This window comes from Pongo pygmaeus, chromosome 10, assembly GCF_028885625.2.
Source record: "Pongo pygmaeus isolate AG05252 chromosome 10, NHGRI_mPonPyg2-v2.0_pri, whole genome shotgun sequence".
Taxonomy (NCBI): Eukaryota; Metazoa; Chordata; class Mammalia; order Primates; family Hominidae; genus Pongo; species Pongo pygmaeus.
The window spans coordinates 36,488,390-36,632,568 of NC_072383.2; the positions used below are offsets into that span (position 1 = coordinate 36,488,390).

Sequence of the window (144,179 nt, forward strand, 5' to 3'; positions counted from 1 at the left end):
ATCATTTATTTGTTAGTAATATATTTTAACTCAACAGATCCAAAAATATTATCATTCTTACATGTAATCCAGATAAAATAGTATTTAATTGCTATCAATGTCTTTAATATAACATTAATCATAGTATAATTAATGTAATATTAAATTAAGGTATAATATATAACTTATAAAATATGATGATAATATATTAATTATTGATATTACTTTTTGTTTTTGTGCTAAGTCTTTGAGCATGTCTCAAAGCAATCTGGGCACATTTCAAGTGTTCAATGGCCACATGGGGCTAGGGGCTGCCATATTGGATGGCACCAAACTTGGAATACTGGTTCTCTAACTGTACTGCCGTCCCATATCCCACTTCCATCCAGCCTCCATCCCCCCAATTGTTTTCAAAACCAGGAAAACACAATGTGCAGCAACACTGAAGAGTCAAATAGCCTAGACTGCCACTGCTTGGTAATTTTCCTCTTAGTTTCAGAATTCTGGTTTGAACATCCTTTCATTTTTTTTTCCACTTTGAAATGACTATTTGAAAGGGAGAAAGAAAATTGGTATATATAGTTGTCCCTCTAATCACTTTCTCACTGTTCAGCAAAACCTGGCATCAGGTTTTGCCTTGCAGTTGATTTTATCTCCACCACCTCATAGTATACTTGTATTTAAGCTAAACACTTACAGTGATAACAGTAATGTCGGTTAAAAAAAAAAAGTTAAGTCACAGGTTGACAGCTATTCTGGCACAGGCTTGGGAAATAAAAGTGTTATATGGAACTCTCTACCAGTGAATACTGAGAAACAGGTAAGTCTGGCAACACAGCATTTTCACCAGAATACTTGTCAAGTGGATTTCTACCATGCCTTGTCCCTCTACCTCACCTCTTCTGGCTTTCTAACTGATTGTCTGCTGCCTGCCTAGAATCCCTACTGGCCCTAGACACCCAGTTAAAAGCTGGTCTCTGAGCCAAAGTAGCATTCGGGCAGCAAAGCACCAAATGCAGTGCTGGCTCCTGAGAATGTGAGCGGGTCTTGAAGGTCTAAGCTTTTCTGAGTTTGGTTCATTCTAAAGGAATTTCAGCAAGCTGTAGATTTATCAGATTGATTTAGAAATGCAGCCTTCATAAACTGCATATTAAGCATGTTAAATTCTGCTACATGCTGGAAAACCAAGGCTACAAAATGCTTCTATTACGTTAGCATTTTTTAGAGGTAGCATGTTAGAGGACCCAGGAAGACAGAAAGGTTAAGTGCCATGTCACAGAGCTAAGCAGACCATCAGACAGGAGAATAGGAACCAGTTCCTCAGATGCCTGACCCAGCACCCTTGCCACCGACAAATTACACTACCTTCAGGTCTAGTTCTCATCCTTTCTACTCTAGTGGAAATTAATAGAATTAGTAGTCTTTTTTTTTTCTGAAAGACAGCATTAGGAATATCTATCAAAATTTCAAACAGGACTATTCTTAACTCATTTATTGACTCATTCATTTCACCTATAAGAATGTATCCTACAAAAAACACACACATGCCCAAAGACATTTGAATAAGGATGTTTGTTACGACATTCTTTATGACAGTGAAACATTGAAATCAACTTAAATGTCACTTGCTTTTTAAAAGAATGACATAGATCTGTACATACGGATGTTGGAAAGATCTCCCACACAGAAATAAATTAAAAATTCATCACACAAAAGTAGTTCTAGCATGATTCCATTTATACAGAAGGGAAAAATACAAATACATGTGTGTAAATTCATAGTAAATGTCTGAAGGAATATTTGCAAAGCTGTTAAAAGTGCTTGTTTCCAGCCGGGCGCAGTGGCTCACACCTGTAATCCCAGCACTTTGGGAGGCCAAGGCGGGCGGATCACGAGGTCGGGAGATCGAGACCATCCTGGCTAACTTGGTGAAACCCCGTCTCCACTAAAAATACAAAAAATTAGCCGGGCGTGGTGGCAGGTGCCTGTAGTCCCAGCTACTCGAGAGGCTGAGGCAGGAGAATGGTGTGAACCCAAGAGGCGGAGCTTGCAGTGAGCCGGGATCGCGCCACTGCACTCCAGCCTGGGCGACAGAGTGAGACTCCATCTCAAAAAAAAAAAAAAAAAAGTGGTTGTTTCTGCTAAATGCAGGGGACTTTGGGGATGTGCTTTTATATCATTTGACACTGTTACTGGAGAACAAATTCCCATAGTACATAAGAAATTAAACATAAACATATTTAGAAAACTATTTTCTAACCTCATTATAAACAAGCCAGAATGTTCACAAAGGGCATGCTTATTTAGAAATGTAGATGTTCTTTTAAATAATAATAAATGAAGATTTTTTTAAAGTCCTATTATGCTAAGAACTTGATTATAAGTCATTTGTGTATGGCTGAAAAATAAAAAAATAAAAACTAAAGAATGATCAGCAAGTTAATTATTAAAATTATTCATACTTTTCTCAAGGTTAATTCTGTTGACTGTTTAGTGTTACAAAAGAAATAAAAAACAGCTATGGATAATATAATTTCAAGAGGCTTTGAATGTTTACATTTTTTAAAGTAGGCTTGTAAATTATAGTCAAAATAATAAAAATAAATTGCTCAGCATGTGGGTTAAGGTAAGGAAATAAAAAATGATTCAAATATGTCACCTCCTTATGCCAACTGATGATACATTTCACAATATCTGATTTTGTAGAATCAGAGGCAGGACTCATATTCACCTGTGACAAGTTGGAAAGTAGAACCAGGAGTGCATGGGACAAAAAAAAACTTCCATTCACACCATATATGAACTGGGACATGTACAAGAAGAGTGGGCATCTGGGTCTTCAGTAGTAAGGACTTGGAAAAACATTGCAGAGAAAGTGGTGTAAAGAACAATCAGGTCACCAAGTAGAGAAGATGGGGCACTCTTCCAAGTAAAGGGGAGGACAATATGCGCAAAAGCATAGATGCTAAGAACTTAGTAGATCTTGAAAAATTTCAGCAGAGCTAGAAGTTGATTGGAGATGGTGCTGAAGATGGGGAATGGAAGCAGATAATCAAGCGCCCTCACAAACCAGACAAATGAATTTGGACCTTTTATGTATTAGTCCTGTGCAGACCAGTATGGGAGCCATGATCCACATGTGGCAATGAGTACTTAAAATGTGGCCAACCCAAATTAAGATGTGCTATAAATGTAAAGTAATACACACCAGATTTCAAAAGCTTACTACAAAAGAAATAATTGTAAAATACCTCATTTTTTTTACTGATTACTTGTTGAAATGAGAATGTTTTAGATATATTGAGCTAAGTAAAATATACTGTATTATTAACATGAATTTCACCTGTCTTTACTTTTTTTAACTGATTACTGAAAAATTTTAAATTACATATGTGGCTAGAATTATATTGCTACTTGACAATGCTGCTTTAGAGTTACATGTGTGGCTAGAATTATATTTCTACTTGACAATGCTGCTTTAGAGTTACATGTTTTAACAGAGTAGCGAAAAGGTGGAATTTGCATTTTACAACTATCCTTCTGGCAAAAATGTGAAGGACAGTTTGTAGGGAAACAAAATAGGGGGCAGGAAAGAGTTCCCAGCTATTATAATAGTCCAAGGAGATATGATGAAAACTTCTCAAGAGTGCTGGAAACAAAATAAAGAAATGGATTCCATCTCTGGGCTATAGTGAATGAAGGGTTGAAAAGAAGATATTTTATCCTTCTTGCTTGGATGTCTGGGTTCCTGATGATTTTATTCAATTAGAAGATAATGACAACAGGAAGATCTAGTTGGTATGGAGTTTAGGTAAAGATGATTATATTTTTACAGAATATGTTGTGGTGCTTGTGGTACCCAAAATATACACTTTTCAATAGACATAAAAAAATGCGGGCATTCCAATAAAAGTTTTGGTTGGATGGAGAGACATGTGATTAATCAATGCATGCATAGTAGCCAATGTCATAAGTATAGATAACATTGCTGGGTAGCTGCCTGTTGTGGGAAGTCAGGGACCCCAAACGGAGGGACTGGCTGAAGCCATGGCAGAAGAACGTGGATTGTGAAGATTTCATGGACATGTATTAGTTCCCCAAATTAATACTTTTATAATTTCTTATGCCTGTCTTTGCTGCAATCTCTAAACATAAATTGTGAAGATTTCATGGACACTTATCACTTCCCCAATCAATACCCTTGTGATTTCCTATGCCTGTCTTTACTTTAATCTCTTAATTCTGTCAGCTGAGGAAGATGTATGCTGCCTCAGGACCCTGTGATAATTGCATTAACGGCATGAATTGTAGAGCATATGTGTTTGAACAATATGAAATCTGGGCACCTTGAAAAAAACAGGATAACAGCAATGTTTAGGGAACAAGAGAGATAAACTTAAAATCTGACCACCGGTGAGCCGGGCGGAACAGAGCCATATTTCTCTTCTTTCAAAAGCAAATGGGAGAAATATCACTGAATTTTTTTTTCTCAGCAAGGAACATCCCTGGGAAAGAGAATAAGCCCCTGAGGGTGGGTCTATAGACGGCCCCCTTGGGTGTGGCCGTCTTCTATGGTCGAGGCTGTAGGGGTGAAATAAACCCCAGTCTCCCATAGCGCTCCCAGGCTTATTAAGAAGAGGAAATTCCTGCCTAATAAATTTTGGTCAGACTGGTTGTTCTCAAAACCCTGTCTCCTGATAAGATGTTATCAATGACAATGGTGCCCAAAACTTCATTAGCAATTTTAATTTTGCCCCGGTCCTGTGGTCCTGTGATCTCGCCCTGCCTCCATTTGCCTTGTGATATTCTATTACCTTGTGAAGTACGTGATCTTTGTGACCCACACCCTATTCGTACACTCCCTCCCCTTTTGAAAATCCCTAATAAAAACTTGCTGGTTTTGCGGCTTGCGGGGCATCACAGAACCTACCGACATGTGATGTCTCCCCTGGATGCCCAGCTTTAAAATTTCTCTCTTTTGTACTCTGTCCCCTTATTTATCAAACTGGCCAATGCTTAGGGAAAATAGAAAAGAACCTACCTGACTATTGGGGCAGGTTCCCCGTTAGCTGCTCTTTTTGAAAAGAATACAGAACTCCGAGGAATACCAACATTTATGGGGAGAGTAAAACATCTGTCAGGAGATTAGGAAAAAGAAGTCAGAGGGACTGGAAGAGAACAAGGAAATACTGTTCCAAAAGCCTAGCAAGAAGTATTCAAGGAGAGGGTAGTCACCAAGCCATAGAAAGGTCCATTGAGAGGTCAGACACGGTGGCTCATGCCTGTAATCCTAGCATTTGGGAGGCCAAGACAGGTGGATCACCTGAGGTCTGGAGTTCGAGACCAGCCTGACCAACATAGATAAACCCCATCTCTACTTAAAATACAAAATTAGCCAGGCATGGTGGCACACGCCTGTAATCCCAGCTACTTGGGAGGCTGAGGCAGGAGAATCTCTTGAACCGGGGAGGCCAAGGTTGCAGTGAGCCGAGATTGCACCATTGCACTCCAGCCTGGGCACCAAGAGTGAAACTCCATCTAAAAATAAATAAATAAATAAAAATAAAGGTCCATTGAGATAAGAAAAGTGCCCATAGCACAGAATTCATTGCAGCTTAAAGGGTGATTTAAATGCATTTTAAGTTTATTATCTCATTTAATTATCACAGCAACCTTATGAGATAGGTGCTATAATTATTCCCATTTTACAAATGAGAAAATGAGATACCAGAAAGTTAAGTAACTTGTCTGAGATTACACAACAGATGAGGGGAAGAGACAGGAGTCAAACCCAGGTCACCTAGTACCCATATTCTTACTTGAAATCCCAATTATTCAGATGTATAGAACCAGCTCATCATCTCCCCTGAAATACTAAAGGAGCTAAGAGACGTTTGTATTATCAACAGCAAGATGAAAATAAGAAACAATTTACTTCTTTTAAGCTGCCAGCTTTGGATCAGTTCTTCAGGACAGTGAAGATTACCTGAAGGACAAGGTAAATGGGAATAAATTTTGCTTGACCTCTGTCACCACTCTTGCAAGCTATTCTAAAGGATTTTAGAATCAAACAAGCCTGTCCTAGGCAGAGGTGCTGGGAGGGTGGGGACACCCAATCCCCTATTCCCCTGCAGTAGATGTCAGCAGTAGACAAGGAACAGGAAGGATTGACCCAGAAAGCAACAAGATTCAGGAGGACAGCGGTCACTCCTTTTTCTAGCCCTCTCTGCAACCTCCTCATTTTCCTGCTCTCAGTTCCATCTTTTCTAAATCCTGTATAGAAGCTTCTGTAGACTTTGGGGAGGTGAGACAATGTACCCATTATAGAGCCCCTGGAAGCCACAGGATTTGATGTAGGCCTTGTTTCTAGCTCAGCTCAGTAAACTTCATCAGTCATCATCCCCTAGTGTCTAAGAGAACTAAGAAATCTCCCATTAGGAAATGTTGTTTTCCTCTTCCCATGATTATCATAACAGAGGCTTTTGGCATTATGTTTTTGTTTTGTTTTTGGTTTTGGTTTTTTGAGACAAAGTTTCACCCTTGTCGCCCAGGCTGGAGTGCAATGGTGTGATCTCAGCTCACTGCATCCTCCACCTCCTGGGGTTCAAGTGATTCTCCTGCCTCAGCCTCTGAGTAGATGTAATTACAGGTGTGCGCCATCATGCCTGGCTAATTTTGTATTTTTAGTAGAGATAGGGTTTCACCATGTTGTCCAGCCTGGTCTTGAACTCCTGGCCTCAGGTTATCCACCAGCCTTGGCCTCCCAAAGAGCTGGGATGAGCCACCACGCCAGGCCTTGGCACTATGTTTCGATGACAAAATTCTGACAAGTCAGATTCACTGAGAATCTAACAAAAGTCATTCTAGTAATTATTATTTAATAGCTTTGCCAAGGCCTGCCACTGGCCCAAAACATTTCTTCTCCTTTCTCACCCATCTAGAATAAAGCCCGTAATAATTTTTATTAGAGAGTTTTTCATTTGAGCCTCCAAGTGTCTTATTTTGAACAGCAAAATTCCCTGTGAATTTTGGTATTTAACTCACCCCAGAAACAAGAGATCATTTATGGAATGATGATTTGATGGGGGATGAACACTACATTAGCAGCATATTTTGGGTACTATCTGTGTATAGAATGCTTGATAGATACACAGGAGGGGTACAGGGTAGGGAAGGCTCCCTAAGGAGACACCTAGGAATTGGGTAGCAAAAGAGAAGAGCACAGAGAATAAACCATGGTCACTATTGCATTTTCCATGAATTCTTTCCTATCAGAAGGTTTTCCTCCAAACATTGACTCTTCAAAACCCAGTTCTGATGGGCCTCACTGAACTGACTGGCTGGGATTTTAATCCTTTTGGGAGAATTGTCAAGTGCCACAGAACATGACAGAACAGAAGTAATAAAACTGAGATTTGTGGCTGTGACTAGAGGGGAAAAAATACTTCAGTCTAGAAGTCTAGAATACTTTTTGAAGGTATGATTTTATTTCAGGTAAATTCTGGCTAAATTATTCCAACAGGATTTAAAACCCTTACTTAATAAAGTTACAATCAAGTCAGGAGTCTTGGCCTTAATGTAGGCACAATTAGCCTTGAGATTAGAGGGCTGAAGGATGGGTAATTTATAGACTCACGAATTGCTTCTCCCTCATGAGAACAAGGGCAATGGGAACATGAGCATTCCTTACAGTACTGTACTCATCTCTGTGTATTGCTGGACATTTTCAGGAGTAGGGTCCAGAAACATGTTGAAGTCAAGAATTCCTCCAATAGTCTGGAATGTTAAAGAAGGATATGGGCTGAGAGTGGTTTCTGAGGAGAATAAAGCAAAGTACAAAATAAGCACCAATAAAATAAGCGCAAAGATTACTATTAATATTTCTAACATTGGTATGCTACCTAGGCTGGCTGCCTAATTATATTAGGCCCTATTCACAGCTGTAATAACCTGTAAGTGTGTGCCTGGATTTCCCGGTTCCACGTGTTCACAATTTTCTTTTTCAAAGAGTTCATCAATTCAGTTACTTACTGCACTTATGCACTGAAGGGGTTAAAATATGCCATTCTGGTGTATTGACAATTTAAGTTAAGGCCACTTAAAAAAGAGCAGGTGCAAAAAGATCACTCTGACCATTTTCCTGTTTCTTAAAAGATTGGAATCCCCATGTGAAAGATACCCACCCTATGCTAAAAAGATGCAATATTCTCATCATCAAGGGCAGAACGTTGAGACTAAGAAAATACTATGCAGACTTTGTTAAAATAACTCTTGTCCTTTAAGCCTCCCCAAATAATTTAATTGCTTTCTTCACAATTTACTATTCTTTGTCCAATTCAGTATATAAGTATCTGACTCTAACTGCTTCTTCAGGTCTTTATTTCTTTATGAGGGCTCCCATGCTACGTAAAACATGTCAAATAAATCTGTATACTTTTCTCCCATTACTCTATCTTAGACCAATTTAATTATCAAACCAAGCTGGGAGCGTTAAGAGAATGGAGGTGGAATTTTTCCGCCCCTACTACACACACACACACACACACACAAACGCACGTGGGCGCCAGCGAGAAAGGGAGTTAGTTTAAACCCAAGCACACAATTAAGGAAAGCCACTGCAGAAGCAAGGCATTTCAAATATTTCTAGACTAATTTAATGCAGAAATGTGGCCTTGGCAATGTTTATCTTGTTGAGATGATAAGGCAGAGCCGGAGACATTACATTACCATGAAATTTCTAACACTGATTTTTCAAGTGGCTTCTGATTTCTCCAGTTACATGTCTTTAGTGTTATGTGTCTTAATGGTATTTTGCAATATATTAGAATGAATGTATATCTTTCATTTAAAAAATTTCCATTTTGAAACCAAAATGTTAAATTGTAGACAATCGCTCACTCGATTTGCTTCCAATTAATAAGCATTTTTAAAGGAGAAAAGACAAAATTAGCATTTAAATTGTGCATTTGCTTCTTTATAATTTAACCGGACAATCACATTACCTTGGGCACTGGAATTCAGGAGAAGAACACTATGAGCATTAAAATCATTCTCTATGCAATTATAAAAAGGATGAACTCCACAGAGATTGCTAAATGGCTGCAACAGCAAGAATAAATACTATGTTTTCTGATGGTTTAGTATCATTTTATTATTTTACTAAAAGAAACACTGTAGCAATTAATGACCTGCCAAAAATGTATAATTTCTCTTCTGAAGGTAAAGGCAAACTAGTGAAAACTGAGTGGATGTAAAATTTTGAACTTGTTTTTATGACTAAGTATAAACCGATATGATTTCTGAGAGTAAGTCATATTTACAGTTATAGAGTAAATAACATGCATACTCTATTAATAGAGTAAATCTTATTTATATTTATAGGCTCTTATAGAAATTCATTATTATTCATGGTCCCTGCTTCTTTCCATAAACAAATTTCTACTATTAACAATCTATACTCGCATATTACCTTTGGTGAGTGAGCTCTGGAAAACATTCCATATTTAACAAAATTCATGTCATGCTTAAAGGATAGATGTTCACGTTCACCAGATCCATAGATTGAAGTGGATGGGACCGCAGTTGTCATTTGTATAAACTGGTTAGAAAAAATCAGGCCTCCAAGAAACGTTTCCCACCTGTGCCAGACAAGAAGGAAGAAGACAGTAACTAGGCAGCTCTTACTGAGATAGTCTTTTTTCCATTAGATTCTGGTTTTAATAAATCCTGTAAAGTTAGCTCAAAAAGAGGATGACGAAACAAAAACAGGTGTGAGGGGATCTGAGGGAATGGTAGGAAATTCGTGTCCATTGAGTATTTACTAAATGCTAGCCCATACACTGATTATAAATTATATGGTGTTCATTCAGTCCTTATAATGGCCCTGTGGAAAAGCATTATTATTCCATTTTATAAAGGAAGAAAATGAGACTCAGAAAGAGTAAAGTGTCAGGCTTCTGAGCCCAAACTAAGCCATCAGATCCCCTGTGACCTGCACCTATACATCCAGATGGCCTGAAGCAACTGAAGAACCACAAAGGAAGTGAAAATAGCTAGTTCCTGCCTTAACTGATGATATTCCACCATTGTGATTTGTTCCTGCCCTGCCCTAACTGATCAATTGACGTTGCGACGTTCGTTCTCCTGGACAATGAATCTCAGGAGCTCCCCCACCAAGCACCTTGTCACTACTGCCCCTGCCAACAAGAGGACAACCCCCTTTAACTGTAATTTTCCACTACCTACCCAAATGCTGTAAAACTGCCCCACCCCCACATCCCTTTGCTGACTCCTTTTTAGGACTCAGTCCTAAATCAGGTAATTAAAAACCTTTATTGCTCACACAAAGCCTGTTTGGTGGTCTCTTCACACGGACGTGCGTAACATAAAGTCCCATAACTTGCCTAAAATTTTACAAATAATAGTGCCAAAATTCAGTGAGTTTTGCCTGCTCAAATTTTAGCAAAGCATTTTATCTGTGGAGATGGAAGTAGGTTTTTCTTGAAATAAAAATAGCCCGTGTTCAAATAAAAGTTGGAAAATACTGGGTTACCCAAACCTGGATAGATTCCTTTTTCGGAATTCTTTTTTTTTTTTTTTTTGAGACAGAGCCTTGCTCTGTCACCCAGGCTGGAGTGCAGTGGCGCCCTCTCGTCTTGGCTCACTGCAAGCTCCGCCTCCCGAGTTCACGCCATTCTCCTGCCTCAGCCTCCCTAGTAGCTGGGACTACAGGCACCCGCCACCAAGCCCGGCTAATTTTTTTGTATTTTTAGTAGAGGCGGGGTTTCACTGTGTTAGTCAATATGGTCTCGATCTCCTGACCTCATGATCCACCCGCCTCAGCCACCCAAAGTGCTGGGATTACAGGCGTGAGCCACCTCGCCTGGCCTCCTTTTTCAGAATTGTTGATGAGGAACATTATGATTCTCCAAGAATGCTTGATTGTTGCAAGCATAATGATTCTCCAAGAGGTGACTCTCACATATGACGTTTTTCAAAGGTAATAGATTATAGAAACCTATATAGAATGCCTGTGGAGATTGTGGAAGCCTATCTTCAATCACTTCAGGGAAAGGCAGAGAGCAGCGGTGGTGTTGGTGACATTACAGCAGTCGCAGTAATGGTAGCCCCCATGCTGCTGCCCAGCTCATACCTCGCACGCCTCTATTGTGGTTCAATGCCTGGTCCTAGTCCACAAGACCAACAGGTGCACCTAAGTCCACTGTGAGAGGAGTTGCTCACACACTTGAGGAGACTGCTACTAAGTAACAGCATGGTATGGCCAGTGCTGTTACTTAATATGTTTGGTAGAAATAATTGCTTTTAGTCTCTCTCTCATTCAAGGAAAGTTTTCCGAGTGCCATGAACTCTCCTGAGCACTGAAGAAATAAACAGAGGAATATGAAGCAGGAACAGTAGATCATTACAACACAATGGGCTATGTGGAGATAAACAAGCGCTTGTTAATAAGGGCGCAGAACAAGGGCACGCACATACCATAGCCTGAGAAGGTAAAAGATCAGGGGAAGCTATTATGAGCAGGTCAGGTACTGTATACGAAGAGGAAGAGTCTGTATCAACTCTGTTTCCCATCGGAAAAAAGCTTTTATTAACTTTTTCTCGTGTTCTTAGTTGGATACAGGTTTCTCAGACCCTAATAAACAAGAAAACTCATTTAATCTTTCAAGTCTTCAGGAGCCTCTGAACAAGATTTATCTTTCATTTTTCTCTCTGACAAGTATCCAAGCCTCTATGTATAACTTTCTAATAGTTCATTAAAAAGTCACTTAGCCAAAAAGACCTGAAATAAACACCAAAATGCTACTGGAGTCCTTTCTGATTAATTAATAATATTAATAGTAATCATTTGCCTCAAAGATTGTATAAGAATATATATATATATTTGACATAGACTCTCACTCTGTGGCCCAGGTTGGAGAGCAGTGACATGATTATTGCTCACTGCAGCCTCAACCTCCCAGGTTCAGGTAATCCTCCCACCTCAGCCTCTCTAGTAGCTGGGACTACAGGTGTGTACCACCATGCCTGGCTAATTTTTTTTAAAAAATTTGTAGAGACAGGGTCTCACTATGTTGCCTAGGCTGTTGTCAAATTCCTGGCCTCAAGCAATCCTTCTGCCTCCAGCTTCCCAAAGCACTGGAATTATAGGTATGAGCTTCTACGCTGGGTCATTAATATTAATGAGAGAAAGATGTTCTCTTAGTTAAGCATCTGTCTCAAAGATTGTATAAGAATATCAACAGTACTTAAGAAATTACCTTGAGTTTGAATTCCAAAGAAATCATTCATAAAAGGTGTACAAAAGGGTTATATTCAAAATATTGGAAATGAGCTCAGCACATGCTGACCAATCAGAATCCATATGGGCCACAGCCTGAAGCAGGAACCTGAATGCCCCAGGAGATGACAGGCATTGCCCCTGTGCTAGAATGAGATTACATGTATCGGCCCTTTGCTGGAATTCGGGAAGCTGTAAAGTGGCTGAGGGGCTGCAGGACAACAGAGAGTGAAGACGTGAGACTAGCCTAGGGCAGCAGCTACTTACTATTATGGAAGTACTTTAACATGTTAACAACAGCTGTGACCATGCTGGTGTCTGTCTCTAAGAACAGTCAGCATGCCTCTAAGGAATTATTTTCTAATTCAATTTATCTCTAAAGCTTAAAGATAACTTTAGCTCACAGAAAATGTCATTTAAGAGAAAATCTTTGGCCTTGACTTTTCTATGTAAAGAATAGTATCAATTAAGCTTTAGTAGTATACTATCAATGAATGATCCTTCATAAGGCAATTTATGCTACTGTTTATAAAAGAACTGGTTTCCTTGGAATTATCTAAAGTGTTATTTACATATAGAAAGCAAGCAGAACCAACGACAACATGCTATGTGTCTCATTAGTTTCAACCACAAACTTGAAATGCATCCTCCTAGATATATTTTGTTAAGTACACACTTTTGGACTCTACTTTCCTTAGCAGAAAATGAATCTAATCATTATCCATAAAATTCACATTAGTTGTTCTGAAACAGCTGGGTTGCCATAGTTTGTGGCATATTATGAGTTGTTGTTGACAGTTCACTAGGGAATAATTGATATAAGAGGCATAAGCTGTGTCAGTCCTCTCTCTCTCTTGCTTCTTTTTATAACTTCCAATGTTCTAAAATGGTTAGCACCATTACAGAGAGTCCAGTCTCTTGAGATTTTCCTAAGCCATATTGACAAATATTGTTTTCTATTTCTCCTTTCCTTTCATGAACACTGATTGTATACAAAGAAAAGAAAATCATATAAACGGAAGGAAAAAAATGCTTGAATAAGAAACCAGATTTCATTGTTTATTTTGAAATTACCTACATTTGACATTAAAAAATGAGGGCTTTATCAGTCTACAGACTGGACACTGATGAGTCAAAAAAAAAAAGAGGAAGAAAACAATAGTATGATGTCAACAATGCTGAGTTTTAAAATGATATTGAAATAAAGCATTCTCATTGTTCAAGTGAAACTAAAATAATTTGAGTGCAATTAAAATAATGCCACATAAAAATAAAATAATTTCACATTACCTTTCTCTTAAGTATTTTATAAATGAAATAAAACTGACTAGATCAGATGAAATTTATTTATTAAAAGTGAAATAAAACTGCCTTAGTATTTTACTTATTGTTTCAAAAAAGATAGCCCTCTATATCCATTTATTATTATAAGGAATTCCCCATATTTATCCATTCTTTATATTTAACCTCTCTTTTCAACTAAGCAGAGGTACACATACTGTGGCTTATCTAAATAAATATTATCTTTTTAGAATGTGAGGGGAAAGGGTTGGTCTAGGCAAACTATATATTTTGTATGTATGAATAGATGATGGAATTCTAACACATGCATTCCAACATTTATTATATGAGCTATGTACTGACAGGAATTATAAAACCATTTTATATTTCCTCCTTTTACTTCCTGTCATACTATTCTTTTTATAACTAGAAAATATCTAGAATCTTTTTCTTCTTTTGTGCCTTTCTTACGTAGTTCTTTTAAACAAAATAAGCCCTCAGTGCAACTATCTCCTCCCTGAACTCTTATCTAATTCTTGTCAGAATTAAAATCTCCTTTTGCATTCCTCACACCTCCATTTGGCTTTTTTTTTTTTCTCTTCATTCTCTTAGCTGTCCTAGTTAGCTCTTTTGAGAACAGATAGTATGTCCTTTACTCCTTCTTATTCCCAATAATAAACATCAAGTGAATATTGAGAGAATGTAATTTTTCTATATACTTGGAGAAAACACAAGGTGCAACAGAATTTGTTAAATATCTATTATAAGAATGATTTTATACATAATAATAGAAAACTGAGTCCTTCCACTCTCTACTTTGGGTACATGATAATTCACAAATCATTGGAGAAAGCCCTACAAATCTGCTTAATGGGAGCGGGGTGAGGAGATAGAGGATGTATTTATCAAGATTCCTGATCTGCAGCACACACAGGAGCATTGGATGTCAGAGGAAACACAACTCCACAGGCTCGCACTCAGTCAGAGAGGATGTCAAGGCAACACTCATACCTCAGCCTTAACAACCAGACCTGCAGGCAGCTGGAATATTTTTCTTAAAGGGCAAAAGTCGTCTTAGACAATGCAATACAGGGGAAATGCCTTCTGAGCAAATCTGAGTTCTAGTCTCATTTCTACTATTAAATGATAAAGACAAGTTTCTTCAGGTTTCTGTGACTTGTTTCTCTAAAAAGACAGACTGAAGAGGATAGAACATGATGGCCTTTTTTAGCCCTTCATTCTTAATGTATTATCCCTCCATGTGTTGCTAAGCCATTCAAAAGAATTTGGTTATAAACCTAGCTCAGCCGCCAAGTCGACTGTTTCTGTGCCCATGTGCTCCAACTTGACCTTCTCTTCTGTTATGGTGGATGAACTGCCTGTGCTCCTGAGATGATCTCTTCCAGCAATTCACTGGACTCCAGCCTTTCTCCCCTTTTTCTTATACCATCTTTCATATCATCATACAACACACATTTTTACCTCATCTTCAAAAAATAACAACTTACATTCCCTTTTTTGACCTCATTTCACTCCATTTCTCTCTTCCTTAAAATTAACTTTTTCAAAAGAATCATTTACTCTCAATCTTTTCCCTTTCTCTCTCTGCTCTCTCTTGAAGATACTCATCTCAGGCCTTAACCTCCCCAAAACCCTACTGGAACTGCTCTTATCAAGATGAACAAAGAACTGCATGTTGCTATAACCCATCTTCAATTCTGAGTCCTCATCTTATCAGCACAGTTGATGGAATTATTTCACATCCTCTTTTCTGAGACACTTTCTGCATTCTTTTCAGTTTGAGTGAAGAAACTCCATATTTCTATAATTTCAGTCCAATTGTGTCTTGCTATTTCTTTGCATCCCAAAAAGGTATTTACAGAGCAATGGACAAGTACTCACTGGTATTTACTTATTGAATATTTATTATGCTTGGAGATGTGAAACATGCAAAATTGAGCCAGACATTAGTTTTGCCATAAGGAGGTTAAAATACGGAGGGAGAAATAAGAAAGTGAAGTGAATGGATATGATGCAAGATAGAAAATGTAATTTTCTTAAAATAACAGTAAATATTTATATTGTAAATATAAATATTATTTTATAATTTTTAAATACACGTTATAAATATGTATAAATAAGACTTTAAAGAAAAGTATATATTTGGCGCTCCTGGAGTTCAGAAGAAAGAGAGTTTATTTCTATGTGAGGCTTTCAGGCAGCCTTCATGAAGAAGGTAGATGAAGCATTGGAAGAATTTGGATGTACAGAGACAGCAGAGAAAGGCATTCAAGAAATGGAAGAAAGAGGAAACAGTTTGAATAATTGCAGAAAGGAGGAAAAGTATAGGACAGGCCCCAGAAATAGCAGACGAGTAGCCCAATTTGGCTGGAAGTAGGCTATACAAAGAACACTGGAAAATTTGGATGGGATGTGAGGTATAAACTAAGTTTTTGATAAGTAAAGTTGAAGGAGTAGCAGCAGGACAATAAAGTGGAGTTGTCCAGCAGGAAGCTGAAAGTATGAAACTGGAGCAAGTCAAAACTTAAGATGGAGATTTAAAGGTCTGCAGAATAGGGGTGGCCAGAAAAGCAATGGCATGATCAAGGGCGAAAGTGCAGAGAGAAGAGAGGAAGAGGAAAGTGAAATTATCAAGGATTGTTTTTATGTGTGGCTTTCTCAGCATACATGAATAAGAAAATTTAAGTAGATTCAAGTTCACAATTAGTCAACAAATATTTACTGAGCACCAATATGTTGGGGATGCTGAAACAAAATTTGAGTCCCCACCATGAGGGATCATTTGTTCTAATAGAAGACAATAAACACATAAAACAACCAAAAACACTGAGAAGAAACTTTCAAATATTGATAAGAAGATAAAATATGTACCTGTGACACAGAGTGAAGGAGAGAAAATACAGTAGGAATTACCATTTATGGAGAACACAGCTTTGCCTGTATTGTTTCACTCAAGCCTTAATGAAAACCAATTTTACAGAAAAAGGAGCTACATTTCAAGATTTTGAATTACTTCCCCAAGTTAACACAGCAACCCAAGTGGCAAAGCAGAAATTTAGACTCAAGTTCCTCTGACCTGAAGACTATACAGTTATTCCTGGGTATCCACAGGTTCCACATCCACAGATTGAACCATTTTTGGATGAAAATAAAATATTGTATTCGCAGGGTGTAAGGAAGTGGTCCTGAAACCAATTCCCCATGGATACCTAGGGATGACTGTACACTTGACTATGGTGAATTTCTTCTGTCTGAATATTCATTTAATCCCAAAAAAGATTATATTAGCACTTCCATGTTCTGTAAAATGTGCTTTAAGCTTCTCTTCCTTCCATGATGATGAACTTGCTACCCACTGCATTCTCTTTTACTCTGCGCACTGTGACCAAGGACACATAGCTGAAAGACCAATGTTCAATGTTTTTGTATCAATTTTCTGTTGCTATGCATCATACCACCCAAAACTAATATCAACCCTGCAATTCCTCACAATGGCCTGCACAGTTCTTCCACTGGTCTTGCTTGGGATTATACATGTGGCTACAGTCAGCTGATGACTAGATTGACAGCTCAGCTAAGATGGTTGGACTAGGTGGGCTAACTGAGCTTCTCTTTCTGGATGACCTTTCATCCCAAACTTCTGCACATGAAACAGAAGTGTTCCAAGGGCATCAGATGGAACCTATCAGGCCTCTTGAGGCTGGACTCAGAAATCATACGTCTCTTCTGTCATATTCTATTAGTTATAGAAAGTGATAGGGCCAGCTCAAAGTCCAGGGATGATAAATTTGACCTCATCTTTTAGTAGGAGGAAATGAAAAGGACTTGTTGGCCATTTTGAATTCACTATAGATTATTCTCTATATACTAATTATTTGCATTCCTTCCACATGCAAATATAGTTGCTTCCTCCTAAAATCCTTAAAAGGATCCACCCATAACAACATCTATTTAAACATCCACAATCTCATGATCATGATAAGTCTCCTCAGGCCCAGTCATCTTGGTCCAAAGGTAAAATATCTGCCCCTGCACACCCAACATACACAAAGGTTAAACAAGGATAGGGGAATTGCAATCATCATTCCCAATTAAAAAGAGAAATGATAGGAAATACTTCGCAATATTTGGTCCATAGCAATTCTGAAATCCACCCAGCACATGTTGTTAGGGTCCCCTACTCTGGAGGTAGAAAACATTTCTATATTAAGGTCCAGTTTTGCCCTTTAAAATTGATCCCTAATCCACTGTTCTTTTATTCTTCGCTCCCCCTTATGGCTCCAGGTTTCATTTTTTAGAGGTCCTTCCTTTCTCAGAAAAAAAATGGCCATTGTTTACAGCTGAGTAGCTTTCTAATCCTACTTGCTAGCCATAGAGAGTGGAGTCTCAGAGCTCTAATATAATGCCCTTAAAATCTTGTAAATTTTTTATAAATATGATTGAAGTCCATTCCATCCTCCAAAAGCCTTCATAATTATTATTGAGACAGAGGTCCCTTCCTTGTGTGCAGGGTGCTGTGAGAAAATGTCTTTAAGATTTTTTAAAGCCATTTTGTCTGGTTTAGAAGGCTTATCAGATATCAAGCTAAATTATTCTGTGGTCTCAACAAAGGCTTTTACAGCCACGCACTTGTTGATCTTTACCTACAGCCATTTCTTTATTTGGGAATATTTTACTGGCTGGAGAGACTGAGGATGAGAAACAGTTTGATATTCCGACAACAGCCAGTCCAAGAACTTCTATCTTCTTTCTAAATTCTTTTTCTTTTCAACTGTACTTTTCTTTGTTTAGTTTATTTCTCTTCTCCTATAACATTATACACAATTTAAAGAGGTCAATATATTCAGTATTCTGCCCAGAAATCTTCTTTGTCAGATACACAAGTTCATTAGGTACATTTTCTACCTTCCAAATTATTGTAGGCAATTGTACAAAACACGTGTGGCCATCTTTTTAGCTTCCATTAACAATTTGTTCACCATCCCACAAGCTTTTACTAACTTTTTACTATTTTTACAGCCTCTGCCCATTACTGGGTCTTAAAGCCAATGATAAATGATTTATATTTATGTCACCAATGGCATTGCGTTTCTAACATGTGCCATTGTAACACATTTTATGTATTAGTTATTAGTTTCTGCATACTAAAAACCACTCAAAAATTTAGTGGCTTAAAAAAGTATTATTTCTTATTTCTTGTGATTCATTATTTCTTATCATTCTATGAGCTGACTGGGCAATGATTCTGGTTGGTCTTACCACTAATACGAGCATAAATTAGGATTGAAGCATCTTATAGTCAGAAAGGAACCAGCTGTCAGCTATGCTGTGGCTGGATGGTACAACAGGCCTCGCTCTATGTCTGGAAACTTACCTAGGATGGCTGGAACCAGTGAAATGACTAGACCTCTCTTTCTGTGTAGACTTCATCTCAGGCTTCTTTACATGATGGCCAAAGTGGTCAAAGAAGGTAAAAAAGGAAGATGCAAGGCCTCTTGAGGCCAGCTTTGCAAGCCACAGCTTGTGTCCCTTGCATTTTATTAGTCAAAGCATTAAGCAGGACCACCCAAATTCAAGGGGTGAGGAAGTAGGCCCTACCTTTTGATGGGAGGACCTGTAAAGTATTTGTGGCCATTTTTAATCCATCACAGTTAGAAACTCAGTGTATCCCCATGGAATAAAGATGGCTAAGTGAGCTGTCTAAACATTGAAAGCTGTGTGGCACTATTAGAACCAGAAGCACAGCGTTACTTTCTGTGTAGCCATAGCCATATTATAATTCAAAGACATACTGAAAGGAAGTGGGTAGCCATAATTATGTAGATAAACTTAGAAATTCAAAGCAAAAATTGGCATGATATTCTTTTGTATAATAATAACAATATGTCCTACATTAATTCAAATAGTCATTATAACTTTGAACTATTAAGTATATGTTTTTGATTGCCACAATGGTCAAGAATATCATCACTGATTAATAATAATAACAGTGAAAATAATAACAGTTGATACTTACTGAACATGTACCATGTACAAGTCCAATTAGAATTTTGAAAAGGAACACAGAATTTTAAAACAGAATGACAACCATCCTTATAATTCAATTCTTCTGAGTACACAATTTAACAAGAAGCTACATGAAAAAGTTTTCCTACTCACTACACAGTTTTAAAGTTAAGCAACACGTTTCTAAGTTTGCTGATTCCATAACCTCCATAACTTCCCCTGGCATATGCTGTTTCTAAGGACAAAACTAAGATCATATTAGCACACATTGTACTTAAATACTGTCTTTGTCTTTTTTCTTCTTTTTTTTTGAGACAGAGTCTCATTCTGTCACCAGGCTGGAGTACAGTGGCGCGATCTCAGCTCACTGCAACCTCCACCCTCCGGGTTCAAGTGATTCTCCTGTCTCAGCCCCCTGAGTAGCTGGGACCATTGGCATGCACCACCACACCCAGCTAATTTTTGGATTTTTGGTAGAGACAGGGTTTCACCATGTTGGCCAGGATGTTCTCGATCTCCTGATCTCATGATCCACCCACCTCAGCCTCCCAAAGTGCTGGGATTACAGGCGTGAGCCACCGCGCCCGGCCGTCTTTTTTCTTATGACTCAGAATTGAGATAACCTTTAATTTACCAGTTCCATGTTATATTTTGTATCAGCAGCCTCATTTAAGGGAAAATCAATATTGAGTGGAACTTCAAATCATTTGCTACCAGAAACATAAAGCTAAAATATATTAGAAGAGCAAAAATTGTATTAATTTTTTTAAAATGATCTAATTCTAATGTTATGTTCAGTTTTAATGTTATCAATAAGTAAAATGGGAAATTTGTAGTTACTGCCAGATGAGATACCATGAAGTACTTAATCAAATGATGTTATGATATTCGAAACTTTCCATTAAGAAACACTATATTCATGAAAAATACAGACCATCAGCTCTACCCTTCTTAAATTGGAGCCGATATGAAGTATGAAATTCTATATCCATTGCAACTGGGGAAATAACATTTTGAAACAGAGATATAGTGTCACGTTTGCTTAATATTATCCTATAAAATAAACCAATTTTATTAGCTCAAAACATATTTATTTTTTACAAATGAATGTAGTTCCTTAGGTTAAAAGAATATTGATAAACAGAGAAATAAACAATTTATTCTAATGAGGAAAGGAAAATTAAAATAAAAATGTTTAAGTAAAAGCAAATGTAGATGTTAGATATTGAAATGGTAATAAGAAAAGTCTACTAATTCCCTTCACAGTGTATCTCCAAGAATAGGAAAAACTGCAACAATTAAAAAATTGGTCATCTAACTCTGATTTAATTGATTACAATACAATCTTTTCTGTAGTAGAATGAAATAATGAACGTCAGTCTTTTTTCTAGTCATATTCAGTCAGTCGTCAACAACTTCTAAAAACTTGCCCTGGAAGTCATCAATGGGCAGCCACGGGTAATCGCTGAAGCTCCAGGCACAGCCTCTCTCCTCCTAGTGCTATCCTCCTTCCTCACACTGCACAACTGTGTGAAATGGTCACTCACATCTCAGCTGCTGGAACCTCCAATCAACACCACATCACCACTGTCACCTCCCTCACCACCACCCACTCACCCATTCCAACTAAGCTTTCCAATTTCAGGTTCAAGGACAGAGGCCCATTTCCTCAGGTAAATTCTTAGTGAGGGCCACAAGTTGTAGTCTAGCATGACAAAGCTCCTCATATTGTTTTGCTCTGGAAGATTCTTTCCAAAGACCTGATTCACAAAGAATCCATTACGATTTGGGAGCTGTCTAAAATCAGTAAGCAAAATGATCCAATGGTAAAATTGGGGCATAATGAGCTCTCCCAGGCCCAGAATTATGTGCCAGTCTAGGTATGCATTACAAATAAGCCACAGGCAGCCCAGACTAGGAAGACGCTAACAATCCATCTTTGTGAATTGCTCGAAGTCCTTCTACCTCTTAGGCAATTCTGTTCCATTTAACCACTGTTCCTAGTCAGAATTTAATTTGTTAATGATTTAATTTATCTGATATTTAGTTATTTTATTCAGTTTTATGGTTCACTGCTCTTACTTTTCCTGAAATCTTTCTTTTAACTTCAAATTTTAATCAGTATTCAAAATGTTTCCCATAATGATCTCTGCTAAAATCTATAAAAACTCAAACCAATGGCAAATTTAGAATAACAGAAAATAGCATATAATATAACTTAGCTCAATCAAGTTCTATTTTCAAGTCTATAAAATAGGCTGGTTTCCTCAAAGCAGAGGACTTTCAAGGTCCAGAAGCAATAAAAATGAAATGTAATGATATTTTTCTTTTCTTCTTTCAATTTGGAATTCATTGTATTTCTGAGACTACCCTGTTCTTTCCTGTTATAAATCAGCTCCTCTCAGCCCAGATTTTACTCTTCTGCTTCTTGCTTGTGTCTCTATAGTCATTTTTTGCCTTTGTCCTTAAAGAGGATGGTCCTCCAAATCCCTTCTCCTAAGCATCATTATTCAATTTTACATTACTGCCCAGTAAGAAATGTAACTTATAAACAGATTTTGACACATTTCTCAAGCCCTGGTCATGCAATGTAAAGAGAAAATAGCTCATAGACTCCAAACAGAAATTGAAGTTAGCTTTCAGAATACTCTGCTCAGCTCCAATTAAGTAAATGCCATAATTTTATACATTCCATACATTTCCCAGAAAAATATCCAACACATCAAAATCAAGAATCTAGTCTCCAAATATCAGTGCTTGGACAAATGTTTTAAGTGGCATTCGACATTAAATCTGGCTTTTCTCTTGAGAATCTTAACAAAAAATGAGTATCTTTTTTCTTACAGAAGTTAAACATAGTATTTGTAATTGAGATATTTTTGTACTTATTGATTAGAATAAGTACTCTGGTTACTTTAGAGTATGATTTCAGATGTTATAAAATAGTTCCTGTTAAGGTTACTTTTTCATTCTTAAGTTTTTATGTCATTTCACTGAAAATTAAATGCTGTCTCATGCTTCACAAAAATATGCAAAAAAAAGAAAGCTTTTTTTCAAAAGATTTACATGATACCATAAACGAAAAGACTTTTACCTTAGCCTAACTTGTGTGCAATGTATCATCTCTCTACACAAAATAACGAGTCTTTCTGGCTATTTGGCAGGGCCCACACAACTGATTGAGAAAGAAGAAAAAGTGTAACCTCCTCTTCAACAATTGAGTTGACAATGATTAGGAAGCAAAAAGCCATGCATTTTTGGCTTTTTCATTCACCATGAAGGCTCTGCGTTCCCAGGCTATGGCAAATACAACTAGAATGTAATGTCTGAGGATGACAGGTCATCCTGAACCAAATAAACCCACGAGCATAGATTAGAAATTTTAGATGAGAGAAATGCTTATTAAAAGTTCTTGAAAATATATACCTCCATCCTGGATCTGTCTTTTCAGGTTGATCATTTATGGTGTAGCCATGCGAACCATCTGCTGGATAAAACCACCAAGGAATGTCGGCAGTGGTTGTGGAACACCAGAAGCAGCCTTTAGCTTCACAGCTTTCTTGAGAGGTTTCTGGTTGAGGGTGGCAATCAATGCGTTTCTGAATGGGAAACCACATGGCACAAGCAGCCTCTTGTTTCCTAATGCTAAATGACGAGTTAATGGGTGCAGCACACCAACATGGCACATGTATACATATGTAACAAACCTGCACGTTGTGCACATGTACCCTAAAACTTAAAGTATAATAATAATAAAATTTAAATAAATAAATAAATAAATATAAAAAAATAAACAACATGGAAACTTACTGTCAGCAACACACCAGTGACATCCACAGTTGGTACAGGAAACTTCATTTGCTCCTGACTCTGGATAATGGTCAGTTCGTTCAGAGGATGCTACCACAGAGCATGAGTCAATTTTCTCAAAACACCATGGGATGCCTGGCATTTTAGATGGAGACCAGCGGCAATTCCTGGCCAAACATCTGTCTTGGGAAACTCCAGGATCAGGGTGAGAGTCCTTATGTAATTGGACAGCTACAGATGCTGAGCATGAACTTGAACTAACTGGCTGGACTAAAATTGAACCAAGAAGGAAAGCAGGGAAGGGTAAATGAAAAGATACCCTGAAAACTTATTACAATCAAGACACTTATAGAACTTAAAAAAAAAAAAAGTATCTCTCAAAATGCTTAGATTGCAAGTGGAATAGCTGGTGGATACGAAACAAGTACTATAAATTTGTCAGCCCGAGTAAAACAAAAACCTGTCCCTTAAAAATGCAGCACTAACATTTATTATTTAGTCACTTGTAATATTCTCAGCTTGCACATATTTTATGGTTCCTCAATCTTAGTTGTCTACTCATTATCATCTTTTAAATGTTACCAAATGGATTTCACAAAAGTCAACATAATTATTTCTTTCTTATTTGCTATGCCTTCCTTCATTTACGGACTGGATACCAGTTGTCAGGCTTCCAATAATAATACTGCCAAAATGTCTATACATGCTTTCTCAAAGCTAACAGATACCAGACCTTCAAAAGAGCCATAATACTGATATATTTGTTCATCCACTTTCTTCTGTGGATTTCATTTTTTTTAAATCCTAGGTTTATGCTGCCAATGCTGATTATTTTCAGAAAATATCAGTGCTGATATTTGGGGGACTTTTATTCTACTAATGTAATCAATTTCGTGGATTACTAATCTTTGTCCTCCATAAATTGAATACATTGGAATACAGATGCAATTCACTTATGCTCCAAAATCACAAATTGAACATAGTCATGATTTAATTAATATTTTAATAGCAGTCACAAGCAACATTTGATCTCTTTTTGGTTCTGTTATAAATGATTTCTAAACTGTGTTTTCTGCAAGTAAGGTCCATGAAACACCTACCTCAGAATTGGCTATCAAATTGATCAACATACCTTTTTGGGAAATAGGCACTCTTATATGTACATTGCTGATGGAGATAAAATATTGCACAATCCTTGTTAAGGGGAATTTAACAGTATCTATCAAACTACATATAAGACACATGCCCATAAATGTGTACGTGCTCTACAAAGCTGTCTGTAGCCATCTACCCCTAGGAAAAACATCACACATCCCCAGGGGTATGAAAATTGTAGTAAAAAGACCACTGCTCCATATTACATGATTGAATTGGAAATGCTTATTCTTACAATACTCCAAAAACAAAATGCCAACTTCAACTAATAGAAAACTTCATTCCCTCACTTCTGTTTCTCAAAATTCAAACCAACCAAATACTATCATTAGATGAATAGCTTCATGCATAAACATCTAGCCCTCATCCTAACTTACCCTTATTGTTGCAATCAGTTCAGTCTGTACTCAGGTTATTATGTTTTCTATCCTTTGTCCACATGAGCTTCTCATTCAATTTCTCCTGTGTGTTACCAGAAGTCTCCTCACTGCCTCACCGCCCTTTTCTCCTTCCTTATTCTGCACCAACTGCAGGGATGTGTTCCTGGGGTCAACATGGCTCTGGGACTTTCAAGCTGTATGACTTTAGATAAGCCACTCAAACTTTCTAAGTTTTAGTTTGATCATATTTAAAACAGCAATGGTAAAGCTTAGCTTATAAGTTTGATTATTGTCTAAGCTAAGGTAGAGCATATAGTAGTATATTAAAGACTAAGTGTTAGATAGGTGATTTACCAGTTCTTTTTTTTTTTTTTTTTTTTGAGATGGAATCTTGCTCTGTCTCCCAGGCTGGAGTGCAGTGGCGTGGTCTTGGCTGACTCCAACCTTCACCTCCCAGGTTCAAGCAATTCTCCTGCTTCAGCCTCCTGAGTAGCTGGGATTACAGGTGCATGCCACCATGCCCAGCTAATTTTTGCATTTTTAGTAGAGACGGGATTTCACCATATTGGTCAAGCTGGTCATGAACTCCTGATCTCGTGATCCTCCCGCCTCAGACTCCCAAAGTGGTGGGATTACAGGCGTGAGCCACAGTGCCCAGCCTACTAGTTCTTTTAAATTTTGTACTAATTTTGATTTGAAAAGTGTTAAAAATTATCAAAAGGTAAATTACTCACCTGCCAGAACCATGGAACGTAAATGGAGGAGTCTTATGGCCTTCACTGTCCCAGGAAAGTGATATTTGTTCATGGAATGTGATATATTTATACAGAACTATTTGAATAAATTGTTTTGGCCTTGAATTTTTTCTACAGAGCAATGAAGTATAACCCAGGCCAAGAGGGACTCCTTGAAGTTTTTCTCACAAGATTACCAGTGGCTGGCACTACCATTTAATGGAAAGACATGAGACTAGCATACAGGTGGCCTAGGGTTTAATCTAGCTCTCCCTTGGCCGTGGCAGTCTGGGTGTGTCATTTAATCTCTATAAGTCAAGGATTGTTCATCTGTAAAATTGATATAATACCTGCCCTGTCTATTTCAGGGGAGTGAGATGAAGATCGTTGTTATAACAATAGCCTAAGAATGCAAACATCAATGAATAATCAGACAGTTTTTCATTTGACATGATCTAGGTCCCTTGAGCTACTAAGGGAATTAAGAACTAGGCAAAAGAAGCTTCAAATGGATTATAATTTTTTTCTTTCAAAACTTTGAAAATTCCAATTCTTAGGGTGTTTTAAGCTATTTCTTGTTGACAATTCAGTCACTGTACTTTGGCTTGGAATGTGGGAGCAATATAGTTAGGGTTGGGAGAGTTTACTTAGAGGACCACTCAAGCTAACAAGAGTCACAAGATGATAAGCTTTTTTTTGTTGTTTATTTTTGTTTGTTTGTTTTTGTCTTCCAGTGTCCTCCTTTCACACTAACAAGCCATAGAAAAAAACGTTTTCTCCCAACCAGGAAGACTCAGCTTTAGGATTACAAGGACTAGGAGTTGTATTTTACTGGAAGTAATTTTTAAATTAAGAAAGGGAAAAGGAAAAGTTTAAAGTTTTTCCTAAGTGGAAAGGAAGGATCCTGGGAGACGTAAAAGGACCCTCCACTAGTTTATTCACACCGGCTGATTGGCTATGTTAATAATCTGTACAGGAAACCTGGAGTCCGGTCATGAGGGAACGAAAGGGGGCAGTTAACATCAAACATCAGTGAAAAGTACAAGAGAAGTTTTTCAAAGACAAACTTGTTGTTTCTCAGAATTTTACATAAAAATCTCTTAATCACCTTAAGTGGGAAACTGAGTCCATTGGCAAATACATTGATACTTCCACTGGTAGCTTCCTGAGAACTTGGTTCCTTGTAGCAAATTCTGCCTGGACACTGCAGAATTCAGAATGGAATAGAGAAGCTCAGAATCCCAGCACAAACAGCAGGGCTGGGGTCTGAACCATAGCTGAACCACACATCTATGATTTCAATGGGGTTGTTGAAATGTGAGTAGAAAGATAAATGCATGTTTGCTCTGTCGTAGTACTGTCTCCATTTCTAGTTCAAGTTACAATGATTTTGGCAGGAAAATGCCTTGAGAACACTGAGTCCTTGGTTACAGAGACATTAGCGTATCACCTAATCCCTCTCCTACTATAACGTGAAGACATACAAGAGAGCTTCTGTAAAGGAAATATACATCCAATAGGGTAGAGATATTTTAAAATTCAGTAAGTAGAGCACCACATTTATCATCCTGTTGAATATTATTGTTGGCAAACCAATCATCCTTGATTTATCATCTGAATGATCCAACCAGGGCTCTTGAAAAGCACGGCCCACATGTCTATCATACACTGCTACTTTACAGCACTACTTTTCAAGTGGATAATGTGAAATGTTCATGTAAATAGTATAAATGAAATAAAGAAACTTGATTTTTAATCACTTTTCAGTTAGATATTTTGGAAATGCAATAAAATATTTACATTAAAAAATGTTCTACATATTTAAAAATGTGTCAAGCTCATATATCTGTGGTACCCATATTTTTAAATTAAAAATTGAGACAAACATATAACAAATTAATTTTCTTTTATGGGGAAAATGAGATAGAATATTTAAGATTCAGACAGAATGGGAAAACCTTAGATAAAAGAAAATCTTAGATGATTTATATGTAGTGTGACAAAGTAGGAAATGGTCAGGAACATTAACTACACAATTATTCGCAGCGTATACTTTATTAAAATTTTAAATATGTGTTAGAGTCAAATTCAGTATGTTTTCAAAAACGAATTTTTGAAAATCTTCATTATTTGCTGAAAGTTAGGAATATTCCTAGGAATGTGCTTTTATATATGATATTACATATGTAATAATAATTGTTTTTTAAGTTAAAATAAGAGATGACTTGCAATAAGAGTTTGTTCAAATTTCCTGTCATAAACTTAACATTTTCATAAATGTCTAGCTCCCGTGCTATTTCCCACTGGATAAGAAAAATTTACATATGTACACTTATACTAATTTATCTATATCCTAGATGTATGCTTAACATTCCCAGCTGTATTTGTATATTTCAATTATTTATTTTTTATTTACTCAATACATTCAAAGAAAGGAACAGATGGATAAAAAGAAATTTATGCTGTGATCCAAGTTAATTAGTTGCAATACCCTCTCTAATTCCTTAGGATAAAGAATTATATGGTTTTGCAATCTTTGTAGACTGTGTTATATCACTGTTGATCATATGAAACCCTAAGGACAAATCAGATTCCTCCTCAAAAGTTTATTAAAATAATTTATCTTAAAACTCCAATTACAATAAAAATGCAACTTCTTAAATATTTACTGTGGTACATATTTACTAACTTGATTATAATCACCCCTTTTTGACAATCTCATTAACAGATTATGCTGATTATAGAAGGCACCATATTTTTCAAACATGTTAACAGTGAACTGCTATTTTAAGCTTATATAAACAGAAATCCTAATATGCTCTGTCTCTCATTTTTCACATTGACATATAGATCACAAACATCCATCAATTTCTAGGGTTCAGCATATTTAAGTAGAAAAACTGCTTGTGAGAGCATTCTGGATATTAAATCTAAATAAGAAAGATATTGAAATGGAATATTCAGGAGTCAGTTTAATAAGGAAAATGGCTGGATCTCATAATACAACAGATATAGGGAAAGAAGGTCAGAGCTAAATTAGTAATTGCTTCAGTGTCATCCTTAATATACCAGGGGTTGGTTGATGGAGAAATGGGGAGGGGGAGAGGTGACAGGTATTTTTTATTTATCATGTGCATTTGAACAATATAATAAATCTGGGAGGGATATATATGCACACAGACACACACGTCTACACATAAGTTTCTCTTTTTCCAGATCCTTACATAATTCAAAAAACTTTTTCATCACATTTATATATACTTCCATTACAGATATTTCTTAGTTATAATTTCTGCTCAGGAAATATATTTTTAAAAGTTAATAAATCTATTCATTGAATAAATATGTACTGAGCGCTACTATGGACTAGATGCTGCCTAGATATTGGTGACATAACATGAACAGGACAGACACAAATCCTGTCCTCCCAGACAAAGCAGGGTGATAAGTGTCATGAACAGAAATCCCCAGGAGCAGTGGGAGGACACAGGAGATCCACGCCAACAAGGTACAGCTGTGCCAAGTCACAGGGGGTTTAATTGGGTTATAGTAACATGAAATCAATGCATTTCTAGCCAGACTCAAATTCTGTTTCATGCCTGGGATTTTCCTATTATCTCTACATCTAATAGTAAGCTAAAGCTGTTGGTATTTTAAAAATATTGGTTGAATTTTTTTCAAAAAAAGGTCAATATTTTAGCAAATAAGAAATGACAGTGACTGAAGTAAGCTGAGTCATCATTTGCCAAGTCCTAATGAAATAAGGGACTATATTTTAACATAAATTACAATTTGCATTACAAATTTCCAGTGTTGGGGGGAAAGATAGAGGAATAGATATAGCAGAACATGCTTAGAAGCATGTGTAAATGCATATCCTACTGAACAGAAGGGACAATCCACAAAATCTAACTTCCAACGAAGAATCCACTGCAATATTTGCTGTTTTTTTTCTTTTAACATTTTTTCTGAAACATAATCTAAGTCAGTCACTCTCACGCTTTCCCAGGGGGGAGCATAAACAGAAATCCATAGATCCGAGAGTCTTCAGTAAGTATAGCAAATTCAACAGCAGCATAGCCTCAGTACTTACATCCTCCCACCCCCACCCCCCAATCCCCATTGCTACTTTGTGATGATTGATGAGCAGCTCTTTATGCTGAGATTGAGAAAGCCTGTGTCTCTCACAAATTCCACCCTCTGAGGGTGGCAGAAAGATAAAGGTATCAACTTAACACTTTATTGAACTTAAATATTTTACCTAAAGAAATAATCAAACTGGAAAAATGACTTAACTATCCACTGACCCATACCCACACCTCGATATATGGGAGTATTGACAAAGGAAGGAAGGGAGAAAGGAAGGAGGGAGAAAAGGAGGGACCTCAAACTGCTTCAATCACCACCCAGGCTTAAGGCTTCTTTTGAAAATTGTCCTGCAGGATCTCAGTAAATGTGTTTTACTTCACTTCTCCAAATTTAGCAATGTTCTTCCCAGACTTATCTTTCAATATACTGTCTACTCCTCTCTGGCCACTAAATTTGTTTTAATTGATTTTTAACTGACAAATAACTGTATATATTTACGGGGAACAATGTGATCAACAATGAGACATCGCCTCATACCTGTTTGAATGGCCATTACCAAAAAGACAAAAGATAACAAACGTTGGTGAGGATGTGGAGAAAGAGGAACCCTTATGCACTGCTGGTGCATTTCCCCTGGGAAAGTATGAAACGTAATACAGCCTTTATAGAAAACAATATGGAGGTTCCTCAGAAAATTAAAAATAGAATTACTATGTGATCCAGTAATTCCCCTTCTGGGTATGTATTAAAATGCATTGAAATCAGAATACCAAAGAGATATCTGCACTCCTATGTTCACTGCAGCATTAGTCACAATAGCTAAGATAGGAAAGCAACCTATGTTTCTGTCATTTGATGAATAGATAAAGAAATTCAGGGATATAACCACAATGGAATACTGTTCCGCCTTAAAAACAGGGGAAATCTTGTCATTTGTGATGTCATAGTTGAACGTGGAGGACGTTATGCTAAGTGAAATAAGCCAGGCTGGCCCAGAAAGGCAAATTTTTCTTAATGGATCTTTTATTCGACTCCCCAGTCACAGATATAAACAATAAACTTTACTAAACTTCAAGCCAAACTTTAACCAACAACTCTAGTATTCCCCTTTTCCAAGTCACAGAACTCATTGGGAGTCATTTCCCAAATAACACTCTATATAACAAGAAGTCAAATCTTTTTTTGAGTCCAAATGTATTCAATGATGCCAGGACCAACAAGCTAAGAACACCTATTTGACAGTATTCCTCCTATCAAAGCCACCTTGCACCTTACTCATAATCTATATGGTTGCAAACTGAGTATAAATACGTAATTTCTTAAATATATATGTAATTATATATATTTATATATAATTTATATATTTGTAAATTGTATAAATGTAAAATAATATATGAGATATATTATGTTATACATATTATATTTATATATATGTTTATTTGTTTGAGTGGGAAGGGGTCTTGGTCCATTTAGGCTATTATAACAAAATAACTTAGACTAGGTAATTTATTAAAAACAGATTTACTGCTCAGTTCTGTAGGTTAGAAAACCAAGATCAAGGTTCCCCGCAGATTTGATGTCAGGTAAGGGCTTCATAGATGGTGCCCTGGTGCGTATCCTCACATGGCGGAAGGATCTGGAGAGCTCTGTGCTTTTATAAGGGCACAATCCCACTCTCTTGACTAGAGGGTGGAGCCCTTATGACTTAATGACTTCCCCAAAGCCCCACTATCACACTGGGTTTAGGCTCCAAAGTATGAATTTTGAGAAGACAACAACATTCAGACTATAGCTAACACCTGACAAACTAAACAAATATTTATTAGCACTGGCAAGGTGACTTAATCTTAAAATTAATCAGGGCCACAATATTACCAGCTTACAATATTGAAAGTTACTAATGTTTAAGTTGAAAGCCTGCTTGATTTTCCAATCATTCACATCATAGTTTTTGTTATGATGTGACTTATTCATACATGTGATTTATGACGTACATTTATTTTCCAAAAGTGCTCCTCTAATCCTCCATTTCAGTCATTTACTTCTCCTGTGTCTACCTAAAGTCCCAACTTGAGGACTTAATTGACCTATCTACCTTGGGGCAACCAATGTGCTACAGAAATTTCCTCCAGTCATAATTGCCAGTTCCATGTCCTACTGCCTCATTCTTGCTAGGAAGTAATAAGAGATAGATTGATTAATGATTTCTTGCAAAATCACAAATGAGTCTGAATGGGTATATGTATTATGTCTCTCAATAATGTTTCACCTAAACCAATGAAGTACTAGCTTCCTTGTAACTATTTCATATTGTAGTTACATATTGTAACTACAATTACAATTAGAAAGACTCTCTCCCATTCCCACAAACAGTGCACATTGCAGGTTGTTCTTTGTTTTTGTTGTTGTTGTTGTTGTTGTTTTGTTTTTTGCTTTTTTTGAGACAGAGTCTTGCTCTGTTGCCCAGGCTGGAGTGCAGTGGCGTGATCTCTGCTCACAGCAATCTCTGCCTCCCAGGTTCAAGTGATTCTCTTGCCTCAGCCTCCCGAGTAGCTGGGAGTACAGGCTCCACCCACCACGCCCGGCTAATTTTTGTAATTTTAATAGAGACAGGGTTTCACCATATTGGCCAGGCTGGCCTCAAACTCCTGACCTTATATCTGCCCGCCTCAGCCTCCCAAAGTTCTGGGATTACAGGTGTAAGCCACCATGCCCATCCTGCAGGTTGTTCTTTTGTTCACCTCAGTAAAGAGGCCATAAAGAAACATTTTCATTGTTTGTTACAACATTAATTACGAGAGTAAAAAAAAATAGCTAAATAGTTTCCAGTCTCAGGTGATCCTCCTATCTCAGCCTCCTGGGTAGCTCCCACCTCCAAGTGGCTCCCACCTTCAAACACCACCAAACCTAGCTTTTTTTTTTTTTTTTTAAATTTTTAGTAGTGACTGGGTCTCACTATGTTGCCTAGGCTGGCCTGGAACCCTTGAGCTCACCCGATTCTCTTGCCTTGGCCTCCCAAAGGGATTACAGGTGTGAACCATGGCACCTGGCCTGAACACTTTTAATAACATGGGAGAGTGTTTATAATACATTGTGAAATACTTTACAACATCTCAAATTCATAAATTTGTGTGTGATTTTCACTGAATGCACTTTTTTTTCCCTTTTTTTCCACTTTGTCACCCAGGCTGGATTGCAGTGGCACAATTATAGCTCGTTATAACCCAATTCCTGAGCTGAAGTGATTTTCCCACCTTAGCCTCCCTAGCAGCTAGGACTACAGGTGCACACTGCCATGTCCACTTTATTTTATTTTTATTTTTTAGAGATGTTGTCTCCCCATGCTGCCCCAGCTTCTCAAAGTTCTGGCCTCAAGCAATCCTCCTGCCTCGACCTTCCACAGTATTGGGATTACAGGTGTGAGTCACTGTGCCCAACCTTAATGCCCATTCTAAAAACATATTAGTGAGTATATATTTCTGATTTCTAATCAGAAAAATAGAAAGGAAGGCTTTCTATTGAGAAAGTTACTTCATTTTATATTTCTTCCACAATCTTTAGTTAGAAATCCTAGAAGCAGTATTAACTGTCACTGTATATAAAGTACAATTTGAATCACAAAATAATCGTTGGTTAAAAGAAAAAGGACTCCACAAAGGCTATTATTTCAACGACCTTCAGCCAGGAACTATGAAGGCAAAGACTTTTAAATGGTGGACTTATTCGTTAAGAAGAATGGGTTCCAGTGCCAAAAAAGTAAGGTTATTTTCTAGCCTGGTTACCGGTCTAACAGCATACAATGTTTTACAAAAAGAAATTGCCATTGGCAGCTTCATTAATTAAGCACTTCATTAGTTTAAGTGAGAACTTGATACTTCTGGGGACATCACTCAGTGAAATTTCTCACTTAGGGTAGGCCGCTGTTAGCAAATCAAAACTGTGGCAATTCACACCTAAATGTGAAAGTCAAGCTTGTCACTGTTTAATGAGGGGAAAACAGAGTTACAGTAAACTAAGTAGACCTCAGTCCAAACCAAAGATACTTTATTAGTTTAGCTAAGCAAATACAGACACCATACAAGCTGATTCTTGTGACCAAAATAGTATTTGCCTAATTAGAACAGCAGAAAGTTCCTCAGAGCTCATGCTATGACTATAAGTTGAGGTGCATGTTATCTCTTTTCCATGATGTTTAATATATCATATCCAAAAGCTTCTAGTGAATTGGTTTTCTTAAAATACTCTTAAAATCTTTAGGTGCTTCTTTCAGACAAAACCATATTATTATATTTTTATTATTTATATATGTATGTGGATATGTATATATATATATATATAGTGCAGAAAAAAAGAAAGGGCAACTTGGAAGGGCAAGCTTGTACATTCCTTTTGAATTACTGCCTTTGAGTCTGCTAAAGACAGTGCTTAGGTTTGGGCCTCAGGTGGGAAATAGGTGACTTGACTATGGTGGATTTTCCAAACTCAGTATTTGTAATTCAATACAGTTCACGGATCTGTATCCTTCCAAATAAACTTGAGAGGTCTTCATTAAGTTCTTCAAAAATCCAACAGAAAAGTTTATAATTGCACTTAACTTATAGATTAATTTGGGGAGAAGTGACATTTTTATAATATTGTCATTCCATCTAAGTGCATGGGATGTCACTCCATTTTTCCAGGTTGTTTTCCATGTCTTTGATTAGAGTTTCAAATTTGCATGCCTAAAGTATTTGTGTATTTTTAGTTAACTTAGTGCCTGTATACATTATGGTCTTATTAAGATTACACTTACATAAAATTAAATTTTATGACATTTTTAAAACACATTTTGAAAAATATTTCTAAAGAGAGGATTGTAGGCTTTTTACAAATAACATTTATGTTCAAGTAATGCAATGCAGTTACAGAAAATATTTATTCCCGTATAACACCCCCCCCAAAAAATTATCTATTAACTTTCTCTTTTTAGCACTGTTTTTTGAAGTGTAAGAGATTTCTTGAAGTTTGAATAATTTGATCTAATGGATGCAAGACACAGATCTGGGAAATTTCCTCTTTAGGTGAATTTACAGAATTATCACTTTTTCAGTCTTCGTAGATTTTTTTTTCCATTTTAGCATCTGTATTCCTTTTGCTTCTGACTTGAACTAGTAAACATTAGTGGCTATAAACAATATATGAGAATTTAAATATTAAAAACTTTAAAATACTAATGCTACTCTTTAGCTGAGTGGTAACTTGGAACATCCAAGTCCTCAGCATACCACCCCCTCTCCTCTGATCTTGACTTCCTTCCAACTCATGGTGTACATTCAGTCAATACAGAGACTTCTGTGTTGTTCCAATTTAAAATGGTACAAAATTATTAGCAACTTGTTTGTTAATTTTTATTACCAGAAATTAAGTAGATGCTATTGTCACCTTTTATTCATGAACCAATGGGAACCCCTTTTTACACCCTTGTGGATTTATGAATCACCAAATGAAAACTCTAAGGCTTCCTGATGTTCACAGACATCACTCTGCATGTTAGGGCCTTTGAGTCTGCTAAAGACAGTGCTTAGGTTTGGGCCTCAGGTGGGAAATAGGTGCCTTGACTGTGGTGGATTTTCCAAACTCAGTATTTGTAATTCAGTTAGCAAAATCCCTCCAATTAGTACAATTTGGAATTTGGGCACTATAAAAGTGATGCATTCACATTGCAAGGAGATTGCAAAATGAAACCTTTATATTATTTGGTTTGTGAGATGATAAAAGATGTGTTTATTATTATTAATTATGTTAACAATAGTAACTTTTCAAGAAGTCATGAATGCACACGGAGGTAATGGAGTCTATATATATATATATATATATATATATATATATAATATCTAGATCAATCTTGAATATTGGTAGTATTAGATATGGTGAAAGGCTCTTACCTAATTTGACTGCTACAAAAATAGAAGGTAAAAAATAGCCAATAGAAGAAGTAAATGTACCATGAAGTGTATAGTTCTAATTGAATACTGCTAAATAAATGCTGTTAAACCTTGCTTACGCAGAGCTAAAAATCTAGGGATTTACTTATTGCCCATCCTTTTCAAGCTATTCTTCATGGTTATTAATCTTCTGAGTACATTTTCTCTTCCAGGAATGGCCTGCAAGTGTATTAGTACGTTTTCACACTGCTAAAAAGCAATACCGGAGACTGGGTAATTTACAAAGGACAGAGGTTTAATGGACTCAGAGTTCTGCATGGCTGTGGAGGCCTCAGGAAACTTACATAAGATGGAAGATGAAGGGGAAGCAGGCACCTTCTTCACAAGGTGGCAGGAGAGAGAAGCGTGAGTTAAGGAGAAATTACCAAACACTAAAAAGCCATCAGATCCCATGAGATCCACTCACTGTTACGAGGACAGCACGGGGGAAACCGCCCCCATAATGCAATCACCTCCCACCAGGTCCCTCCCTCAACACACGGGAATTACAATTCAAGATGGGATTTGGGTGGGGACCCAGAGCTAAATCATATCAACAAGATGACAAGGAAACCTTAGAACTAAGAAATTCTATAAAGAAAGGAAGAACTCTCTCATCTGTCTCCTCTCCTCTCCTTCTTTCCCGTTTCTCCACTCCTTATCCCATCCCACCCCCTCCCTTCTCATCTCTCCCTTCCTGTCTCTCTCTCTCTGTCTCCCCTAAAAAGAAATTAAAAATTAACTAATTGATCTCTAGCTTTTGATGCCTCATCATTTTCTGAAAATCCTAACACCACAAAATGTCAAGGATGTGGAGCAACAGCAACAGGTTATTGATATTAAGAATTTTTTTCTATACCTCTTAACAATTTGCATGTCCCTTTATAAGAAATATCTATTCAGGCCTTTTTCTCATTTTCAAAATCAATTTTTTTTTTAAGACAGTCTTGCTCTGTCACTCAGGCTAGAGTGCAGTGGTGCAATCTTGGCTCACTGCAACCTCCACCTCCTGGGTTCAAGCGATTCTCCTGCCTCAGCCTCCCGAGTAGCTGGGATTACAAGCACCCGCCACTGCACCCAGCTAATTTTTGTATTTTTAGTAGAGATGGGGTTTCACCACATTGGCCAGGCTGGTCTCAAACTCCTGACCTCGTGATCCACCTGCCTCGGCCTCCCAAAATGCTGAGATTATAGGCGTGAGCCACCGTGCCCCGCCTAAATTCAAATTATTTGCTATTTGCTATTGCGTTGTTTGAATTCCTTTTATAGTCTGGATATTAACTCCTAGGCAAATGCATAGTTTGCAAATATTTTCTCCCATTTTTAAGTTGTCTCTTCACTCTCTTGTTTCCTTTGTTGTACAGAAACTTTTTCATTTAATGTAATTCCATTTGTCTATGTTTTCTTTTGTTGCCTGTGCTTTTGAATTCTTATCCAAAAAATCCTTACCCAGATCAATGTCATGAAGCATTACTCTATGTTTTACGTTTTCTTCTAGTAGTTTTATAGTTCTGGGTCATACATTTATGTCTTTAATCCATTTTGAGTTGATTTTTATAGATTGTGAGATACAGGGATCTAGCTTCCTTCTTTTACAGGTGGATATTTAGTTTTTTTAGCAACACTTATCGAAGAGACTGTCTTTTCCTCAATGTATGTTCCTGGTGCCTTGTCAAAAATCAGTTGGCTATAAGTGAGTGCATTTGTTTCTGACTTTTCTCTCCTGTTCCATTGGTCCATGTGTCTAGTTTTATGTTTATAGCAGGGCGTTTGGTTACTATAGCTTTGTAGTGCATGTTGATATCAGGTAGTGTGATGCCTCCAGTTTTTTTCCTTTCGCCCAACATTACTTTGGCAATTTGGAGTCTTTTGTGTTTTCATATAAATTTTAGGATTGTTTTTTCTATTTCCATGAAGAATGTCATTGGTATTTTGATAGATATTGTGTTAAATCTGTAGATTATTTGAGTGATATGGACATTTTAGCAATATTAATTCTTTCAATTCTTGTATGTAAAATATCTTTTCATTCAATTTCTTCCATCAATGTTTTATACTTTTCATTGTAGAAATCTTTCACCTCCTTGGTTGAATTTACTCCTATGTATTTTTTACAGGTGTTATAAATGGGATTGCCTTCTTGCTTTCTTTTTCCATATAGTTTACTATTGGTGTGTAAAACGCTACTGATTTTTGAAATAACCACATGGGTTTTGTGCTTGATTTTGTTAATGTGATATATCAAGTTTACTGGTTTCCTTTTTTTTTTTTTTGAGAAAGAGTTTCGCTCTTGATGTCCAGGCTGGAGTGCGCCACCACACCTGGCTAATTTTGTATTTTTAGTAGAGATGGGGTTTCTCCATGTTGGTCGGGCTGATCTCGAACTCCCGACCTCAGGTGATCTGCCTGCCTCAGCCTCCCAGAGTGCTGGGATTATAGGCATGAGCCACTGAACCCAGCCGGGTTTCCATATTCTTGAATCATTCTTGCATACCTGGGATGAATCCTACTTGATCATGGTTAATGGTATTTTTAATGTGCTGTTGAATTTGGCTTGCTAATATTTTATTGAGATTTTTGCATCTATGTGCATCAGGGCTATTGGCCTGTAGTTTTCTTCTTTGGTTGTGTCCTTGTCTGATTTTGTATTAGGGTAATACTGTCCTCATAGATTGAGTTTGGAAGTATTCCCTTCTCTTCAATTTTCGGAATAGTTTACAGAGTATTGGTATTAGTTCTTTAAATGTTTGAGAGAATGTGGCAGTGAAGGCATCAGGTCCTGGGCTTTTCTTTGATGGGAGGCATTTTATTACTTATTCAATTTTGTTGCTGGATATTGATCTGTTCAGATCATTCTTCTTTAAATGTTTGATAGAATTCAGCAGTGAAGGCATCGGGTCCTGGGGTTTTCTTTGATGGGAGACATTTCACTACTGATTCAATTTTGTTACTTGATATTGATCTGTTCAGATTTTCTGTTTCTTAATGATTCAATTTTGGTAGATTGTATGTATCCAGGAATTTATCCATTTCTTCTAGGTTTTCCAATTTATTGGCTTATAGTTGTTCATGGTAGGGCATCTCGATGGTGAGGCAGACTGTGTATTATAGGGATGGGGTAGGGGAAGGGGGAGAAGTTGCAGTATGTGGAAACTCCACACTTTTTGCTTAATTTCACTGTAAACCTAAAACCACTCTAACCTAGTAATTTAAAAAGGCAATGGGCTGAACTGCGAAACTCTAAAGCCTCTGAAGTATATACAGAAAACAGTGGCTAACACATCCTATTAACTAAACAGGCCTGACAGCAATGTAAAATAGGCTTACACCAGTAACAGACAGCAAATCAGGAGGTAAGAAACACATACCGGTTATTTCATTTTTAATATAACCAAAATATTGTATATGTACACAAATCAAAACCACAAAAAATATTTAACATGCTAATAAACTATAAACAAAATTCAGAAATAGCCTAAGAAATTGAGACAGCAAATCAGGTTAAAGTCAATTCATAATATCAAAGAGGAGCTATTACAGTGCTTTTGCATTTTAGTGTTAATTTCTCTAGGAGTGTTCTTCTGATTTTTATCAATTGGGAAAAAATCAGACAGAAATAGAATTTTTTAATAGCAAAAATAGATATCGTTTACCTCAACTCGACATTTTAAAAATAAAGGTGAGTGGGCTTTTTCTTACATCAAAGAGCAAAATTCATTTTCTCTATAAGACTGTTGACAGTGTTTATTTTTCATGTAGTCTACTTAACTCAGCCATACCCAATCGTGCTTCTGAACTTTACTTCTCCAGCTTTTTTCTTTTCTTTTTCCAGAGAAAGGTAAGTATATGCTGACTCTTAGTCATAGTTCAAATTCATATTTCTATTCTTCCTGTATATCCCTTGGAGTATACAGGAAAGTTTTCTATTTCTTCGGAGAAAAGAAAAATCTGTTTTCTATTTTCTAAGCCAGTGTCATCAAACAGCATTGTGAGGCAGCAAGCTGTATGAAAAGTATAAGGGAACATAAAAGGGACAAATAAAAAAGATAAAAGTCAATTAAAGAAATTCTAAATAAGAATGTGGAACATGAAATATTTCATTCAAGGCTTAGGAAAAAAAAAAAAAAGAAAGAAAGAAAAGCTCTTGACTGGCCACTCTAGACAGAAATGTGCTTCGGCCCACTGAGAGATAAAGGAAGCAATTGTCATGGCTTTGGGAATTTAGGAAACTTTTAAGATTTTTGAACCAATTCAAGTCAGCTCTTTGAAATTAAAAAAGGAGATATTGAGGCCACAGAGGAGACTTGCTGAAGGAGATTCATAAAAATCAAATTTATTCACTCAAGAAGTAACTTACTGAGCATATTTTATACGCTGGGCTGTTAGGATCATCGGTGAACAAAAGAGACCACCCTCTTCCTCCTAAATCTCTGCCATGGTGGAAGTTATGTTCTAGTTCATGGAACACAGAAGATGAACATTAAACATAAAAGTAATTATATGTCAGAATTTGAAAATGTTTTAGGAAAAAAATGGAGCAGGATAATAGTGATTGAGATACAGGTAATGGGATGAGAGAAGGAATGTGTGTCAGGATCTTCTTGCATTTCTATAAAGGCATACTTGAGACTGGGTAATTTAAAAGAGTTTGATTGGCTCATGGTTCTGTAGGCCATGCAAGCATGGTGCTGGCATTGCTCAGCTTCTGGGGAGGCCTCAGGGAGCTTTTACTAGTGGCAGAAGGTGATGTGGAAGCAGGCACATCACATGATGAGAGTGGGAACAAGAGAGACAGAAGGGGGAGATGCCACTCACTTTCAAACAACCAGATCTCCAGAGAACTCTCTCATCACCAAGGGGATGGCACTAAGCCTTTTATGAGGGTTTTGCCCCCATAATCCAAACACCTCCCACTAGGCCGCACCTTCAACACTGGTGATTACATTTTGACATGAGATTTGGAGGGGACATCAAAAGCATATCAGACAGGTTGCAATTTAAATAGGTGTGCCTAGGACATGCCTCTTTTATGAAGGGGACATTTGAACACAGATCTGAAGCAAAGAAGAAGGGGGTCTTTATAAGCAGCCTGTGCAAGATTAGAGCATCCCTGATGCATGCCAGGAGGGTCACAGTTCAGAATGTTTACAGCTACTGGGAAAAGGAGGCTTACACTTTGAAAATAAGAGATCAGTAAAAGACTAAATGCAAAAACAAAATGACAAATTCTCAAAAAGAAATGAAAGAAAGTGTAAATCTCAGAGGATTTCTGAAAGCACTGAGGAAGAGATGAGTTTAAATGGGCCTTGAAATGTTTTTCAGGTTTTCTTCCCACGGGAATAAATTCAATGATCATAAGTGCATATAAAATTACAAAGCAGTTACAAAGATGCGCAATAACATCACATCAAATGCTTAAGAAAAAAAGGTGATTCTCAAGTGTGAAATACATTTTCAAATAATTCAGCCTGCTTACATGTAACGTTTTCTAGCATTTGCCCCACTCATCTATTTTACAAGGAACAAGCTGCCTCTATTTCTTCTCTACATGCCTCAACTAACTAAATGTTAGCTTAATAATCCCCATAGGTCGACAAAGACTGTTCTTGTCTTTCTTGCAAGTCCTATGGATATATTTCAATTGTTTTATTTTGTTTGCTTTTTGCATTTGATGCCATCAAACACAACCACCTTGCAATTTTCCCCTCCTTTGGTTTGTCTCTTGCTTCTTTCCTATCATTTTGCTCTTTCTTCCTCCATCAGCTCCATAAATACTAGGCTGTGTTCTCAACTCTCAGTTTTCTTCAGTACTCATTGCGTTCAACATCTCTTTTCTCATTCATTCTTAAAGCCACTCAAATCAGGTTCTCACCCCACCTTTCCACCTAAGTTACTAGGTAGTCAATAGTTCCAGTTTTCCCCAACAATCTGTTACTCCAGATGTCACACCTAATAATGCTAGTGCACCCTTTCATTTTTACCTGTGTTATCCCTATTTGGACGATAAAATATACGGTCTGCCTATCTATGAATCCGGCTGCAAAACCCAGTGGTCAATTCTCGGCACCTCAGTTCTCCTTCTAGGTTCCAAGGCTCCCTAAATAGCCAGCAAACTCACTGGACCCCTTGGGATATTTTAAAATTTCAAGGAAAACATATCTCTCAAATTCTGCCCAAGCTACTAGCTCAAGTTAGCTCACAATTACAATGTTAGATTGCACTGCATTCCTTTCAATGATATTGTATTTTTGCAGATCTGAGTTTCTGGTGTTTGTAATAAAAAGTTAAGGACTGTACAAAAACCAGTGTGGAATAGGAAATAAATTTGGCAGTTCTCAAAGAGGTTCCAAGGTTTAGCATTATTCCTAACAATATCCAACGGGTACACGCATCTCATTAGAAAGTAGTTATGGTTATTTTAGAATAAAATTAAATATTAATTTTTTTCTTTAAATTTGTATGTTTTAGGTTTCCAAATGGCTACTAAGTTGATAGGATAAAAATACTTATGAAATGTTTGGGGTAAGGCCACTTAATAAACAAAACTACTGAAACAGCCAGGGTGACATAAACTAAGAAAGGCTGGGAACCTCTGTTTTACCACCTTTTTTTTTGAGATGGAGTCTCACTCTGTCACCCAGGCTGGAGTGCAGTGGTGCATCTGTGTTCACTGCAAGCTCCACTTCCTGGGTTCACGCCTTTCTCCTGCCTTAGTCTCCCAAGTAGCTGGGACTATAGGCGCCCGCCACCATGCCGGGCTAAGTTTTTGTATTTTTTTAGTAGAGACTGGGTTTCACCGTGTTAGCCAGGATGGTCTCGATCTCCTGACCTCGTGAACCGCCCGCCTCAGCCTCCCAAAGTGCTGAGATTACAAGCGTGAGCCACCACGCCCGGCCTAGTCCTTATTGTATAAGTGACTATCAGGAGCATTTGACATAGTTGATCCCTCATCCTTTTTCTGCTTCCTCCACTCAGCTTCCAGGACACACAAGTTCTTGGTTTTCTTTCTATCTCACTGGTCACACTTTTTCAAACTTTTTTTCTGTTTTCCACTTCTCTCTTCAATCTCTTAATATTAGAGTGCCCCAGGACTCATGCCTGAGCTGTCTTCTTTTCTCAGTCTGTAGTATCTTCTTAAGGGGTTTCATTCAGTCTCATGGCTTTAAATAACATCTACGTATTGATAATTTTCAAATTTGTAAATTGAGAACAGACTTCTTCCCTGAATTCAAACTCAAACAATCCAACTACCTTCACCACATTTGCACTTCAATATGCACTGGACAAGCAAATTTAACATATCAAAAAAAGCTTCCCTTACCTCCCTCTCTCTGCACCGCTCCCCCGCTCCCCGCCCCCCCGCCCCCGCCATGCCACCCTCCACTGAAACCAAAAAGAAAACAAAAAGAGAAATCTGCTGCATTTCAGTACAAGCTAACTCCATACTTCTCGATGCTAAGGCTGAAAAGCTTGGTCTCATGCTTGACTCTTTCTCTTAAACTCTACCAACCCAGAAACAAATCCTTCTAGCTCTACCTTCAAATTATATGCAGAATTCTATCACTTCTCTCCCTCACTGCAGTCAGCAAGTGGATCCAAGCTACCACCATCTATCTTTCTTCTGGAACTCTGGAATAGCCTTCTAGCCAGTCTTTCTGCTTCAGCACTTGCCCTATGGCAGTTTATATTCTCATAAAGCAGCCAGAGTGATGTGTTTAAACATAAGGCAGAGCCTATCATCACTCTCTACTTAAAATCCCCAATTACATCACATTTGACTCAAAGTCAAAGTCCTTAGCCTATATGGAGCCCTGATCTGAACACCTACTCTACTGTGAATTCTCCGACTTCATCTACCATCACTCTTCTCACTCACTCCACTCAAGCCACACTGACTACCTGGTCAACACATCCCAGCCATAAACCCTTGCAGTGCCTGTTACCTCTGTTTGGAATGCTCTTCACCGAGATAAATCCTTGCGGTCTCCCACCCTCCTTCAAATCATTTTTATCTGACTATCTTGTAAACAGTGCAATCTTCACCTTGCCCCAGTCCAGCACTCCCAATTCCTCTTACCCTAGCTAACTTTATCTTATTCTACATCATTTATTCTATTCTAACATTCTGTATAATATGCTTTCATATCACAGTTATCATATACTGTCTTTCTCCAAGTTCTACAAGCTCAGGGATTACTGTTTTATTCACTAAGTGCATAGAACTTCTGGAATATGGTAAATATTTGTTAGTTATTTGCTGAATAGATGAAGGAATCAGCCTGTTCACTGGCAGCAATCATAACCATTTTAAAGGCTTCCACTACTATGTATATTTCCCAGTAACTTCCAAAATTATATCTTCAACCCAGAACTCTGCTGACTCAAAGAGATATATTCATCTACTTACCTGACATCTTTCCTTAGTTGTTCCAAAAGAACTTCTGATTGATTCAAATGTTTCAGAAAGACATCTTCCCCTTAAACTCACCACATGCCCTGTGTATTAGTCAGGTCCAGCTATCACAACAAGATACACAAACTGGGTGGCTTTATTATAAACATCTATTTATCACAATTCAGAAAGCTTGAGGTCCAAGATCAAGGTGTCAGCATCTAGCCTTTCCTGTGAGGAGAGGGAGAGAGAAAGAGAGGGGATATTGGGGGGAGAACGAGGAAGAGAAAGAGGGAAAGAGAAAAATGTGGTGTCTCTTCCTCTTATATGTCCTATCAGATTAGGAGCCCACACTTATGATCTCATTTAACCTTACTTACCTCCTTAAAGGCCCCATCTCCAAACCCAGGGATGTTGAGGGTTAGGGCTCCAACACGTGAATGGGGATGGTCAAAATTCAGTCTACAACATCCTGCATTTCTTATTGTTGTGAGTGAAAACACTGAGAATGTAATTAACCAAGCCAGAAACCTGACATTTATCCTCGATACCTTTTCCTTCCCCGTTGATTTTGTTTGGCCAGCCAACACAAAACCAGCACACTTAACAAAAATACAACTAAGGACTCTCACAGAGTCCACTTTACTTCCCTTCTACTTCCACCAGAGTAGTTGTTGGGATCCATGGCTGACACACCTGATGACAGGTCACATCACAGGGCTCTTTGCAGACACTCCCCAATACCAGCCTGGAGGCTGATACCTCCACTGGGTAGCTAGATCTAGAGGAGAAATAACAGTAACTGCAGTTCAGCTCTCAAGAAGCCCCATCCCTAGGGGAAAGAGGAGTGCACCACATCAAGGGAACACTCCCATGGGACAAAAGAATCTGAGCAGCAGCCCTTGAGTCCCAGATCTTCCCTCTGAAATAGTCTACACAAATGAGAAAGAACTAGAAAAGTAATTCTGGTAATGTGACAAACAACGTTCTTTAACACCCCCAGAAGATCATACTAGCTCACCAGCAATGGATCCAAACCAAGAAGAAATCTCTGAATTGCCAGAAAGAAACATTCAAAAGGTTGATTATTAAGGCAATCAAGGAGGCACCAGAGAAAGGTAGAATGCAACTTAAAAAAAAAAAGATACACGATATGAATGGAAAAATCTCCAGTAAAATAGCATAAGTAAAAAAAAAAAAAAAAAAAAAAAATCACAACTTCTGGAAATCAAGGACACACTTGGAGAAATGCAAAATGCATTGGAAATTCAGCAACAGAATCAAACAAGTAGAAGAAAGAACTTCAGAGTTCAAAGATAAGGCTTTTGAATTAACCCAATCCAACAAAAACAAACAAAAAAGAATTTTAAAAAATGAACAAAGCCTCCAAGAAGTGTGGGATTATGTTAAATGAGCAAACCTAAGAATAATTGGTGTTCCTGAGGAAGACGAGAAATCTGAAAGTTTGGAAAACACATTTGAGGGAATAATTGAGGAAAACTTTCCCAGTCTTGCTAGGGATCTAGACATTCAAACACAAGAAGCTCAAAGAACAACTTGGAAATTTAGTGCAAAAAGATCATCGCTTAGGCACGTTGTCATCAGGTTATCTAAAGTCAAAAAGAAGGAAAGAATCTTAAGAACTGTGAGGCAAAGGCATCAGTAACCTATAAAGAAAAACTTGTCAGATTAACAGCAGATTTCTCAGCAGAAACCCTACAAGCTAGAAGGGACTGGGTTCCTATCTTTCAGCCTCCTTAAACAAAACAATTATAAGACAAGAATTTTGTATCCAGTGAAACTAAGCTTCATAAATGAAGGAAAGATACAGTCTTTTGTAGACAAACAAATGCTGAGAAAACTCACTACTACCAAGCCAGCACTATGAGAATTGCTAAAAGGAGCTCTAAATCTTGAAACAAATCCTAGAAATACATCAAAATAGAACTTCCTTAAAGTATATATCTCACAGGACCTATAAAACAATCACACAATTAAAAAAACCAAAAGTATTCAGGCAACAATCACAATGAATAGAATAGTACCTCACATCTCAATACAGATGTTGAATGTAAATGGCCTATATACTCCACTTAAAAGATACAGGGGCTGGGTGCGGTGGCTCACGCCTGTTATCTCAACACTTTCAGAGCCTGAGTCAAGTAGATCATGAAGTCAGGAGATTGAGACCACCCTGGCTAACATAGTGAAACCTCATCTCTTCTAAAAATACAAAATTAGCCAGGCATGGTGGCACGCACCTGTAGTCCCAGCTACCCGGGAGGGTGAGACAGGAGAATCGCTTAAACCCGGGAGGCAGAGGTTGCAGTAAGCTGAGATTGTGCCCCTGCACTCCAGCCTGGGCAATAGAGCGAGACTCCATCTCAAAAAAAAAAAAAAGATACAGAATGGCAGAATGGATTAGAAGTCACCAACCAAGTATCTGCTGTCTTTGGGAGACTTACCTGACACATAAGGACTCACATAAACTTAAGGTAAAGGGTGAAAAAAGATATTCCATGCCAATGGACACCAAAAGCAAGCAGGAGTAGCTATTCTTATATCAGACAAACCAAACTTTAAAGAAACAGCAGTTAAAAAAGACAAAGAGGGACACTATGTAATGACAAAAGGACTCATCTAGCAGGAAAATATCACAATCCTAAATATATATGCACCTAATACTGGAGCTCCCAAATTTATAAAACAATTGCTACTAGACCTAAGGAATGAGATAGATGGCAACACAATAATAGTGGGAGATTTCAATACTCCACTGACAGCACTAGGCAGATCATCAAGACAGAAATTCAGCAAAGGAGCAATGGACTTAAACTATATCCTGGAACAAATGGACTTAACAGATATTTACAGAACACTCTACCCAACAACTGCAGAATATACATTCTATTCATCAGCATGTGAACATTCTCCAAGATAGGCCATATAATAGGTCACAAAACAAGTTTCAACAAATTTAAGAAAAATTGAAATTATATCAATCTCTCAGACCACAGTGGAATAAAATTGGAAATCAACTTCAAAAAGAACCCTTGAAACCATGCAAATACATGGAAACTAAATATCTGCTCCTGAATGATTGTTAGATTAACAATGAAATCAAGATGAAAACTTAAAAATTCTTTGAACTGAGCAATAACAGTGACATAATCTATCAAAACCTCTGGAATACAGCAAAGCAATACTTTCATGCGCATCCGTGTGAAGAGACCACCAAACAGGCTTTGTGTGAGCAACATGGCTATTTATTTCACCTGGGTGCAGGCGGGCTGAGTCCAAAAAGAAAGTCAGCGAAGGGAGATAGGGGTTGGGCCGTTTTATAGGATTTGGGAAGGTAATGGAAAATTACAATCAAAGGGGTTTGTTCTCTGGTGGGCAGGGGTGGATCTCACAAAGTACATTCTCAAGAGTGGGGAGAATTACAAAGAACTTTCTTAAGGGTGGAGGAGACTACAAAGTACATTGATCAGTTAGGGTGGGGCAGGAACAAATCACAATGGTGGAATGTCATCAGTTAAGGCTGTTTTTACTTCTTTTGTGGATCTTCAGTTACTTTAGGCCATCTGGATGTACACATGCAAGTCACAGGGGATGCGATGGCCTGGACTGGGCTCAGAGGCCTGACATTCCTGCCTTCTTATATTAATAAGACAAATAAAACAAAATAGTGTTGAAGTGTTGAGGTGGCAAAAATTTTTGGGGGGTGGTATGGAGAGAGAATGGGCAATGTTTCTCAGGGCTGCTTCAAGCGGGATTAGGGGCAGTGTGGGAACCTAGAGTGGGAGAGATTAAGCTGGAGGGAGGTCTTCTGGTAAGGGGTGATGTTGTGGGGATGTAAAAAGAAACATTTGTCATATAGAATGATTGGTGATGGCCTGGATACGGTTTTGGATGAATTGAGAAACTAAATGGAATGAGAGAAGGAGAAAAACAGGTATAAAAGGTCTAAGAATTGGGAGGACCTAGGACATCTGATTAGAGAATGCCTAAGGAGATTCAGCATAGTCCTGCCAGCAAAGATTATTTATTTACTTCAAGAGTTTAGAGTGGCAGTTTGGGGATAGCAGGAGGAGATATCAGCTGTGATGGCTTGGAGAAACACAGTAAACCGGCAGCATAAACAAGAGCAGGGCACGTATGAGTAGTTGAGAACGGTGAATAGGAGTATGACTAGATAAAAGATAGTAGGGATGACAAGTTTTTTTTTGGGGCACAGCCTAAGTTGGTTCGGTGTTGAATGAGACTGGGGCCCAATAAAAAGGAGTGTCTATACAGGAGTTTAAATGGGCTGTATCTTGTAGCATTCTGAGGACAGGCCTGAATTCTGAGAAGCCAAAGTGGTAAAAGTATTGTCCAGGCCTTTTTAAGTTGGTAGCTGAGCTTGGTGAGATGTGTTTTTAAAAGACCTTTAGTCCGTTCTACTTTTCTTGAAGACGGAGGACCGTAAGGGATATAAAGGTTTCACTGAATACTAAGAGCCTGAAAAACTGCTTGGCTGATTTGACTAATAAAGGCTGGTCTGTTATCAGACTGTATAGACGTGGGAAGGCTAAACTGAGGAATTATGTCTGACAGAAGGGAAAAAATGACTGTGGTGGCCTTCTCAGACCCTGTAGGAAAGGCCTTTACTTATTCAGTGAAAGTGTCTATTTAGACTAAGAGGTATTTTAGTTTCCTGACTCGGGGCATGTTGAGTAAAGCTAATTTGCCAGTCCTGGATGGGGGCAAATCCTTGAGCTTGATGTGTAGGGAAGGGAGGGGGCCTGAATAATCCCTGAGGAGTAGTAGAATAGCAGATGGAACACTGAGAAGTTATTTCCTTGAGGATAGATTTCCACGATGGAAATGAAATGAGAGGTTCTGAGAGGTGGGCTAGTGGCTTGCACTATAGCATAACCTGCCTTTGCTGGTGAGTGGCGATTAGGCCTGGTGGAACTGCCATCAATAAATCAAGCGTGATCAGGGTGAGGAACAGGAAAGAAGGAAATATGGGGAAATGGGGTGAATGTCAGGTGGATCAGAGAGATACAGTCATGGGGGTCAGGTGTGGTATCAGGAATAATGTGGGAGGCCAGATTGAAGTCCGGGCCAGGAACAGTGGTAATTGTGGGACTTAACAAAGAGTGCGTACAGCTGAAGGAGCTGGGGAGCAGAAAGTATATGCATCAGGTATGAGGAAGAAAATAGATTTTGGAAGTTATGAGAAATGTAGAGAGTGAGTTGAGCATAGTTTGTGATTTTTAAGGCCTCTAAAAGTATTAAAGCAGCGGCAGCCACTGCACACAGACATGAGGGCTAGGCTAAAACAGTAAGGTCAAGTTGTTTGGACAGAAAGGCTACAGGGTGCAGTCCTGGCTCTTGTGTAAGAATTCTGACCGCACTAACCATGCCTAGGAAGGAAAGGAGTTGTTGTTTTGTAAGGGATTGAGGTTTGGGAGATTAATCAGACACGATCAGCAGGGAGAGCATGTGTGCTTTTATGAGAATTATGCCAAGATAGGTAATAGATGAGGATGAAATTTGGGCCTGACTGAAGTAATGGGGTCTGTCTGTGAAGCCTTGCGGCAGTACAGCCCAGGTAATTTGCTGAGCCTGATGGGTGTCAGGGTCAGTCCAAGTGAAAGCGAAGAGAGGCTGGGATGATGGGTGCAAAGGAATAGTAAAGAAAGCATGTTTGAGATCCAGAACAGAATAATGGGTAGTAGAGGGAGGTATTGAGGACAGGAGAGTATATGGGTTTGGCACCACAGGGTGGAAAGGCAAAACAATTTGGTTGATAAGGCCAGATTCTGAACTAACTTGTAATCCTTGTCTGGTTTTAGGACAGGTAAAATGGGGGAATGGTAAGGAGGGTTTATAGGCTTTAGAAGCCCATGCTATAGCAGGCGAGTGATAACAGGCTTTAATCCTTTTAAAGCGTGCTGCGGGATGGGATATTGGCATTGAGCAGGGTAAGGGTGATTAGGTTTTAATGGGATGGTAATGGGCATGTGATTGGTTGCCAGGGAAGAAGTAGAGATGTCCCATACTTGTGGGTTAAGGTGGGGGGATACAAGAGGAGGATGCAAAGGGGGCTTCAGATTGGGAAGAAGGGTGGCAATGAGATGTATCTGTAGTCCAGAAATAGTCAGGGAAGCAGATAATTTAGTTAAAGTGTCTCAGCCTAATAAGGGAACTGGGCAGGTGGGGATAACTAAAAGGAGTGCTTAGAAGAGTATTGTCTAAGTTGGCACCAGAGTTGGGGAGTTTTAAGAGGTTTAGAAGCCTGGCCATCAATACCCACAACAGTTATGGAGGCAAGGGAAACAGGCCCTTGAAAAGAAGGTAATGCAGAGTGGGTAGCCTCCGTATTGATTAAGAAGGGGACGGACCCGGACTTACCCTCCACTCTGAGAGTTATGCGAAGCTCAGCATCCGTGATGGTCCTGTAGCCTTCTGAGGTGATCAGGCAGTGTCAGTCTTCAGCTGCTAAGCCAAGAAGGAGTCAGTCAGAGAGCCTTAGGCCAGAGTTCCAGGGGCTCTGGGAGTGGCTGCCAGGTGAGTTGAACAGTCCGATTTTCAGTGGGGTCCCACACAGATGGGACGTGGCTTAGGAGGAATCCTGGGCTGTGGGCATTCCTTGGCCCAGTGGCCAGATTTCTGGCATGTGTAGCAAGCTCCTGGGGGAGGAGGTTCTGGAGGAAGGCCTGGCTGCTACCGTTCAGGTGTTTGGAAGTTCTTATGTGCTGGAGATGTGGCTGGGGTTTGTCTCACAGTGGAGGCAAGGAATTGCAACTTTTTTCTGTTATTGTACACCTTGAAGGTGAGGTTAATTAAGTCCTGTTGTGGGGTTTGAGGGCCAGATTCTAATTTTTGGAGTTTTATTTAATGTCAGGAGCAGATTCAGTAATAAAATGTATACTGACAATAACATGGCCTTTTGACCCTTTAGGGTCTAGGGCTGTAAAGCATCTCAGGGTTGCTGCCAAACGAGCCATGAACTGGGCTGGATTTTTATATTTGATGAAAAAGAGCCTAAACACTATCTGATTTGGGATAAAGAAAAAGGAGCATTAACCTTGACTGTGCCTTTAGCTCTAGCCACCTTTTTAAGAGTAAATCGCTGGGCAGGTGGGGAAGAACTAGTCGTGGACTAAACTGTAAGCCGGACCAGGTGTGAGGAGGGGAGGTGATAAAAGGATTATAGGGTAGAGGAGCGCAGGCTGAGGAAGAATTGGGACCTAGCTCGGCCTGGTGAGGAGGGGAGAGTTCAGATGGGTCTGTAGAAAAGGAATATTAGAAAGACTCAGGGATGCTTGGGGTTGGGACTGAGGGGACAGGCGGGAGGGAAAGAGGGAAGATTTGGGACGAATTGCTCTGGGCACAGAGATTAGGAAGGGACTGATGTGTAAAAGAATGCCTGGACGTCAGGCACCTCAGACCATTTGCCCATTTTACAACAAGAATTATTTAGATCTTGTAGGATGGAAAAATTCAAAGTGCCATTTTTCCGGCTATTTGGAACTACTGCCGAGTTTGTACTGGGGTCAAGCGGCATTGCAGGAGAAAATAAGGCATTTAGGTTTTAGGTCAGGTGTGAGTTGAAGAGGTTTTAAGTTTTTGAGAACACAGGCTAAGGGAGAAGAAGGAGGAATGGAAGGTGGAAGCTTGCCCATAGTGAAGGAGGCAAGCCCAGAGAAAAGAGTAGAGACATGGAGAAGGGGTGGGGGGTTCTTGCCCTCCAGAAAAGCAGAGAAGGGATTGGAGCACGGAAATAAGGGATTGGGGCACAGAGATAAGAGGTCAGAGTGTGGAAATAAGGGATTGGGGCACAGGGATAAGAGGTTGGGGTGCAGAAACAAGCGATTGGGGGGTTCTTGCCCCCTAGGAAAGCGGGACTTGCTGCTAAGGGTGAAGGAGAAGGGGTTGAGGTGTACTTGCCCCTGCCCCAGGAAAGCAGGACTTGCCATTAAGGGTGAAGGAGAAGGAGTTAAGGGGTACTTGCCCCTGTGCCAGGAAAGCGGGACTTGCCACTAAGGGTGAAGGAGAAGGGGCTGAGGGGTACTTGCCCCTGCCCCAGGAAAGCGGGACTTGCTGCTAAGGATGAAGAAGGGGTTGAGGGGTACTTGCCCCTGCCCCAGGAAAGTGCAGAAGTGTAGAGACAAGGAGAGAAGGGGTTGGGGTACTTGCCCCTTCCCCAGAAAAGCGGGACTTGCCGCTAAGGGTGAGGGACCAAGGCAGGTGTCCCTGCGTGGTCTGACACCCTTGAAACATGGGTGTACAATCAGAGAGGCATCCCTGCAATGATTAAACACCAAGGGAAGGCTGCCTTCCCGGTCCGTGACAGGCGCCGGAGTTTTGGATCCAAGGATAAAACGTGTCTCCTTTGTCTCTCCCGGAAAATGAAAGGAATTGAAATTAAGAGAAGGGAGAGATTGAAGAGTGGAAAGGATAAAGTGGTTGAGGGACGGTGAGAGAGGTTGGAGAAGAGAGTAAGAAGAGGCCGCTTACCAGATTTAAAATAGGTGAGATGTTCCTTGGGCTGGTGGGTCTGAGGACCTGAGGTCGTAGGTGGATCTTTTTCACGGAGTAAAGAGCAGGAGGACAGGGGATTGATCTCCCAAGGGAGGTCCCCCGATCTGAGTCACGGCACCAAATTTCATGCACGTCCATGTGAAGAGACCACCAAACAGGCTTTGTGTGAGCAACATGGCTGTTTATTTCACCTGGGTGCATGCGGGCTGAGTCCAAAAAGAGAGTCAGTGAAGGGAGATAAGGGTGGGGCCGTTTTATAGGATTTGGGAAGGTAATGGAAAATTACAGTCAAAGGGGGTTGTTCTCTGGTGGGCAGGGGTGGATCTCACAAAGTACATTCTCAAGGGTGGAGAGAATTACAAAGAACCTTCTTAAGGGTGGAGGAGACTACAAAGTACATTGATCAGTTAGGGTGGGGCAGGAAGAAATCACAATGGTGGAATGTCATCAGTTAAGGCTGTTTTTACTTCTTTTGTGGAACTTCAGTTACTTTAGGCCATCTGGATGTATACGTGCAAGTCACAGGGGATGCGATGGCCTGGCCTGGGCTCAGAGGCCTGACAAATACTAAAAGGAAAGTTCATAGCATTAAATGCCTACATCAAAAATTCTGAGAGATCACAAATAAACAATCTGAGGTCACACTTCAAGGAATTAAAGAAGCAAGAACAAATGAAACCCAAACCCAGCAGATGAAAAGAAATAACCAAGATTAGAAGAGAACTAAATGAAATTGAAACAAAAAATACCAAAGACAAACAAAATAAAAGTTGGTTCTTTGAAAGGATAAATAAAATTGATACCTGATTAGTGAGATTAACCAGGAAAAGAAGAAAGAAGATCCAAATAAGCTCAACTAGAAACAAAATGGGAGATATTACAACTGATACCACAGAAATACAAAAGATCATTAAAGGCTACTATGAACACCTTTACATGCACAAACTAGAAAACCTAGAGGAGATGAATAAATTCCTGGAAATATACAACCCTCCTAGATTAAACCAGGAAGAAATAGAAACTGTGAACAAACCAATAACAAGAAGCTAGATTGAAATGATAGTTAAAAAGTTACCAACAAAAAAAAGGGCAATACCAGATGGATTCACAATTGAATTCTGTCAGACATGCAAAAAAGAGTTAGTAACAATCCTATTGACACTATCCCAAAAGATAGAGAGAATCCTCCCCAAATCATTCTATGAAGCTAATATCACCCTAATACCAAAACCAGGAAAGAATATAACAAAAAAAGAAAACTACAGACCAATATCTCCAATGAACATAGATGCAAAAATATTCAAAAAAATATTAGCTAACAGAATAAAACAGCAGATCAAACAGAAAATCCACCATAATCAAGTGGGTTTCATACTAGGGATGCAGGGATGGTTTAACATCCACAAGTCAATAAATGTGATACACCACATAAACAGAATTAAAAACAAAAATTGCATGATTATCTCAATAGATGCAGAAAAAGCATTTGAAAAAATCCAGCATCCCTTAATGATTAAAACTCTCAGCAGAATCAGCATAGAGGAAACATACCTTAAGGTAATAAAAGCCATCTATGACAAACCCACAGCCAATATTATACTGAACAGAGAAAAGCTGAAAGCATTCCTTCTGAGAACTGGAACAAAACAGGAATGCCCACTTTCACCACTTCCATTCAACGTAGTACTGCAAGTCCTAGCCAGAGCAATCGGACAAGAGAAAGAAAGAAAGGGCATCCAAATCGGTAATGAGGAAGTCAAACTGTCGCTGGTTGCTAGTGATATGATTGTATACCTAGAAAACCCTATAGACTCATCCAAAAAGACCCTGGAACTGGTAAATGAATTCAGCAAAGTTTCAGGTTACAAAATTAATATACACAAATCAGTTGCTCTGCTATACACCAACATGTACCAAGCTAAGAATCAAATCAAGAACTCAATCTCTTTTACAATGGCTGCAAGAAATAAAATACTTAGGAATATGCTTAACCAAGGCGGTGACAGACTTCTACAAGGAAAACTAACACTGCTGAAAGAAATCATAGACAACACAAACAAATGGAAACACATCCTATGCTCATGGATGGGCAGAATCAATATTGTGAAAATGACCATACTGCCAAAAGCAATCTACAAATTCAAAATACCACCATCATTCTTCACAGAATTAGAAAAAACAATCCTAAAATTCATGTGGAACAAAAAAGAGCCTGCATAGTCAAAGCAAGGCTAAGCAAAAAGAACAAATCTGGAGGCATTACAACACCCAACTTCAAACTATACTATAAGGCCATAGTCACCAAAATAGCATGGTACTGGCATAAAAATAGGCATATAGACAAACGGAACAGAATAGAGAACCCAGAAATAAAGCCAAATACTTACAATCATCTGATCTTTGACAAAGCAAACAAAAACAAAGTGTGGAAAGGCCACCCTATTTAACAAATGGTACTAGGATAATTGGCAAGTCACAGGTAGAAGAATGAAGCTGGATCCTCATCTCTCACCCTATGCAAAAATCAACTCAATATGAATCAAAGACTTAAATCTAAGACCTGAAACCATAAAAATTGTGGAAGATAACATTAAAGAAACCCTTCTAGACATGGCTTAGGCAAAGACTTCATGACCAAGAACCCAAAAGCAAATGCAACAAAAACAAACATAAATAGACGGGATTTCATTAAAGTAAAAAGCTTCTGGCTGGGCGCAGTGGCTCACACCTGTAATCTCAGCACTTTGAGAGGCTGAGGCAGGTGGATCACGAGGTCTTGAGATCGAGATCATCCTGGCCAACATGGTGAAATCCATCTCTACTAAAAATACAAAAATTAGCCGGGCGTGGTGGTGCGCACCTGTAGTCCTAGCTACTCAGGAGGCTGAGGCAGGAGAATCGCTTGAACCCAGGAGGTGGGCGCACCTGTAGTCCTAGCTACTCAGGAGGCTGAGGCAGGAGAATCGCTTGAACCCAGGAGGTGGAGGTTGCAGTGAACCAAGATCGCACCACTGCACTCCAGCCTGGGAGGCAGAGCAAGACTCTGCCTCAAAAAAAAAAAAAAAAAAAAAAAAAGCTTTTGCACAGCAAAAGAAACAATCAGCAGAGTAAGCAGAGAACCCACAGAGTAGGAGAAAAATCTTTGCAATCTATAACGCCCAAAAAAGGACTAATATCCAGAATCTACCAGGAACTCAAACAAATCAGCAAGAACAAAACAAACAATCCCATCAAAAAAACTGGACAAAGGACATGAATAGACAATTCTCTAAAGAAGATATACAAATGGCCAACAAACATATTAAAAAATGCTTAATATCACTAATTATCAGGGAAATGCAAATCAAAACTGTAATGTGATACCACTTTACTCTTGCAAGAATGGCCATAATCAAAAAATAAAAAATAATAGATGTTGGTGTGGATGTGGTGAAAAGGGACCACTTTTACACATTGGTGGGAATGTAAACCAGTACAACCACTATGGAAAACAGTGTGGAGATTCCTTAAAGACCTAAAAGTAGAGCTACCATTTGATCCAGCAATCCCACTATGGGGTATCTACCCAGAGGAAATGAAGTCATTATACAAAAAAGATACTTGCACATGCATGTTTATAGCAGCACAATTCAGAGTTGCAAAAATATGGAACCAGTCCAAAAGCTCATCAATCAACAAGTGGGTAAAGAAAATGTGGTATATGCATACCATGGAATACTACTTAGCCATAAAAAGGAATAAAATGATGGCATCTGCAGCAACTCGTAAGTGGGAGCTAACCTATGCGGACACAAAGGCATAGGAATGATACGACGGACATCGGAGACTTGAGGGAACGGGAGGGAAGGGGGTGAGGGATAAAAGACAACCCATTGGGTACAATGTACACTTGCTCGGGTAATGGGTGCATCAAAATCTCAGAAATCACCACTAAAGAACTTATTTATGTGACCAAATACCACCTGTTCCCCAAAAACTATTCAAATTTAAAAAATAATGATAAAATAAAAAAGAATCTGTGCTCTCTTCATAGTAATAAATTATTGAAATAATAATTTTTTAAAATGGGCTTGAGTCATAATTCGAATTCTCTTTAGCTAAATACTTTATTTTCCTCCCCTCTATTGCTCCTAGTTTTCTCATTTTTTTCCCCCACCACTAACGGTATGCATGAAGAGTTTCATTAAATCTGCTCTCCATTGACTTCCAACCAGGAAAAAACTTGAATCAACCGATACCTCCTTCCTTACCAAGTAAAGGAAAATTCAACCAAACAGAATGGAGATAGCATTTGAACTTGGCCTTGAAAGAAAGATGTCAACAGCTAAAAATGGGGGCAGAATAGATTTCCAGATTGAGTCATCCACTGCTGAGAGGAGCTAGTATATTATTGATGTCGCTGATTACAAAAAAAAAAAAAAAAAATCTTGGCAGTGGTGTGTGGCTAGATTGGTACATGTTGGCAAATTAGAATGAGTACTGGATTGAGTAATCTAGTGAGATTTGAATTCTGACTCTGCTACTAACTTACTTGTGTAATTGCCGATAAGTTACTTAACTCTTATAGACTTCACATTCCACATTTGTAAACTGAGTAGGTTGAGCTGAGTAAGCTTTTGTCATTCTTTCAGCTATGTAATTTTATGGAAAAGGAAATCCATCACAATCATAGGACAAAACTATTTCTTAGAAAAATTGCAGTATGACTGCATTGAAGAAGGACTCTTTTGGAATGACAAGGAAGGAGCCCTTTGGCCCACTTTATCTTACATCCAAAGACTGAATTCATCTGTCACAAATAAGAAAAGTTCCTTTTCAGGCATTCACGTAGCCTTCATCTCACAGCTCCTACAGAGACTTCCTCAGTCCTTCTTGGGGCAGCTCACATCCAGGAGAGATGTGATGTCTTTATAATCCAGGGTTATAAAGACCTAGTCAGGTTCATGTAATACAGAACACTGGTGGGCAATTCTTGCTCCAGGGCTCTTAGGCATATTGGTCAAGGCTTTGCCAGGCCTGGATCACATTTCAATTTCACACCCTCGACAGTTTTGCTTTCTCCCACCTCCTTTCCCAAGTGTTGGACCATTGTGAGCATTTTGCACCTCAGATTCCATCTTAATGTCTAATTCCACTTAAACCAATCTGCAATAGTGGAATGAGAGACAGGTATAATTAGACACGAGAGACCTACCCCACGGCACAAGGCAAGGTGATTTAGATATTTGAGTGTCTTAGAAGAAATGCCCTATCTTTATTTCTTGCTTGTTCTGAAAGATGATCTTCCTGTGGTTTCATGAGATACCAGGATTTTGCCATCATGCTCACTGAACACTGTTGATGGCATCTTCCAGGATTAACCATACTCCGAATTTTGAATACCATCCCGATTCAATCAACTTTGACGACTGTATTATTGTTTGTAGTTTTGATTTAAAAGCCTTTACAGCTCATGTTTGTTGCTGTAATATCACTGCTCTGTCTTCTATTTGGGCTTTGTTACCAAATTCTCCCTGCTGTCTAAATGCAGACTGGGTAAATCACTCTCCCACTCTTCCATCCGGCTGATGAATAGTCACCGCCACTCAAGATATAGCAGAGGACATTACTGCCCTCTGGTGGAAACATTGAAGACTACTCTAAGAGTGTCTCCCAAGGAATGGAATTTTCACAGATGGGTTCATGTTGCAGCTTGAGTTGTAAATAAATACAGCCAGAAAAATTATCCTCATTTCTGGTTCTTGACATTTGATTGGCTGTGTATTTGCCTAATTTTCATCTTCTTCCCTGCTCTGATACCCCTATCACAAACAGGTTTAGCCACCCACAAATCTTTAAAACATTGATCCACTAAGACATGGATCTCATCACCCAATGTATTTACAATAAAGCTTCCAACCTCTTTTTCAGACGGAGGAAAAAAGAAAACAAAAAAAAAAACTTGAAACACTAGAGCATTAAAAATGTGTTGTAAATAGACAACTGTTTCCACTTTAGCCCTCCAAACGGATTCGGTTTTCTGGGGCTATGCCAATAGGCAAATAATTGACTTATTGTTGCTTTTTCTCCTCTCTACTAGATAATTCCATTAATATAAAAACAAATCATTTATTAGCCTTCTTTGTCCGAGTAAGTGGCTGAGTGCATATATTTTCTTCATGTGTGGGTGAAAGAGCATAGAAGATAATGCTAATAATTCAATTTTAAGAACTTCTGTTGATTTCTTCAGTCTATTCTGCCTTCTTAGTGTGATGAGAAGAAGAATACCAAGCAACTTGTCCCTTGAATTAAAGAGGAGCAGTTTATAAAAATTATACTACAGGCTAAGGAGCCAAACTTAGGTTTCAGCCTGAGCTCTAGTCCTTAACTTCCCTTAGCCTCAACTTCTTCATCTGCAAAATGGGGACAATGATCCTTTAAGGAGCTGTAGTGAGTATGAAATGAGATAATGTACACAGAGCTTAGACACAGTGCCTGGTACATATTAAATGCAGATAAATTATGGTTGACCTCAGTTTCCATGCAGAATTTGTTCCAGGACTTCCTGTGGATACCAAAATCTCGAGTCCCTGATATAAAATGGCAGTAGTATTTTATACTATAGCATATTCATATTAGATACATAGCATTTAAAATATAGTATATTTTAAATCATTTCTAGATTACTTATAATACCTAGTACAATGTAAATGCTATGTAAATAGTCATTATACTGTATTGTTAAGGGAAGTACATGTATGTGTTCAGTACAGATACGTTTTTTTCCCCAATAGTTTTGATCTGTGCTTGGTTGAATCCACAGATGTGGAACCCATGGATATGGACAACTGACTGTACCTAATATTATTTCTATTGTTATTTTTAGTCAAGTGTTAATGAGGAAGAATTTGCTTTAAATGTCTAAAAATTCTAATGCTCTTAGTCTAAGCAATATTTGCCCATTTATTTTCCTCTTACGATCTTCTAGATGGGTCATTTTCTATGGAGATCTTTAACTTAATCTGCTCCAATTCTTTTACCTTCAGGAAGTGGCTGGTGTTGCCAAGTCACTGGGGCTCATGTCTATTCTCACTTACAAGCCTCAGCTCAGAAGACTTCCCTTGCCTCCTTTATCTCTCTTGCCTTTCTACACCACACTTGCTTCCACCCATACCATACATACTGGTGGTCCATCTTCCTGTAACTGAAAATTGTTTAAGTGTGAGTATTTTGTTCATCTACTCTCAGCACCTAGGACATGATTGATAAATGTAGTTTCCTATTAAGTGAAAATACTTCCCTAAACCTTGTCAGTTAGATGACAAAAATCCCAGAAAGATTCAAATATGGAGTTGAAGAGAATTGGGTTTCTTCTAAGCCACTGAACCTCTTCAGTTCACAAAAGGAGGACTTATGAATTGGGTGATCTCATCCACAAAATCGGAATGATGGTTTAGTCAACATAAACTGATGTAATTCATACAGAACCCAAAGAGCACTACCTTGGAACAGCAATTCCATCCACTGAGATTCTGAGACTTTGCCTTACCAGATTATTATACTTTGATTTAGTTGAGAAAAAAAGCATAGGTACATCATATCAATTCTATCACAAGGTTACTATTGTTATGGTTAGCTACAATAATCACACATCATAGCATATTTTTTTACAATGTATCTTCAGTTTTAGGATGAGTGTAATAGTTTAAAAATAAATAATTATTAAAATGAAATAAAAATAAACAAAGTATCCTATTATAGTAACAATAAGAATAAAATTCTCACAGGTTTCTGACTACTTGGGAATGTAATATTTCTGCATTGAAATTCCGTAGACTTCTAGATCTGACATTATTACTGATGACATAAATTTAGCTTTTTAGTAACAAGGAAAATGAATATTATTGGTGACTGTATTAGTCCCTTCTCTCATTGCTATAAAGAACTACCTGAGACTAGGTGATTTATAAAGAAAAGAGGTTTAATTGACTCGCAGTTCCAGAGGCTGTACAGGAAGCATACACAGCTGGGGAGGCCTCAGGAAACTTACAATCATGGCAGAAGACAAAGAGGAAGGAGGCATGTCTTATATGACCAGAAAAGGAGAAAGAGAGAGTGAAGGGGGAGGTGCTACACACTTTCAAACAACCAGATCTTGTGAGAACCCACTCACTATCAAGAAAACAGCAAGGGAGAAATCTGCCCCCATGATCCAATCACCTCCCACCAGGCCCCTCTTCCAACTGGGAGTTACAATTCCACATGAGATTTGGGCAGGGACACAAATCCAAACCATATCAGTGACACATACTGAAATATATTAAAAGAGGAGTTTAGATAAAAATTCATAGAGCTTTAGAAATACAATAAAGGGGAAAATTTTAACAGGGAAAAAATACATCACAAGCAAAATTGTTCGTATTCTTTCTTCTTTTATGAAAAATAGATTTCTTTGTCCCTATTTCTTTTTATTTTATTTTATTTCTTTATTTATTTTTGAGATGGAGTCTTGCTCTGTCGCCCAGGCTGGAGTGCAGTGGCGCAATCTTGGCTCACTGCAAGCTCCGCCCCCTGGGTTCACGCCATTCTCCTGCCTTAGCTTCCTGAGTAGCTGGGGTCTACTGGCTGTCCCTATTTCTTAGCCTAATTTATACATTAAATAAAATATTTTCCCTGAACTGGCATTATTACATTTTTTTCTTGTTTACTTATTTTTAAGAAAATAAATATCCAACTTATTTGCAAAACACACTTGACTTGAAAAGGCATGAGAACAAAGCTGCCATTTTTGTAGTATTTTGTGTGTATCAAGTATTATGCCAAGAATTTGATAATTGTTATTTGACTCAATACACATGACAGGATTACTACTGTTATATTCATTTCATTATATTGGGGAAGACAATAATGTTCAAAGTCACATCATAAGTTTTGTAGTTGGACTCAAGTATATTTGATTTTAAATCTCATTTTTTTTAGTAATTAATGTAGAGCCTCCCAGAGCTCAAGTGGTGTGACAATCTACAAATTGTACCAATGATCCAGCATTAGAGTCCATCCATTTCCTCTCCAGTTTCCCTGAGTTACTCATTTCCAAACAACTGAAGTGTGCTTGCTTTTCTCATCATTTTGAATTACAGCCTTCAGAAAGAAAAATTCACAAGGTCCTAGATAGAAAACAAAAAAAATCCTCCAAATCTCAGTCCAGAATTATTTCCTAAAGAAGTTTTCATTTAAGATCACCACTTTTTAAAAAAACAATATTCAAGATGCAGACAAAAATAGAAATTAAAATATAAACTTCCAACACCCCCCACTTCTTACCTAGAGTTGCCACATTTTACAAACAAAAAGTATAGAATGCCTAGTTAAATTTGAATTTCACGTAAATAAGGAATAATATTTTTTGGTGTAAATATGTCCCACACATACATATATACTCATACTAAAAAATCATGTGTTGTTTATCTGAAATTCAAACTAAATATATTTTATCTGGCAACCTTACTTCTACTCTACCCATTGCCTGTCTCCAGCTTCACACCCAATTGCTCAATAGAACTGTTCACATGTAATTAGGGTCTCATCCAGTAATGTCTTACCTAATGATTCCTTGTCCTTTCCTCATCAGTAGCAAAGGGGACAATCTGAAGAATATTTACAAATACAATTACAGTCTATCGGTTGTCTTACACAGCAGAACTAATCCATAGAGAGAGGTGGGAAGTCCTGTACTTTATTAATAAACTCAAGTAAGGAGAAAAACCATTTCTGTGGTATTTAAGTTGAGTTTACATATTCTGTCACATTTCACTACAAGTGTAATCAAATAAAGCTATTACTCATCAGAAAATAAAGAAATAAAGATTTGGTAGGTAGCCTAAGCTACTCTTACTTTAAAAAGTAATCTTTTAAACATAAATATCAATAAGAGTTTCCAAAACATTTAGTTGCAATGTTGTTCTATACTAAAAGATGTCATTTTATCCCATCATAGTGAAATGGGCATACTGTATTTTACCTGGCCGTGTTGAAAAACAACATGAAAACACTCATCAATTCTCGATTTTTAAAAATGACCAAAATTGACATGATCTGTTTATTGAAGGAAAGGCAATTTTGCTTTTGGAAGGCAACATTAATATAAATTTATACTTATGTCTTAGCAGTAAACAATTCCCAAAGGAATCAGATTTCCTAAGTTAAATGTCAAGTGTGCTCTCTAAAGCACTATTAATAAAATTATGTAATTAAATATATGCTGTGCTTTGACATATTGAATTTTGGACCATTTTACAAACCAAAGCTGTACTCCTGTAGAATATAAATGGGTTAATCAGTGTGAATGCAAAGTAACAACGCCATTTTGATATGGTTTAATGTAAAGTGCTCTCTTTGCTTTAAAGGAGCACCAGTAACATATCACTTTTCATACTTTTTTTTATGAGTCCTTGCCACCCAGTTGACCAGGAATATGGGAGGATTTTAGGGAAGCTCCTATTAGCAAGTAGGCTAAGATGTTAACCATGGCAAGTGTCAGGAGCTCTATAACTTCAAACACTTTAGCACAGACAATGTGATAATCTTCATGTATTAGTTTAAGTGACAATATAGGAGTAGTTTGTTGCCCTAATCTGGAAGTCACACTCCAGGCCTCATCAGCTAGCATTTAATCAGAAACATTCACACTCCAGAGGTTGCTACTGCAAGCCTTTCTGCTGTCATTATTTCCAATCAATACCAAAGACTTAAATTAGCATAATGAATGCTAGGAAAAATGTTGGTGAAAATTTGTGGACTGTTAATTAGACAACAGATGTTCAAAATGGAATTCTCAATGATGAAAATCAAACTATATGAATTGACTAAAATATATTACATCTACTTCAACCCTCAAATGAATATGAGATTCTAGTAAGCCCTTTGCTTTTTGGAAAGCCTCCCAAAGATTGATTCTGTAACAAAGCTACGTCCAGCCACTTAGTTAAAGGATTTAGGTTGCCTGATACTGATTATGAATCTAACTGATTTCTGCCTTTAGAATATTGTCACATTTGCCTTGAGTAAATATTTCATGCTAGGTCTTGTTAGAACACAGAATAGAACAGAGAGCCAGGAATTCACTAAGCATACAGAATGGATTGTATGAATTGTTTTACATCTGCTTCTTAATGTTTGTTTAATGGATCTCGTATGCATGGTCAGCATTTGGTCTCAGGTTTGCTTTCTTTAACTTGATAGCGAGGTTGGAAGGTGATCACCTCTCAATACTGGTATTTATCAAAGAGCTGTACTTGACAAAATTGCTTAGGTCCAGCCATAGCAACAGATGTGCACTGGCATAGACCTGTGCACTAGATTTTCTGGGATACAAAAATATTCTAGTCTAATCTACCAGCACTTCCTTTCCAAGAAAGTCTGGTGATCTGTCCTTGGACTATAACCATCATATCCCCTATTCTCTGCTGGGCTTTCCTAATGGCTTCAAAACAAACAAACAAGAAAACAAAACAAAATAATAACAAACAGGCCAGGCACAGTGGCTCATGTCTGTAATCCCAGCACTTTGGGAGGCCTAGGCAGGATGATCACTTGGGCCCAGGAATTTGAGACTAGCCTGGGTAACATAGTGAGACTCTGACTCCAAAAAATCAAAATATTAGCCACTCCTGCTCCCTTCAACCCTGTTCTTAAGTGGATAATGTCTGGTAAAGTGAAAAACCAAAGCAGTTTTGGAAAGGCATGGAGCTCTTCACAGCTATACCACAGTCCCACCTGGGGAGCCAGGAGGGAAGGAGCACTCTCTGCCTTCCTAACACAGGGCAAGAGGTAGAGCTGAACTCTTCAGTCCTATCCTTCTTTTGATTTTTCTCAGTGGGAGTTGGGGTGGGTGAAGAGAAGGCGAGTGTATCATAGTATAACCATTGTATTCCTGTCACTTTTCTCCCAGTACCCAGAGATGATCATTCATGTGCTGATGACTGTGGCATTTCATTCTCCTGCCCCTGACTAGCTGGCGTACAAATCAGCATACCCAGTTATCTACCAGACATGTCATTCCCAACTCAGAGTCTGTCAATAATTTTTCATGGATCAGCATAGCCTTAAGAACAAAATCGTAATTCCTTAGGTGGGCCCTCAAGGCTCTTCACACCTGACCCCTGACTACCACTCTAGCCCTGGCCTTTACTTAGTCCCTCCTGCCTCCTCCCCAACATAATATACCCCCTTGGTCCAGCCATAATGAACTACCTACAGGTACCTAAATATCACATTGATGCACAACTCTTTGCCATAATGAATAGATTTACCTCTGCTTGAAATGCCTTCTCTTTTTTACAGCCCTTTGTTCTATATCATATCCATGTGACTCCATGTAACAGAATTCTGATTCTTAGATCTTGGACATTTGTACTATGAATCCAGATTTGTGGATGATATGTAATAGCTATATGATAACTCTAATTTTTAACCCTTATTTTGTCATGTGATAAAAATGGGGGAAAGACAAAGTAGGGATATGAATGAACTATCAAATACAATTTGGTGTTTTCCTACTATCCTACCCATTAACATGAGAGAGGCAAGTGCCTTTTATCATCCCAGACACCCCTTTAACGTAGCACTATTACCAGCCTAATTCTACAGATTATAAAGTAAAATCTCAAACCTACCCACTTAATCACAGAATGTGATTAAGAGACCATCTGGAGTGACCTTAGAGACCATCTAATCTAACTCCTTAAATCCAATTAACTTTCCTTCCTTAATACTCTTTTAAAGGAAAAAAAACTATAAACCTAGAAATAAATATTATGTTACTTGAAAGTTGAGCAATTACTAATAAAACTTTAAAACTCCTAAAAGTCATATTTTCTTGGGCAAAGGAAAACAATTCTCCATTTTCTGAATGATCCTATTTAATAACAAAAATTTTAACCTTAGAACAGGAGTCCCCAACGCCTGGGTCATGGACTGCTACCAGTCTGTGGCCTGTTAGGAACTGGGCTGCACAGCAGGAGGAGAGCACTGGGCGAGTAAGCATTATTGCCTGAGCTCCACCTCCTGTCAGATCAATGGTAGCATTAGATTCTCATAGGAACGTGAATCCTGTTGTGCACTGTGCACATGAGGGATCTAGGTTGCATTGCACACTCCTTATGAGAATCTAACTAATACCTGATGATCTGAGGTGGAACAGTTTCATCCCGAAACCATCCATCCACTCCCACCTCCGGGTCTATGAAAAAAATTGTCTTCCACAAAACCAGTCCTTGGTGCCAAAAAGGCTGAGGACCACTACCCTAGATGATAAGATATCTGGAGTTCACTGCTCTCTCATCTTGTAACCATTTAAACTGGCCTTAGATAGAAAAGCCAAGATCAAAATCAAGTTAGAGAAGTTTCCCCTTGCCACCTAGGAGGGTCATGTCATAAAGCAGCCCCCCTTCTAAAAAAAATTGGATTAGAAATAAACCTGGGCACTTATACACACAGACATACAGAGTACCTCATAACTCCTGGGCTGTTGCTGAGTTCTTGGAAACACTCCAAGTTCCTAGATCTCCTTTCTATCCCAGCATCAAGAATTTGTTTTTAGACTGTGCTCCTGCTCTGATAGGTCTGCCTGTCAGGTCCAAGCAACAGTTTATTTTCAAGTTGTTCGGTGAGGATAAGTTGATGGAGAAGGAAGCGAAAGAAAGAAAATAATTGGACCAAGCACTCAGACAGGAAAGGAATTTACCTCAAGGCTTTTCAGGTTACGGTCAAGGGAGCTGAAAATTACATTTCAAACTTTCTTAGCCACTGTCAATTTCTCCTTTTCGAAATGAAGTTTCCCCATTTTTTTTACTTTGAATTATGCAATGTGTCTGATAAACACTTTTCATGGAAGGTGTAAAAGAATAGTGTGGGAGAGGACGTGGGTGTGTGTGTACCCATGGAGGCCAGGACATACATAACACACTACTTCTGAGTGTAAATTATAAATTATCCTGTATTCAGAGATTTCCAGAGCCAGGCCTCTGAGAAAGAGATAGTGACCTAAATAAAGTACTTCCTTGTGCCTGATCTCATTTAGCCTTATTCATGAGGGGATTACAGGAAATGTCTGCTCATGGTTGTCAGCAAAGTAGTGAATGGCTTGGGCGACGGGCTTCCTAACCATTCACTTACCCCCATCTCTTTGCTTCCCTCAACACAAACACAAACACAATTACAGCCAGAACAGGCATATGGATGGAAGCAGTAGATTCGATTAGGGCTCTGGAACTGGCTGTCAAAAGCATTTTGTATATTAATATTAGAGATTGAAACGACTTCGTTCATCATTTTCCCCCAGGTATCTACCACAATATCTACTACCCAATGAAGATTTGTTGAATGAATGAATAAAAAGAGAATACCTTGCTTGCTATATCAGAATTCTAATTCTTTGTATTTTATTCCTTCTTTTTTGATACTGAGGTATTCATGATTTATTAGTCTGTGAGGAGTTATTGAGACGTTTAAGTTATTGGTATGTTTTAATAAGAATAATATGCATTTATCATTTTAAAAAGTCAAACAAAACAAAAAATAGAAGAAAGTTTAAAATAACTTGAAAGCCCATAAACCAGGACTATTGATGAGCATTTTTGCATACATTTTCTTATAGAAACACATAAGTATATAAAATGTTTCATACATATATAAGTAGGTATATCTATACATATGTCTATTAAGATATACCATACTAGTGAGCATTTTTCTAAATATCTCTTTATAAAAATATACAAACATAAAATATGAATTGTATAAATATATATAATTTTGTTTAGACGTCTCTTCTTAGAAATATATAAAGATATACATATAAAAATGATATTTTACATCAAAGGGATTCTTTCACTTTACATATTTATTACTTATTTTTTTTAATCAACAGTATGTACTTAGTATATTTTCTTTTTTTTTCATTTTTGAGACAGAGTTTCACTCTTGTTGCCCAGGCTGGAGTGCAATGGTGTGATCTCGCCTCACCGCAACCTCCTCCTCCCACGTTCAAGCGATTCCCCTGCCTCAGCCTCCCTAGTAGCTGGGATTATAGGCATGTGCCACCATGCCCGGCCAGTTTTGTATTTTTAGTAGAGACGGGGTTTCTCCATCTTGGTCAGGCTGGTCTTGAACTCCCAACCTCAGGTGACCCACCTGCCTCGGCCTCCCAAAGTGCTGAGATTACAGGCGTGAACCATCGCACGTGGCCTGTACTTGGTATATTTTCAAGTCAGTAACATGATTTATGCAACATAACTTTTAAAGCATTTTCTGTACCCTAACAGATTTACTTGCCCAGCATTTCTGAGGGACCTGGAGTTGGTTTTAACATTTTTCTTTTCTTTTGTTTTTTGAGACAGAGTCTCGCTCTGTCACCCAGGCTGGAGTGCAGTTGTGTGATTTCGGCTCACTGCAATCTCCACCTCCCAGGTTGAAGCAATTCTCTGCCTCAGCCTCCCAAGTAGCTGGGATTACAGGCACCCACCACCATGCCCGGCTAATTTTTGTATTTTTAGTAGAGATGGGGTTTCACCGTCTTGGCCAGGCTGGTCTTGAACTCCTGACCTCGTTATCCACCCACCTCAACCTCCCAAAGTGCTGAGATTACAGGTGTGAACCACTGCGTCTGGCCAGTTTTAACCTCTTTAAGTATCCTTACTAGGAAACAGATCAGTAGTAGCACCTATCTCATAGGTTTTCGTTTTTTGGTAAATATTAGATTATTTATAGGAAGCACCCCAAACTTTTCACTAAAAAATTGTTAGCCTGCAGTTTTTTAAAGGAATTAATGACAACATAGTAGTCTTCCAGATTCATTCTTTTGTTGCCATTTCTATTTTTACAGATTTGAAATTCCAGCTACCAGTATCTACATAACATATTTCAAATCTCATGCCTAGTAATATAGTTAGAAAATAGAAAGTATTGACACTGGTACTAACTGTAAAATACAATATAATTGAAATTAGGAATTTTGGTGAAAATGAGAGACACCTCATATGGTTTGGATGTTTATCCCCTCCAAATCTCATGTTGAAATGTGATCTCTAGTGTTGGAGGTGGGACCTAGTGGGAGGTGTTTGGGTCATGGGGGCAGATCCTTCATGAATGGCCTGGTGTCTTCTCTGCTGTAATGAGTGAGTTCTCACTGTATTAATTCACATGAAAGCTGCTTTTTAGAAGAGACTGGCATCTCTCTCTTGCTCCCTCTCTCATCATGTGACATGACTGGTCTCCGTTTGCCTTCCGCCATGATTGAAAGCTTCTTGAGGCCTCACCAGAAGCTGAGCAGATGCTGGTGCCACGCTCATACAGCCTGCATAACTGTGAGCAAAATAAACCTCTTTTATTTATAAATTACTCAGCCTCGGGTACCTCTTTCTAGCAATACAAAATGGACTAATACAACACACAACTTGGACTAGAAGATAAGAAGATGAGGAAATTCTTGGTTCATGCAACTATAAATTCTCCATTTCCTCCCCTTCTTTCCTTTTTGTTGTCTTCACTCTTAGGGAGAATGGAAAGATGGTTACAAATAATTCCAAGTTTAGATTATCCTGACAGGTAACCATCCCAGTGAAGAGGATCCAGTGTAATTATGGATTATGTATAATCAAAATAACATGTCTAGTTAGCTTAATTGAAGTCTTTCATCAACATCCTAGAAAGGTATATGTGAGCACTCATTGGGCAAAAGGACAGCCTAACCTATACCATGTGACTGAACTAAGAATGGGGGAGGGGTGGTTTTCCAAAGAGAGTGGGCAGACAGAAACCTGCTCACTTCATAGAGTCTACCCAAGGCTAACGGACTTCAAAACTGACTGATTCATCATGAGAACTTGCTGTTTGTGTGTATTATCAAAATAAAGACCCAATAAAATAGGTAAAAGTTATATAGCATTTGTCAATATGTCAGATAGTACTCTAAGAGTTTACTTATAGTGACCCATTTAATCTTTCCAACAGCAAGAGGTAAGTTTTCATTTTTCAGATGAGAAAACTAAGGCACGAAGACATTAAGTGGCAAAACTAGGATTTGAATCCAGGCAGTCTGGCTCTAGAATTCGTGGCTTTAACCATTATGCCATTTATTATTCCTTCTCTGAGGTTGAGAGGAAACATTAAGATGAAATAATGAAAGGTGAAATTTAGCTTATCTGATTAACAGCTGTGCTGGTTACCTGCAGTTGCCACTCCAGATAGTGGTCTCCACCTACTAGCCCTCTCTGTCTTGGGTTCTCCCACTGCTCCCTCCCATTGCTACTGCAAGCGTGGAAGTAATATCTTCTTACCTGTACTAAACTCAAAGTGTTTCACTAACCCTTGTTGATGCTCCTAATTTTGTCTCAAAGCTTTGTAGAATCCTTTTATTAAGTTCATCAATAGTAAGCATGGTGGTGCCATCTCTTTCTTGCTTATTTCAAGGCTGATACAATAGACACAATTCTGTTATTAGTTATTTGAATTTGAAAGAGGATATCCATCACATAGCTCAAAAATAGCTTTTCTCCTTGAATGGAAAGATATATCATTTTTATACACAATGGGGGAAAGCTAATTTTACAAATCTAAAGCAGAAGGCTTTTACAAGAATCATCTCACTATTTTTGGATGGGCTTTTTGGGGTTAACAAACACTTTTTTTCAATATACAGCCCTCCCTTTGATGGAGTTGTCACATTTACAAATTAATTTAAATTATATTAACCATAGCATACCTAGACTTCTGACACTAATATTTTAATGGTCATATAAAGGAATTACATTGATTCTTCTAAACTTTGTGATTTGGCAAACTACAATGGACAAAGACATTGTCTAAGCCTAATTTGAGGAACTGACTTAAAGCAGTTGGTCATAAACAATTATCAGGTTATAGAGCAGAGAGAGCTAACTACCCAGCAAATATTTGTGCTGCCCTTCCACATGGTTATTGGTTATTGAAGGTAGTTATTGAAGGCATCTTCCTGACCAGAGACTACATTTTCTTTTCAGCCCTCTGACATATGAATGGAGTCATATGACTGAGTGGGGTTGTACCTTAGCCTACGTATTCTACACGTGATACCTATTACATAAATGAAAGAATTTCTAAGTAAAGTACAAGTCTCTTAACAGTAACATAACCACTCCTGAAGATGGGGTATAAATCTGGATTCAGGGTCTGCCACAGATGCTCTTCTAGCACACTGTACTTATCCAACCACAATGCTTATGAGGCTGTATCACAATTGTTTAATTACTATTTTCCATCCTAGCCTGGAAGGAAAGCAAACACTGTTCTATAGTGTTCATCATTGTTCTTCCCCAAGACCTAACATAACACCTGGTATATATGAGTCACTCCATAACTATTGGCTGAATTTTTGAATTACATTTCTATGAATAGAAATACTACAGACATATCTTCCTACCAAGAGAGGGAGAAGTCAGGGGGATATGCGCATATCTTTCCCTAAATTGTATCTTTATGGTTTCTCCTCTTAAAAGAGATATAGAAAATAAGGCTATCAGCCCATTGTCTAATATGTTAAGTACTCAACAAACACTTGGAATAAAGGAAGAATGAATGTGCAAATGTTCCGGCCTCTATTTTCTAACAGCACTCTCCTTTAACATGTATTGCAATGGAGATGCAAATTTTACTCACAACACACTCCAGTGTGAAAAGAAAATGATGAGGTTGTGTGGCATTGGACTTTGGCCTTGAAGTTCCCACTTCTTGTGGTCTGGGGCCTCCACTGCTCTCCTCATCCTCTCAGCACTTCTGCATCTATTCTACTGGAATAAAAAGGCATTTCTAAATCCCAGGCACTTCATTTGCGGGCCATGGGGAGCCAAGAGTATAGCCTCAGGCTCGTATATTTAGTCTCTCTCCTCCTCAAATCCACACTCTCCCTCCATTAATGTTGGATGTGGCACTGAGCCAAGTGCATCAATTCTCTTGTAGGCCTGCAACTTCCCTCAGGCTGTGCCCAGGAAAGCGTAGCATGTTTTCCAGCATTCTTGATTTCCCAATATGTATTTGAAGTTTCTGCCACATCAAACTCATTCAAAGCTGGACCTGTGAAAGAGAAAATGCTGACATGAGATCTGTCCTCTTGCCCTCTCACTGCTCTAATGGAAAAGAAAAGCTTTTCTGTCTCACAAGAATATACTCAGTTTTCTCTTTGTGTTTCTTTCTGAGCTTACTTTTCTCCTAGACTCATTTTCGGCACTGTTACAGTAGGTAGCTAGTTAGACATAAACAGGGCAGGAGAGGGCTCCCCGCAACCCCCAACCCCCAACCAGGAATGTCAGGAAACCATCAGGTGATTGTCTGGTGGTTGTTAACTGTTTCTCTAAAAGAATACTAGGTAGCAGCCAGCACCAGGGAAAGGCAGGCTCCCAATACATAGGAAAAGCCTGAAACTGGTGATCAGTAGCTTCCCGATAAGATCTTAGGAGTTGGGTGAGTGGGCTCACACAGGCACACTAAGAGGCAAAATGGCAGAGATTAAGTGGTATATGATGCCTTAGGGACATTTGACTGGTAAGGGAAGAACACCTCAGGTGAGCATGCATACAACTCTAGTAAACACATTTTGCATGCTCCCCTCCCAAGTGCTGGCAGGCCCACTGCACTTATGGACAGCCCTTCCCTTGGGGGAAGAATCAGGGGAGAAGGGATGTAAGACCTTGGAAGTATGCCAGCATATAAAACCCCAACTCAATAGGTCCAATGGTTCACTTGATCTCTCAAGTCACCTGCTGGGTCCTCTTCCAAATATACTTTCATTTCTTTTGTTCCTGCTATAAAAATTTTTAATAAACTTTCACTCCTGCTCTAAAACTTGCCTCAGTCTCTCCTTCTGCCTTCTGCCTCCTCTAATGAATTTTCCCTTCTGAGGAGGCAAGAATTGAGGTGTCTGTAGACCCATGTGTATTCACCACCACTAACATACTTTGGTGCCCTGTTTCAGATATGTTCCAACACTAACAGCACCATTGCTCGGGAGAATTTTGAAAAACCAAGGTGGACCGGGCACGGTGGCTCACGCCTGTAATTTCAACACTTTGGGAGGCCGAGGCAGGTGGATAACAAGGTCAGGAGTTCAAGACCAGCCTGGCCAAGATGGTGAAACCCTGTCTCTACTAAAACTACAAAAATCAGGCACAGTGGCAGGCACCTGTGATCCCAGCTACTTGGGAGGCTGAGACAGGAGAATTGCTTGAACCCGGGCGGCAGAGGTTGCGCCATTGCACTCCAGCCTGGGCGACAGAGTGAGATTTTGTCTCGGAAAAAAAAAAAAAGAAAAAAAAAGAAAAACCAAGGTGGGCAAAAGATTTCTAGATGCACTTTCAATGGAATGCTGGGTCTGTATGCTTGCTTATACCTTTTGTCTTTGGCTATTTTACAACTCTGTACATTGAAGAGGGTAATTATTCTTGTTTATAGACTTGCAAATGAAGTTTCACCAGTTTGATTTCCACCCTATATGAACAATTATTCCAAACAATACATTTTATTGTTCCTCCAAGATATAAGTTTTACATCCATGAGCAAATTCATTTCAGTATCCCTGATTACCTTTAATATCTTTGGTTTATCCTTTGAACATCCTACTGTTTATCTAACAAGTTAGTAAGTTAAAGGAGCTAATAAGTGAAACTTTTGACTTGTATATTTAGTATCTGTATAAGAATCATGATTTTATCTTTGTATTTTAACTTCATCACTCACCTTTTGTCACGTAAGTCAGCAACCTCTGTATTTCTATTCCTCAACAAGCCAAATTCAGTGAATCACCAAAGTCAAACAACTCTGCATTTACAGCACCTTGTGTCCTCTCTATTCCTCATAATCAATGCCATTTTGTTAATTCTAGCATTTATTTTCTTGATTTAGTTATGTATATCTCCCAAATTCAATATTTGTCCTAAAAATCTAAATTTCTAGACCAAAGCATCATATGGCACCCCATAAATACAGATGATTATTATTTGTCAATTAATTTTTAATTAAATTTCTGACAACCGTTGGGGTGATCAATTTAATATGCAAATTAGATTCAGCTACACCTCTGTTTAAAACATCATGGTTTCCCTATCTTTCCAAGATAAGTAAGGTTCCCAGGCAAGGATCACAAAGCTTTTCCTCATCAGCTTTCTGCCTCCCTCCAGAGATTTTTCTCTCCCTCCAGAGATTTGTCTCTCCTGAGTTCAGCAAGACTAAATTATTTTCATTTCCCTGGAAACAAACCCCTACACTTCCTTCAGTGTGACTTTATTTATATTTTTAATTACTTATTTTTATTTCAATAGGTTTTTGGGGAACAGGTGGTGTTTGGTCACATGAATAAGTTCTTTAGTGGTGATTTCTGAGATTTAGGTGCACCCATCACACCCGAGCAGTGTACACTGTACCCAATGTGTAGTCCTTTATGCCTTATTCTGCCTCCCACTGTTTCCCCCAAGTCACCAAACTCCATTGTATTGTTCTTATGCCTTTGCATCCTCATAGCTTAGCTCACACTTATGAGTGAGAATATACAATGTTTGGTTTTCCATTCCTGAGTTAATTCACTTAGAATAATGGTCTCTGATTCAGTCCACATTGCTGCAAATGCCATTATTTCATTCCTTTGTATGGCTGAGTAATACTCCATAGTGTGTATATCAACAATTTTTTTATCCACTCATTGATTGATGGGCATTTGGGCTGGTTCCATATTTTTGCAACTGTGAATTGTGCTGCTATAAACATGCATATGCAAGTATCTTTTTCATATAATGACTTCTTTTCCTCTGTATAAATACCCAGGAGAGGGACTGGTAGATCAAATAGTAGTTCTACTTTTAGTTCTTTAAGGAATCTCCACACTGTTGTCCATAATGGTTGTACTAGTTTACATTCCCATTAACAGTGTAAAAGTGTTCCCTTTTCACAACATCCCCACCCACAACTATTACTTTTTGATTTTTTGATAATGGCCATTCTTGCAGGAGTAAGGTAGTATTCCATTATGGTTTTGATTTGCATTTCCCTAATCATTAATGGTGTTAAGCATTTTTTCATATGTTGTTGGTCATTTGTATATCTTCTATTGTGAATTGTCTATTAATGTCATTAGCCCACTTCGATGAGATTGTTTTTTTTTTCTTGTGGATTTGTTTGAGGTCTTTGTAGATTCTGGAAATTAATCCTTTGTCAAATGTATAGATTGTGATTCTCTCCCACTCTGGGTTGTCCGTTTACTCTGCTGATTGTTTCTTTTGCTGTGCAGAACCTCTTTAGTTTAATGAAATCCCATCTATATATCTTTGTTTTTGTGGCATTTGCTTTTGGGATCTTGGTCATGAAGTCTTTGCCTAAGCAAATGTCTAGAAGCAAATGTCTGACATTATCTTCTAGAACTTTTATGGTTTCAGGTCTTAGATTTAAATCTTTGATCTATCTTGAGTTGATTTTTGTATAGTGAGAGATGAGGATCCAGCTTTATTCTACTACTTGTGGGTTGCCAATTATCCCTGCACCATTTGCTGAATAAAGTGTCCTTTCACTACTTTATGTTTTTGTTTGCTTTGTTGAAGATCAGTTGACTTTAAGTATTTGGCTTTATTTCTGGCTTCTCTATTCTGTTTCATTGGTCTATATACCTATTTTTATACCAGTGCCATGCTGTTTTGATGACTGTGGCCTTATAGTATAGTTTGAAGTCTGATAATGTAATATCACCAGATTTGTTCTTTTTGCTTAGTCTTGCTTTGGCTACATGGGCTCTTTTTTAGTTCCATATGAATTTTAGGATTGTTTTTTCTAGTTCTGTGAAGAATGATGGTGGTATTTTGATGAGAATTGCATTGAATTTGTAAATTGCTTTTGGCAGCATGGTGATTTTCACAACACTGATGCTACCCATCCATAGGCATGTGATATGTTTCCATTCATTTCTGTCATCTATGATTCCTTTCAGCAGCGTTTCATAGTTTTCTTTATAGAGGTCTTTCACCTCCTTGGTTAGGTATATTCTTAAGTTTTTTTGTTTTTTTTTTATTTGTTTGTTGGTTTGTGTTATTGTTTATAAGTCTTGTGAGATTTATGCTTTAAGGAGATTCTATTTTGGTATATTTTGAGGATTTGTTTCAAGATTTGGAGCTCCGTTTAGCAGTTCTTATAGTGCTGGCTTGGTAGCAGTAAATTCTCTCAGCATTTGTTTGCCTGAAAAAGACTATATATTTCATTTTTGAAGCTCAGTTTCACTGGATACAAAATTCTTGGCTGATAATTCTTTTGTTTAAGGAGCCTAAAGACAGGACCCCAATTTATTCTAGCTATAGAGTTTCTGCTGAGAAATCTGCTGTTAATCTGACAGGTTTTCTTTTATAGGTTACCTGATACTTTTGCTTCACAGCTCTTAAGATTCTTTCCTTTACCTTGACTTCAGATAACCTGATGACTATGTACCTAGGCACTGATCTTTTTGTGATGAATTTCCTAGGTGTTCTTTGAGCTTCTTGTATTTGAATGTCTAAATCTCTAACAAGGCCAGGGAAGTTTTCCTCAATTATTCCTTCAAATATGTTTTCCAAACTTTTAGATTTCCCTTCTTCCTTGGGAACACCAATTATTCATAGGTTTGGTTGTTTAATATAATCCCAAACTTCTTGGAGGCTTTGTTCATTTTCTTAAAATTCTTTTTTCTTTGTCTTTGTTGGATTAAGTTAATTCTAAATCCTCGTTTTCAACTTCTGAAGTTCTTTCTTCTACTTGTTTGATTCTATTGCTGAGACTTTCCAGTGGATTTTGCATTTCTCTAAGTGTGTCCTTGATTTCCAGAAGTTGTGATTATTTTTTATTTATGCTGTCTATTTCACTGGAGATTTTTCCATTCATATCCTGTATCTTTTTTAAAAAACATTCTTTACATTGGACTTCAACTTTCTCTGGTGCCTCCTTGACTGGCTTAATAATTGACCTTCTGAATTCTTTTCTGGCAATTCAGAGATTTCATCTTGGTGTGGATCCATTGCTTATGAGCTAGTGTGATCTTCTGGGGGTGTTAAAGAACCTTGTTTTTTCATGTTACCAGAATTGTTTTTCTCATTCCTTCTCATTTGGGTAGACTATGTTTGAGGAAAGATCTGGGGTCAAGAGCTGCTGTTCAGATTCTTTTGTCCCACAGGGAGCTCCCTTGATGTGGTGCACTCCTCTTTCCCCTAGTAATGGGGCTTCCTGAGATCTGAACTGCAGTTATTGTTACTCCTCTTCTGAAGCTAGTCACTTCTGACCAGTCTCCAGCCCCTGGTACTGGGGTGTGTCCGCAAAGTGTCCTGTGATGTGATCCATCTTTAGGCCTCTCAGCCATGGATACCAGTGCCTAGTCTGTTAGCAGTAGCAGAGTAGTAAATTGGACTCTGTGAGGGTCCTTGGTTGTATTTTTGTTAAATATACTAATTTTGTTTTGATTGGCCTCCAATCAGAAGGTGGCGCTTTCAAGTGCACATCAGCTGTGGTTGTATAGGGAGGATATAATCTTGCCCTAGAGGAGGTGGGGGATGGGCCATAGAGCTCCCAGGAGATTATGTCCTTTGTCTTTAGCTACCAGGGCTCATAGAGAAAGACAATCAGGTGAGGGCAGGGTTAGGTGTCTGAGCTCAGACTCTCCTTGGGCGGGGCTTGCTGCAGCTGCTGTTGGGGGAAGGGGGTGTGGTTCCCAGCCCAACACAGTATGTTCCCAAGGAGGATTATGTCTGTCTCTGCTGCATTACACAGGTTATCAGGGAAGTGGGGGAATGCCAGCAGCCAGAGGCTTCACCCCACTCCCACACAACTTGCAGCTCAAAAAGCCAGTCTCACTCCCACCGTGCCCCACCATGCCCTAGCACTGAGTTTATTTCCAGTCAACTGGTTAGCAGGGCTGAGAACTTGCCCCAAGCTATAAGCCTTCCAGCTGAGAAAGCAAGCCGACTCACAGTTCCTCAGCTGTCCCACGGAGCCCGCAGGGGTAATCCACCTCTTTCAAAGGGTCTGTGGATTCTCTCGGCTTTCCTGGTGTGTACCTGCAGTATTTCTTGGAGCAAAAGTTCATGATGTGGATCTCCACACACTGCTCTTTCCCTCTGAGTGGGAGCTGCAAGTTAGTCCTGTCTCCTATCCACCATTTTCCCCCATCTTTTTTTAATATACATTTCTCTGCCCATCAGTTCTCTTGGGCCCTGAGTTAGGCAGCCGGGCCTTCAAGCCTCCCGCCCAACTGATCAGCTGCCCTCTGCCCTTGCCTCTGCTTCCTGAATATCTATCTTTATTCCCTCTGCCTGTGTCCAGCACAGTCCGGCACTGTCCTGATTCCTCAGTGTGACTTTTACCATATTCTATTGCAGGTAACTGTTTTGTCTATGTCTTCCATGAGACCGTAAACTTCAGAAGTCAGTAATCGTGTTCATATTTGCATCACTTTTCTATTGTTGTGTAACAAATGATTGCCCACATACCAATTTTAAAAAAATACACATTTATTATCTTAGTTTCTGTGTGTCAGGAGTCCAGGCTTGACTTGATTGGATCCTCTGCTTAGGGTCTCCAGAGGCTGCAATCAAGGTATCTGCTTGCAGCAGATGGTTTGAATCATTGAAAATGCAGAGGCATTTGAACCAGAGCAACTCCATCTTGAATAGAGACCGGGTAAAATAAGGCTGAGACCTGCTGGGCTGCATTCCCAGGAAGTCAGGCATTCTTACTCACAGGATGAGATAGGAGATCAGCACAAGATACAGGTCACAAAGACTGCTGATAAAACAGGATGCGGTAAAGAAGGCATCTGAAACCACTGAAGGCAAGATGGTGATAAAAAGTGTTTTCTAGTCATCCTCACTGCCCATTATATGCTAATTATAATGCATTAGCATGCTAAAAGTCACTCCCACCAGCACCATGACAGTTTACAAATGCCATGGCAATGTTAGAAAATTACCCTATATGGTCTAAAAAGAGGAGGAACTCTTACTTTCAGGAAATCTCCACCCCTTTCCTGAAAAACTCATGCATAATCCATGCCTTGTTTAGCATATAACCAAGAAATAACTATAAGTATTCTTAGTCGTGCTGCCCATGCTGCTGCTCTGTCTATGGAATAATCATTCTTTTTTTTTTTTTTTTTTCAAATTTTGACTCATTTATTGAATTAAAATTATACTATGTATAAAACAGCAATCTATGTGCAGTGATTTAATGCATCATAATATATACATTTATCTTTACAAAGTCAGGATGCAAGTTCCAATGATTATGACTATAAAATTTATATTAAACATTTCCATAAGTGACTTCGGAATAATCATTCTTTTATTGCTTTACTTTCTTTAAACATGCTTTCACTTTACTCTGTGGACTTGACCCAAATTCTTTCTTGTGCAAGGTCCAAGAATGCTTTCTTGGGGTGTGGATTCGGTCCCCTTTCTGGTAACATCTTGACTAGAAAAGGCTCTGCCTGTAAGTTCCCTCAGGTTGTTGACAGTGTTCATCTCCTTGCGCTGTGGAATTCATGGTAAATTGCTTCTACAAAGCCAGCAAAGGAGAGAAGGGTAAGGGGGTGGGAACCAGGCGAATGATGAGAAATTACTTAATGGGTACAACGTACATTATTTGGGTGATGAATACCCTAGTTCCCAATCTTTTTGGTAGCAGGGACCAGTTTTGTGGAAGACAATTTTTCCATGGACTTGGGGGTAGGGGATGGTTTTGGGATGAAACTGTTCCACCTCAGGTCATCAGGCCATTAGTTAGATTCTCATAAGGAGTGTGCAACCTGGATTCCTTGCATGTGCAGTTCACTATAGGGTTCGCTCTCCTATGAGAATTGAATGCCTCAGCTGATCCGACAGGAAGTGGAGCTCAGGCAGTAATGCTCGTGCTCACCTCCTGCTGTGCAGCCTGGTTCTTAACAGGCCACAGACCAGTATCTGTCTGTGGCCCAGGGGTTGGGGACCCTTGCCCTAAAGCCCTGATTTGATCAATATACATTCTGTTCATGTAAAAAAAATTGCATTTGTACCCCCAAATTTTTACAAATAAAAAACAAAATTTTAAAAAGAGAGAGAACCTTTAGATATTTATTTAAAAAGCTAGCATGACTGAGCTTTATATAACACAATTAACAAAATCACAGTGTGACAACCTATCACTATATTCTATTGGGGAGAAGCAAGTCTTCCAATGGTACTTAGTCTTTTAGGCCAGCTCTTGGTTGAAGATTATGCAAAAGAATTTTTGTTTATTGTTCCCAGGCATTTTCCTTCATGATTTTCTCCGGGGACTGTTTATTACTCAGCACATAGCTAACAGTCTCTTTGGGTCTAATCAAAGCCCCTTCCTTATGAGGCATGCACACATGCTCATGTGAGTCTGTGTATGTCTTGTGTGTGGTCTGTGTATGTGTGTGTGGTGTTTGTATTATGTGTGCGTGTACATGTTGTGTGTTGCATGCATGCATGTGTGTGTACATATACATGTGTGCATTTGTGCTCATGTGTATGTGTGGGGTGTGTGTGCAAGTGTGTTATGTGTGTGTTCTGTGTGTTTCAGTTTAGCAGCTGGCCAGCATTACTAGCTGCACCTCCTACGTTTTCAGCTCCAATCTGTTATTCCAATTGTTCAATTTGTGGGGAAGAAAAAGGTCTAGCTACCCACTTTCTCATTCACCTCAGCTGTCAGCCAGTCTGTGGCATGCCAAATGGAGTTCACATGTATTCTCACAGCCTTCCCACATTCCAGGAACTGGCTGTTTCAAAGGAAATGTTTATGATATATTACCCGAGGCTATGCAAACATTTTTGGGCATCTTACGAGGTACAATTTCCACTCTCAGCTACCTGCCTCAGTCTGTCTGTGTTGGAAAGCTTTTTTTCATGGGTTATAATTGAGTTCAATTATTAGGGCAGCACAGGGCTGCCTTTACTCTACTTTAACTGGAAGTAATGTGAAGGAGTTTTCCAAACACATTGCTATCCTTATTTATATGCAGTGGGCCTCGCTAGGTCTCACACAGCCTTTTCAAGGTCTGATCATCACCCTTTAGCCACACTTTTACTCCCCCTAACAGATGCTAGCTCCAGACATACAGAATTCATTTTAATTCATATATTTATATTCCACTTTAATTTTAATATATATTTAAATATAGAACCACTTACCGATGCCTGAATGTATGATGCTCTTCCTATATCATTTCCTATGTACATGCTTCTGCTTAAAATATATTTCTCCTGCCCTTTTAAACTGATTACTTCAAGACTCAAGTGGTATTGTCTCTGGAAATTCTTTTATTACACCCCCTCAACTCAGGTTAATCTGCCTTAAAATAATATTCTTTTAAGATAACTATTAGTTTATGGATTTGTCTTCCGTAAGAGTGAGCTCCTTGAGGAAGGTAATTTGTCTAGTATGCTTTGCATCAGCAGAGTCTAGGATACTGCCTGACCATAAGATGCTCTTAGTAAAAGTCAATTGAACTATTATGTTCATTAAAGACACAAAAATAATGTTTCCCAGTGCAAACCCTGTTTTTTATGGAATGCTACCAGAGACCTCACTCTAGATTGACATCGGATTATTGAAATTAGTGCCAAGACCAGCTCGGTCATGGAGACCCTAACCCAGCAGCACTAGAGGAATTAAAGACACACACACAGAAATATCGCATGTGGAGTGGGAAATCAGGGGTCTCACAGCCTTCAGAGCTGAGAGCCTCGAACAGAGATTTACCCACATATTTATTGACAGCAAGCCAGTGATAAGCATTGTTTCTATAGATTATAGATTAACTAAAAGTATTCCTTACAGGAAATAAAGGGATGGGCCAAAGTAAAGGGATGGGCTCTGGCTAGATATCTGCAGCAGGAGCATGTCCTTAAGGCACAGATCGTCTGTGGTTTAAGAACGACTTTAAGCGGTTTTCCAGGTGTTCCTTGCCTTCATTCCGGTAAACCCACAACTTTCCAGTGTGGGCATCATGGCCATCACAAACATGTCACAGTGCTGCAGAGATTTTGTTTATGGCCAGTTTTGGGACCACTTTATGGCTAGATTTTGGGGACCTGTTCCCAACAAATTAGCAATTCATCAAAAATGGTTGTCATTCAATCCATTACACATAGTTCATTGGCAAGGAAATTGTTAGACTTTGCTAAACAATTTGCTGAAAAAAAATTTACCTGAGACATTCTCTACTTTATGAGTTGGTTAACCATATCAGTAAAGAAATTATGTTAATTTGGAATTATTTTTCACATTGTACCCATATTGAGTCCAGTGTAAAAGTTGCTACATGATGGCTTTCCCTTCCCAGGACTATTTTTTACCACATTCTGGTAATTGCTACCATTTTCTTTGGTAATAATGTCCCCTCCCTACACCAACCATGTTATTCTAGTGGAGACGGCCAATAATATTCTGCCCTTTCCCACCTCCTTGTCATAAAATGGGTCCATTTCTCAGCACAGAGCAATCCTGATATGCAATGTTATGACTCAGCTGGATTAGTCACCAGCCTTCCTTGGGATTCTGTGGCAGCTATAGGCTGGGATAAGGCTATCCTTCTCAACCATGATCTCTGACATGCGGAGAGGCCCATGAAGACACAGCCTACAAACAAAGAAAATAAGAGTGATAACAAGAGTAACATTTCAGCGCTCATTTCGAGTTGCTGAGATCCGGGTCGTTGTCCTCAACCCTGTAAGTTTCCTTTTTTGCTGTGAGCCAGCCTATTGTGCCTCTTTTTAAAAAATACCATTTTCTGCTTAGGTTAGTATATGTTGGATTTCTGACAGTAGCAATTAAATATTTTCCTGAAGGGATTTACCAAGGAAGCAGCAGAGGAAGCATTTTCTCAGGTTTATGTTCTGCAGTCTGCCAACACACTGTGCCTTTTCATTTCAGCTCTATGGAAAGAGTCCCTATAAGACATATGTCCTTTTCCCATTCACAGTAAAGATTCACAGAGTTTTATAGTTTGAGGAATATAGGTTAAGATCAAAATAGGGGCAATGACTTCAAAAGCAAATAGCTATATTCCAATCAATGCATAAAACAGAAGTGGGGGATGAAGATTTATATTGCAAACAGTGTCTGAAGTTTACAAAATTATTTAACAAATGATTTCTTTAAATAGTGAGTTTCTGTTGGGGTATTTAAAAAGTACATTGGCTAATTCAAACTTGTGAGGACTATTTTGTACACATTAAACAAGGAAGACCACCTGTGAATTGCTAAAGAAGGGCATCGGCCTTTCCTTAGATCATGCACAGGTAAAACAATGTTTCATAGATTCTAAAATCTCTGGCCATGATCCTACAACCAGAAGTAAAACAAAGGCAGAGATGTGACAATGACATATTTATTTAAGCCATTTATTTAAGCCAATAAATCACTGGTGCATTTATGCTATAAATATACCATATAAAAATTACTGTATATACTAACCCTATAAATCAGTAGTAAATCTCAGTCATATCTTATCCAACTATCAGTACTATTCTTCTAAGCACCCCAAGAAATAAGTATAAGGTAGTTTCAGTTCACCTACAAAACCAGAAATGGCCCTGAGGGCTGCACCTGGAAGCCTTGCACGCTTCTCATTGTTTGGGCCTTGTTTCCCCGCTGAACCATATCCTTTACCTTATTAAAGCATCACATGAATATACTCTGAGTCTTATGAGTCCTTTGCTCTTACTTGTTACTTTCTTTTGAGTTTAATTAATATCAGTCTCTTCATGTGTACCTCTTGTAACAGAGGCTTAAACATCTCACAAATTGTGAATTTTCCCTATACATAATTAGTCCTCTGTAAAACAAGATATTAAGGATATAACATAAGCATATAATAAAATCAGAGGCAGCACTAACAATTAATTAAATTTGAAACATTTGTTCATATTTTCCTGTTTTTCTAAATTAATGTACATGTCCTTTCTTTATCAAAAAAAATAAAAAGAAGAAGAAAAGAAAGTAAATTAGGGAGATGGTTAAGTAATAGGGATTGTACAGGACACACAGAGGTTAGCTACTCTGAAGACTTCTTCTGCCATAGGCTGTTACTACAGATAAATCAAAATTAGCCATTTACCATTAATACATTTGAGTATTTCAGTGTTACCAGACATGCCCCATAACCAGCTCTTCCAACATTTGTCCTGGAATAAGATGTGCTCAGTTTCACCCATGCAAGGTACAGGCTGGAGCTAATAATTCTGTGTGTTCAATATCCCCAATTCTACCCACCACATCTGTAGACAGGTGAGATCAAGGTTAACACTAAGAGAACATTAGGTGAGACCAAGGTTAACACAATGAGAATTTTAAAGAGTAATCACAAAAAGGCACTCTAAAGCTGGGCATGGGAATAAGAGACAAAGGATTCTCCGACTCCAGTGGTTGCAAATCTGGCTAAGCTTTAAAAAAAAAAAATTGGGGAGATTTTTTAAAATGCTGGTGGAAAAAGACAATAGTAAAAATTAAAAAAAAAAAAAAAGCTTAATGTTGATTGTCAGGTCATTGCTTCTAGCTGTACAGGTCAAAACTCCAAGGGCCACACACTGCATACACTTTCGATGTGAATGGAGTCCCACGGAGCTGTGCAACACAGCAGTCCTACTGGGCCCTACTATACAATTTCTGGAGATGGTGATAGGGCTTTTGTGCTTTTAAAAACATGATTCTAACACACAGCCAGAGTTGAGAACTAATGGTCTAAACTATTTTTTCCAAATGCTAATTATATGCCTTTGAGACTCATGTTGAGATTGTTATTGTTTTCAATATCTGCCTGCTGAGCAGATATTTCTTCTCCATTAATACCCTTAGGAATTTATCTTTTTTATATATTTAACAATAATCTTTCCCCTGTTGTGAAAGAACATTTGTTTTTGTTCCTACTTTTATTTACCTTGCTCCATCATATCCAAAGTTTGAAGAAACTTGTTGAATCACACACTTTTATGTAATTATATAATTTCACTTAAATAATAATGTAATTTTTACATAGATACAGATGTTATTTTTTCCAGATACTCTGCACATTTCAACAGTTCTCTTTAGGAAATAAACAAAACTTGTATCAAGAAAATTATCTTCTAAGCATTATATGGTACATATATTTTAAACACCACTGTAATCTGCTTTAAAAAAAAAAGCCATTAATAAAAAGGTCAAATCATATGTTAGTGGGTAATCTGGGTTGTTCTGTTTTGCTTTCTGGGCCTCACAACCTTCTTGGGAGACCTGCTGTGTCTCCATGCCATGAGTGGTTGGTGGGGCTACTCATTACAGGACTAGGACCATCTCCTGCCACAAACCCCCAGCCTCACTGTCACCATAGGGTAGGTGAGGATGTGACTCGGTTAAGGCCAATTTGAACCTCAGGACAGAAAGCAACTGGAGTTGGGTTAACCGATGAGAATGCCCTACCGATAGTTCAGTAATTCCCTGACCTACCCTAGGCAACCACATTTTCTTTTTATTCTATGAGTAAACAAATTGCTTTTTGCCTAAGTTAGCCAGAATTGGTTTCTGTGATTTGCAACTAAAGGATGCTACAATTAGAGAAATTCTACCAGTGTAGAATTCAGGCAAAGGAATCCTAGGCATATTTGCAGTATTTGCATTTGCTTATTAAGTTGAGGTAAGTCCAATGAAAATAAAAATCTACTTCAAATTCCAGGAAGGGAAACTGGTAGCCATTGATTGCTACAAACTGCAAAACAACAAGTCAAGTTTTCAATTGCAGCCATCTCAGATGGTGAAGCTCTGGCAGGACAATTAGCTTCTGCCATTTACCAAAATAAAGTGGATAGGAAGATTTTTAGACTGTTGGGGAAAATAGTGGCTCTGAACAATGTAAAGGAACTTAAAAAGAAAATTAAAAGTTCCCATTTTAAAGCCCTCTCTTCAAGGTATGGAATCAAACTCAGGACCTTTTAATAACCTGGTGCAAGTCTCATATTGATGTCCTTTAAGACTGAGCTTATAGAAAGTCAAACACAAAAACTTATGCTGTGGATTTCCAAACTGACCCAGATAAATTGACACCATCTCAATAAACCACTTTTGTAAACATTAAAACACTAGTCAGAAAAAACAGTAAGATATTAAGTTTAACATTGATATCTGAGACGTATTGGAAGAAACAGGGAATTACAGAAACACAAATCTCTCAGAAACACCATGAAGTTTTCTTTACCTGAGGTTATCTTGATCTTCTTGCAGGAGAAACACAATTGGCACCCCATATTCGTGGGCTCTCAATCTGTGGATTCAACCAACCAAGGATTGCAAATATTCAGAAAAAAAAAATCCACAATGTTCCAAGAAGCAAAGTTAGAATTTTCCACTGCACCTAAGTTGAATCCATGAAAATGAAGTAATGTATAAGCACTGTATTAGGTATTATAAGTAATCTAGAAATGATTTAAAGTATATGGCAGCAAGGCACAGTGGCTCACTCCTGTAATCCCAGCACTTTGGGAGGCTGAGGAGGGAGGATCACTTGAGGCCAGAGCTCAAAACCTGATAGGCAACATAGCAAGACCCTGTCTCTACAAAAAATTTAAAAATTAGCCAGGTGTGGTGGTGCACACCTGTGGTCCCAGCTACTTGAGAGGCTGAGGTGGGAGGATTGCTTGAGCCCAGGAGGTTGAGGCAGCAGTGAGCTGTGATTGCACCACTGCACTCCAGCCTGGGCAACAGAGCAAGACCTTGTCAAAAAAAAATGAATAAATAAAATTAAAAAATTAAGGATAAAGTAGAATGTACATAGGCTATATATAAATATTACACCATTTTATATAAGGGACTTGAGCATCTGTGGATTGTGGTACCCATGGGGGTCTTGGAACTAATCCCTCAGGGATATTGAGGGATGACTGCATATACAACTCATTTGTGACCTCTTCTCACTGTTGCTCTAGTACCCAGGATAAGAACTCAGCATGGCATGGGTAATACACCTACTTTGAAGAGTGGAATGCTAGATTTATTGTGCATCTCACCCACTTCTCTCCTCATTCTTTGCCCATTAGAACCCAAATCAATCTCCATTCTTGCTGCATAAAGACACTTGGGAGAAAACAGCAGTCTTGGGAGAAAACACCAGTCTTTTAAATATTGACTACTGACTGTGATCTCCAGATCAGTAATCTATTCAGCAAGTGTATGAAATGCAAAAGGCTTTCTAGTTTCAGCAATTTTCACTGGAGCCCAAAATGACTGAAATCAGGTGGTATCATCAACATTAATAGGCACTGGGACACATGTGGTACAGAAAAACTTACTACATGAAAAGATCTCTGATTCTGGCTAAAATATGAAGTTCCAGGAATGAAACCAATAAGCAATCACTAAGGTCATCTCTGATTTGTAAAACAGAAAAAAAGAATCCCAATCTAGTGAACACCAGCATGATAAAGTTACTCTGCTCAAACATTGCCTCTCAAACAGTTCCAGACCCTGAGTCAGTTCACTCCCAGCAGCCTTTAAGTGAAAGGGGCTGGGTACCATTGAGAGAAAATGCCAAATTAATATTATTTTGTATTCTTGAATCTTACTCCTAACCTTTTCCAAAAATATATGTGGCTATTTATCTAGGTAACTGTGTCTTGGGAATAGGGAAACATACCAAACTCTTTTTTTAAATGATTGAATACAGGCATTAAAATAGCACTAATGTCTGGGAATCCACACTGCCACTCTATCCCACTGGACAGAGTGGAGGCTATGGAATCCATATGATGTTACTCTGTCCTGAGTTTGCCTCACAGTAGTTTCAGGAATAACTTAATCCCATTCATTGGTTATTTCCCTAGTTCCTAATTGTAAAACTTGAGTGACATCTTCAGCAATTAACAGTACCTCTACATTCACTCTTTGACCATGTAGCAAAGCCTGTTTTCAAAGGAAAAGCCATACTGAAGCCACTATCAATTCTCCAGACAATCATAAGAGCAAACAAAAAGCCACAACTACATGACTTGGGAAATTGCATATAATCATGTCATTATAAATACTTAAAAGATGCACCTATTGCAATTTATATTATACCCTCCATTAATTATCCAATTTAACACACACAGAAGATACATGGGTATGGGAAAATGGCACCAAATTGTTATAAGTGAAATTCAGTACCATTGAGTGGTGACTCCAATTGCTAATGTAGTCTCATTACTGCTGTAAATTAACATATTACCTGGTAATTGACAGGCAGTTACTACTCTACAGAATGCATATTTCTCCTTTTGAATAAATATTAAATAACAAAATAAAACAACAAGTTTGCTTTTACCTGCCAGAGGCTGTAGTACGTTCTTGCACACATACACACACATACGAATATATATATATATATATATATATACACAAACATATATTTTATATTTCAGCTACATAACCTACTAATAACGGTTCTATTTGATCCTCATAGCCACGTGTGGTGCTAGCTTAGATAGGACTTGAAAGCTGGTCCTTTCCAAGTTACCATATTGCCTACTCTGTCAGCTGTGTTTACGTACTTGCTTCATGAAGAGAGTTCAATTGTGACTCCTGAGAAATATACAGTCAGGGACTGTACTGTGAAAGCCAAGGGCTCTCCTTCTATGACTTTGCTTGATGATACAGATTAATGGAAGACTATAGCAATTCTACCCAATTCTACTGCAATCAAGGAACCCTGCCCAGTTGAACTCCTAGCTGAAGTCCAAAGTAATGTTAGAAGGAGTAGCAGAGAAAGAGAGTGATTAATTACATCTAATATCTCATAAGCAGTTACAGAAACAAAATCTGTAGCCTGCATTTCTTGGTTTGCTTTGTATTTAGCACATAGAGTATCTTATAGTTTGGTTTTCATTACAGAGTGAACTCTACTACACTGATTCTGATTGAACAACATGCTAACATATTTCTCAAAGCAAGCCAAAATCGTCTATCAGATTTTTGGTTTCAAAGTAGCACTCCAGCAACTGTATGAAAAATAGATTGAAGGGCCGGGCGCAGTGGCTCACGCCTGCAATCCCAGCACTTTGGGAAGCCGAGGTGGGCGGATCACGAGGTCAGGAAATCGAGACCATCCTGGCTAACACAGTGAAACCCCATCTCTACTTAAAAAAATACAAAAAATTAGCCGGGCGTGGTGGCGCGTGCCTGTAGTCCCAGCTACTCAGGAGGCTGAGGCAGGAGAATGGTGTGAACCCGGGAGGCGGAGCTTGCAGTGAGCCGAGATCGCGCCACTGCACTCCAGCCTGGGTGACAGAGCGAGACTCCGTCTCAAAAAAAAAAAAAAAAAGAAAGAAAGGAAAAATACATTGAAGCCGGGCGCGGTGGCTCACGCCTGTAATCCCAGCACTTTGGCAGGCTGAGGCAGGTGAATCACCTGAGGTCGGAGTTCGAGCCCACCCAAGCCAACATGGCAAAACCCCGTCTCTACCAAAACTAAAAAAATTAGCAGGACATGGTGGCAGGCACCTGTAATCCCAGCTACTCCAGAGGCTGAGGCAGGAGAATCGCTTGAACCTGTGAGGTGGAGGTTGCAGTGAGCCGAGATCACGCCAGCGCACTCCAGCCTGGGTGACAGAGCAAGACTCCATTTCAAAAAGAAAAAAAAAAAGACCGAAGACAAAAAGCTACAGGTAAAAAGAACAATCTGGAAGCTATTACACGAGTATAGAAAGAAGTTTTGAGGCCTAAATCGTGGGGAAAGAAATGGAGGTTCAGGAAAGGACCAGATATTTGCTATATGAAATAACTACTGTGAATTATCTTATTAAAAATTTTGAATGTAGTGAATAAACTACATCTAACTTATCAATAGCATTGTTTCAAAGATAATCATCAAAATCCTCTATTGACACTTCCTTTTTAAAGGATTTAGCTATCTAGAAACTTCACTGATCTGAAACTAGTTTGTAATTTTTAAGTTACAAGTAACTTTTATTTTTTTTTTTGAGTCGGAGTCTTGCTCTGTCGCCCAGGCTGGAGTGCAGTGGCGCCATCTCGGCTCACTGCAAGCTCCGCCTCCCGGGTTCACGCCATTCTCCTGCCTCAGCCTCCCAAGTAGCTGGGACTACAGGCGCCCGCCACCACGCCTGGCTAATTTTTTGTATTTTTAGTAGAGACGGGGTTTTACTGTGGTCTCGATCGCCTGACCTCATGATCCGCCCACCTCGGCCTCCCAAAGTGCTGGGATTATAGGCCTGAGCCACCGCGCCCGGCCACAAGTAATTTTTCAGAAGGCCTCTGAGTGGCCAAATTAAGTGTCACAAGGTTCACTTAGTGGTCTCACTTAGAGCCTGCTAACTCTTTTACAGACCCCTTCCCGTCTTTTTTTTTTTTTTTTTTTTTTTAAGAATTGCAACTATCTGGATTCCATGTCCAATTGAAATAAAAAGTTGGAAGCCCAAACTCTGATACTTTCAGGAGAGGGTAAGCAAAGCAGGCAAATGAGTAAAGGAACCCTGTATATGACAATAAGGAGGGGTGAAGACTGAGACAAAGTAGAGAACACATGCCCATCTATCAGGTTGGTACAAAAGTAATTGCAGTTTTTGCCATTATGCAAAAATTTTATTAGGTTGCTTGCTTTCGCAGCAACCTAATACAAGGGACAGCCACTGCTCAGCATTAGCCAATTGTAGCCAAATGGAAATGAAAGCTACACAGATCTGATTTTTCAAAATAAATTAAATGTAAATTTTACAGGAAATCTTCCAAATTTAAGCACACGATAAACTCAAATTGTTTCCAACATGGGGTCAGCCAAGCAGAACATCTCTGCAACATTTCCGCGGGCTCTATGTGTCAGTCCACAAAGTACCAGACTCTTCTGTGCTCTCCAATGTAAGTGTTAGAGAAACCCCTGCTTACCAGGCCTCTGGTTTAATACAACATTGACTACAGTGGCGGCATCTTGAAGTGAGTAGTTCAGCACTCACAAGGCACCTATAAGGTTAATACTTCTAGTCTGAAAATAGCCACATTTTAAGCTGACCACCAATTATAATTACAGAACATTTATGGCCATATAGAGCATCTCCCACCCAGCCCACAGAATGTCCAGATGCCCTAAGAATACAGCCCACTTTACTTAAAGACATCACCAATAAGCAAGTTTAGGTTGAAGGATTAATGGTCATCGATAACAATAAAAGCCACTACCTTTAGTGAGCACATCTGCACATTTCAATTTTAAGTATAGCTCTTTATAATTGAGTTAGTGGGTGCAGCGCACCAGCATGGCACATGTATACATATGTAACTTACCTGCACATTGCGCACATGTACCATAAAACCTAAAGTATAATAATAATAATAATAATAATAATAAAAGAAAAAAAAAAAGAAAGATGAAAAAGTTCTGTGGACCTGTTTCACAACAGTGTAAATATAATTAATACTGCTGAACTGTAAACTTGAAAGTGGTCAAAATAGTAAATCTTATATGTCTTTTATCACAATTGAAAAATTCTGCATTAAATCATAGACTGAAAATAATACCAACACCATCAGCACAAACACCAAGGAAACAATAGAAGCACTAACTAAACTTTCTATTCTTAGGACGTCTTCATGGGCACCAATACAAGCTTAAAAACCTCAGCCATCAAATTAGACTCAAAAAGAAGTACAGTTACCAAAAAGTCTATTGGAATTATAGATTTCCTTACCCTTCCTTTAACGATTAACTCTTACTATATTAGCATATTCGCATGTATACATAATTGTAAAATCAGTAAAAATTTGTTGTGTAAAAAAAAAAAAAAATTTTTTTATAAGGAAAGGCACTAACAAAGGATTGCACATTCCTCCTCTTGCTTTCTAAGGATACCCTGCTCTGTAACAGAGCAGTTTCCAATAAACTTGCTTCTTTCACTGTTTTCTGTGACTTGACTCAAATTCTTTCATGCATGAGATCCAAGTACCCACTCTTGGAGTATGGATGGAGATCCTCTTTCCAGCAACTTAAGGACAAAGCACCTTAATCCCTTCAATAAGTCTATCAAGCATTCCACAATACTTAATATTTGCAACAACAATTCCTGATCATAAAGCAAAAGGAAATTATATTTAGTATGATCTGTTTAATAAGGCTGGAGAATTATATTGTAGCCAAATGGAAATGAAAGCTACACAGATCTGATTTTTCAAAATAAATTAAATTTAAATTTTACAGGAAATCTCCCATATTTAAACACACAATGAACTCAAAATTGTTTCAACATGGGGCCAGCTACCTCCTGTTCAATAAGTCTAAGAATATCACCATGTTATAGCATTTCACAATACTTAATATTTGCAATGACAATTCCTGATCATAAAGCAAAAGGAAATTAAATTTAGTATGAACTGTTTAATAAGGTTGGATAATTATATAATACATCCAAGAAAGTTTCATATCCACAAGGATTAAAGCTTGAAAATGGAAATGATTTAAGCTATTTGTAAACCTTGGCTATCTAGAATGACATATTACCCAAAGCCTTAATCAGCAGAGTTTTCCTTTATGGTCCTATGCCATTAGTTGATGTACAGTTTGTCATAGCTATTATTTCTGTGATTTGCCAATGGTTAGTAGTGTAAAAATTGAATGATTATGTTTTTTATCTTATGCTGTCATCTCAGCTTTTTCTTATAAAATTATCATTACCAGCGGAGGGTGTCCAGGTTCTTGGTGTTTTGAACAGAGAATTGGACAAAATGCACAAACAAAGCAAGGAAAGAATGAAGCAACAAAAGCAGAGATTTATTGAAATGAAAGCACACTCCACAGGGCGGGAGCAGGTCTGAGCAAGCGGCTCAAGGGTCCCAGTTACAGAATTTTCTGGGGTTTCAATACCCTCTAGAGGTTTCTCATTGGTTACTTGGTGTATGCCCTATGTAAATGAAGAGAATATTTACTGTCATAGCGGAAATGTTTCCGTTTGATTTAGTTCTAGGAAGTCCTTAGGTTCCCTGCATCCAGGCCCTATTCTCCTGCCTCAATCATTCATGGGAAAACTTCTGGAATGGTGGTTAAAACTTCTTAAAGTCTCTGGAGATTGTCCTAAGTGCATATGACCAATGAAAAAAGAAAACATTTATTCAGTAAAATCTACTAAATCTCTATCAAAATTCAAAGAGTCTGTCATTTGAACCGTGAGCTACTCCATCCCCAGCCCAACCCTGGCAGCCTAGTATGATGGAAGATCTACCCTACGCAGGTGGAGCCACTAACACAGGATTCCCTTTCTCTCTAGCTCCCAATGGAGGGCTACAGTCTCTCCCCAGGAAGGACACTCCAGGAGCATTTCTCATCCCTCTACTTCTGTACTGCAGAAGCTCTATTCCAGGGAAGAGCCAATAAGAGATAGAGGATCCTCTTTTTCCACACAATCCTCATTTCTAAAGAGGAAGCCCTATCCCAGGCAAAATATACTGAGAATCCTGGGACCCTGATCATCCTCACCCTCAGCTTGCTAGTAGGGCAGAGGTTCCATGCCAGTATAGGCACCCCAAGACGGCCAGAGGCTACTGCTCCCACCAATGCCTTATTTGTAAACAGAGTGTCATGCCCAGGGGGAAAGGCTGGCAATAAGAACAAAAAGCTTCAAAAAGCTCCCTAAGGAAATTTACTTTATATAGAATAGAGTGTGGAAACGTTCAAACCTAAGGACCCTTTTGAAAACAACGGAGATGTTGTAGCAAGCAACTAAGAAGGAGTATGAAAGCAATAAGTGAAATCATAGACCAAGCAGAATTTTTTTTTTTTTTTTTTTTTTGAGACGACCAAGCAGAATTTTACCAGAGAGAATCAGGGAAAGAGACAGTTAAGAAGAGCATTCACGAGGCTGGAACAAATCTCACAGACTAGTTTCCTAGACTACCCCTGTGAACAGGACTGGATTTAATTGTATGCAACTGGAGAGCAATCTATGCCCCAGGGCATTGTCAAAAACAATAGTGTAATCAGTTGGCAATTAGTGTTGGCTTACAGCTGAGCCTGATACCAAGCAAAGCAAATAAGTTACTAAAGAAATCAAAGAAATAGAAAAAGAACCCTTCTAAAACCACCATTGTCATAGAAACATTGTGCACATGTCCAAGGCTGCACTACATGAAGCGATGTCAGTGGCTGCACGCTGCAGGTAAAATAGACCTCTCAAAAATAGTCCAGGTAAGTCACCAAACAAATAAACAAGCAAACAACATCAAAAACAAGCCTGAAAGAGTAGAAGAGTAGAGTTCAGTAGCCAGAGTTACTACAGTGTGTTATTTAAAATGTCTAACTTTCTTTTTAACAAAAAAGTTACAAGATATGCAAAAAGGAAGAAAGTGTGATACACACACACACACACGCACACACACACACAAACAGGCAATAGAAACTGCCTTTGAAGAGGACCAGATGGTGGACTTGCAGATAAAGATTTTAAAGCAGCTACTATAAATATGTTTCAAAAACTAGAAGAAACAATACTTAAAGAAGTAAAGAAAGGTATGATGACAATGTGTCATCAATTAAGAGAATATCAATAAAAAGACAGAAATTATGTTTTCAAAAAACCAAATGAAAATTGCGCTGTAAAAATGTACATTAACTGAAACAAAATATTCACTAGAGGGACCTAATAGTAGATTTCAGATGACAGAAGAAAGAAATCAGAAAATTTGATGACAGAGCAATAGAGATTATGCAATCTAAAAAACAGAGAGAAAAGGTAATGAATAAAAATGAGCAGAAACTCATAGAAATGCAGGGACACCATTAAGTGCACCAACATACATGAAATGGGAATAACAGAAGAAGAGAGGGGAAATGATGGAGCATAAAAAATATTCAAAGAATAATGGCTGAAAAATTCCCAAATGTGATGAAAAACATTTATTTATACATCTACAAAACCCAACAAAATCTAATTAGGATAAGTGCAAGGGGATCTACACCAGGAAACACCATAGCAAAAATGTTGAATGTCAAAGACAAAGGGAAAATCTTGAAAGCAGCAAGTGAGAAATAACTCATCCCATACAAGAGAACCTCATTCAAATTAACAATTGACTTTCCATCAGAAACAATGAAGACACAAGGTAGGAGAATGACATACTCAAAATGCTGAAAGGTCAAAAAGTCACTTGTCAACCGAAGACCTTATTTCTAACAAAACTATCTTTCTAAAATGATGGCAAAATAAAGACATTCTCAAATATGTAAAAATGAAGAGAATTTGTTACTAACAAACCCATCTTACTAGACACACTAAGGAAGCTCTTTAGGCTAAAAGCAAGTAACTCCAGGCAGCAACTTGAATCCACACTAAAAAAACAAAGAGGGATAATAAACGTGATTTTGTAATTATAACAGTAAAAATATTTCTTCCCTTTTCTTCTTTTAACTAACTTAAAAAGCAACTGTAACTGCTTTCCTTCCTAATAGTATAGATAAATTATCTTGACTCCAAGCTAATGCCTATCCCTCCACTTTGTACTAATTCATTCCTCTCTTTCCTATGCAAGGACATACATTCCACAATTCTTCCCTTTTTATACCCTTCATCATTATTTTTCCCCTTCCTACCAGATTATTTTGTTTAGCACTTAAATTATACAGTTATTTTTGCTGGTTTATTAGCGAGAATTATGAGAGTCTGCACATATTACGGTTTATGTTTTTCAGAGTTTTTCTTACATAAAGAAGAAAAACAAACATTTGGGGGAGGAAAAATTCTAAGCCCATTAGAAGTAATTCCAATGCAATTTAAAAATTATCATCACTTGGGACACGTACTTCGTCATTTATTTGTACAATAAACATTTATTTGCACATAGGTAGAAAATTTAGTTCTACAAAATAAATCAATATCAAATATACACAAACATCAAATTTTACCAACTGGTTAATTACACAAGAGAAGAAAACAGAATGTGCACAGCTAAAAACCAGAAAGCTTCAGAAATAAAAAAAGAGAGATATTTTTAAAATAAATCACACAAGAAAACAAATGCAAGCCTCTAATTTGTTGACTTGCCTTAGCCAGGTAACTCCATCATGCTCCCTAGTACCTCCCATGTACTTGTGCTATCATACTCCAACCACTTATAGAGCTATCACCATGGCCAGGCCCTGAACAAGTCTTTATATTAGTCAATTCTTCATTCAAAAAATATTTGTGAAATACCTACTATGTTCTAGTTATTGATCACACAAGAGTGAACAAAATAATCAAAGTCTATGCCCTCATGCATCATATGTTCCAGCGGAAGCAAATAAAATCAACCAACCAATAAATAAATAAATAAGAAAGAATAACCAATACTAAGTCCCATGCAGAGACTGTGCGTGTCACAGTGACTACTCCAGATTGGAATGTCAGGATAGGTCTCTTTGAGATGACATTTAAACTAAATCCCAAAATTCATCAAGGAGGATTTCCATGTTACAGATGAGAAAGCTTAAGCCTTAAAGAAGTTAAGTAACTTGACAATGTCACAGAGCTAGTATATAATAGAACCAGGGTTCTTGAGTATTATTGATAGTGTATTAAATCTGGAGGCTGCCTTATTTGCAACTGAAAAATTAATTTCTCCCCAAGGTGGGGAGGAGCCTAATCTTTAGCTCTTCCCAGTACATAAGAAACCAATATTTCCATTCTATCCTTCTGCCTGTTATTTATTGAGTGTACATTTCCTTTAATAAATGATCGATAAATATGACTTTAAAACATACACACACACATACATTGTACATAGTGATCCTACAATAAAGATTGTAAAACTTCATTATGTGTGTGAATTAACTGATGAACCACTTAGATGTGCAGCTGGCAAGCCTGCAAATCACAGACTCAGAGGCAGTATGGTTAAGAGAGGATATAGTACTAACTATGCATTTTTTTTTTCTGAAACAAACACCACAGATGCTTTTGTTGCAATGATCAACGGACCACATCTTGAAAAGCCTCCTACTATGGTCTATTACAGTAATTCTCAAACTCCAGTATGAATTAGAATCACCTGGAGAGCTTGTTAAAACAGATTTCTGGGTCCCACCCCAGAATTTTTGATTCAGCAGGGCTGGGGTGGTATCTGAGAATTTGCATTCTAACAAGTTCTCAGAAGGTATCGATGCAGCTGGTTCAGAGACCACATTTTGAGACTCTCTAGTCTATTCAACAGAAAAGTCTCTCTAATCACGGCAATGACATACAGTTTTATGGAATTCCTCACTGTTTCCTCAAAAAAAGTCCTATAGCAAATAAAGAAAAAATGCACAATATGCCTTCTAATTTGAAATAGAATATCTCATAATAGCATGGTCATCATTACAGCCTGTGGATTTACTGACCTTGATGGTTGGTTGGAGCAAAATGGGGATAGGTGTCATGTAAAAAAAGTGGTTAAACCTGCAGGAAGTTCTGGTTATAGCACCTATTAGGTGCCTAATTGATTGGTATCCTTGAAACTCTGCTTCAGCTGGTCTGTTTTCTACCTCAAGAACCATGCCAAAACAAAACAAGACAAAATAAAGCATACGAGTCTGTTTCAACGCATGCCTAAAAACAGCTGAGCAATTCATCTACTGTTGATTTTATTGATCTGATGCAGGGAGGTAACTTCACTCTAAAACCTTTGTTCATACAAACTACCTATAATTTGCCAAATTATTAAACCCGATAAGTATTGTAAGCCAAAAATAAAATCCCAAGGCCGCCAACCATCTGAATGGACCCCTCCTTTCTGCCATTCTAGTTCAGAACCTGATAGAAGAGAGGGTTGGACATGCCTCATTACAGCTCCCCAGAATTTACATCAACACAGACCTTAGATTTGATAAGAAGCATTTATAGTCTATTCTCTCTGAAGCCTGGTACTTGGAGCCTTCATCCACATGATAAAACCTAGGTCTCCACAAATCCAGATATTCCTTTCTATTGATAATAACTCTTTCAACCAATTGCCAGTCAGAAAATTTTAAAATCTACCTATGACCTGGAAGCCCTCATCTTTAAGTTGTCCAGACTTTCCAGATTGAACCAATGTAATTCTTAGATGTATCGATTGATGTATTGTGTCTCCCTAAAACATGTAAAGCTGTATCCTGACCATCCTGGGCACATGTCATCAGGACCTCCTGAGGCTGTGTCATGGGTGCATCCATAACCTTGGCAAAATAAACTTTCTAAATTGACTGAGACTTGTCTCAAGTACTTTGGGTTTATAACATGTGATATGGTTTGGCTGTGTTCCCCACCAAAGTCTCATCTTGAATTGTAGCTCCCATAATTCCCATGTGTGGTGGGAGGGACCCGATGGGAGATAACTGAATTATGGGGGCAGTTTTCCCCATATTGTTCTCATGGTAGTGAATAAGTCTCAGGAGATCTGATAGTTTTATAGGGGGAAACCCCCTTCATTCTCATTTTCTCTCTTATCTGCTGCCATGTAAGATGTGCCTTTTGCCTTCCCTCACCACGTGGAACTGTGAGTCCATTAAAGCTCTTTTTCTTTATAAATTACCCAGTCTTGGGTATGTCTTTATCAACAGTGTGAGAACAGACTAATACGGTACATTTTAGAAAAGAAAGCTATATATTAGAACTTAGTTTGGCATCCAGAAGTATATCTCTCTGTAATCACTCTTTTATTCTACATTCCCTTGTCATTTGTTTCAATCTATACTGTGACATTTTACAATAATTTGCTTTACTGTTTCTCTCGTTTGTACATTTCCACAAGTTGATCACAAGCTCCTCCAAATCAGGAATCTTCTCTGTCTTGTATCTCCTTACAGCATTACTTTATTTTTATAAGGAATACTGAGGGAAAATATTGAGGAACAAATGTCCGAACAAAGCCAGGCTCCTAGGGGAATACGGTTGTTCCAGGGGATCACCTAGGATTAATTACAGGACTCCTCCGCCCAACCCTTCACCCTTACCAAATAGGTATTAAGGATGCTCAAGTCTCTTACATAGAATGGCCTTGTATTTGCATATAACCTATGCACATTGCACATACTTCCATACACTTTAAATCATCTCTAGATTCCTTAAAATACCTAACACAATGTAAATGCTGTGGAAATAGTTATACTGTATTTTTTGTTTTTAATTGTATTATTACTTTTTTTTCTCCGAATATTTTCCAGCCCTGGTTGGTTGAATCCACAATGCAGAACCACGGATACAGAGGGCCAATTGTATTAAAACAACAACAACAACAAAACACTCCTGCTTTGATAAACTATTGTTACATTTATCTCCTTTGTGAAGAATTAATGCAGATTGTAGCAATAAGCCATTATGACTTTTAGAAAATCTGTAAAGTGCAGGTAAATATTATTTGATGCAAAGTTATGGTTGTTTGGACAGAGGTAACAGTTATTAAGAGAAAGAAATGAACAGAGTAAATATGTTTTAAAAAGAAAAAGGCTATGGAGGAACCTGAGTCTAAAACACACCTCCAAAATGGCGCTTTCAGTGGCCACCTTACCCCTCCTCATCTTCCCTGGAGCCTGCTCCCCCTGGTTTGAATCAACTTCTATCAGGCACATCCTTCCCGAACTGGACTTCCAGGTGTTCGACTCCCTCCCTTCTTTGTCATGTTCTCAAAGGACCCCAGTCCATTATAATGTCTTCTTTCCCCCGCGCCCCATCATTGCAAGCTGTCAGTGTAATTACTCATAACGTAGGCTGTTTAATACCTCTTAGTCAGATTTAGTTTTCTGAAAAGGGATCGTTGCATCTTCCACAGACTGTGCAACATAGAAAAATTCTAGCGTTCAGCGAGTCAGTGAATCCCTCTGAATATTCACCAAGATACTGTTTTGGTTTGGATATTTAAATTATGTCAGGTATAGATCCCTAAAATTGGAGATGAAACAGTGAACATGACTTTCTATTTTCTCGCATGGTGGTAAGAACACTTAATATGAGATTACCCTCTTAACAAATGCTGAAGTGTACACTATAGTAAGGAGTATGAGATGTGGGACAGTCAAAAGAGGATCTAAAACTCAGGAGACGGAGGTTAAGCAGCGGTTTCCCGGGACTGGGTTGTGCTGCCGAACGTTCGCAGGTTCCAGGACTGACCGCTCACCCCGGGTGTTAACGGCTGGGCGGCAGCCGACCGGGTCCCCACTCAACGCCGAGCTACCTCGGCTCAGCCCCCTGGCCGCGAACTGGGGGTCCAGGTGGGAGCGGACCTCGCGCTACCTGCCCCGCTCGCGGGAAAGGCAGGAGAAGGGAGGTGAGTGGGTCCCCCGCGACAGAATCCGCAACTGCCCCGCATGCCCTGGCTGCAAGTCGCGACGCCTGCAACCAGAGGGCCCAGGGCGCCGGGACTGGGGAGGAGCGGGCCTGGGCGGCCTAGCTGGTCCCGGAGAGGCCGCCACGGAAGCCGACCCCGAGCCCTGGGGCACATTCTGGGGAGGGGGGATGGGGTTCCGCGGCCCCGATCACTACAGCCCAGGAGAGAACCCGGTTTTGAGCGTGGTTTTCCCCGCCTGCCGCCATTTGCACGCCGCGACTCTCTTTTTTAAAACAGGAGTGGAAGAGAAAGGCTCCAACTTATGTCCCTCTTGCTCTTCGGGGCTTCATGAAGGGACCTCCTACCCACACCCACCCCCAACCCGCCACAAACTCCAGAGCGGGACAGAGTCCGCGACCTTCAGACGACCCCGGCGCGAAAGCGCGCGCCCACTCGGAGTGCCACGAGCCAGCGCCGGCGAAGCAGGTGGATTCCACCGCTCCCCACCTGGTCCCACTTCAGCACCCGAGTCACTCCCGCTCCCGCCTCCTGGTGCTGGAGGACCTCACCCAGCACCGAGGGGCACGGACAAAACGGAGCGGGAAGTGCCCAGTTCTTTACGTCGGATCCGTGTTCGCGGCCGGCGCAGGGTCTGGCGCTGAGGACGCGTGTGCGGGGTGGTCCGCCGCCTCCAGCGCGGGCGCCTTAACCCCGCGGGTCGCGGCACCAAAGTCCCGACAGTGGCGGACGCCGGCACCAGGGGGCGATGGAGAGCAGGCGACACCGAGGGTGTCCATCCCATCCACCCAACCTGGTGCAACGCTCTGGGAAGCGCTCTGGCAGGATTTCAAGGCCAGAGTTAAAAAGGCGCGTTCCGTGGTAACATTTTAATCCACCCACTGCCAGCTGCTGCCACTTCCCTTGCTACTGCCACTTCCCTTGCTACTGCACAAGGAAAGGCCTCTTCCACCTCTCTCCATTTCCCCAATTCTATAATACCTCCATTTAGTTTCATGTTTGTTTTGCTTTTGCATATTAAAAGAGGTACAATAATAGTTGTGACGCACAAGGCTTAAGAGACAAGCTATATAGACTGCAATCCGATTTTATAGGCTTGAATCCACCGTCGGTTGGTTATGAGATGCTTAGAAAATTATTTCCATTCTCTGTTCCTCATTTTCCTCACATGTACAACATGGATAATAACAGTACTGACCTCATAAGGTTATTTGGAAGATATGGGCATATAGCACAAATTGCCTGATGCCTAGTAAGCACTCAGAGCTCTCCTCCTCACAGAACTGTATTACAACTGAAAGAGCTTTAAAAACACGATTTTCTGAGGCTGAGTGCAATGGCTCAGGCCTGTAATCCCAGCACTTTGGGAGGCCGAGGCGGGCGGATTACCTGAGGTCGGGAGTTCGATACCAGCCTGACCAACATGGAGAAATTCGTCTCTACTAAAAATACAAAATTAGCTGGGCGTGGTGGCACATGCCTGTAATCCCAGCTACTCGGAAGGCTGAGGCAGGAGAATCACTTGAACTCGGGAAGCGGAGGTTGCGGTGAGCCGAGATCGCGCCATTGCACTCCAGCCTGGGCAACAAGAGCGAAACTCCGTCTCAAAAAATAAAAAAAGAAAAAGAAAAAAAAAAACTAAACAAAACCCATGATTTTGTATTGTACTGCGAATTTGTCGATTAGGGATGGGTGGGAAACTTCTGTTAGTGATCGGACTTTCAGGCTGGGCAACCTGGGTTGCAGTTCCACCTTCACCTCTTACAAAATGTGTGACCTTGGGCAAGTCACTTCACCTTTCTGCACCTCAATTACATCATCTGTCAAATGAGATAATAGCTCTTGTTAGGACTAAATAAGCTAACATTTGCAATTAATTTAGAATATTTACTATCAAATGTATATGCCTTTATAAAATGTAGAATTTACCTTTTATAAGGAGGTAACTTGTAATTCAAATTCTATGCAAATCCATCAGAATCTCAGCCTTATTACAAACACTGCTAGCTACATTTGCAATGTACTCTAACCATTTTCATAGTCTTTCCTTTCAACAAGCAATTACAAGTTAAACATGATAGTTAACATTTTCAATGACTGTAAGTAATAATTTTGGGAAAAATACTGAATACCGAATTATACTAGTTGAGGTATAAGATGTTAGTGACAATGTTAATTATTGTTTCCAATATTACTTATAAAATATACATTTTATACTTTTGAGGAAACAATTCAATATTCAGTGAATGTCTCCCTAAGCCTCATATTCACATTCTTTTTTAATTTTAATTTTTAATCTTTGTGGGTATATATTAGGAGTATATATTTAAGATTTACGAGGTATATGGGATATTTTGATACCAGCATACAGTGTGTAATACTTACATCAGGGTAAATGGTGTGTCCATCCCCTCAAGCATTTATCCTTTGTGTTACAAACAGTTCAATTATACTCTTATAGTTATTTTTAAATGTACAATTAAATTATTGTTGACTATGGTAACTCTGTTGTGCTATCAAACACAAGTTCTTATTCTTTCTTTCTAACTACTTTTTGTGCCCATTAACCATACCCACTTCCCCCCAGTTCCCCAACTGCCAGCCCCAGCCTCTGGTTACCTTCCTTCTCTCTGTCTCCATGAGTTCGATTGTTTTAATTTTAAGCTCCCACAAATAAACAAGAACATGCAAAGTTTGTCTTTCTATGCCTGGCTTATTTCACATAACATGACCTCCAGTTCCATACATGTTGATGCAAATGACAGGATCTCATTCTTTTTAATGGCTGAATAGTACTCCATTGTGTATATGTACCACCTTTTCTTTATCCATTCATCTGGTGATGGACACTTAGGTTACTTCCAAATCTTGGCTACTATGAATACAGCTGCAATAAATATGGGAGTATAGAAATCTCTTTGATATCCTGATTTCCTTTGTTTTGGGTATATACACAGCAGTGGGACTGCTGGGTCATGTGGTAGCTCTATTTTTAGGTTTTGAGGAACTTCCAAACTGCTCTCCATAGTGGTTGTACTAATTTACATTCCCGTCAACAGTGTATGAGAGTTCCTTTTCTCCACATCCTCTCCAGCATTTGTTATTGCCTTTCTTTTGGATAAAAGCCATTTTAACTGGGGTGAAGTAGTTTTGATTTGCATTTCTCTGATGATCAATGATGTTGAGCACCTTTTCACATGCCTGTTTGCTATTGGTATGTCTTCTTTTGAGAAAAGTCTATTCAGCTATTTTGCTAATTTTTAAATTGGATTATTAGATTTCTTTCCTATAGAGTTGTTTGAACTCCTTATATGTTCCTATATTAATCCCTTGTCAGATAGGTAGTTTGCAAATATTTTCTCCCAATCTGGGGGTTGTCTCTTTCCTTTGTTGATTGTTTTCTTTGCTGTGCAGAAGATTTAAGCTTGATTTGTTCATTTTCACTTTAGTTGTCTGGGTTTTTGGGCTATTACTCAAGAAATCTTTGCCTAGTCCAATGTCCTGAAGAATTTCTCCAATGTTTTCTTTTAATAATTTCATATGTTGAGGTCTTAGATTTAAGTCTTTAATCCATTTTGATTTGATTTTTGTACATGACAAGAGATAGGAGTCTATTTTCATTCTTCTGCATATGGATATCCAGTTTTCCCAGTATTATTGATTGAAGAAACTCCTTTTCCCAATGTATGTTCCTGGCACATTAGTCAAAATGAGTTCACTGTAGGTATATAGATTTGTTTCCAGATTCTCTATTCTATTCCATTGGTCTATGTGTCTGTTTTTATGCCAGTACCATGCTGTTTTGGTTACTATATCTCTGCGGTATAATTCAAAGTCAGGTAATGAATAATAATTCCTCCCATTTTGTTCCTTTTGCTCAGGATATCTTTAATTATTCTGTGTCTTTTGCAGTTCCATGTAAATTTGGGGATTTTTTTTCTATTTCTGTAAAGAATGTCAGTGATTTTTGTTTGTTTTGTTTTGTTTGAGACAGAGTTTTGTTCTGTCACCCAGGTTGGAGTGCAGTCATGTGATTGTAGCTCACTGCAACGTCTTCCAGGTTCAAGCAATTTTCATGCCTCAACCTCTCAAGTACCTGGGACTACAGTCGCGTGCCACCACACCCAGCTAATTTTTGTATTTTTAGTAGAGATGGTGTTTTTGCATGTTGGCCGAGCTGGTCTTAAACTTCTGGCCTCAAGTGATCCACCTGCCTCAGCCTCCAAAAGTGCTGGGATTATAGGCATGAGCCACCGTGACCAGCCGTCGTTGGTATTTTGATAGGGATTGTACTGCATCTCTAGGTTGCTTTCCATGGTATGGACGTTTTAACAATATTGATTCTTCCAATCCATGAACATGGAATATCTTTCCATCTTTTTGTGTTCTCTTCAGTTTCTTTCATGAGTGTTTTGTACTTTTTAACTGTAGAGATCTTTCACTACTTTGGTTAATTGCTAGGTATTTTACTTTATGAGTAGCTATTGTAAGTGGGATTATGTTCCCGATTTCTTTTTCAATTTTTTTTTTGCTGTTGGCATATAGAAATGCTACTGATTTTTGCATGTTGATTTTGAATTCTGCAACTTTACTGATTTTATCAGTTCAAATAGTTTTTAGGTGGAGTCTTCTGGTTTTTCCAAATATAAAATTACATCATCTGAAAACAAGGATAATATGACTTTTTCCTTTCCAATTTGAATGACTTTATTTTTATTTTTATTTATTTTTTTTGACAGAGTCTCACTCTGTCACCAGACTGGAGTGTAGTGGCAGCCTCCCAAAGTGCTGGGGTTAGAGGCGTGAGCCACTGCGCCCAGCCAGATGCCCTTTATTTCTTTCTCTTGTCTGAGTGTTCCAGCTAGGACTTCCAATGTTATGTTGAATGTGGTGAAAGTGAGCATCTTTGTCATGTTTCAGATCTTAGAGGAAAGGCTTTCAGTTTTTCCTCATTTAGTATGGTACTAGCTGTGGGTCTGTCATATATGGCTTTTATGATGTTGAGGTATATTTCTTCTTTCCCCAGATTTTGAGGGTTTTTATCATGAAGGGATGTTGAATTTTATCAGATGCCTTTTCAGCATCATTTGAGATAACCATATGGGTTTGTCCTTCATTCTGTTGATAAGAAGTATCACACTGATTGCTTTCCATATGTTGAACCATCCTTGCATCCCTGGGATAGATCCCACTTGGTCATGATGAATAATCTATTTAATGTATTGATTAATTTAGTTTGCTTAGTATTTTGTTGAGGATTTTTGTATTAATGTTCACCAGGGATATTATCCTGCAGTTTTCTTTCTTTGATGTGTCCTTGTCTGCCATTGGCATCAAGGGAATACTGGTGTTATAGAATGAGTTTGGAAGTATTCCCTTCTCCTCTATTTTTTGGGAATAGTTTGAGTAGGATTGGTATTAGTTCTTCTTTAAATGTTCAGTGGAATTCAACAGTGAGGCCATTGGGTCCCAGGCTTTTGTTTGCTAGCACACTTTTTGTTGTTGTTGTTGTTGTTGTTGTTGTTGAGACAGAGTCTCACTCTGTCGCCCAGGCTGGAGTGCAATGGCATGATCTTGGCTCACTACAGCCTCTACCTCTGGGTTCAAGCAATTCTCCTGTCTTAGCATCCCAAGTAGCTGGTATTATAGGCGTCCACACCATGCCTGGCTAATTTTTTGTACTTTTAGTAGAGACAGGGTTTCACCATGTTGGCCAGGCTGGTCTGAAACGTTTGACCTCAGGTGATCTACCTGCTCAGTCTCCCGAAGTGCTGGGATTACAGGCGTGAGCCACCGCACCCTGCTGCTAGGAGATATTTTATTACAACTTCAATCTTGTTATTTGTTATACGTCAGTTTAGGCTTTGGATTTTATCATGGTCCAATCTTGGTAGGTTGTACGTGTCTAGGAATTTATCCATTTCTTCCAGGTTTTCCAGTGTATTGGGCATATAGTTGCTCTTAGCATCCGCTAATGATCCTTTGAATTTTGGTGATATTGGGTGTAATGTCTCCTTTTTCATCTCTGATTTTATTTATTTGGGTGTTCTATCATTTTTTCATAGTTAATCTGGCTAATGGTTTGTCAACTGTGTTTATCTTTTCAAGAAAACACCTTTTATTTTTTCTATTTTTTCTTTTTTCAATTTCATTTATCTCTGCTCTGATCTTTATTATTTCTTTACTTCTATTAATTTTGGGTTTGGTTTGCTTTTGATTTTCTAGTTATTTAAGATGCATCATTACATTGTTTATTTGAAGTTTGTCTTCTTTTTCGATGTAGGCACTTAAAAACTCCCCTCTTAACAATTGTTTCACTGTATCCCATAGGTTTTGGTATGTTGTATCCCTGTTATCATTTGTTTCAATAAATTTTTAAATTTCCTTCTTAATCTCTCCATTGACCCCCTGATCATTCAGGAGCACATTATTTAATTTCCATGTGTTTGTATAGTTTCCAAAGTTCCTCTTGTTATTGATTTTTAGTTTCTTTTTTTGTGGTGAGAGATGATACTTGATATAATTTTAATTAAAAATATTTTTAAGAGTTGTTTTGTGTACTGACATATGGTCTATCCTTGAGAATGATCTATGTGCTGAGGAGAAGAATGTTGAGTAGAATGTTCTGTAAATATCTATTAGGTCATTTTGGTCTATACTGCAGATTGACCCCTTTATCATTATATAATGACCTTCTGTTTGTCTTTATATTGTTTTTGTCTTGAAGTCTCTTTTCTCTGATTTAAGTATAGCTAATCCTGCTCTGTTTTGCTTTCCATTTGCATTCAATGTTATTATTGATATGTAAGGAATTACTCCTGCCATTTTGTTATTTGTTTTCTGGTGGTTTTGTGGTCTTATCTTCCTTCTTTCCTTGCTTCCTTTCTTCTTTTTAGTGTAGGTTATTTTTCTTGTGGCATGTTTTAATTTCTTGCTTTTTATTTTTTGTTCATCCATTGTATGTTTTTAGATTTAAAGTTACCATGAGGCTTACGAATAATATTTTACAACCCATTATTTAAAACTGATGACAACTTAACACTGATTGCATAAACAAAGTAACAAAGAAGCAAAAAGAAAACTAATAAAAACTCTACACTTTGACTTCGTCTCCCTGAATTTTAAATTTTTGCTGTTTCTATTTATATCTTTGTTTTAGATGTACTTACTATTACCAGTGAGTTTTGTACCTTCAATAATTTCTTATGCTCACTAATATCCTTCTTTTTTCAGATTGAAGAAATTTCTTTACCATTTCATATTGGACAGGTCTGCTGTTGATGAAATCCCTGAGCTTTTGTTTGTCTGGGAAACTGTTTATTTCTCCTTCACGGTTCAGTGAAGAAAACATAAAGGAGATATTTTACCAGATAAATTATTCACCAGATATTTCACCAGATATATTATTCCAGGATTAAATTATCCCGGAATAATATATCTAGTGAAATAGAATTTCATTCAGCCCTTTAATTTAGAATTTTCTTCAACACTTTAATATGTCATGCCACTCTCCTCTGGCCTGTAAGCTTTCTACAGAAAAGGCTGCTGCAAGATGTATTGGAGCTCCATTGTATGTTATTGATTCTTTTTCTCTTGCTGTTTTTAGAATCCTTTCTTTATCCTTGAGCTTTGGGAGTGTGATATTAAATGTCTTGAGGTAATCTTTGAGTAAAATCTATGTGGTGTTCTAACCTTCTTGTATTTGAATATTGATACCTTTCTTTAGGTTTGGGAAGTTCTCTGTTATTATGCCTTTGAACACATTTTCTACCCCTACCTCTCTCTCTACCTCCTCTTTAAGGATAATAACTCTTAGGTTTGCCCTTTTGAAGCTATTTTCTAGACAGTGTAGGCGTGCTTCTTTCTCACTCTATTTTCTCTTGTCTCCTGTTTATTTTCTAATAGCCTGTCTTTAAGCTCACTAATTCTTTCTTAAGTTTCTCACTATGCTCCTAAGAGACTCTGATGTATTCTTCAATATGTCAATTGCATTTTTGAACTCCAGAATTTCTGCTGATTTTAAAAATTATTTCAATTTATTTTTAAATTTAGTATTCTTAATTTCTGATAGGATTCCTAATTTCTTCTCCGTGTTATTTTGAAATTATATGAGTTTCTTCAAAACAGCTATTTCCAATTATCTGTCTAAAAGGTCACATATCTCTGTCTCTCTAGGATTGGTCAGTGGTGCCTCATTTAGTGTTTGGTGAGATCATGTTTTCCTGGATGGTCTTGATACTTGCAGATGATTGTTGATGTCTGGGCAGTTAGATATTTACTGGAGTTTTTGCAGTCTGTGTTTGTTTGTACCCATCCTTCTTGGGAACACTTTTCAGGTATCTGAAGGGACTTGGGTGTTGTGATCTCAGTTTTTGGTCACTGCAGCCATATCTATATTAGGAGACAGTCTCAGCCCAGTAATACTATGGTTCTTGCACACTCATAGAGGTACCACCTTGGTGGTCATGGATAAGATCCAGGAGAATTCTCTGGATTACCAGGCAGAGACTCTTGTTCTCTTCCCTTACTTTCTCCCAGTGCTATGGAGACTCTCTCTCTCTCTCTATGATGAGCTCCCTGGAGCTGGGGGAAGGGTGACACAAGCACCTCTATGGCCACGGCCACTGGGACCGTCCTAGGTCAGACCTGAAGCCAGCACAGCACTGAGTCTTGCCCAAGGCCTGCGGTCACCACTCCCTAGCTACCACTTATGTTCTCTCAAGACCCTAGGGCTGTACAATCAGCAGGTGGCAAAGTGAGCTAGGCTTGTCTCCCTCTGTTCAAAGCAGTGAGTTCCCCTGGGCCCCAGGCAGGTCCAGAGATGCTGTCCAGGAGCCAGGGCCTAGAGTCAGAAACCTTAGAAATCTACCTGATGCTTTATTCTACTGTGGTTGAGCTGACACCAAAACCACAGGACAAAGTCCTTCCCACTCTTCCCTCCCCTTTCCTGAGGCAGCGTTGTTTCCCTCCTCATGTCTACTGCCACCACAGGCCCACAAGAACGCTGCCAGAGTACTGTTGATATTCACTTAAGGCCCAAAGGCTTTTCAGTCAACTTGTGGTGAATGCTGCCAGGCCTGGTAGTTGGGGTCCCCTCTGGCCTGGAGTAGTTCTAGAAATGCCATTTAAGGGCCAAGGCTTGAAATCAAGAGCCTGCTTGGTGCTCTTCCCCATTGTGGCTGAGGTGCTACCCAGGCTGCAAGACAAAGTCCCCTTTACTCTTTCCTCTCCTTTACTCAAACAGAAGGAGTCTCTCCTCATAGCCACCACAGCTGGGAATGTGCTGGGTCACACCTGAAGCCAGTATGTCTCAGAGTAAGTCCCTCAGCATGTACTACCTGGTTCAGGGCCCAAGGACACTTTAGTCAGCAGGTGATGGATCCTGCCAGGGCTGGTCCTTCCCTCCAAGACAGCAGGTTTCCTTCTGGCCCAGGGTGTGTCTAGAAATGTTATCCAGGAGCTAGAGCCTGGAATGGGGGGCCTTGTGACTCTGCCTGGTGCCCTATCCCACAGTGGCTGAGCTGGTATCCAAGTTACAAGACAAAGTCCTCTTTACTTTTCCCTTTGCTTTTCCTCAAGAGGAAGAAAAGAGTCTTTTTCAGAGCTGCGAGCTGCATTGCCTGGGGTTGGGGAAGGGGTGATGCAAACACTCCTTTAGCCACCCAGCTCGTGTATCACTAGGTCACATGCACCCCAAGTCCAGTGGCTCTGAACCCAGCATAGCATCAAGACTTAGCTAGCAGTCGCAGTCCTTGTGGCCTAAACTGCCTTTTGAATTTATTTAGAACCCCGGAGCACTTTAGCCTGTGGTGGCAAGGCTTGCTGAAACTCAAGTTCCAACTGCTGGGATGGGCAATTCCCCTCTGGCTAGGGCTTATCTAAATGCTTCCTCCATAGGCAGTGGCTGAGTTCTGCTTGGTGTTGATAGCACTCGATTCCAATGCAAAGTCCCACAATTTCTGTGCTCTCCCTCCCCCAACTGCACAGATTCTCTTTGCATTATATGATCACTGCCATGGGATGAGGGAGGGGTGGTATGGGCAATTCGAGGTTGTCTCTCTTACCCTCTCCAGTGCCTCTTTCAGTGATTTGAAGTTAAAACCAGGTACTATGATCACTCACCTGATTGTTGGTTCTCATGATATGGTGCTTTTTTGTGTAGATAATGTTAAATGTGGTGCTCCTGCTGGGAGGATGACCAATGGGGGCTTCTATTCAGCCATCTTGCTCCACCTCTGACTATATTTATATTCTTTAAGGAAGAATATCTTTTTTCCTTGCTCAATTTTATTTCAGACCATTGGGATTTGACATTTATTGTGAAATATTTCAAGCACATAAAAATAGGAAAAATAGAGTATCTGCATCCAACACCTAGTTTAAAGAAGAAAACAAAGTGTTACCATGAAGCCCCTATGTAGTCTTCGTAGGTGCCCTCTTATCATTCACTTCCATCCACAGCAGGATAACCTTACTTTGAATTTCTTGTTTGCCAAATTCAAGCATTTATTTATATTTTTGCTATGCATACGTATGTCTCCTGCTATGGTCTGAGTGTTTAAGCCCCCTGTCAAAATTTATGTGTTGAAATAATGACTCCCAGAGATAGACTCCTTCTCCCTCTGCCCTGCGAGGACACAGCAAAAAGACAACAAGCCATGAACCAGAAAATGTCCTCTCATTAGACACAGAATCTGCTGGCACATTGATCATGGACTTCCCAGGATCCAAAACTGTAAGATATATGTGTGTGTGTGTGTGTGTGTGTGTGTGTGTGTGTGTGTGTATATATATCTCTGTGTGTGTATGTGTGTGTTTTGTTTATAAGGCACTCAGTCTATGAACAGCAGCCAAAAGGACTCCTGAAGCATATATTTTGTATGTTTGCACATATTTAAACTTCATGGAATGGAATAATTTCTTTTTACTCTTCTATGACTTGATTTTTCTTCCTTAAAATTATATTTTTATGACTCATCCTGTTGATAAATGTCTGTAGTTCATTTGACCACTGTATTTAGGCTTCTGTCTAACAACTATATAACGCTTCGCTTACTCATTTTCTTACTGATAGATGTTTCCACAGCATCTTGCTTTTCAACAAATAGCTGCTCTGAACCTCTTTGTGCTTTTTTCTTAAACATATTTACAAACATCCTTAAAGTATTTTCTGAAGACTAATTAATGGTCATAAAATATGTTCATGTTTTCTGAACTTGGAAAAATCATGTTATCCAAATGGAAATTTTACTTATGTCATTCCAAAAACTGTTAAATAAGAACCCACTATATGTCAGATATCCTGCTTGGTATGGGGGATAGAGCAGCAAACATAGGCATGAACTCTGCCCTCATGGTTCTTATACTATTGTGGATAATAGAGGAGATTGATACTTTGGGGAATGTTCTGTAGTAAATGATGTCTGAGGTCTTACTTAATTTTGAGATTTTATGGTTCTATAAAATCAGACATGATTCTATGAACCAAAATGATTTTAAAGCCAAAATATTTTTCTTTCCTTCAGGAACACTTAATTATTTAACATGTAACCACAAAATGAGGCAATAATACTGAACTTAATGAGACAAAGCAATCAAGGATATTAAATTTTTACTCTTCAGTAAGAAAAGAATATGCAATTCAGACAGAAAGACTATGCAATAGGGAGTAAGCAAATAATTGGTCCAAGAAAAATAACTCCAATTGAAAGATAAGTAATAAGTTAAACAGAAGGAAACAAGATGGGTTGTACCAAAAGCTATTGCAAGAAAAAAAGAAGGAAACAAGCTTGATTTTTAAAAAGGGTTGAGGGGGGGTAGCTAAAAAATAAATGCCTAAAAATTCATGCCATAAACCAGATAACATTACAAATATTTCTCCTAAATCAAATAAATCATTAAAAAGTAGAACTTCCATGAAATGAGAAATGACCGAAATGCTACAGTGGCTCAAAGATAGATGTAGGGCACGATTATGTCAGGAATCCTCTCTACTTAACTATGGTGAGGCCAGAACAAGAAAGGGGAGGAAAATGTATGGCCTTCTTTTGTGAGCTTTAAAACCTTGACCAGGGAAGGAAATAGAGAATGGCAGATTTTTTTTCTTCCATCCCTTTATACGCGCCTCCCCATCATTTTCTTTTGCCTGATATAAAACACTCACTCATTTATTGAACATATAATGGACAATAATGGACAACATAAACTTGTCCAGTGTGCCAAACTATGTGCTATCGGCTGTGAATACAAAAAGTGAACAAGACTAAAAACATACCTGCCCTATAAGCTTATATTCTAGTGCAGTAAACAAATAAATGAAGAAGTAAGTAAATGCACAAATAGGTCAATTTTAGAATCTGATAAGAATTATAAAAAGAATAAACGTATGATGGGATAGTAATTGGAGAAGGTGGATGTGGAAGACAGGGAGATCAGGGAAGGCCTCTCTGATAACTTGAACTGGGACATTAGCTGCATAAAAAAAAAAAAAACAGACCAGGCATGCAAAGAACTAAGGAAAATGTTCCAAGGTAAGATAGATATATGTGAGCTAATGATTGGAGGGCAGAAGGGGTTTGCCATATTTGAGAAACAGAAAGGATACCATTGTGAGGGTCAAGTGGGATTTTTGTTTTTTAATATGGTGATTCTATAGGACATTCATGTAAAGGATGGGAATTAATCACTATAGAGGAGACACATGACTGCAAAGAGAGAAGCCCCTGAGAAATAAAGTAGGGTTCAGAGCTCAAGCGTAGGAATTTGATTTTATTAAAAAAAGAGGTCCTTATTGCATTCTTACAGGAAGAAAGGCTGAGAAGATCTGTAAAATTCCATGTATTCTATGGGTCTGGTGTTGGAAATAAAACATGAGGACATTTCACTCTGATGTTTTTTTGTTAGTCTGATTTTTGGAAGGCAGAACTCAGGCAGATAACATGCTTTTGATGTTTCTATTTCTCTTGGCCAGCAGGTTTGTGGAGGCAGTGTTGGCCAAGGTCCCAGCATCCAATCACTAGCTTTGTAGTGTCAAGAGGCAGAGAACAGTACACTCATTTTTTCTGGTGCAAATCATAGCTGTTGAATTATTGAAGATCTCCTTGTAGTGGTAGCTTCTTTATCGTGATGGTGATTGGGTGGATCGGGAGGTGATAGCTTCCTAATTAGTGAAGGGCAACAGATCCTTTGGAGGTCCATCCTGGAGTCATTGTTAATTTAGTAGGTCATTTCCTTCAGATTTCACAATGGTTCTTCAAGTCATTTGTTACCCTGGAATAAATCTTTCCTGCTTAAGTGACAGACAGGGATTTTCTGATTTGACCAGTATCTTCAGGGTCCAAGATCAGTCATTCATGAAATAATAAAGTCATTCAGAAAATGATAGGGTTGGGTGGAGAGGAAGAAAATTTTCAACATAAGAATGTAAATGATGTGGTGGTTTGGGGATGGCATCAATGAGGATTTACAGCTGGTTCTATGACATGACATGAATTGCAAGAGCTGTTTTGTTTAAAATAAGAATCAGGAAGAGACAATGGTGAGCCAGTAGAATATCTATCCCACCTCCTGGCCCTAAATTACACTAAGTTTGTGAGAGAGAAAACTACCTGCATTTGAAAGCCATTAGAGAAAGCTTTCAGAAGGCAAGGGGTCAGAGGAATTTCAGAAAAGGAATGAAGATCTAATAAGAGACTTTGCTGATCACAAACTCTGAAGTTTAGGAAGGCACAGTGATGGCTGGGGCAGTGGCTCATGCCTGTAATCCCGGTACGCTGGGAGGCCGAGGCAGGCAGATTGCATGAGCTCAAGAGTTGGAGACCAGCCTGGCCAACATGGCAAAACCTCGTATCTACCAAAAATACAAAAAATTTGCCAAGTGTGGTGGTGTGTGCCTGTTGTCCCAGCTACTTGGGAGGCTGAGGTTGGAGGATCGCTTGAGCCCAGCGAGTAGAGGTTACAGCAAGCCAAGACTGCACCACTGCTCTCCAGCCTGGATGACAGAGTGAGACCCTCTGTCAGAAAAAAAAAAAAAAAAAAAGGCATAGAAGTAAGTGAAAGGGTTTTTCAGGGATTGGTAGTTACAATAGAGGGTACATAGAAATATTTGGGAATTAGAGTCCTAGGGAAAGTGGATGGCCTGGGAGCCTTGGGCTTCTCTAGATAATCAAGATAGACTGAAGTGTAAGGCATGAGGGGGTCAGTCTTTTTTTTTAATATTATTATTATACTTTAAGTTTTAGGGTACATGTGCACAATGTGCAGGTTAGTTACATATGTATACATGTGCCATGCTGGGGTGCTGCACCCATTAACTCGTCATTTAGCATTAGGTATATCTCCTAATGCTTTCCCTCCTGCCTCCCCCCACCACAGAACAGTCCCCAGAGTGTGATGTTCCCCTTCCTGTGTCCATGTGTTCTCATTGTTCAATTCCCACCTATGAGTGAGAACATGCAGTGTCTGGTTTTTTGTCCTTGCGATAGTTTACTGAGAATGATGATTTCCAATTTCATCCATGTCCCTACAAAGGACATGAACTCATCATTTTTTATGGCTGCATAGTATTCCATGGTGGATATGTGCCACATTTTCTTAATCCAGTCTATCATTGATGGACATTTGGGTTGGTTCCAAGTCTTTGCTATTGTGAATAGTGCTTCAATAAACATACGGGTGCATGTATCTTTATAGCAGCATGATTTATAGTCCTTTGGGTATATACCCAGTAATGGGATGGCTGGGTCAAATGGAATTTCTAGTTCTAGATCCCTGAGGAATCGCCACACTGACTTCCACAATGGTTGAACCATTTTACAGTCCCACCAACAGTGTAAAAGTGTTCCTATTTCTCCACATCCTCTCCAGCACCTGTTGTTTCCTGACTTTTTAATAATCGCCATTCTAACTGGTGTGAGATGGTATCTCATTGTGGTTTTGATTTGCATTTCTCTGATGGCCAGTGATGATGAGCATTTTTTCATGTGTTTTTTGGCTGCACAAATGTCTTCCTTTGAGAAGTGTCTGTTCATGTCCTTTGCCCACTTTTTGATGGGGTTGTTTGTTTTTTTCTTGTAAATTTGTTGGAGTTCATTGTAGATTCTGGATATTAGCCCTTTGTCAGATGAGTAGGTTGCAAAAATTTTCTCCCATTCTGTATGTTGCCTGTTCACTCTGATGGTAGTTTCTTTTGCTATGCAGAAGCTCTTTAGTTTAATTAGATCTCATTTGTCAATTTTGGCTTTTGTTGCCATTGCTTTTGGTGTTTTAGACATGAAGTCCTTGCCCATGCCTATGTCCTGAATGGTAATGCCTAAGTTTTCTTCTAGGGTTTTTATGGTTTTAGGTCTAATGTTTAAGTCTTTAATCCATCTTGAATTAATTTTTGTATAAGGTGTAAGGAAGGGATCCAGTTTCAGCTTTCTTCATATGGGTAGCCAGTTTTCCCAGCACCATTTATTAAATAGGGAATCCTTTCCCCATTACTTGTTTTTCTCAGGTTTGTCAAAGATCAGATAGTTGTAGATATGTGGTGTTATTTCTGAGGGCTCTGTTCTGTTCCATTGATCTATATCTCTGTTTTGGTACCAGTACCATGCTGTTTTGGATACTGTAGCCTTGTAGTATAGTTTGAAGTCAGGTAGCGTGATGCCTCCAGCTTAGTTCTTTTGGCTTAGGATTGACGTGGTGACGTGGGCTTCTTTTTTGGTTCCATATGAACTTTAAAGTACTTTTTTCCAATTCTGTGAAGAAAGTCATTGGTAGCTTGATGGGGATGGCATTGAATCTATAAATTACCTTGGGCAGTATGGCCATTTTCACGATATTGATTCTTCCTACACATGAGCATGGAATGTTCTTCCATTTGTTTTTATCCTCTTTTATTTCATTGAGCAGTGGTTTGTACTTCTCCTTGAAGAGGTCCTTCACATCCCTTGTAAGTAGGATTCCTAGGTATTTTGTTGTCTTTGAAGCAATTGTGAATGGGAGTTCACTCATGATTTGGCTCTCTGTTTGTCTGTTATTGGTCAGTCTTGATTAGCCTTTTAAATGAGGAGGGGCAATCACTTCAAGCTGTAGTCTGTGATACGGTGGCTGGGGAAAGTATGAGGCAGCCATTCTTGGTCTGACATTTGAATTCTCCTAGAGCAATACATGTATTATCACTGCAACTCCTTTCCTGACCACTGAGGGAAGATTAGACTTTCTTTAATCCTGTTCACAAGATCAGCACAACAAGTAAACAAGTAGAAGAGTTATTTCGGGAAGAACACCATCTACATTCAAGGAATCCTGTATTAGCTCCCACTGGACTATGAGTTTCTAGAAACCAGGGACATATTTTCTTCATAAAAATGTTCCTTTCCCATCATTGGTATCTGTTACTATATCTGGCATAGAATAAATGCTTATTCGTTTTTTGTTAAATGAGTGAATGGATGAGAGATTTAACATAATAACAGAAACCCTCATCTTTGAAAAAAGTCAAGTTGATTAGTGTTAGGAAATCTATACTTTTAAATAACCAGACTCCTTTCCAGTTTTCAAGCTGCTTTCTGCTTAAAAATTAGATAGTTAAAATATCTAATAAGAACAGGCAAACAAAGAACAGGAGGAAAAAGAGTGGCAGTGTCTTAAAACAGTGATCTACGATGTTAATGTTTAAACACCTAACTTCTTACTGAAATTTAGGTTTCATGGAGAAAGCACATGGGTATTTTGCCTTACAAAGAAACGATCCCATCTCTTGCATACTTACTAGGGAGAAACATTGCACTGTAACTGTGTTACTACAGGGAAAAAATCTGAATTGTTCCAAGACACAGAATGCCATTGTGCCTAAAATAATTGCTTTCAAGTAATGATTAATAACATATTTTCTTTCTAAAAGAAGTGTTTCTTTCTACTTTGAAAAGCATAATAGTTTGGCTTAGAAGGACTTCTACAGAGAATGTGAATTGCAAATGCATTCATTTTACAACATTCCATGACATGCCGCTGAGTACTTCATGCTCTTGACTCATTGAGATTTCAGAATGACAGCCAGATTGAACAAAGCTTAATGTATAATAAAAAACATCCTTTACAGGAACATGTGTTTCCAGGGTAACATAAGGGAGTTAGTAAAACACTCTGCTAAGTAGCTGTGAATTAAAAGATAGCATCCCATTGTCTTTAGTGTGAGATAGTGACTTGGCAAATCATTCTTAGGAGACCTCTGTGAACAAGGCTAAAATGCTGACACTTAATTTCCTTAAAATAAAAAGGTTGTATTCTTTTTGTTTTTGTTTTTGTTTTTCCTGCAGCTTATTAACATTTACAAACATGAGGGGATAATCTTAATAAATTGCATTGTTCAAGGTTTTATTAACACAGAATAATGTAACCTCAAAATGTAACTTACCAGCCGGGCGCAGTGGCTCACGCCTGTAATCCCAGCACTTTGGAAGGCCAAGGCGGGTGGATCACGAGGTCAGGAGATCGAGACCATCCTGGCTAACACAGTGAAACCCCGTCTCTAATAAAAATACAAAAAAAATTAGCCGGGCGTTGTGGCGGGCGCCTATAGTCCCAGCTACTCCGGAGGCTGAGGCAGGAAAATGGCGTGAACCCGGGAGGTGGAGCTTGCAGTGAGCCGAGATGGCGCCACTGCACTCCAGCCTGGGCAAATAGAGTGAGACTCTGTCTCAAAAAAAAAAAAAAAAAAAAATGTAACTTACCATGGGATGTAGAATTACCAATTACATCTTATTCTTTTTTCTATTTAAAATTATTAAAACATTTTGGAGAATTTTACCTCAAAAGTCAAGGAACAATGCTAAAATCTGTTATTTCGTAAAAAGGGTAAGAAAACCCTACGGTAGAAATGGCAAGTAAAACTGATTCCAGTGGGCTGGGGGAGGACCCCAGATGCAGGTGAGACCTTGATCCCAGCCAGTGTCTAGGCTCTTGACACTGTCAGGAGAATGAATTCAAGGATGAGTCTGAAAGTAATGAAAGTACAGAGATTTATTGCAAAGGGAAAAGTACATACTCAAGAAAAAGGAGTGTGGATGTACTCAAGAGAGAGTCACATACAAGGGGCTGCTAGCTTTATGGGTTTCTTTAACCATGAAGTGGAATATTCGTGAACATTTCTGGAAAAAGGTAGAGATTTCTTGGAACTGTGGTGTCACCCATTTTTAAAACAAATATGGGTGTTCTCTGAACTGTCATGGCACTGATTCGTGTGTGATTTAGTATGTTAATGAGCATATAATGCGGTCCTAGGTGAAACTTAGGTCAAATCTCGTGCCATGTTGGGTCCAGTCAGTCTTAGCCAGCTTAGTTCACACCCTGGTTTTTCAGGGTCTTATCATTTCACAGCTTTTGCAACTATTTCAGAAGTTTCCTTTTGCTAGCCATGTGAAACTGCTTCCAGAATTTTCTAATCTCCTGCAACCACCCTGTATTATTCCTGTCTCAAAGTTTGTACTCTGTTTTGTTATGGAGGAGTTAACCAACAATAAAAATAAGATCTCACCATTAAAAAGGTGTATACTGTTTTCAGGGAACAAAAATCAGCCTATAATTTTGACCAAGGAGCATTTACTTGCAAAATATTGAAGCCACCTCTTGAATAATAATAATTAAAAATAACAATTTTACATAAAATCGGAGATCCTCAATTCCATCCAAGGGTGAGCCAGTTCCTTTACCATCAGTATACATCTCCCTTAACTCCAGGACAGGGAAAATGGTCAGCCTATTCTGGCCTTGTGGGATGTTAAGAAAAATTATCCGAAATTCATAAGACAAAAGCATGACTGTATAATCTTTATTGTTAATATAAAGGTTTTCTAGTAATCCTGAGTATCATCTGACTCTAAGGGAACAAATGTTTGTTTGACTTCCTACTTACTACTATTGAGGACCTGAACATACTATAATTCTGTAATCTCAGATATTAATTTGTAGAAAACTGATAAGATAAAAATTATTTTTATTTGCTATAAACATGTTATTTTTGTCTGATAGAGAAAATAAACCCAAAGATTTTATAGATAGATGGATGGATAGATAGATAGATAGATAGATAGATAGATAGATAGATAGGCAGATTGATTTTAGATATAGGATCTCTCTCTGTCACCTAGCTGAAATGCAGTGGCTCAGTCACAGCTCACTGCAACCTCTAACTCCTCGGTTTAAGTGATCCTCTCTGCTGACTCAGCCTCTTGAGTAGCTAAGACTACAGGTGCACACCACCATGACTGGAAAATTCGTTTTTTTTTTTTTTTTTTTTGGTAGGGACAACATGTTGCCCAGGCTGGTCTTGAACTCCTGAACTCTCACAATCCTTCTGACTCAGTATCCAAAAGTGCTGGAATTAAGGTAATACTTTTGATGCCCTGCAGGCCTTTAACCAATTTTGTATCTCCTTTTCTATTTCTTTTTTCTTTCACTGACCATGCATATATAGATCTCTCTCATGCTCTTTTGAACGGGCTGATTACTTCACTATAAGTTAAATAGAACTTTATACATCCTCATTAGGTTTGGGAATTATGATTTGTAACATTTTGAAGATTATATTTTTGGCAGTTCTGGAAAGTCTTCTAAAATCTGCTTCTATCAGGAGAATCCACTGGATGGAAGGGCAGCCTGTGGATTAAGGAACATCCTGATAAACACGCCTTTGAAAACTGTCCTTGTGTCTCCCTGATTTTCTGGATTCCTGAGCTGCTACGACTGATCTGTAGGGTTTGGAAGTTTTTGTTTTTGTCTGGGAACATAGCAGACTATACTCTTTCAGACTTGCATGTAACTATTTACCTAATATGTCTTTGTATTTCAAAAATTAAAAACAAAACTTGAGCTCTATAAGTCTTGTCAGATTACTATTTGGAAATTATAAGTTAAGTCCTCACTATTCTGGTTATTATCCTCCAGAGCTGAGTCTAAATACTCTCTCTAGGTTGTTGCTAGAAGTTGTGATATTTTTCTTATCTCCAGGTGAGAGCTGAGTAGACTTGGTTGGACATCCATCTTTAGTATAGAGACTGGAGGTTTGTGTATAATAATATCTTGTTTATGGCACTGCTGTGAAATCTTTGAAGGTCTGTAGAAGCTTGGAAAGGTAAAGTAAAGAACTTGAAGAAGTCTATATGTCTTTAAACAATTCAATAGTTTGGGGTTCTTAAATTCTGAGTAAGTGGGAGAGGAAGGGAGGGAAAGAAGAGAGGAAAGGCCAAAGAAAAGAAGGAAGGAAAATTTACTCAAAAGAGCTAAAGTTGTTTATAATGATATGACTTTGCTATATGTATTTTAAATCCTTGCATTGGTACTCCGATTAATAAGTAGCCAAGCTGCAGTCATACATTGTTCTCAGTCACCTATGTTCTGGACTTCATCAAATGACCAGTGTAAAAATGTTCCCTTCCCAAGATCAGATGCTAAATTCAGAAAAATAAAATTGTTGAGGTACGTTTTTTGTTAAATTTGTTTTTTAGAGATGGGATCTCACTGTATTTCCCAGGCTGACCTCAAACTCCTGGACTCAAACAATCTTCCTGCCTTGGCCTCCCATAGTGCTGGGATTGCAGGCATGAGCCACCATGCCCAGCCTGAGGTATTTTATATTCCAGAAATATGGACCAGCTTCATGGACAAACATGATATGACAATGTAGAGAGAGAAAATTTGGGTCAAACTAAGCCACAAATGGAAAGAAGGTGAAATAATGGCTGAGTCTGAAGGGTCTAACCAATGGAGTCTTCAAAACAGAAAATCAAGCATAACTTTGGTGCATCAAGACAAGCTTAGAGCAAATAGCTTTCTCTCTTAGCTTACATGCAAATGCTCATATGGGTGAAGCACTTTGTTTTCCAAAGCCTCTGCCATCACTAAAACAAAATTATCTTAACTGGGAGGCAGCCAACCTGAGTACTAAGGTTATGGGGGTGACTAAGTCATATGCTTCAATGCAATATGAAACAAAGCAAACCCGAATGATGGTTATATTGAATAGCTCTAACATGGCTCTGTCTTTTGGCTCACATTTAAAAGATATATTTACTATTGGGGTTTCCATATAGGAATGTAATTTACAGAAATTTCTTCTTCCTGATCAACCGTTAAATACCCTGGTCTGTAATGGGGCTGGGAATCATTTTGTAACTGTAAATTTCATAGTGAAGTGTTAGGGAAAGTACCAGGTTACAAATCTGAAAAACTATCTGTCGTTTACCTGGTGTGTCAGTGTTATTGCCAGAAGAGTTTTTTACCCTGTTTTTGTGGATTAAAAGCATTAAAGAAAAAATGAAAAAAAAACATGTGGGTTATTGAGATCAGTCAATCCATGGGGATTACATGGTGGGTTCATATGTTGGATTCTAAAATACCTGGATTCTGGAGATGTTGCCTATAGGAGACCCTCTGGTACACACAAACAAAAGCACATTTGGGAGTAAACACTAACGTATAAATTTTTCCCCAGGAACACAATGATTTGGGCTACAAAATATATTTTACAATTATACCCAGGCAATTAGCACACAGTGGTAACAGCATATATAGTGAATTTAAAAACTTTGGTCTTCCAGAACAAAGGGAGCTTTGGGAGAAATAGGATCAGCCCTAGGAATATTAGAACATACAGAATATGTTGTTAATGAAATCAGTTACTCAGCCCTTCATGCAGGAATAGGATGTCTCCAGGGTATCCCATACCAGTGAGTAGGCAAATGATAGCAAGCTCCATGATGTAAAAATGGGGTTATCAAATGGAATAAACTTTAAGACAACATGCTGGAACACAATGGTGGGAAATAACTTGTGCTCTAACCCAAGCACGGCTTTTTGATATATGATTTCAAATGGAAGCAGAAGTGGCCCATGTCCATTTACCTGGCACACTGAATGTCAAGTCACAGTGATTCCATTTATGGAAAACAGTTAGGTCCTCTAATTTATGAGAGTTTCTACATGGAGACTATAATTTGCATCAGTGTCCATTTACTGCTTTGGCACCACGAATAAACCAGAATAAGACATACTTGATTGTATAATTTGTACAGATAGTAGATAAATTTTACTCACACACTCCTAATGGGAAGTTGATGTTCCATCTTAAAAGACACCTTCCACTGGGAATTCATTTCAATTCAGTCTTGTAAGACAAAAGAAGATATCTGAATATGTGTCTGATTATGTGCACAGAATACATGGTATCCCAAACCCAATCACACATTGCTTTTAGTTATATCCTAGTACAAAATCATATTTTATATGGGAAAGGGTCCTATTTGTTTGGAAGGGACAGTGAATGAATAATATAGTCTTAATTTATGAGTTGTTTTATTACTATATGTCTGATATCTATATTCATACTGTAAATTATTGGTGAGGCCGATTTGATAGTTGTCAGTAAGACCTACAATAATACAGATATAAATTATCAAATGTTTGAGGAATTCAAACCTCCTCAATAACTGATCCCAGTGGAAGACGATTATTCTGAAGAGGAGTTAGATTTAATTAACAAATCAGTTAATCATGGTTTTAAATCAATTAGCACACACTTACCACAGAGTCAAAATTACAATAGGAAAAAGTAGCAAGAGAAACGTTAAACTGATACAAAAACATGAGGCAACATGAAGGAATTATAGGATGGTTGATCTGCCTTTTAATGTAGATATCCACACCTGAGTTTTGTTTTTATTTTTATTATTATCATTTTTTGAGATGGAGTCTCGCTCTGTCGCCCAGGCTGGAGTGCAGTGGCACAATCTCGGCTCACTGCAACCTCTGCCTCCTGGGTTCACACCATTCTCCTGCCTCAGCCTCCCGAGTAGCTGGGACTACAGGTGCCCGCCACCATGCCTGGCTAATTTTTTTGTATTTTTTGTAGAGACGGGGTTTCACCTTGTTAGCCAGAATCGCCTTGGCCTCCCAAAGTGCTGGGATTGCAGGCATGAGCCACCATGCCCAGCCATCCACACCTGAGTTATTATAAAAATAATCATTGGTATTTTGTTGACTTGCTTGCTATATCACTGGTGTGAAAGATGTAATTCTACTAGTGTAGATAAAGAACAATTTATTGTAAAAAGACCTGACTGAGTGTCACTAGATTGGACTACATTGCACGATTGAATCTCAGGTGGTCTGGGTTGACTGCATGCTTTACTCCAGAGTTGCCTGGAGCAAGGTACTGACCATTGGCCAACAATATAAAATATTTTAACTAGACAAATAATGTTCTGTAACCGTCGGTTCATGAGCTGTTTCAAAGGCAGGGCATACCAGCCTGTCAGCATTGTTTAGGTATAGTGATTTGATTTAGCAGTCTATCTAATTGCAATTGCCTTTGGTGTTGTTGGGACCTAGGGGTTTTGATGGCTGCAGCTGATTGCACAGCAGAAATGTGCCTATGTAGCCAGCTCACTATAAAAGATCCTCACCACAAGCAGACATTGGGCTTCCTGGTAATCAAAGTTTCACATATCTGCTGGTGATCGTTCAATAATGGAAAACAAAGAGCATCCTGTGTGATCCAGCAGTGTAAGGACAAAGACTGAACTTGAGATTGTTTCAGATCCCTTTCAAGGAATATTGTTTGCCTGCAGTTGCTATGCTCTATCTTAGCCTGTGATAAAACTATTCCATAAATATAATGTTTAGGGTCTGTAAGTTCTTTCAGCAATCAAACACTTAAGGTAATTAGCGCATAATTAATGCAGCATGCAAACAGGTTGTGCTATTCTAATAATTGAAGTAGAAACTGTAATTGTCAAAACATAAGAACACCTTTATTTATACATAGTAACTGAACTACAATATTTCTAAGACAAAGTTAATACTGAATAGCAAAATCACTTCAGCATAACAATACTCACTTTCTCATTGTCTGTTGTTCTCAATCAGATTTCAGAAATCTTTGAAAAAAAAATCATCTGTCCTACAATGATATTGAACATTTTTGTAAACTTCTAAATTTTGGTTGCCATTTCAATCAATTTTAAATCTTTCATGAAATTATTCATTGATAGAGCACGAAAAAAGTTTAGCTTTTTAAGTTTTTAGTGATTTGTAGGTCTTGAAAACAATGCTTGCAGAAAGATAGAGTTTGAAATTTATTTCTAAAAACAAAAGATGAACTGAATAAATTATACAATGATAACTTGGATTGTGTGCAAGATTTAATTTTAAATCCTATAAATATATTTTGAAATATTTTAATATATATGGAGAATCTTTGATAGAGCACACTTTTTATTGAATTTATATTCTATTCAGAACAGAATTAAAAGACTCATGAATAGAGAACATGTATTGTAGAATTTGGCTTATAAAAATAGTTGACATTGTAGGATACAAGATCAATATAAAACCAGCATACTTGCAATGAAATTCTGAAAATGTACTTAAAGAAACAATTTCTTTACAATAGAATAAAAAAGAATAAAATACTTAGGTATAACTTTAAAAAAAGAAGTACAAGATTGACACAGAGAGTCTCAAAACATTGTTAGAAGAAATTGAAGATTTAAATAAAAAGAAGAATAACACGTTTATAAATCAGAAGAATTATTGTTGAGAACCTATATTCTTTCAATTAATCTATAGATTCAGTGCAATCTCTTTCAAAATCTCAGTTGCCATTCTTACCAAATTGGTAAGCTCCTCCTAAAGTTTATATAAAAATGCAAGGGACTCACAACAGCCAAATAATTCTGGAAAAGAATGAAAGAACGAAATTGAAGGAGTCACATCTTTTTTTTTTTTTTTTTTTTTTTTTGGCACAATATCTCGCTCTTATCACCCAGGCTGGAGTGCAGTGGCACCATCTTGGCTTACTGCAACCTCTGCCTTCTGGGTTCAAACAATTGTCCTGCCTTGGCCTCTCGAGTAGCTGGGATTACAGGCATGACCCACCAAACCCCACTAATTTTTGTATTTTTAGTAGAGATGGAGTTTCCCCATGTTGGCCAGCCTGGTCTTAAACTCCTGGCCTCAAGTGATCCACCTGCTTCGGACTCCCAAAGTGCTGCGATAACAGGTGTGAACCACCAAGCCCGGCCATAACTTCACTTCTATGAGGTATCTAAAGTAGTCAAACTCGTAGAATTAGATAGTAAAATGGTGATTACCAGGGAATCAGGGAAGGGAAAATTGGGAGTTGTTCAATGACTATAGAATTTCATTCATACAAGATGAGACATTTCTGGAGTTCTGCTGTACAACTTTGTGCTTATGATTAACAATATGATACACTTAAAAATCTGTAAAAAGGGTAGATCTCAGGTTATGCCTTTTTGACCATGACCACCACATACACACACACACAAACCACTAAAAAAACCACAACAAAAAATAAGGTAACCTGACACAAAGTTGCACCAAATCAATAGCCAAAGTTGCTGTAGTTTCATCTTCACCTTCACGTTTCCCTTAGCCAAAAATGAACTATTTTGCCACTGAGTTTAAAGCATCCATCAAACAATCACAAGGCAGAGCCATCAGAAACCTATACCTGATTTTCATGACAAATACAGGAATGCTGTATTAGCGAGTGGAGCCACTCCTGTATATCTATGCACATACACTTCAACACAAATTGGAATACAGTGGAAACTGTCCCCTGTTAGCAAAGCCACTCCAAAGGAATGGAAAAATCAATAATTAGCTGATGTAATAATACTGAATTGTCTCAAAACCAACTCATGGTTGATGCCAAATAAAAACACTGTGTTCTTATTAAAATATGATATTATTGAACAAATAAAGTACATTTGAAACCTTAAAAAATAAAAAGAAATTGTTTGGCAATTAAAAAAAAACACTTAACTTTGAATCAAAAACTGAGTTTTGCCGGGCGCAGTGGCTCATGCCTATAATCCCAATACTTTGTGGTGCTGAGGCAGGTGGATCACGAGGTCAGGAGATCAAGACCAGCCTGGCCAACATAGTGAAACCCCGTCTCTACTAAAAATACAAAAATTAGCCCAGCGTGGTGGCATGCACCTGCAGTCCCAGCTACTCAGGAGGCTAAGGCAAGAGAATTGCTTGAACCTGGGAGGAAGAGGTTGCAGTGAGCCGAGATCATGCCACTGCACTCCAGCCTGGGCGACGAAGAGAGACTCCATCTCAAAAACAAACAAACAAACAAAACACAAACAAACAAACTGAGTTTTAGAAATCTTTTTGCCACTATCTGACTATGTGACTCTTGTCAAGTAATTCCATCTCTCTAAATCTGGTTAACCATCCCTTCTCCCCAAGGCAGAATTAGTCAACAACTTTACATTTGATCCACATCCACAATTCCTTAGCATGTTTTTGGTCACATTCGTATGATTCTATTAAATTTGAGGGAAAAGTATAAACTAGAATTTAAAAGGCCTCTTCTTGCAATTCACTTTAGGAAACGTCAGCATTTTCTGAAAACAGACAAAATGCCTCTTGGGTTTAGTCCATGGAATCAAACACGATTTATGTATTTAAGTCACAGCTAAAACTAGAATCACAAAATTCACTCTACTGAAATTGTAAGCAAGACTCAAAATCAGAAGCAAGAATCAGACATTAAGCAGAAACATAATTTAGACTGACCAAATAGTTGTCCAAGGATTCTGACTCTTGATTTCTTATTGGGGTTCAAAGCAGAGATCAAGTAAGAGAATAAAGTGAGATGGAAGAACTTCACTAATTAATGGCGCAAGAACAGACACGAGTCTGGGCTTTCTCAATTTGATATGAATTCTGTGAGAATATATAGCAGTTGAGTCAATGAAGGACCAGGCATACTGGTTGATGTGTGTCCATACGTAGATAAACCTCACAAGCAGGGCCCTATTCATGACATTTTCATTTAAGCTACACTAGGGCAGGAGTTCTGGTCTTTTGATGTTGTTTTTCCCCTACTATATTCCTAGCTCTTAGATTAGTACCTGGGCTCTTATTGGTGTTCAATAAATATTGGCCAAAGAAATGAATAGATAACTTGCAAATATGGTTTGAATATTGGTCCTTGTGCTTAATAGATGTGCTCCTTTGATTAACTGCTTAATCTCTGAAGCCTTCATTCCTATATCCTTGAAAGGAGAATAATCTACCCATCAGATACGTATGAGGTTTAAATTACCAATCTAAGTACCTAGCGTGGTGCCCGGTACATAGGAGACATTACATAAAAACAGATTTATTTGCTTTTTTCTCCCTCAATTCATTACTTTAACTACTGTAATTATTTAAAGCAATATTATTATACTTTAAAAATATAACGACCACCCTTTTTTATGGTATTTTGCTGAGAGCAGTGAACAATTCTCCCAATTCTGTTTCAGTTAAATGAACTTATGTGAGAAGTTTTAATACATTTATTTATTTACTTATTTAAGGAAAGACCAAATATAGTATTTCCAGATACATATTCTTTTCTGCCTAATTCTTTAGCATTTTCTTTTAATCCTTTGAATTAGCTCTAAAATCCCTCTTTGGGGCAAATCATTACTACACCTAATTTAAGATACCCCATGGCCTCCTCTAGCCAGTAGTGTAAGCACAGGATTCTAGAGTTCTCATTAGCTTCTCAAATGAATCTAAAATTATCTATATATGCATATCTCTATGTGACCTACAAAGTTATCATTGTCAGTGGCAACCATAACAGAATGTAGGATTACTCACCATTATTTTGTCTGTATGGCAGCTACCACCATGTAAATGTGCACTTATAATGAAATACCATACATGAAAACCTCTTAAACAGTGATAAATTCATGGGTGTGTTTCCTCTTGTACATAATTAGGGCCTCAAAAAATAATCTATTTTCAACATGAACAGGATTCTCTTTGCAAGAAAAAACAGATGGAGCCAAGAAGGTAAATAAGAATAGTGTGATTTGGCAATGACCATCTCAACACACATTATAAAAAACTTATGAAAATATTTCCCAGTTTGAGATGGAAACTAAAACAGTCATGTATAGCACATTAAAATGTTAAACCTCCACATTTTCCACCAAAAATTTGTTTTGCACCATATTGTAAAATTTTTAAAAATGCTCTTTGAGCCATTAGTAAATATACCATAAGAATAGCTATCCTAAATACAAGTATGACCTTTGTGACAATTATGGTTTTGTCTGCCCAGTAACTGTACTGGGTACAATTGCCTCCCCAACTTAGGTTATAACAAGAGCCTCCTCCCCTCACTGAAGAGGTGAATGTGTGCCTGGGTTATGCACTGCATCTTTATCTTTTACTGCAATGACTTTCTTCAGGTTTGGTTGCTGAACTAGTTGGACAAATCAGGCCATCCATGCCCTTTTCCTAAGGTAGAGCAAGGTAGAGCCCTTTTTCTTCTGCAGACATAAATGTGACACCAGAGCTTCTGGCTATCATGTTCCCATCTTATAAAATGGCATAAATGAAAGACAAAAATGTAGAGAATCTTGGAAGTCAGTTTCTATGATCAAGTCCTGAGTTTTCTTGGTTGCTATGTTCCGGAAGTTTTCCCTTCAACTGTATGAGCTGTTCCAGCATCATTCAGTATCATTCCAATAAATTCTCCATTTTTGCTGAAACTAGTTTGAGTTGGATTTTATAACAGAGCTTACTAAAAAGTGTACACACAGAACTTCTACAGCTGTGCAAATCCCAAAGACTCTAAAACTGGTTCATAGTACCACTTACCCTCGAATTAATGAGTCATTTTGTATTTATTGGCTTGAAAATGAAAGCATGGTTGCTTTCTGTATTAGTGCACAGAAGAAAAATAGATCACGCTTTGTTTTGCCAGTCAAATGAAGAAAATTGGTTTGAAATGTTTTTCCCATGGAGGAGATTAGTTGAAATTTATCATGCATTATGGGAAATGGAACTAGAAATAACTCAAATTGATGTCATCTTCATGTATTTTTCATTGCTGTTCGCATTTCTCTGGGTGTGTTAAGAAAAGAGAATAGTTTACTCTTTCAAACTACAACAAAATGCTTATATATTTTTGTTTTAATATATAATCCCCTGCTTTCTTCTGAAGTGAGTTGATCCTCGCTAGGAAGCGTTGCTTGCTGAACTGGGTGATAAGTGGGAGAATACAAAAGAAGAGTAGCTAAAGAAAGCTAACACAAGAGCATATCTGTAATCAAGAAATGGCTGTAAGCAGCAAAGGAGGAGGCTGGGAGGCAGTAGGATAGATGTGGTTGAAGTGGATTTTGGCTAAAGAAGAATTCCTGGAGGAGGTTGGAAATGTTTAATGGGAATTTTGAGCAAGTATTGTTAAGGTATCACACTGCACCATTTTTCTTCAGTCTACCCACAACGTCCTCAGTAAAATCCATACTTCATGCTAACTAATGCTTTCTGGAGTTAGATTTGCTTTGCAGGGTGTGACAGAGTATTATTCCTTGATTTAATGTTACCAAGGTCATAAAAGCAAAACCAAAAACAATTCAGAGGTTTTCTGTGTGGACCTCATGACATTTGTTTTCAATTATAAATAACAATTGTTTTTCATAACGCATTATGGATTGCAATGGGTCTTATAAGAAATTTGGCACATCCATCTTAAACCCCAAATTTTGGAACTGTTTGCATTGTGTTGTTTATTTTTGAAAAGGAGAAATGAAGTGACAGTCCTCAGGTACTTTGAAGTTGAAACAAAACATACTGAAGGTACCATCTACAATCCTTAAGTGAGGAATAATCTATGGAGGATTTTACCTTAGAGACTTTGTCAAATGCTGCACTTCTTATAGATACCAGTTTAAATGGTCTTCGAAGTAAAGTGTGTTTAATTACACACTGTTGGTAGAAATAGTTCATGCAATTTGTAAGCAAACAGGATCAGCATTATAAAGATGTTTTTATTTTTTCTTCTATCTCCTATGGAACTCAGAATACATTCCCGCATGTACTGTTTCCTTGGCATGAGTTCTAAACCATCTCCAGCACAAAGTGGTCTGTAAAGTTTCAAGGAACAATTATATAGCCATACCCTATAGGTCAGTGTTCCCAGTGCCCAGGCTATGGACCGGTATTCGTCCGTGGCCTGTTAGGAACTGAACCTCATAGCAAGAGGTGAGCAGCGAGTGAATGAATGAAGCTTCATCTGTATTTACAGACATTCCCCATCGCTCACATGAGCTCCACCTCAGATCAGCAGTGGCATTAGATTCTCACAGGAGCACAAACCCTATTGTGAACTATACACACGAGGGATCTAGGTTTTGTGCTCCTGTTGAGAATCTAATGCCTGATGATCTGTCACTGTTTCCCATCAGCCCCAGATGAGACTGTCAAGTTGCAGGAAAATAAGCTCAGGGCTCCCACTGATTCTACATTACGGTGAGTTGTATAATTATTTCATTATATATTATAATGTAATAATAATATAAATAAAGTACACGATAAATTTAATGTGTTTGAATCATCCTGAAATCATCCCTCTGCCCCAACTCCAGTCCATGGAAAAATTGTCTTCCATGAAACTGGTCCCTGGTGCCAAAAAAGGTTGGGGACCACTGCTATAGATGATGAATGGTTTAACTGTTGTGACACTTGAAAATTTCACTCAGAATTAGGATACAGGCCTAAGAATTTATGATAAGATTCTTGGTCTTTGCTACAAATCCTTCTCTTCCCTATTTTTATCTCTCTTTCTTTATCTCTTTTTTTATAAACTGGAGAAAATAAAGAATGAAACCAAGGCTCCCAGAGGATAGAATAACTTGATTACCATTATAAATTCATATATTAGGAATACTTGAAATATTACTTGAGTAAATAAATGTATTAGTGATTCGCTAATGGTGACCCCAAGAGTTAACCTCCATGCTACTCAAAAAGGATCCATACAGATGAAAAGGAAGAGGCTCCTAATTTACATCATAGAATGAGTTCTGGTCAAAAAGCTCTAGATAGGGTTAATTTCTCTTTGGAAAATCACTTTAGATCACTTTCTTTGAGAAGTTTAAAGTATCAGCATTTGATTTTCTCTTTTCTCACTTATTTAACACCATGAGAATATGCCATAACTTGTTCTATGAAAGTACTAGATTCTAAGTTACAGTAAATATTTTGAATGTTGTGCTTTCTGTGCATCATATTTATAGGATATGTATATCCTTGGCCCAAATAATTCAATCCTGGAAGCAAACTGGATTTTAATACATTTTATTAGAATTGTGGAATTGTGGAAACAGCTGGAAGCTCTCAAAATTCAATAGACAATAATATTTCTACAAGTGCTTCCTACTGCTTATAGGCTTAGCTTTAACTAGCTACTTTGTTGTAAGTATCATGCTGTTGTCATAGCAACTTTGAAGAAGGTCATGATGTATGGGAAACTGAGTTGGTGATGACCTAAAGACATAGTCTAATAATGACTGCACTAATGCCTCCTGGGAAAACTCCTCCTTTGGATCAAGGAGTTGTGATAATTCTTCAGAAATTCGATAGAGAAGGCTTACTTGGGGCTTAATATTTTCAAGCTAAAACTGAATGTATCTGAACACAGATTCCTTTCCTTCACTCCATTACCTACAACTTTGGCTTAAAGAACGATACTTCCGAGGCTGGTGTATGAATGACATAAACTGAATTCCTGTACTTTCAAAAATAATATTCTTTGTTTTCTTCTAAATATGGAGCCAATACATATCTTTACTTTTCTTCTTTATAGTCACTGATCTAGAAAAAACCCACAGTTTTCATTTGTAACAAAAATCTCCACTGAAACAATCATCTTACATGTAGCACATGAGTACTGAGCACAGAGTACTTTTCAAGGAATCTTGATGACTTAAGAAATTGACTATCCTTTAATTTTTTTTTCTGATTTCTTAATGTGGGGACATGAATGTGAATATCATTCTAAGCTTGAAAACTAAAACATGACAATTTCATTTGGAAATTATATCTAAAGTTTCTGTTGTGATTCTTAACCAGGATAAAATCTCCCAACCGAGATATATTCTTTTAAAGTTAAACCAACATCTATTTGTCTCTAACTGAATATTTCTAGTGATCCATACTGATAAAAAAAAAATGATTACTTTGGGAGAGTAATTAAAATAGTTGGAAATTACCCAAATGCTTCAATATTTATATACATTATAACAGGCCAAGGAACAACTTTTCATCTTTGTTACCAAAATCCAACAAAGGCTACTCTGAGAGAAGCAGTTTTGCCTATAAGAAAGAACACGTCAGACGTGGGTTTAATCAGAGCTTGGCCACTTACTAAACACTTGTCCTTGTGTAAGTTATATATACCTTCTGAGTCTGTTTCCTCAAGTGTGAAATATAAATGAATCCTATGTTGCAGGACTATGGATAGAGAGAAAATATATGTAAGATATCTTGAGCAAAATAATGAAGGCTAGCAAACAGAAGAAGCATAGTTCATGATCACTATTGAAAAGTTTCATTAACTACTTATTGATGTTCCATTTGGTAATTATCTAACTGAGTGAAATAACTAATGGATTTTCTAATGAAGGAAAAGTAAATGGATATATCTCACCCCCAGACAACATCAGGGGCAAAGGCTGCCAAAGATATTTCTCCAAAATCCACAGAGAAGGAATCACACATTACCAATGTTTAGTACCATGTTTCCTTTTTTTAAAAAAGTATCTTATTCCAAAACTCAAATGAGGATATATTGTCAATTAAAAAAATTAAAACTCAATTCTTACAAAAGAAAAAAATGAGCTATCTTTAACAGAAAGCTATGTAAAGGAAGCCAGGAATCCAATTGAAGAAAACAGTCCTAAATCCCCAGAAGACAGCTGTGTAGCAGGCATAGCTGTGATACAGACAAGAGCCAGGGAAATACTGGGCAGAAGAGGGCAGTTTCCTGGCAAAGGCCCCACCCTCAAGACTAGATACCTGTGCCCCTAAATGGGAAGAGGCATTCCTGTTTTCACACCCAAAAAGTTGCCTTTTGGCCTGCCACACTCCCCTTGTACTGTACCCATATAAACCCCATACCCAGGCTCCAGGAGATGAGAAGACAAGCAGACAAGGAGACAAGCAGATGAACGGCAGAACGACCCTGCAGAGAAAGAGAGAAGAGGAGGAGCGTCTGAATGAGCAGAGTTTGGCTGAAGGTGGTGGGAGAGGAGTTTGGCCACTGGACAGCCAACTCCAGGGAAAGATCACCTTTCCACTCCATCCCCCTACCAGCTCCCCATCCATCCCACTGAGAGCCACCTCCATCACTCAATAAAATCCCCACATTTATCCTTCAAGGTTGTGTGTGACTCAATTCTTCTGGGATGCTGGACAAGAGCTTGGAATACAGAAAGCTGTCACACTGGCCCTCTGCCCTGGCAAAAAGGCAGAGGGTCCACTGAGCTGGTTAACACTTAAGCCGTCTGCAGATGGCAAAGCTAAAAGAGCATACTGTAACACATGCCATACCTACTTGGGTTTTGGGAGTTGCAGGCACCTACCCCTAGACCCTACCATGGCGCCAGAGCCCCAGAGTGCTTGCCCCAGCTCCTGCACCTGCCCGTTTGCATGCTCCCCTTCTAGTAAGGGTTTTGAGTGCTTGGTGGCCAAACATATAAGCCATGCCCCAGTTGCACGTCCTGCAAGGGGGGGGGGGGGGCGTCAGGGAACTCTCCCGTCTCAGCGGCACCACTGATTCAGATTGGTTTGGGATGTTAAATAACTCAGGGAAGTTATTCTCCAACAAAAAATATAAAGTGCAATACAAAATATAATTTACAGCACAGAAATATTTGATGACATATACAATTTGAGCAAATAGAAATTCCTCCTCCATCATGAACAGACTAAACCTTTGCAATAAAGTTGTAGTTGAAACACAAGGCAAACAAAAATATGACTCAAGCTTGGGTATAGGAAAGGAGAATCTACTTGACCTTACTTAAGAACTAAGCCGGTAGCAAAGGTAGTATAGACAAGGGAATATAGTACTACTTAAGCTGGTGGATTATATTTACATAGTCATAATACTGTAATGAAAATGGTGTTTACAAGTTGTCAGCTTTTCAAGTCAACCAATGGATAAAAGATGAAAGTTTCTATTATGGGATCAGAACATAGTGTAAATGTCAACAATTTTTCAAACAAAATACCAAAATTATAGCTGTAAGAAAGAAGCAGTTGGAAGGAAACAAAGGGGGGAGTGAAAAAAAACAAGGACAAGTGTATTATATTTATATCCTCTCATAGAACAGAGAATCAAGTATAGACTGCAGTGAACGCAGCAGGAAGTAGAAGTATGTTACTTAAAATTAACAAAGCAGCCAGGTGACTGGGAAACCGAGGTAGGAGAATCCCTTGAGGCTGGGAGTTTGAGAACAGCCTGGGCAAGATAGCAAGATCTTGCCTCTACAAAAATTCACCTCCATGTGGTCTAACAGTGACACAAATAAAAAAAGTATTTATAGTTATGGATGTTATTACTAGAAACTTACAATAAATGCTATTTTAAAATGTTGGCTATGGAGATGGAAATGGAGATAGAGGAAGAGTGGTCAGGAAACTATAATTTCTTACCAAAAGGACTCTGAACTATTCAATTTTCACAATGTATATACCTTTTATATATTTTTGTAGATGGAGTCTCGCTTTGTCACCCAGGTTGGAGTGCAGAGACATGATCTCAGTCATTGCGACCTCTGCCACCCAGGTTAAAGTGATTCTCCTGCCTCAGCCTCCCCAGCAGCTGGGATTATAGGCACCCACGACAACACCACACTAATTTTTGTATTTTTAGTAGAGATGGGGTTTCACCATGTTAGCCAGGCTGGTCTTGAACTCCTGACTTCAGGTGATCCACCCGCCTCGGCCTCCCAAAGTGCTGAAATTACAGGCGTGAGCCACTGTGCCCAGCTATATCCTTATTTTTTAATTCAAGGATATAGAGTAAAAATCATAAATGTGTTTTCAACTTAAAAAAGTTTCTGATGTACACATAGATTTTTAAGGTATATTTTTTATCAGAGATCAACTCCATATTGATTAGTTTCAAAAGGCTTCTCATTAGGTAGAACTTAATTTGATCTTAAGTGCTTGAGCTCCCAAAACCCTCGCGGGGATTACAGGCGTGAGCCACCGTGCCGGGCAAGAGGGCATAATAATAGTCATCACCGCAGTCCATTTTTTTTTTTTTAGAGCCCTTTAAAGCAGTGGTTCCCAACATTTTTGGCCCCGGGGACCAGTTTTGTGGAAGACAATTTTTCCATGGATGGGGAGCGGTGGGGGATTGTTTTGGGATGAAATTGTTCCACTTCAGATCATCAGGCATTAGTTAGATTCTCACAACCTAGATCCCTCACATGCGCAGTTCACAATAGGGTTGGCACTCCTTCCTATGAAAATCTAATGCTGCCATTGATCTGACAGGAAGTGGAGCTCAGGCAGTAATGTGAGTGATGGAGAGTGGCTGTAAATACAGATGAAGCTTCGTTTGCTTGTTCGCTGCTCACCTCCTGCTGTGCCACCCCATTCCTAACAGGCCATAGACTGGTACTGCTGTGCAGCCCGGGGTTTGGAGGACCCCTGCTTTAGTAGAAATCAGTTCCTTCATAGGGTGAGATTTTGGCCAATCTACTACCAATAAAACTTTAAAAAGTGACAGTGTCAGAAAATTCAAGTAATACATCAAAGAAACAAAACTGAGATGGATGATTAAGTATACACAAATTCTAGTCTATGACTGTGAGGTCCAAAGTATTTCTATGACAGGTAAAGAAGGAAAGAGAGAAAGTAAATCCACAGGTAGGAATAAAAGTGGATCTTAAATTTGTATTTAACCCATAATGCTACCATTAAATATTAAATGGGAAATTCATATCCATATGTGTCACATGATGCATATAATCTAACACTGTAAGTACAATACTAAGGTTTGGAAAATCTGGAAATTTCCCATTAAATGTATTTCTTTTTTAAAATTTTGGCAAAAAGATTTTTGTTTCCTGCACTGGTGTATCAAGTAGTCTTTTTTTTTTTTTTTCTTATTCAGAGTCTGCTGTAGATATATGCAAATACAAATTTTTCAGTGCAAATTTCCCAAAGAGCTTCTGTGTCCTTAACATGACCAAACACTTTTCATTTATAAGTGAGCATTAACTTGTTGAAAAGGCACCTGGCTGGAAATCAGATGGATTGTTTAATGCTGTCAATCACTAGCTGTTTGGATTTGTGTTCATCACTTAACCCTTCTAAGCTGAAGTTCCAACTCTTGAAATAGTTCAACATCTGTCCTTTCTACCTCCTGAAATTCTTTTCAGGAACAAATAATATGATATTTGCTGATAATTTGGTGATAATTAAATGCTTATGTAGCATAGAAACACACACACTTTTCCATTAAATGAGGAACAGACCATTTAGGAGAGAAATATAAAAATATGAATAAATAATTATCTAAAGGACTAGTGTTGATTAAAACAGGCATTTAAGGAATCCACTACAGAAAGTTGAGAACTTGTAGACTCTAGTCATTAGAATATTAAAAAGCACTTTTTGTCATTCAGAGATAACCAAAAACCAGTGTGTATTTCTATGCCGTTCCTATGCTCTCCCACCAAGTGTAACAGGAACTGTCCTGTGAAAATAGTCAGAGTTAGTAATAGACAGCATTTACTCACTTCAATTTCCTCTGATCGATGGTAGTCAAAATCTGACAATGGAAATTGTTTCTTGTATAATATTGGACTCTGTGCTAGGAAATGTAAATCTTAATAAGTCTTAAAAACAGAATCCAGTATCTAGTAGCCTAGGCAAGTGCAGTGAACCGTGAACTTAGAATGTAGTCATTGTAACTTCATTTCTTTTCTTGAGTGCTCACTCTAAAAGTTTACACAGGCAAATATAACTTAATATTTTTTATTAAGTGTTTTTACTGACTTCTGAAACATAACCTTTAATTCTGATGACTCCTCCTAAAATACATCCTTTTTTCATGTATTTTGGTTTTAAAGTGTATGTTTTACATTTTTAAAAAATATATGGTTCCTATTATACAGTCAATGATTGTTTAGAATTACTCACATTTTCTTTGATTATCATCCCTTCTTGTTACTCACAGCTTCCATATGGGATGTCTTTCCTTCTGCCCGAAATAAACCTGAATTAAAGGAGAAACTTCTTTGTGTGTGAAGATCTTATTGTGGCAAACCCTCTTTGTTTTTTGTTTTTAAAATATTACCTTACTTTTGAAGTACATGTTATCGGAAATAGAAATCTAGATGACAGTTATCTTTCTCTTAGGTCATTATAATGATTACTTCACAGTATTCTGTTTCCCATTGTTGTCAGTGCAAAGCAGTTTTAAGTCTAATAGTAGGTACAGTCCTTTGAAGGTAATCTCTAGATAGATAGATAGATAGATAGATGATAGATAGATGACAGATAGATAGATAGATAGATAGATAGATAGATAGATAGATAGATAGATATAATCTATCTATGTGTATTCCTTTCTGGTTGCTTTTAAACTTTTACTTTTTGTGATTTTCCAGATTAACTGAAAATTGTCTAAGTATAGATTTTGTAGATTTTTCTTACATTTACCCTGCTTGGGGTAACTAGAATTTCTTAATCTATGGTTTGGTGTCTTTCATAAATTCTGAAAAATTCTCATTCACTATCTTTTCAATGTGTCTTCTCTATGATTCCTCTCCTCCCTTTCTGAAGCACGAGTTAAATGTACATTAGACCATTCCACTCTCTCCTCCTTATTGCCAACCTCTCTTTCACATTTTCCATTCCACTGTCTCCGGGGTGTAGTCTGGATACGTCTTATAGATCTACAGTATGCTAATTCTATCTTCAAAAGGGTTTCCTATGCTACTAAATGCATCTTCTTTTCTAGAAGTTTTTTTTTTAAATTTTCTTAGATTTTTGATTCCTTTTTTTATGCTTTCAAATATATTAAGTATAATTCCAATATCTACAGTTTTGGTCAATGATTCTTTAGTCTTTTTTCTGCCTTTTTCTCACTCACAGTGTTTTATTTCCTTGAATAATCTGTGATTTTTTTTTTTTTCTGTAACTTTATGTTTCTTGGATCTCTTTACCTCTGAGAATTTGTTGAGACCTGGTTTAAAGTTGGTTTCTTCAGAGAAGTCATGTATTTCCTTATGCCAACTGCAGGCTCTACCAATCACAAATTCTAGTTTTAAAAGATATTAACTTTGGGCTGTTTTTTTAATCACCCAAGTAGTATGAATTGTGAGCTGCAAATCCAACGGAGAACTTGCAATTCTGCATCCTCAGAGATATACATTTTCCCACTTTATTCAGTGCCAAGTTTGAAGATAGGTAATTTTGCTGTAAGTTTCCTGGAGTTTGATATTAAGAGGCCTTTTCTTGTTCACTTTTATACTGAGTGTGTAGCCACTTGAAGTCCTATATTTATACAAAAGAGTCTTGAACACTGATGTTTCACACTAGGTAGGCTTACATCTTTGCTTCATTTCTTTTACGCCTAGCACGTCAGGAAAAATTAAACTCAAGTTCACGCAGCTTTAGAAAACACTTCAAGGTAAAAACCAGCTTTCTGACTCTGCATACTTTTCTAGGTTTTCACCTTCAGTACACATAATACATGGAACACAAATATATTAAACAGATAAGAGTAGCCTTTAACCAGCACAGTATACATCATTTTATAAATTCTCATTTATATCATATTTCCTGATTTTTTAATTCAGTAAATGAGAATGCATGTTAATACTTAGCATCTTCTAACATGTTAATATTTGCTACATATTTGTGCATCACACAGTCCTTTATATTATTGTTTTAACCACAGCTTAAAGTCTAAAAACTAAATTTTATTAGAGCATTTACAGTTATCCTCAAGCATCATTGTAAAATATATTTTGAAAATTATTGACATAATCAGTCAAGTTGTTATTCTGCATATTAGATAATCTGACTGTCCTTTCCAAACAATTACCTCTAAATTTCATTGTTGCTACTGGTGAAATAGTAACATTAATTGCAAGTAACATAGTTTGTTCATATTCTGGCTTTGTGAGTTGGGCAATTAACGAGCATGTTCAATTAAAATCATTCTGTTTCACAGATAATGTTGCTTTCTTTTTTGTGCCGGAATCAATTCTCAGTAAATTTGACAACAATGTGTCCACAGTTTATTTCTTCCTAAAAGAAGTGCTGAAGTGAATAAGCTAGTTGTAAAGGATATGCTGGATAGTAGAGATATTTAGATGAGTGCTATTTAGAACAGGGATCCCCAATTCCTGGGCTGTGGACTGGTACCGGTCCATGGCCTGTTAGGAACTGGGCCACACAGCAGGAGGTGAGCACCGGCAAGTGAGCATTACCACCTGAGCTCCGCCTCCTTTCAGCCCCCAGCGGCAGCAGAGGAGCATGAACCCTATTGTGAACCCTATTGTGAACTGCTCATGCAAGAGGTGGATCTAGCTTGTGTGCTTCTTATGAGACTCTAATGCCTGATGATCTGAGGTGGAACAGTTTCATTCTCAAACCATCCTCCATCCCCCTCAACATCCCCCACCTACCATCCCCCATCCATGGAAAAATTATCTTCCACGAAACTGCTTCTTAGTGCCAAAAGGATTGGAGACCACTGGTCTAGAAGACCAAGTGATCTTGACCACCTCGGTGACGTGTTACTGGACTAGACAAAAAGATGGAATTAAATTAGATCAATAAAGCTTTGGTAATAATGATCCCCTCACTAAATAAAGAAACTGGCATTAAAAATGAGAACTCATTCCATAGGCCTTGGTTCCATCCTTGAAGTGGTCTAGTGACATTTATTGGAGTCACCTGTAGAATCCCACATAGGTCCTCACAAAAAATGACATTGAGTGTAAGATAGTCCAAATTTTCCCAACTAGAAGAGCCAGTTAAAAAAAAGTAACATGCCACATGAATTAAATAAAATAAACAAATATATACTTACAACATTTATTAATTTAAACAATATTTAACATTCTATTAGTTGGTGAGTATCAGTTTTTCTACCTTGAAAATAATTTTATCCAAACATGCATCTATATCAATCTTCTTATCATTACCAAATAAAATTTGAGATACCCATCACATTTTCCCGGAATATATATCTTCATTTCCATCTAAGCTGTTAGAGATAAAGTCATTTGGGAAGTGGTATACGATTCCATCCCTGGAAATTCTATCTTAAGCCACATTTGTCTTTTACATAACTTTAAGACTCTGTTATAAAAATTAGTCTAATGGGCTATTATTTATAATTTCCACAATGTTACTATGTGTAATGACATGGAATGTTTAGAATTATGATGTCTTACATCCAGGAATAATTGCTGACTGTATGCCAATATTTTTGCTTCTATTTCTCTAGATTTTATCTGGTGATCTCTGAGAGCAAGCATTGATTGAGGTTATTTTTAGGATACCATATTTTCCTCCCATAGTACTTTACTTCTCAAAATATTTAAAACAGTGCCTATAATAAGAAACTTTATAAAGAATTAAATATAATACAAGCATTTTCTGAGTGTTGATGCCAAAAAACACTTATATTTGGACATATATAAGTAATTTACTTTACAATAAAAATTATTATGAATATATGTTCCCTGACAATATATAAATTTGTATTTTTACATCTGGTCAAAACAGTGTTAAATACCTAAACTGACTATTTTTTTCCCTCTACCAAACTGAATTCTAAATAGGCTTTGGAATTCAGTTCTAGTTCTGCGCTCCTTCTTAAATACTCCTTATTTCAGCCTATACTGATCTCTTTCTTCTGAAAATGTCTACACTATTTGTGATCTGTGTTATGGTTTATAATTTAATAGTATTGTTCTATATTGTTCTCCAATTCTTTCATGTTAGTTAACTCCTCTACTTCATTGATTTGAGGACATATACTTCTATTTTATTCTATATGCCACTTATCATATTGTTAACCGTAGCATAATTACTCAAGTGATCATTGGTTGTAAACTATATTTAGTAACTTTCACAAATAAATATCTTCTGATTGAGTTTTGTACTGACAGGCAGTGCTGGGAAGAAAAGAGAGTGGTCCCTTTAAACGGTATGGAAGAGGGGAAAGGAAGTGTCCGTAGAGAAGGTGATGGTCCCAGGCTAGGGCTCCACCCCGACGGACCTTGGTGAGGACAGGCATTTCGTGCCCAAATGTTGTATTTCCCAAGACCACCCTGGCCTGCCACACTGCCCCCCGTCCTGTGACTATGAAAACTCAAGAACCCGTCCGGTGCGATGGCTTACGCCTGTAATCCCAGCACTTTGGGAGGCCAAGGCGGGAAGATCACCAGGTCAGGAGATGGAAACCATCCTGGCTAACACGTGAAACCCTGTCTCTACTAAAAATACAAAAATTAGCGGGACATGGTGGCGGGCGCCTGTAGTCCCAGCTACTCGGGAGGCTGAGGCAGGAGAATGGCATGAACATGGGAGGCTGAGCTTGCAGTGAGCTGAGATGGCACCACGGCACTCCAGCCTGGGCGACAGAGGGAGACTCTGTCTCAAAACAAACAAACAAACAAACAAAAACCCCTGAAACCCTAGCAAGGCAGACAGAGACAAAAGCGGCTGGATGTCGAGAGGAGCACATGGGGGAGGAACGCATCCATAAGCACCGGCCCGCCGGCAGGCCACTAACCGACAGAATAACGTGGAGTTTGGCTGGGGCAGTCGAAGGAGCACTGCGTCCGCTGAGTGGCCCAACTCCTGGGGAAAGCCATCTCCCTTCTGGGTCCCCCATCGGCTGAGAGCTACTTCCACTCAATAAAACCTTGCACTCATTCTCCAAGCCCAGGTGTAATCTGATTCTTCCAGTACACCAAGGCAAGAACCCTGGGATTCAGAAAGCCCTCTGTCCTTGCAACAGAGGGCTTTCTGAAAAGGTAGAGGGTCTAATTGAACTGGTTAACACAAGCCTCCTATGGACAGCAAAACTAAAATAGAGCACCCTGTAACACATGCCCACTGGAACTACAGGAGCTGTAAACATCCACCCCTAGCTGCTGTCATGGGGTTGGAGTCCCACTATGCTCCCCTAGAGGTTTGAGCAGCAAGGCACTGAAGAAGCGAGCCATTCCCCCTGTCGCACGCCCTGCCAAGCGACAAGGGAACCTTTCCCATTTCAAAGCCATCCTCAAGTGACTGTACAGATTAATTAAGGCCATCTGGATCTATTCTATAGAAAATCAGATGAGGCTAGAATAAAGTAAACAGAAAACTTACTCAGACATGAATAAACTCTTGTATTTCCACCATCATAAAAATGGTAAAACAAAGTATCAATGGGTGTCTGATCTTTAACACTGAACGAGAAATCACAACACTCTCCCTTCTTATTATTAAATTAAGGAGGGCAGGAAGGCTTTGTTGCTTGAAGTGCAAAGTTATCAAGTGTCAATTCTTTTCTTCTTTTTTCCCGGAACAAACAATTGTTCAATATTTTTTTCTCCATGTATTTTAATTGTTGACACAATAATGGATGATAGCAAATATATATTTGATGGCAACAATAATGTTACTAACAGTTCTTTTTTATAACTACAAGACTAGAAATTACTTTTGCATTTAAATAAGATCCCTAAAGTGTTTGAAATAGTCAGCAGTCTGTACTCATAGGAATCACAGAAATATTTCAGATTATTTCAAAATGGCAGATCATTCCATAATTTTTTTTTCTTCCCAAAGAGGGATAGGCCATAAAGTCTGAGTAATGTCATTGAATCACGTTTAAATCTCTTTCAGCCAAGAAGAAAGGTAACTTCTTATTGAGCCATACTATAAACTGCCTCTTAGCAGTATACAAATTCAGCATCTAACAGATGAGGGAAATGCTTGTTTAGAATGATTAAATATAATATGGTTTGTCTGTTGCTGCCATATAATTTGAAATATTGGTTTATAGGCTAACTCCTCATACAAATTCAGGAAGCTTGTTTCTCTGATGTTTTCATTATTATCACCTTTTTCTGCAGCCTCTGATAATAAGTCATAAGTAAATTAAAAATTTAAATATTTGCTTAATCCAGCTGAATTAAAGAACACATTGGGTTTTAACTCTTTGTATTTTTATGTTTATATAGGTATAGTTTTGTTTATGTATGTGACTGTGTATAATTATTCTTTTATGGAGAAAATATGATTATCTTTTATAACTTCAAAGGGTTTTTTTAGGGGATAAAATTTCATGAGATGAATCCAAAGCAATATTCATAAGACCTGCATTTAACCACTAAATATCAGCTCAAATCTACATTATGTATTTATTAAAGTCAACATCAAGTTGTATCACATAACCATTTAATAAATGTGTATGCCTTCCTATAATTTAGCATGTAATGAAAACTTTATTATAACTGAATGACCTAATTGCCACAAATTTCCTATAAGTTCACATTAGGATCACAATTATTTTTATAATATCTATATGCATTTAATTCTAATACTGTAAGCATGTCACATTTGTAGTTTATAGTCAGCAAAAATTGGTTTTGTCTTTTCTTTTAATATATTATCCATATCTTTAATAAAATACCAAAATTTAATTCATCAGCAATAATTTCTAAATTGTCAACTCATCACCATAACATCTGTAGTAATATTTTGTGGGATTTTTGCCAAGACCAGCTCGGTCGGGGAGACCCTAACCCAGCAGCGCTAGAGGAATTAAAGACACACAAAGAAATATAGAGGAGCGAAGTGGGAAATCTGGGGTCTCACAGCCTTCAGAGCTGACAGCCCCTAACAGAGATTTACCCACATATTTATTAACAGCAAACCAGTCATTAGCATTGTTTCTGTAGATATTAGATTAACTAAAAGTGTCCCTTATGGGAAATGAAGGGATGGGCTGAATTAAAGGAATAGGTTGGGCTAGTTAACTACAGCAAGAGCCTGTCCTTAAAGCATTCATGCTATTGTTTGTGGCTTAAGAATGCCTTTAAGTGGTTTTCCGCCCTGGGCGGGCCAGGTGTTCCTTGCCCTCATTCCCGTAAACCCACAACCTTCCAGCGTGGGCGTTAGGGCCATTATGAACATGTTACAGTGCTGCAGAGATTTTGTTTATGGCCAGTTTTGGGGCCAGTTGATGGTCAGATTTTGGGGGGCCTGCTCCCAACATGTCCCCCTTATTTGATTTGTAAATCGATAAATGAAAGGCAGCTTTGTCAGGGTGAGCTACTTCTCGCAGGAGTCAGGATCCACATCTGCAGACTATACAAAGACAAACACCACAGATTAAAAGCACAATCAGCATTA

General features: G+C 38.3%; 1 long non-coding RNA gene across 1 annotated transcript; it reads right to left on the reverse strand.

The window, feature by feature from the left end:
• Window positions 1-39,433: 39,433 nt before the first annotated feature.
• On the reverse strand, window positions 39,434-100,577 carry LOC129009557 (uncharacterized). The gene is made up of 3 exons (XR_008492802.1): window positions 100,475-100,577; window positions 44,124-44,339; window positions 39,434-39,717 (listed from the first exon to the last, which is right to left on the reverse strand). It is a non-coding gene; the product is annotated as an uncharacterized LOC129009557 (long non-coding RNA).
• Window positions 100,578-144,179: the final 43,602 nt, after the last annotated feature.